This window comes from Cibotium barometz, chromosome 60 (genome assembly GCF_041138505.1).
Source record: "Cibotium barometz isolate CiBa-2024 chromosome 60, ASM4113850v1, whole genome shotgun sequence".
NCBI classification, from domain to species: domain Eukaryota; kingdom Viridiplantae; phylum Streptophyta; class Polypodiopsida; order Cyatheales; family Cibotiaceae; genus Cibotium; species Cibotium barometz.
In genome coordinates, this window is record NC_141105.1 from 6,563,265 (window position 1) to 6,707,443 (window position 144,179).

The following is a 144,179-nucleotide window of genomic DNA, read 5'->3' on the forward strand; positions in this document are numbered from 1 at the left end:
TCCCCTTCCTAGGTTAGGCAAATATAAAGGCATAGGTCCTTAGTTTGGGCATAATAGGGACTAGTTCTTGGATTTCCTCAATGAGAGTGTGATTTTGTAATAACACTATATGAAACAAACACTATATGAAACAAACATCGTGTGTGAGGAACTCTAGGTCAAAAAATAGGTTATTGATGACTCCATTTCTGTAAAACTAGTTAATCATTCCTTTCATCATGTTAGGATTAGGTTCCACAATGTCAGGTTGTGTAGTTGTCTCCCAACCCTCCCTAGAGCCTCTAAAATTGGCTCTTAAGGTAGTATAGCCTCCTCTAAGGCTTACGCTAGATCTTGGGCTTGTGTAGTCGCATCTTCTCAAAGCTTAAGTTGAAACTTAGAGCTCATAGTTTCTCACTATTTCTCCAGTCAACATTGGATCGTCACACATCCAAGCCTTTCTTATGGAGTAAGCATTTGTATTCTTAGTTGAGTTTCTTGATTTCTTTGTCAACTTCCATTTCCTCTGTATTAGGAAAGAATGCTTCACTTGTCCTCAAAGCATTGGCATTATTCCTCCTAAAGTAGGGAGTCAAATGTGATTATTCAGATATACTAGCAAGAGTTTGTCCTGGCACAAATGTTATGATATTGTTTGAGAAATTATCCTACCCTAAACACTCGTTATCCCCCCTACTCATTACTAGACCATAATCAAATGATTAAGCTTATTTTTCAATCTTTGGTTGGTAATCAAAATAATCCTTTGGCATAGTCTAAAAGGCTATTAGATGTTGTGGGAGAAAATAAAGTCCTCTCATCCACTTGCTCTCAAAGCATTCTCCATGGATTTCTTGCAACAGTTTCAATAGCTTCTAGTCCTCTCTAGCAAACATGCTCAATTGGATGACCATACTTGATACTTAATTGATAGAAGGATCGTGACTGGTTAGATGTGAAATTGTCACCAATCAATATCCCATATTTTATTTAAGCGCATATGATAATTGGTCTAGACAAGCCAAATTTCATTCACCACACCTAGTTTAATGCTTTATCAACTTTCTAGTTTCCACAAAAATGAGTTTTTTCATAGGCGTGAAAAATTGTTGTGTTTTTCACACAAGCGTGAAAATCCACATTTTTTCAGAATAAAAACCAAACCTTGTAACTTGTGTTTTTTTTAGCATAGGAAGTTTGCACTATACTCCAATGATCCAAAAATGGACTTGATCTTAAGTTTTTCACGACGTGAAAAACCTTAGTTTTTTAGGGTTTGAGATATAGCATGATTTAGTATCACCAATTGCATTTATTATTATGGAATCACTCATAATACCAACCATCTACCATGGCACACAAGTTCAAATTAGGTATCCCCCATTCAGAACCAAGTAAGGAGTATTCTCCACAAGTGATCTCATAACATAAGGCCACCTTAATAAGGATAATCAAAATTACAATATCTTGACAGTAAAAATATGTATATTTTAGATTAAATTAGGTAAATTTTCCCTGGATAACCATAATTTTTAAAAATCATTTACTTAGCTAATCATAATATTAAGCCAAGTTTTCCTAAATAGCCACTTTGGCATGGTCCCACGTGGTTTGCCTACATAAGCACTTTATGATGTTGGGATAAAATTACAAGCGTATTAAAGTGCCATCAAGTTATGTGTGAAATTATTGGTAATGGCATTATAAGAATTTCAGTGTTTTGTTGTGTAATCATTTGGACCAGTCAAAGGTAATCTAGCTATAAAAATAGAAACTTATTGAGAATAGAAACTTGTGGCTATTTTAAAGTATCCTTTTGGCATTTACATCTTCTTTTACCTGTTGTACATTGTAAAAGCACAATAGTCAAATGGTGTGTAAAATTGTAAGAAATTACGAAACAACAGAAGCCAAGATCTTTGTAGACAAGAGAAAACACAGAGATATGGAGAATCAAAAATTAATCAAAAATTTTTTATTACTGTATGCAATTACAATAGATAGCTACCGCTTCCCAGCCGTGTGCTTCAATGAAGAAGCTTTGATAGCTGACTGGAAGAAGTGAGAGCGAAGGCTGTATGCAAAAAGCGTGGGTGAAGAGTAATTTTAGTGGAAAAGACCGTCTCGCTAAATAGAGCTTTGCGTGCATGATTTTTCATCATGCAATCATAAATGACCACCGAATCTATATTCCGGTTGGCCCGCAAAGTCCACATGGAGTTTAGCGTAAACGGCCCTTCGAACCCCCTACAGAGAGGGGCTCACGCCCCCCTCCGCACCTTTCCCCAAGTAGGCTGGTGTGAAACTGTGCGCCGCAACGGACCCAAAATTTACAGCCCATATGCAATAGGTGTAATAACTCACCGCATATATGCATGTAGCCTCGCTGTGGCAGCATGTCAACCTTCTCCAGAATCGTCTCATGATATCTGGCCACAGGTCCCGGTGTTTAAACCGGGACCTACCAGGCGACCCGTGCTACTCATAAATGCCTTCTCCTCATATAGGGGGGGGCTCACAAAGTAGAGTTAGCCGGTGCCTGCATAGTTACTTGAGGGTGGAGCAGTGATATCCAACAAAAATTGGCATTAATAATCTCTAGAAAAAGCATAAGGAGATGAGTTGTGAAATGTGTTTTTTTTTCTAAACAAGGTTTGCAGTGGCATTTTTCTTTATACCAAAAAATAATTTAATGATTTTTGGGATTTAAGGCACAAAACAATGAGCATTAATATTTATAAGATTTCCACAGTGTTCCAAAATAGTCAAAATAAGTCGCCACACATACCTCAACATGAAGTCATGTTGTCCTTGAATCTCATTGGCAAAACAACCCTTTGGTCCCACATTAACATTATGTAAGAAGAACTTGGTGGCCTTCCACTAGAGTTTTTTTTTTCACAACCCTAGTAGATACATGGGTGTGCATGTAGATCCTCCCAAGGGCAGTATTATAATGCCATTTTATGGCACTCCACAATATGCCCCTAGATAGGTATGTCCACCTTGATGCTCCTACTTGGTGAATGATTAGGTTAAAGTGATGATGCACTTAGAAGAAGCATCCAAAAATTGTATACATTCTACTCATAATAGAAAACTAGATATTTAAATATTTGATATCAATCCAAAGTGATGTGGTTCCTAATGATCCCTTTCCAAAAAATTGCATGCATAAGCAATGAGCTTGTATTTGAGGCTTCACTCTACACAAGGCAATGCATCCCTCTCTCTCTCTCTCTCTCTCTCTCTCTCTCTCTCTCTCTTGTGATCTCTCTCTTTCTCTCTCAGTATATTTAATCCACAAGAACTTCTAGCTAAACAATTTTAGAACCAACTTGAGATGGATTGCATCGTATTTGAGCTTATATATTATTATTAAAGGGTTGTATAGATATGGCAATCTTTTCAAAGATGATAAAAAAGATAGACACACTATGAAAATAACACATAAAAGAAGTGAACCTTAGTGTTTTTTTATCAAGCGTACATTTCATCTAAAGTCTTTTTTTTTTAAAAAAAGTTGGAATTCAGACATAAATGTGAAAAGAATAGTATATTAGGTTTTTCCATCAATATCATTAGGAGTGATTGCTTGCATCCCAAAGTACTCAACACATGTAGCTTAAGAAATGTTTGCATGACTACTAGTGGGGGGCATAAGGTTTTTGGACTATCTACAAAGCATCGTAGAGAATAATTATATCATGCAAAGTTTTTGCCCCTTTTTCCCTCTACCCATCATCACCATTCTCTCTAATGTCACAAATCTTTTCGACCACATGATTATGACGTTTATATAACTATCACGTGACCGCAAAATTAACATAAATTTTGCTGTATAACTTTTTGATGTGAAACTTAATTGCTATTGATTTAAAATCATATGTTTGGTGATGATCAATTCAAACCTTTCATATTGACGTGAAAAGTGTTTTTTTAATACATCAAATAGATAGTTAAATGATATCACATTTTTTGCGTACAGATTTGCATCCAACCTACTCTATGGTTGGGATCACCTCAAGCCAGCCCTTAGGAAATTAGCTCCGATATTCTTAGAGAAGAATCTTCAATAACCCTTGCTCCATTTACCCAGTGGCCATATGTTGGGGACCCATCCTCGTGTTATCATGGGGAGCGTTGAGCATCGGACTTGCCAGGTCCCTTGGAGATTGGTTTGCACACAAGCAATTGTCCCCAGGAGAGAGGCATGACAAGGATTCAGGGTAGAGACAACCTCAGCCTCGACCATCTCCTCTGCTATTCCCCAAGAGTGGCTAACACCTATCCCGGACCCACCAACTCTCTCTCTATCTCTCTCTCCCCCCCCTTGGCCCCGCGGCAGTGGCTAGGCATGTTTACTAAGCATGTTATTCTCCTGATAGTCTGGTGAGGATGGGGGTTGTCGTTTGCTCACTTTTTCTATTGGTCCCCATGGAAGACTAGAGAAACCAAAGCCCCCTTTGGAGGATTTCAGTGGCTGCACCTTACAAAGGGTGAGGGTGATCGGATTTTATGCACGAGTGGCACATAGACCCCGTGTTGGCCAAGGTGGCCAGAGAGAGACTCTGGCTGTTAAAGATTTGGGAGAGCCGGCCCCTCACGTGCCTCCAGTGGGACACAAGGGGAGCGGACTTGGTGTGATCCTTCTAATCGAGAGGAGACTCTGGACACACCCTTTTTAAAATACACAACGCGGCTAGGCCGCAAGATTCAGATGTTGGAGATTGACTGCACCTCGACAGCAGTAGTACATTGGCAGTCTCACAGGCCTCTCACAAGGTTTTCTCTCAGATTTTTGGGAGAGACTCTCAGACAGTTTTCCGCCTTAAAAGATCACCCTCTTTCTTTGGCTGATGGCACATAGGAGCTTAGCTGTTGGCACCCATGTGGTTGGCCATTGATGGTCGACCAGCAGCTTATCCGAGGTGCAGCCACCCTCAAGAGTCTCAGCAACACTGTCTACGGGATTTCCTGAAGGCCTAGCAGGTTTGCCAGTGGATTCTCTGCATCTTCATAATGGAAAAGGACTTCAACCCGTATCCTTTCTTGGGGCACTGTCGCTTGGGCCACAGAGGCTTAGGTTGTCATGGCTTATGAGGAGGAAGGTGGGAGGGCCCTCTAGGTCTCTCATCTTCACATTTCGACAGTACCAATCCTAGTCCCATCTACTAATCACTGGAGTCCACGCTCATGCCAGAGATGGGAGATTTATAGTAGCATTGCAGCCTAACACATATGGAGAGCTCGATGCAGCCAAGCCATTGAGGATATCCACACTCCGCCTGCTGCTGAGTCCATAAGGAGCATTTGGCTCAACATCTTTCATACCATCCAAAGTCAGTGGGGGAAGTTGCAGGGTGACTCTAACCGCATGCGGAAGTGGCAGGAAGCTTTCTTGAGGCTCTGGAGACCTGGCCCTTTTCTCACATATATAGGTGGTGATCCCACTTGGCATTACAAACCACCAGTGTGGTTAATTCCCCCCCTCCCCTGTTGTGAGGTAGCCTTCTCCTCATAGAGCGACTAGCTGGAGGAGAAGTGCATCTTTCTCCACCTTTGATTTTTTTATCCTCGCCCCGTACATGGAGGCGAGTTTGTATCTAGGCCTTCGTGGTTGTATTGAGCCCTTCATGGTTGTTTCTTTGCTAACCAATAGAAAGATCTTTTTCTCAAAAATAAAAAAAACAACAAATTGCCTTACTTGATGCCCCTTTTTCGACAGATAAGCATAGAAATGTAATTCAAGCATAAGCACATGGTAAATGTCATGGGAATGATGGCCTCTCCCACGTTTATTCATGAGTTTTTGGGATGACATTGGGGACAAAATCATTGTGGCATTACAAGATATGTGGAACACGGACTCTATGCCTCCTTTGGCCTTATCCACCTCATTCCTAAGTGTGGTGATAAGACTAACATTGCCCAATCGAGGCCTATCACATTGCTTGGGAATGCAGACAAAATTCTTGATAAGGCAATGGGCATGAGATTGAAGCTAGTGTTAAGGATAGTCATTCATGACACACAGAATGGATTCCTCCAAGAAAGAAGCATCTTGGATAGCATCTTCTCCTTTTGGGAGGCATTAGAGTGGACCAAGGCAAGTAATCATCCTTTGGCAATCTTGCTACTTGATTTGAGAAGGCCTATGATAGAGTGGATTGAGACGTCTTAGAGGATATTCTCACACATGGGATTGAGATTTCTTAGAGGGTACTCACATGCATGGGATTGGATCAGAGGAGTCTCTTGCCTTCAACGGGAGGCTCACATCATTGTGCTTACATGTGGAGGCCGAGGTGATTTCTCGCTCCATATGGCAAGGCTGCACCTTAGCTCCATTGTTGTATCTCATTGTTACAAAAACTTTGAGCATTTTCCTTCGCTTTAGTGCCGAAGAATCTGGATTGAGATTGCCACTACGCACAGAAGATCTATAAATTAGTGTAAGTCTGTCAGATTTCGGATTTGTGACCTTGAGAGGATTGACTAGGACACAGATGTTACCTTCACATAAATTGAGAGAGGACACTTTGTCAAATATCTTGGATGCTAGGTCAGGATAGACATTACACCCGCCCAACAATTTGCCCATGTACTCATGAGCATAAAGAAATAGCTCCTTCATTGGAGCTCCACAAAGCTCGATCTTGCCTCTAGAGCCCTAGCAGTAAATCAAGTGTTGCTTGCCACAACTTGGTATCTCACTTCTTGTTGATGTTATGATCGTAAATGCATTAGACAATTGTGAAGGGTGATCTGCAACTTCTTATGGTCAGGACTTGATGACACTTAATATACTAAGGCCAAAGTTGCTTGGACAAGGATGTTTGAACATCATTGTTCCATAGATCCAATGCAAAGGTGCTTTGCTAGTTGGTGGTTAGACTGAGCCCTAAAAGGATTTCTTCATGTACCATATACTTAGATGTGTCTGTGAGACACTGATGACTATGGCACAGAACACGTTTTATTTTCTGAGGCATATTACCACCCCCCATCCTCCCCATTGGGTTCTCCATTATCCAAGCTTGGAGCAGCATGTGGACATTTTAGCATCATAGACCCTCAAGCTTAGTACATGTGGTTGACAAGCAACCCATTGCGTGGAACAACCTTATTAGAGATTATCTTGGCAGACCCCTCAGTGTAGCACAGTATATCCAGTGACCAGGCAAGGAGAGATGCACAACGACGACAATACTTGACTGGAAGAACTTTAAGAGTCTTCGAGATAATGAGAGAGGCATCTACCTAACACCTCAAAGGGACTCATCAATGGACTGCACAGATTGATGCAGTTATACCTAACCACTAGATCACTGGTATATTTTTAGATGAGCATCATCACTTGTGCCTGGAGCTTTTTCTGTGCCAGACGTGCCCCTTTCAAGTGTTGGGATTCTTGAAGCCAAAGGAGGAAAAGGGTGTTGCCTTCTATTCCACTCATTTTGGATGGCGGATGGAGAGATGGGATGTACACATGATCAAATGATTTGGGGAGTGAGAGTAGTGGGTTGCTCTAGGAAGCGTTGGTATACTGACCCCTCCCATTGATGGTTATTCATGCCTCGACCTATGGCTATATGGTGGATGCCCTATCAGATATCTGCATTGAAACCTTGGTGAGTGGGAATGGACCGATGTGACTAACTCCATGAGGAGCATACCTTTTTTCGGCTATATTGTGTGTAACGCCAAGTTGCTCACGCTTGGACAAACCTAGAGAGTTCCCACACCTTAGGCCTCACCAGGAGGTGTATGACACTACACGAGATTCTGGCAGACTCTAGCACTCGTACAAGGGGAGCCAAACTTTCTACCTCTTCTTGTTGTTTCTACACAGAGGATTGCCCACCAACCAATGGAGATCTATTTTTGGTGTGGATCCCTCGTCCTAGATACCCAGCTCCATCTAAGACTGTATCATTGCTTATCGGAGTGCAAAGGAACACAGAGGACTTGGATATATAGCGCATCTCTTGAGTAGATGGAGGAGTGATCCTATCTATATTACTTTGGGGTGCTATTGCATGGTTGACTCAATCTAGCCCACAACTTCTTTTTGAAGGCAACGATGTAGATCCTATTATCCTTGTCCATAGGGGCATAACTCAGATATCCCTCACATACGATACACACCACCTCCTCCAAGTTTTGACATCACCTGGGAGATAATTGCTAGTATCATGGTGTAGCATATCTGGAAGACCAAATGCTTAGAGGCCTTCGCGGGTATTCATGTTTATGACACCCAGTGTATCTGTAGTATCCAGAGTGACATTGTTCATACTCTTTTGTCCACTTGGGCCATGAGTGGAACCATGATATTTTCTTCTCCTCCACTCTTACCAGGCTTTTATGGCAGCATAGTGTCTCCCTACCTTTTGGTTCGCTCTTTGTATGATTTTATATTACTTAATAGAAGTCTCTTTTTTGCCCCGTCCCCCCCCCCCCCCAAAAAAAATAAATAAATAAATAAAATCAAGATATATTTGTTATACATGAATCGTAAAACAAGGTAAGTATGTGATATAATTTTGTCAAATCGTAAATAAAGTTCAAACCAACAGATATGGTTTTAGAATATTGCACCATGTTGAATTAATTCAGAAGTCAAGTAGCTGCGATGAAATTTGTAGACGAAGGCATGACCTATTGGCAAAGACAACTAGACACAGCCGCATCTTTAATGTACAAAACTCATGCGTTGTTATACTAGAGATTCCGTAATCCAGAAACAAAATTGATGGGCCTTGGATCTAAGGCCCTTAAGAAACGTATTTAAGGGGGCAGAAATACTTACAGGATGCAAAAAGTGTATGAAAAAATCTCCCTCATCATTTTATTAGAGACAATGGGCGCTTCTCCCAGTAAAAGTTGGTTTGAGCTTGGACCAAATGCGCTCTCACTTTTTAGGGAATTCATATCAATCCAGCATTTTCGTCCAATCAAATGGATCCCAAGCCTTCTGAAAGTCAGCGGCTGCCTTCTTCTGCTGCTCATGAGACTGCTGCTTGCGCCTCCTGTGCATGTCTTCTTCTGGCAATTTTAACATGCCAATCACAACATTGCGCCCGAAATCACTTTTAAAGTCCTTCTCGTTGTCAATCACGTGGACATACCCTGCACGCAAGCCAAACTCCACATGAAAGTAAGGGAAATTTTTGGGAATACATGCTCGTAAACCCCTTTCACTTGTGTCGATCAGCTTTTTTGCATTGTGTTGACTCCATTCATCTTCTGCTTCATCAATTGCCTGTTCCCAAAACCACTTGTCAGAATACTCTCTCAATTGATACAAAGATACCAAGCATAAACTACTCTGGTTTTTCATAAATTATACAACTCTGTGCACATGATCAGCCCATCTTACAAATAGGTTCAAAGGTCGAGACTGATGCTAACAACTTCTTTATCCAAATTGATCAAGCCTTGAAAGTCCATTAAGAGCCCAAGAAAAAAGACATGCTTTGCAGAAGTCATGCATAAATTTCTCCTACAATAACACACCTTCTTAAAATATAGAGGAGCCTGCTTTGCTACGTTAGGGGGTAAAGGGATGCATTCCACCAAACAATGACGACGCTGTTTTGCCAAATGAGTTGATGTCTCCATGAAAAGGACATCCTTGTCTTGATTCACAAACATCCGTAGCAGGCATTTCTTGTAATTTCGGAGCTCTTCCCACACGTTCTCATCCACATTTCGAGAAGATCCTTCATGCTGTAAATGGCATAATGCATGTTTAGTACAAAATAGTTTGACATATGGATATGTGCTAAAGAGAATTCACTAAATCTAGAGCACTAGTTGCTTGACAGTAAAACATAAACTTCCGTATGCACTCCTGTAAAAGAATAAAACATGATTGCTGCACACAATACAGAGCAAAGCAGTGGCCCTAGGGTGCCACTCTGGAAAGTGAGGATCCAGAGTGGTAATAGTAGCCACTCTTTTTTTTTTCCCCGGAAAAGAAGCTTCTATTAAGTATGAAAGAATTTTACAAGGGAGATTTCAGACCAAGCAAGGGGGAAATCTCAACCAATCGGGTTGCTACAAAGTCCCCATAAGAGAGGGAGTGAAAAAAACGTGATGATCCCATTCTCTCATGAATTGGCCACGTGTTCTCTCTGTAGCCCTCGAAGATCCCTGAATCTTGGCCCAAGTGGCCATGAGCATGTGGATAATATCACACCAGATCCTGCAAATGCACTGTGTATCATAAACCAAAGTGCCCTCCATGGCCTCAATGCATCTAGCCTTCCAGATGTGCTAGGTTGTGATGCTAGTAGTGATCTCCCATGCAGTTTCCAATCTCTCTGGTGGTACGTAGCCTGACTCTTGCATGTCCTAAAGACAGCACTGCAGACCCACTCCTTGAGTAACTCGCATGATCATATCTCTATCGTTCTCTCCAAACCTGATTTGTAGCTCGACTGTGTCGCCCAAACAATAGCACCAAAATAAATGTAGGCATCCCTCCTCATCCTTCCAAAAAGGTGTGCTGCTACAATCCAGATCCTCTATGCCTCCCTGCACTCCCATAAGCAATGGTAGACCGTCTTTGAAGCTCCACATCATCTCGGACAAGCTGGGCTAGCACCAATGATTGATCTCCATTGGTTGGTGGCAAGGTAGAGAAAGCCAAATTGTCATGTGCAGAGAGTGTATCTACCATGTGTAGCACGCACACAAGACTAGCTTCGAGGCTTGGTAGATTGGAGCTAGGCAAGCAGATTGGCGAACTGGGCTAGGGATGGACTGACGGGTGGGCACCCATGTGTGGATGCCCGGTGACCGGCCAAGAGCCTATAAAAGGGTGGCCAGGGTCAGTCAGTCAGTCAAAGTCTCACGAGGCTATGCGAGAGGTCTGCGGATCTAATGCAGACGTGCACCTGTTGCATGCAGCCGAGGCCAACAGCAATCTCGAGGCCAGCAACAATCTCAAGGCCTGCGAGGGCAGCTCCATGGTGGTATGTGACATCATGGGGTAGACTGGTCGGTACCTCTAGCTAGTTAGCTCAGCTCATGGCTCGGTGGGGACAGCCACATCTTGTGGGCTTTGCCCACGGCTGTCATGGTTGGGTGGTGAGTCAGGCCTACACCCCCTTCACAGTTAATGGCTTTGTTTTGCAAGTTTTCTCTACAAGGAGACCCTTTGGGGATTGACACAAATAAAAGAGATCTTTGCTTCCCTGTACGAGTGCCACAACCTCCGCCAAAAAAGCTCCCTGAATGTCAAGGATGATCCCATAAGCCTCCCAATGTGGCCTAGAAGTAGCCAAAAGGTCAAAACATGGCTGGCATGTATTTTGAGACTATGCTTATACATGAGAAATACATGACTTATGGGCGCTTTTTGGCAAGGGTAATGCAAAAAGCTGATTGAGGTGTTATGCCTAGCCTCGGGAGTGAAGATCAACTGACACAAGTCATGTGGCTTTTGGGCGGGTCCCTACCCCACTCCGGCTTGGTGTCCAATTTAGGGATTTCAGTGGAGCCCATGTGGCTCCCCATGCAGTATTTTGAGTGTCCAGTGGGCATAGACATCTCCCCACAACAGTAGATTGCCCCCCTTCTTATGCGTATCTGTGGGAAGATTTTGTATTGGAGCTCCACGTGGCTCTCTTTGGCTGGGTGAGTGCTAAGTTCTCTTGGCCACCATGTGGTACATCACTTCTCGTTGGGCATCCTCGCGTTCTTGCATAGGCCAGGTCCAACAACTTATCAAGAACTTCCTTTGGTCAGGCAACGATGGCAAGGCCACCTGTGTCAAAGGCGCATGGAGAGTCATCATTCAGCCCCACCACAAAGGAATTTTCAGCAAACACAATGTATCTGCTATCCAAAATCCTTTGTGTGGAAGGATTATAGAGACGGTACCCTTTACTGCCACTAGTGTAACCTACAAATATGCACTTAGTAGCTTTGTCATCAAGCTTACCTAGCAATTGATGAGGTAGGCCTCATATGCCGTTACGGTTTTCAATGCTTTGGTAGGGCATCTATTGAAAACATGTGTAGCACACATGATTGCCTCCATCCAGAATTTGTGAGGCCAACCTTTGCCTTTGACCATGCATCTAGGCATTTCCATCAATGACCTATCATGCATTGATGCTTTAAGCCCTTTTCTGCCAAAAAAGCTTTGAAAGCAAGACATGTATTCCCCCCCCCCCCCCCCTTCGATCTGTACAGAGGGATTGCACTTTGCAACCTATTTGATTTTTAGCCAGTTCCACATAATGCTGAAAACATGCAAATACATCAGATTTTGCCTTCAGGGGATATACCCAAACAAATCTGGAGTAGTCATCAATAAAGGTTACAAAGTATACATGCTTCCCAATCAATCGTGTCCGCGTAGGACCACTCACATCGCTGTGCACAAGCTATAATTTTCGGACAGTCCTTGTTGATCCATCTTTTGGAAATGCATTTCTATGCATTTTACCCAATATGCACCCTTCACATACATATTTTGGTGGCAACTTTACACAAGGCATGTCTTGCACCATTTGATGCTTTTGCAATAGCATCAAACTACCATAATTCACATGCCCAAACCTGGCATGCCACAATTCTGCCTCTTGCATGGCAGGTGTTGGAGTGGAAACCGCATGAGCATCATGCTCTCTCCTGTCAAACCTCTCAAGCTGGTACAACCCATGGTACAATGTGCCGGATGTGACTGATGCATAACCACTTTCACAGTCCCTAACCGTGCACCTATTGTCTTCAAAGTTCACTCCATATCCTCTTTTAGCAGAAGAGGAGACTGACATTAGCTTCTTATTAATCCCAGAACCACTATTGGCCCAGGAGGGGAGTTGCAGCTACACACACAGGTACACAGTACACAGATCACAGAGATGGTGATAAATGGAGATGCAAAGATGTGTATTGTATTGAAATGTGTGTGGAGCCGAGAAGTCAATCCCCATATAATATCAAAGTACAACAATAATAAAAAGGTCTCCCTTCATACCATGTGTGCTAGGGAAAAACCCCAAGGGAAAAAAGTGCCCGTGGTTATGCCCAATTCACATGTGGCCCACCTATTGCTCCAAAGCCTAGCGGGGTGTGTCGTGACAGATTCCACCACGTATCCAAAAGTTACAAATATAGAGAGAGGGAGAGAGAGAAGGGTTTAGGGAACTTTGCACAGTACATACACACTGAGCAGGGAATAGGCCCCGCCCGCTTTCAGGAATTTATTCAAGAACAATCCACAGGCTCACAAGCCAGGATCAATACATTAGTGAATACAAAAGCAAACAAATATGTCGATTGAAACCCAAGTCGAAGTCGATGTCGAGGCACGAGATTTCTGATGCCGAGCACACCACGAGAATGACCCACAAGAATCTCTCACCAGGCTAGTACTAGATCCAATATCCAAATCCAAGTTCAAATCCAAATCCACGTCCAAATCTAGATCCAAGTCTAAAACTCGTAAACAAGGTACACAAGGCACAAGTGTGGATGATGAAGCTTACGGAGACTAGCTGAAAGATTGTCGCCCAAAACAACAAGTGACGCTGATGGCGGCACTGTCAAGTGGCGGTGGTGGTGGCGGTGTTGTCGGGTAGCACACAAGCTCTCTGAAGGCAACACAGGCGGCAATGCGCGACCACAGAAGGCAACGGCAATAGCTAGGTAAGACGGCATCGTCAAGTGGTTCAAGCAACAGTGCTGGTAGATGGCAAATCAGGTGTAGCACTTCAACCGGTGGCAAATCGCAGCCAGGTGCAGATGATGTTTGGCGGCGGCGAACAGCTGGCAGAAATGGTAGCTGGGTGGTGGTTCAAGTGGCTCAGCCAAACAAGGAGGTAGCACCGGCAATAGTAGCAGTAGCAGTAGCAGCACTCGACGACTGTTTAAGCAACGTAGCCAAGTAGGGTGCAAAGGCGGCATTGGGCAACACCTGGTGGCGCCGGCCGTGGTTGAGGTGGTGCAGCCTAGTGGTAAACAACGCATGGGCATTAGCAGCCAGCAAAACTGCAACAGGCAACCGACACCACACGGTAGGCAGCAAAATTTCCAGGTGACCGTACAGTTCCGTACGGCTATACAGATCCGTATAGTCGTACGGACTGATGATGATGTGGCACAGTAGTCGATAGCGGCGTTCTGAATCAACGGCAGCATTGATAAACTCCACAATTTGATTGATGATCAAGAGGAGAGATTCATGTTTCTTTTATAGTTGAGAAAATCTTGCTTTTTGCCAAAAGCTAGCCAAGCTTTTACTTTTCTCTTTTTCACTTTGCTTTTTCTCTTTTACTTTTCAATAATAAAATATTACTCAAATATGGCCAATTTTTCCCAAAGTTCTTGAGCTTTGCTTTTATGGCTTCAAGGCCTTGCTTTTTGGCCTTAGAGATGCGTTTTGAAAAAGCACTTTTTTTCTTTTTGGTCCAGCTCAGTCTCCTCTTGCCAGTGATGTCCCTAGCTCGCTATCAACTCAGTTTGACTTTTTGCTTTTCTCTGCTTTTTGACCAAAACTGGTGCTTTTCTATGTGCAAACTTCATGGTCCCTGTTCCCATGCCTTTATCTACATGTCCAATGTTCAGGCACGGGTTCCATCATGTGAATAGAGCTAGGAGGGCCAAATAGTTACATTCCCTCCCTCTTATATTGCAGTTGTCCTCAATTGGAGAATGCAAGTGATCCAAGTACATCCATATGTGTCGTGTATATCCTTATGTTCCAAGTACTACCCCTGTCTGGTGAGCATGTGCATCTGGTCTTTTCCCATATCTTTGGCGTTATCTGCTCATCTGACAACATCTCTATGCCTTATCTTTGATCAATGGCTTTGTTCTTGATGGTTCTTCTTCATGACCTGTGACATGCATTAGATAAAAGAAATGCATACTTACCACATGTAAAAACTAGACAAAAGCTAGTCAACAAACAAGTATGCATCATTCACGTCTACTGGGTGTTCTAGGTACTGGCCAGGTAGTCTGCTATCTGGTCATTATGACCGCCTAAATTTTCATCAATAGTCATCTGGGCTATCTGGTCGCATTGACCACCCAACTATGATATCCAATAAAATCACTTGGGCTATTTGGTTGCATTGACCGCCCGATTGTTCATCAATAGTCATTTGGGCTATCTGGTTGCAATGACCACCCAACTATGAAATCCAAGATATCTGGCATCGTTGCCACCCAAATACAAATCTTGCTCCTTGGGTTATCTAGCATCGTTGCCACCCAAACTAGAGCATGTCCAAGTAACCATTACATAAACAAGACAATGATCAATTCCATTCCAATATATATATATATACAATGAAGAGAGTTAGAGGTATAATCCCTCCCTCTTGAATCTTCCTTGTTCGCAAGATGTCTATGCTTGTACTTCAAATACGTATGGGCCAACCAATTCGTCATAAGCGCGAAGTATCTGTGGATAGTTGTTGAAGTACTGCTTTGGTATCCATTTTGCGTCCAATGGCGAATAATTCTTGAATTTCAAGAGGAACTTTCTGACCACTATCTTTCCTCTTTTTCTCACAAAATGAAATACAATTTGTTTTGGTTGCAAAATCTTTGCTCTCCCACCTCAAGTGGATCCTCGAAAACAAGCTCCTCTAGGAGGAGGTCTTGTATATGGTTCATAGTAACATGAAACATTTCGTCCGTTTCGTCGTTTCGAAGGTTTTGTTTCGTTGTTTTGGACGAAACGCTAGGAAAAAGTTTCAATGCTTCAAAGGATTCTTTTTGCAAGTCCACCAAAATCCCACGGCTTTCTTAGTCAAGTCATGCAATGGACTAGCATCCACTGCAAACCTTTTGATGAACTTCCTAGCATGATATCAATCTGATGATCTTACAGTCCCTCTGGCCTCACTCGTATCCTTCTTCTCTTGAGGATCGGTTCTCGATGGGGATCGGTCTTTAAACTTCTCCTTTTGAGGTGGATCCCGGCTAACATTCTTTGTCTTGCCCTCCATCCAAGGCATGTACAAAGCCTCAGCCTTTGTCTTGAGCTTCCTCCAAAGTTTTTGGACCAGCCATATATACAGTGCTTGCATAAGCTTGGGTTGTAGCCCATTCACAAACTTACAAGTTTCTATGGAGTATAGGAAGTAAACTTTAGTGAAACAGCTGAAAAGTTGTTAAGATAGCTTGCCACATTCTCTCCGACTTTCTATTTTACCTCATCCCATTCATAGAGAGAGGGAGAAAGAGAAGAGTTTAGGGAACTTTGCACAATACACACACTAAGAGGGGAACAAGCCCCACCCCCTTTCAGGAATTTATTTAGGAACAATCCACGGGCTCACAAGCCAGGATCAATACATCAGTGAATACAAAAGCAAACAAATATGACGATGTAGAAACCCAAGTCGATGTCGAGGCACAAGATTTCTGATGCCGAGCACACCACGAGGATGACCCAGAAGAATCTCTCACCGTGCTAGTACCAGATCCAATAATCCAAATCCTGATCCAGATCCAAGTCCCAAACTCGTAAACAAGGGACAGGTGTGGATGATGAAGCTTACGGAGAGATTGTCGCCCAAAACAACAAGTGGCGGTACTGACGGCACTGTCAAGTGGCGGTGGGAGTGATGTCAGGTAGCACACAGGCTCTCTCAAGGCAACACACGTAGCAGTGGGCAACCACGACAGGCAGCGGCAACGGCCAGGTAGAAACGGTGCTATCAGGTGGTTCACGCAACAATGCTCGTAGATGACAGATTAGGCGCAGCACTTCAGCCGGGAGCGGCCAGGTGACAGATGGCAACAAGGCGCAGATGGATTTGGCGGTGGCAAACACCTGGCACAGGTGGCGGCTAGATGGTGGTTTAGGTGGCTCAGCCAAATAGGGGGGTAGCACCAGCACTAGTAGCGGCACCAACACTCAGGGGTTGTTTAAGCAACGTAGTCAAGCATGGTGTAGAGGCAGCATTGGGCAGCAGATGGTGGCACCGGCTGTGATTCAGGTGGTCCAGGCTGGTGGTAAATTGCACACAGCAGCAGCACAGCCAGCACTGCAGCACATAGGCGTTAACAGCTAGCAGATCAGGCGTCGCCAGCAGAACTACAGCACGCAACCGATGGCACACGACAGGCAGTAAAATTTTCAAGTGACCGTACAGTGGGCAGCATTGATAAACTCCACAATTTGATTGATGATCAAGAGGAGAGGTTCATGCTTCTTTTATAGTTGAGGAAATCCTGCTTTTTGCCAAAAGCTAGCTAAGCTTTTGCTTTTCTCCTTTTCACGTTAGTTTTCCTCTTTTAATTTTTAATAATAAAATATTACTCAAATATGGCCAATTTTTCCCAAAGTTCTTGTGCTTTACTTTTCTAGCTTGATGTCCCTAGCTCGCGGTCAACTCGATTTGACTTTTTGCTTTTCTCTGCTTTTTCACCAAAACTGGTGCTTTTCCATGTGCAAACTTCATGTTTCCATGCCTTCATCTACCTGCCCAGTGTCTACGCACGGGTTCTATCATGTGAATAGAGCTAGGAGGGCCAAATAGTTACACCAAGTGTGGATTCCACCAAGATTCTCAGTGTCACCGCCTTTTCGATCATAGGAGCAAAAAAACGTTTTTCATACCTCACTGAAGGTACGAAACATTTCGAAACGTTTTTTGAAACGAGTTTTTTATCTGTAGTTCTTTTTGCTAAAAATTTTGGGGATTTTGAACATGTAGAAAACGTGCGGGCTGAAAATTGTGGGTCTTTTTTTGCTTTCGCTACTCACGACTGAAACCGATCCCGTCAAGTGGGAAAGACTCCGTTGGACACCCACACGCTTAATAGCACAACTTTAAAATCACAAATTTGAAATGGACAACTTAATACAACTTGAAATTGAAATGAAATGAAATGGAAAGATGGACACCAGCACTGGGGCCGGAACGGGCCGACCCCCCCCTCAATATATGATATATTTATTGGGAGTATTTAATAAATACAATGCTCCATGGGTTCCAAGAACCAGATAATGTCCATGTACATATGAAAGCAGTACCAAACAAGTAGGCTCGAGGTCGAAACTTGATGTAGAAGCTCGAAGCAGTACGACCACTAGTGTGGTCCAATCTCTACGGTCCTGTGCTTTCACTGGACTCCGCGGAGAGCGCCTCACTGGTGTTCCGAGACCACGCACAAACAGGCGCTCTCGTACTAACGCCTGGCTCTCCCGATCTCAGCACCTTTGGACCGAGGTTCGCCAATATAGCTTGGACAACCCGGCACCGAACGGGTGTTGGCCGAGCGGGATGAATCCCTTATCAGATTTAAACATAAAATACTTTATTGAAATCTGAAATTCACTTACTTGTAGATGGTTGATAGGAAAACCAATACTCGTGGAATGATGAAGCCACCCAGGAGATGCTAAGTCCCTTTGATGAAGACTCAATCGCCTCGTGGTGAACCACCAAGGCAAGTACCACCGCAAGAAAACCACAGCCGCCTACTGTGAGAGAAGAAGTACAGCTTACTGGTGGTGGACAATGTCCTGGATGGAAGACGCCACCTGTGGGTGATGCACACGCAGCCTGACGATGTTGGACACACAGCCGCCTGGGGGAGCAATTCAGTAGTAGCCTCGGTGTGCAGTTTAGTAACGCCTAGCTGCAGTAGCCTGAAAAGGAGATGGCCTGGAGGAGCAGAAGAGTTGAGGCGTGGCCTTCAGATGGTGGCAGCCGACTCTGTGTAGGAATGTCATGTGATGGGCGCCTGGCTGGGGGAGGAGAAGCAGCCGCCAGCAGTGAAGGTGTAGTCGCCTGTATGGGAGGTGAGCAGCCGCCTGTAGTACAGTTACAGCCAGCCGCCTGGGAGAGAGAGCAGCGTGGAGTAAACAGCCGCCTGCCACAATACTCAGCCACCTGTAGAGAGGCAGGCGCAGCCAGCAGCAGAGGGTACTGCAGCAGTCGCCTTCATGCGCCAGAGGGAGAGATGGTCGCCGGTTGGTGAATCAACGCCAGATAGAAGCGATGATGATTTTCGCTTGAAGGAGGGAGGTTTTTTTTAATAGAATTAGAGTGAAGTCTTCTCTAGTAGATTCCACGCATGCATGTGGGGGGCTAGTGTGGGTAGGTGACCATGCCCACCCCCACACTCACTTAAAGTGGGGCTCCCCACCTTGGCCCCTAAGTGGGTGCCCAAAGGGGGTGCCCACTTTTAAATAAATGTGAACACCTAACCTTATAAAATAAGAGGTTAGAGATAAAATAATAAAAACAACATGTGCAACATACTTACCACCTGTTCACATGCACCAAAACTCGTCAGAATACAGAGTAGACTTCACGACTCACTGGCAGGCGTCCCCGCTCAGTAAGTAACACGTCAAGCAGGCAAACACACAAATACATGTCATGCGAAAACAGTTTCAAACATGCAAAATATGTGTGCATGTGCAATTAGTAACATGGACATATCTCCCGTTCATGGAACAACTACAAAATATCTGTCGGCACAAAACTGGCACGACATAAAAACATAAAAACCTGGTCTTCCTATGGAGTGACAGTCCCATAGGTAAGACTCAGTTCCAGGCACGAGTTTCCCTATGGTGTGACAGTCCCATAGGCAAAACACGGCACGAATACTAGCTCTTCCATGGCGTGACAATCCCATGGGTCGAACACAGTCCAGGTCATACACGGGTGGCATTGGTCTGGCTCCCGTCCATACGACACCATCCTGCTAACACACGGGTGGCACCAGTCTGGCTCCCGTCCATGTCAGCAAAATACTGGCCTCTTCACACGAGACACCGGCCTGGCCTCAAGTGAACGAGACGCAAAAACTGGAGATGGACCAAATGGTCGGCCAATTGGTGACATCCCCCCGGGCTTCTAAAGAGTTGACCTCAACTGAAAAGCCTCAAGATATGCCTGCAACAATTGTGGATTATCTGCAAAATAATCCTCATTTACCCACTTGGCATCAATAGGCAAATAATTCTTAAACTTCAGAAGGTATCTCCTGGAAAGCTTTCCTGCAGGTAGCTTTCTCTCCTTGTGAAAAACAATCTGTTCTGGCTGGAGGATCTCCTCAAGCTCTTCAATTTCTAGCGGATCTTCTGTGACAGGCTCATCAGGATCTGGCCCCACATATTTCCGAAATAGACTCACATGAAAAGCATTGTGAATCTTCCAATGAGTAGGTAAAGCAAGCCTGTAGGACACTTCATTGATCTTGTGAATCACCTTGAAGGGTCCATAATAGCGAGGAGAAAGCTTAGGATATGATCCTTCTCGTCCTGGCCTCTTCCGAAGCCTAGCCTTCTCAAATTTTAGCAATACCCAATCACCTTCTTTGACTTCCATGTCCCTTCTATGCTTGTCAGCAGCCTTTTTATGCTTATTCTGAGATCTTGCTATGGCTGTCCGCACCTGACCAAAGGCAACATCTAAGTCACGAACATATTCATCAGTTGCAAATATCTCATCCTTTGTTCGAAGGATAGGTGGCAAGACCACTCTGCCATAAATAATCTCAAACGGAGCCTTTCCTGTGGAAGCATGGATCGTATTGTTGTAGGCAAACTCAACAAGTGGAAGATACTTCTCCCATGCACTCTTTTGATCTGCCACATAACATTTCAATAAATCCAACACGGTTGAATTTGCAGCTTCACTTTGGCCATCCGTTTGGGGATGATAAGCTGATGAAAACTCAAGCTTAGTACCCATATTATCAAACAAAGCCCTCCAAAATAGGCTTGTAGTCCTGTGATCTCTATCCCCAACAATGGATTTAGGCATACCATGATGCTTGAAAATATTAGCAAGAAAAAGCTTTACCATATGATCAGCTTTGATGGTTTTCTTGACGGGCAAGAAGTGAGCTTGCTTACTAAACCTGTCGACAATAGTCCAAATAGCATCATTCCCATGCTGGGATCTAGGCAAGTCCATGATAAAATCCATCGTGATACTTTCCCAAGGTTGCGAGGGAATAGGCAATGGTTGAAGCAAACCTGGAGGCTTTTGCCTGTCAAATTTCACCTTTTGGCAAGTAATACATGCACGCACATAAGCCTCAATGTCTTTACGCATGCTTAGCCAAAAGAAATACCTCTGAATCATGCGAGTAGTAGGCATAATACCTCTATGACCAGCATATGGTGGAGCGTGACATTCGTCCATAACCTTTGGACGCAAATCCTTCACCACACATAGGCAATTATCCTTCATAAGATAACCCTCGTTGATAACATAAGAGGCATGTGAATGACCAGCCATCAAATCAGTCCATATATGGCAAAAATCAACATCCAAATGATACAAATCTCTCATAGCAAATAGATCTCCATGAGAGGCCACTGAGATTGCAGCAACATAAGGCCTCCTAGATAGTGCATCGGCCACCACATTTTTCTTTCCTAGAGTATGCACAATCTGAAAATGAAACATGGAAAGAAAGTTTGCCATTCTCATCTGCTTCTCTGAAAGCTTGGTTTGAGATAGAAAGTATCTCAAGCTTTGATGATCTGTCTTGACTACAAATTCAGCCCCAAGAAGGTAATGTTTCCAAATCTTTAAGGCGTGAATTACAGCCAAGAGCTCTTTCTCATAGATATCCATATGAAGCTCAGCATCATGCAAACGACGGCTCTCGTATGCAACTGCATGCCCTTCTTGATTTAGGACAGCTCCTATGCAATCACCACAAGCATCACATTCAACCACGAATGACTTGTGCAAGTCAGGAACAATCAATACTGGACCACATATGATCGCATGCTTGAGCTGCAAGAAAGCATCCTGTTCCTTTGAAGTCCATTTAAAAGCAGTTTTCTTCTTCGTGAGATCATGTAGAGGAGTGGCAATCATGGCGAAATGCCTTATGAAACGCCTGTAATACGAACATAATCCCAGAAAACTATGTACTTGATGTACGTTTTGCAATTCGGGCCAATTCCGAATAGTCTCGATCTTTGCAGGATCCATTGTAACTCCATCCTTGGATACAATATGTCCCAGATAATGAATCTCTGAAAGGAAAAACTCACTTTTCTTGGCATTGACGAAAAGTTTATGCTTCCGCAACTCTTCGAATACTGTGACCAAATGAGTTCTGTGTTCCTGCTCATTCTTGGAGAAAACCAAGATATCATCAAAGAAGACTCCTGTAAACTTGCGATGGGGTCGGAATATCCTATCCATCATACGATTAAAAGTAGCAGGAGCATTGGTGAGACCAAAAGGCATTACCAAGAATTCATATAATCCGAAGGCTGTCCTGAATGCAGTCTTATGGACATCTTGTGGTACCACGCGTATCTGGTGATAACCACTCTTCAAATCAAGTCTGCTAAAGCAAGCTGAACCATCAAGCTTATCCAAGATATCATCAATACGTGGAATAGGAAATCTGTTCTTGATGGTAAGCTTGTTCAAAGCTCATAGTCCACACACATACGGAATGATCCGTCCTTCTTTTGAACAAGAAGCACAGGAGAGCAGTAAGGTGAGGAACTGGGCTGAACCAAACCTTTCTCTAAAAGCTCGTTTACCTGCTTCATGATTTCTTCTTGTTGTGCGGCACTCACTCGGTATGCGGGTTTGTTAGGTGGAGAACTAACTGGCACAAGATCTATGCGGTGATCTTCGGGCCTTTGGGGAGGTAATTCACCTGGCAACGAGTCAGCAAAACAGTCGTTGAATGCATTAAGAAAATTCAGCCTATCATTAGACATAGCATCCACATTTTGATGATTTGGCACAAGACTATCACGCACAAAAACCAAGTACGCTGAAAGGCTCTTTTTCATTGCTTTATTAATTTGGATGTGTGATACAACTGGGATGGAATCCCCTTCTTTGCCAGCATCAATAAAGTGCATGCGGCCTTTATGCATAAAAGAAATCATATTAGACTTGTAGTCTTTGCGGGGCTCAAGCCTATGGTGCCACGGCTTGCCCAACAATACATCACATCCGTTCAGTGGAGCAACTAAGAAATGCTCATTATCAAGGTAGCCCTGGATATGGATGCACAACTTCCCTATCAAAGGGGTAACCTGCACCTCTTTACCAATAAATGCAGCTTCGGCTTCAATCTGAGGTCCCATGTTTTCAACCTCAATACCCAATGCAGCTGCCATTTGCATAGAGATAAAGTTGTCAGTTGCACAGTCATCAAACATGAAGAGTGCGGGCTGATCCTTGATTTGCCCCCAAGCCTTGCAAACCATACGCTCTTTTGCATCATGACCTGTATTACCTTGCACATCAGGAACTGCATGAACATTTGCTTTGGTGTGCTTGTCCTTGTGCTTTGGTTTGCGATCTGGGCATTGTCGGAACATGTGGTCTTTGCTACCACAAGAAAAGCATTTTCATCCTTAGCATATTGCTCTCTTTGCTCCGGAGTTAAGCCGAATTTGTTCTTTCTTGGGCCCTGTTCTTTAGATGTGTTATTTTCAGCTTTACCACCCTTGTAGGACTCCCGGAAGTTCTTTTTAGGTGGCTGTCCACCCTTTTGCTGATTTGGGACAGCCTTGTCCTTCCCCTTTGAACCTCCTTGATCCTGCTTGATCTTGAGCACCAATTGCTCCGTAGCAAGGGCAGAAGCTGTGAGTTGTTGCAACGTATGTTTCGGGTGCAATTCAATACCCGATTTATATGCTGGTTGTAGTCCAGAACGAAACTTCCTCTTTCTTTCATCCTCAGTGATTTGCATGAAGGGAGTCACTTCCAGCAACACTTTCCAGAATTTGTTAACATACTGTTGCACACTCTCATTATCTTTTTGCTCCAACCTGTCCCACTTTTGAGTGAGAGTTTGCTCTGCATTGGGTGGCAAGAACTGAGCATAAAATCTATCCTTGAATTCCTTCCAAGTAGAGATGGGATCCTTGGTGATCTTTTCAGTGATCCACCAATGGGCAGCAGTCCCTTTTAAAAACATGCTAGCATGGCGCACCTTTGACTTTTCTGTGAAATCCTCATCGCTAAAAGCAATGTCGAACTGTGCCACAAATGCTAACACCTTAGAAGCATCATGTTCACCATGAAAGACATCAAATTTGACAGATTTATCACCTGCTTTGAATTCCTTGAGCTTCCTGGCATGAGGCTCATGGTCTTCTCTTTTTCTTTTCCCCTTATCCAACGGGGCAGCCCTGTCTGCATGGGCTCCATGGGCCGTCATAGAAGCTTCATGGGGCACGGTGGCATGTGCTCCACGAACTCGAAACTCAGATGCATGTGACTTACCTGCATATGGCATGGTTTCTCCATGAGACAACTCAGAAGGCAAAATTTTTCTGGAAGTAGACCTGTCACCATGAGATACATGTCTTGCATGCATGTGACTTTCATGCCCTCCATGAGCACTGGCATACATATATCTGTCAGGCTTAGTGCCTTGGGGAGAAGATGCATGTCGAGAGGTGACAGTCACCTCTTCCATTTGCATAAAAGATTTCAGCCTCTGGGATGCGGGATCTCCATGCTTCAAACGAGGTGGATTTCTGAATTTCAGCTCTCCGTCAAGTGGGAAAGACTCCGTTGGACACCCACACGCTTAATAGCACAACTTTAAAATCACAAATTTGAAATGGACAACTTAATACAACTTGAAATTGAAATGAAATGAAATGGAAAGATGGACACCAGCACTGGGGCCGGAACGGGCCGACCCCCCCCTCAATATATGATATATTTATTGGGAGTATTTAATAAATACAATGCTCCATGGGTTCCAAGAACCAGATAATGTCCATGTACATATGAAAGCAGTACCAAACAAGTAGGCTCGAGGTCGAAACTTGATGTAGAAGCTCGAAGCAGTACGACCACTAGTGTGGTCCAATCTCTACGGTCCTGTGCTTTCACTGGACTCCGCGGAGAGCGCCTCACTGGTGTTCCGAGACCACGCACAAACAGGCGCTCTCGTACTAACGCCTGGCTCTCCCGATCTCAGCACCTTTGGACCGAGGTTCGCCAATATAGCTTGGACAACCCGGCACCGAACGGGTGTTGGCCGAGCGGGATGAATCCCTTATCAGATTTAAACATAAAATACTTTATTGAAATCTGAAATTCACTTACTTGTAGATGGTTGATAGGAAAACCAATACTCGTGGAATGATGAAGCCACCCAGGAGATGCTAAGTCCCTTTGATGAAGACTCAATCGCCTCGTGGTGAACCACCAAGGCAAGTACCACCGCAAGAAAACCACAGCCGCCTACTGTGAGAGAAGAAGTACAGCTTACTGTGGTGGACAATGTCCTGGATGGAAGACGCCACCTGTGGGTGATGCACACGCAGCCTGACGATGTTGGACACACAGCCGCCTGGGGGAGCAATTCAGTAGTAGCCTCGGTGTGCAGTTTAGTAACGCCTAGCTGCAGTGCACAGCCGCCTGGCTGTAGCCTGAAAAGGAGATGGCCTGGAGGAGCAGTAGAGTTGAGGCGTGGCCTTCAGATGGTGGCAGCCGACTCTGTGTAGGAATGTCATGTGATGGGCGCCTGGCTGGGGGAGGAGAAGCAGCCGCCAGCAGTGAAGGTGTAGTCGCCTGTATGGGAGGTGAGCAGCCTGATGGGAGAGAATTAGGGTTAAGAGTTATGTGGGAGACATACACAGAGAAACACAAGGGAGAGAGAGAGAGAGTTGTGGGGATAAGTCAACTCACCAAGTGAGTGTGTGACTCCCCTATCACACATGTATATTGCACTAGTACACATAGTGCACTTAGTACATTAAAAGTACTAAGTGTACTATGTACTATAACTTATGGGCTTGTACACACTATAAGGGTGGGCATAACGCCTTTACCCCAACAACCTCCCACTTAAAGGCAAAGTGCCCTTAAGTAAAGGAAAAGAAAAAATCAGCATGTACATGATAATATACAAGGCCATATCAAGGCTGAAAATGGTCTCATCCAATGCCCATCAAGTGTCTGCAATGAGCAAACCGCTCCGGAGGCAAACTCTTCGTCAACAGATCAGCCGGGTTGTCATCCGTATGAATCTTAACAAGCTGAATTTGCTTGTTCTCTATCACCTCTCTGATGAAGTGATACTTCACATCCACATGCTTTGTCTTTGCATGAAAGACAGGGTTCTTTGCCAACTGGATGGCACTCTGACTGTCACAATGCAACAATGGAATATCCCCTGTATAGCCCAAATCAACCACTAACCGAGATAGCCATAATGCCTCCTTGCAAGCCTCTGTGGCTGCAATATACTCGGCCTCTGTAGTAGATAAGGCTGTGCACTTCTGCATCCTGGATATCCATGACACAGCACCTCCTGTGAATTTAAATACATAACCGGTAGTAGACTTCCGGTTATCTGGATGACCGGCATAATCCGAATCCGTGTAACCATGCACTAATGCATCCTGTTTGCCAAAGCAAATGCACAAATCCTGTGCGCCCTTCAGGTATCTCATGACACCTTTCACTGCTTCCCAATGCTTCTTGCCAGGGTTGGTCATGTATCTAGAAACCACTCCCACTGCAAATGCAATATCCGGCCTAGTAGCAACCATGGCATACATGAGACTGCCACAAGTTGAAGCATACGGAATCTTGGCCATATCAGCCCTGTCTCTATCTGACTGTGGGCTGTCCATAGCACTGAGTTTCACATATGGAGGCAAAGGAGTACTAGTCTTCTTCCCCCCGTCCATATTGAACCTCTGCAAGACTTTGCCAATGTATTCCTTCTGAGACAAATACAACACATGCTGATTTCTGTCCCGAAGTATCCGCATACCCAAGATGTGATTTGCATCACCCAAATCCTTCATATCAAAGGTTTCATGCAGCCTCTTCTTCAAGGCATCCATCTCTTTACGAGATTTCCCGGCAATCAACATATCATCAACATACAAAATGAGAATCAATAGACTGCCATCCAAAGCTTTCTTGGTGTACAAGCAGTGATCTATGTCACTTCTCCTGAATTTCTGTGATTTCATGAATGTATCAAATTTATGATACCATTCTCTTGGTGCCTGTTTGAGCCCATAAAGACTCTTTTTCAGCTTGCATACAAGCTTCTCCTTTCCACTCACTGCATAACCCTCTGGCTGCTGCATATATATCTCCTCATGGAGATCACCGTGAAGAAAAGCAGTCTTCACATCCATCTGAATCAAGTCCAGATCATCATGCGCAACCAAAGCTAACACAGCTCTAAGTGTGGTCATTTTGACCACTGGAGAGAAGATCTCCTCAAAGTCCACACCATATTCCTGCTTGAAGCCCTTAGCCACTAACCTGGCTTTGTATCTTGGCTTTGCATCTGGTGCAACTTTGAGCCTGTATACCCATTTGCATGGCAAAACCTTCTTGCCTGCAGGCAAATGCACCAACTTCCATGTTCCATTTTTATGCAGAGAATCCATCTCTGACTTCATGGCACGCTCCCATAGAGCTTTGTCTGCCCTCTGTAAAGCCTCTTTGTAACATGAGGGCTCCCCACAGTCAGTGAGCATCAAGTAGTCAACCCCTGGAACAAACCTGTCAGGGGCTCTGGAGGGTCTTGTGGACCTCCGTACCCAATGACCATCATTTGCAGGTTGCTGTCCAGCCTGCATATCACCCATTGGTGGCTCCTGTTTCATGCCATAAGGCTGAAAAATCATGCCCGGTATATCCTCTAACTGTGGTATATCCATAGGGATATCTTCTGCCATGTCTTGCTGTCCATTTGGACCATTTTCAGCACCATTTAAGGGCTGGTTTTGCTGCTGTAATGGCTGATTTACAGCCCTTTGTTGTTGTCCATGATGTCCATCATCATCAAAGATGACTCTGCCAGGCTCCTGTTGCCTTGCAGGCTCCTTATACATGCATGTTTCATCAAAAATGACATCATTGCTGCGTATAATCTTTCTATTAACGGGATCCCAAAGTCTATACCCCATTTCACCTCTGTCACCATATCCTAGGAATATGCATTTGTGAGACTTAGGATCAAGTTTGGTGTGCATTTCCCTGCGTATGTGCACGTACGCAACGCAACCAAACACTCTCAAGTGCTTGTATGACGGAGGCTTCCCTGTCCATACTTCCTCTGGCACTTTCCCACCAAGCCTCGTGTTAGGTGACCTGTTTATAAGGTGAACGGCTGTCATAACAGCTTCAGCCCAAAAACCATGAGGTAATGCAGCATGTGACAACATAGAACGGACCTTCTCCTGTATGGTCCTGTTCATCCTCTCTGCTGTCCCGTTTTGTGGAGGATCATAAGGAGTAGAGAGCTCCCTCTTGATGCCTTTAGCATCACAAAAGTCCTGAAACTGTTTGGACATATACTCTCCACCATTGTCGGAACGCAAAGCCTTCAGTGTTTTGCCAGTTTGATTCTCAACAAGAGCAACAAACTTCTCAAACACTGAGAATGTATCACTCTTCAAACGAAGAGGATAAACCCACACCTTGCGTGTGGCATCATCTATAAAAGACACAAAATATTTTGCCCCTCCCAAAGAAAGCTGAGGCATCTCACATACATCTGTATGCAGAAGCTCTAACTGAGCATCTTTCTGTCCAAGAGCTTTCTTGTGGGGGCACTGTAGTTGCCTACCATATATACAATGCTCACAAAACTGAAAACTTGAAAACTTTAGAGAAGGCAAGTAACCCAAACGAGACAATTGCTCCATTCCCTTGACACTCATGTGTCCCAACCGGCTATGCCACACAGAAATTTCCGGCAGCTCGGTTGCATTTACATTAGCATGGTGACAAACACCTGCATGCATGAAATAAAGAGTGTCCACCTTAGAGCCTCTGGCAACAACCAGTGAGCCCTTACTAATTTTCCACTTTCCACTACCAAATGTGGTAACATAATCAGCATCATCAAGCTGTCCAGTAGAAAGCAGATTCTTCTTGATCTCAGGCACATGCCTGACATCATGGAGCATAAGCTGTGAGCCATCTGAAAACACAAGCCTCACATCACCTCTGCCAAGAATCTTGCATGCATGGTTATCACCCAAATAAACCACTCCTTCATTGCCAGCAGTATACCTGACAAACAAGTCTCTGCAACCTGTGACATGAAAGGAGGCACCTGAATCAATGATCCATGAGTGCATACCATGACCACCTGTAAGAAGTGAATGGGCATCAAGTGAAGAAGTAAATAGGACCTCATCCTCACTGCCACCTGCATGTGACACATTGATTTCTTCAATCTTGACTCCACTTTTGCCCTTTGGCTTTACATCTTTGGCTTCATCTTTCTCTTTGTCTTTGCCTTTTCCCTTTTCTTTTTTATCATTTTTCCATTTGTAGCATTGCTTTTTAATGTGTCCCTTCTTGCCACAGTAATGGCATTCCAAATCCTTTTTGGAGCGAGACTTGCTCCTTCCCCTTTCTTGGCTTTTCCCCCTTTGCTGGGATCTCCCACGTGCATTCATTGCATTGGACTTTCCAACAGAGTTGTTCTTCCTGTTCATCTCTTCTTGAAGAAGAGCACCCTCAACATCTGCATATGACAGCATAGCATGCGAATTGCTAGTGGCTGTCCTGAATGTATCCCAACTCTCTGGCAAAGTGCATAACAGAAAAGTGGCTTTGAACTCATCGTCCATTGCCAACTTTTGATTGATGACCTGGCTGGCAATACCATTAAACTCATTTAGATGGGATGTCATAGAAGCCCCTTCCTTCATCTGAAGGCCTATGAGTTTCTTCAACCAATACACTTTGCTTGAGGCACTTTGTTGGGCATACAAGTCCTGCAATCTCTGCCACATTCCCCAAGCTGTCTTCTCTTCACGAATGCTGAAAAGTAATGAGTCTGACACAGACAACATGATAGTAGATCTTGCCAGCTCATCCATATCTTCCCACTCTTCAGCAGTAAGAGAAGCGGGCATCACACCCCTTTCTTTGATAGGCTTGTGCTGCTTTTTCTGGAGCAACACATTGTAGCACTGGGTTTGCCAAATATCATAATTATGCGAGCCTTCAAGCTTCTTGATGTGAAGCAATGAAGAGCTCTCACCTGTGGTTGCCATAGCAATATGCAACCTGTCAATGCCTGACTCCCTGCAAAAAATGTGCAAACACTGCACCAAAAGCACACAAAGTGCTCACAGTTGTTCTCCCAAGCTTTATCTCCCACTGCGGAAGCAAGAATGCAACTTTTCTCCCACTTTATGTGATGAAAACACCAAAATCTGGTTGCTGCAGATTTTGGACAGCACCTTAAATGTGCTCTTTTGCCCTTCCAAAGTACTGTACAGCAGTACCAAGTGCTCACCAATGATGTACCAAACCTGTACCGGCAAGTACAGCAGCTGAATTTGAACCTTTTGGTCACTCAAAACAGTGTACAGCCATGCCAAAACATGCACAAAGCTGTGCCAAATCTGTACCAGCAGGTACAATAGCAATAAATGCTCTCCTGGCTGTCCAAACGAGTAAAAATCAGACTTTTACAGTCCCGAACACTGCATACAACAGTCCCGAACAGAAATTGGGCAAAAGCCCCTTGACTGCAAGCTGATTTTTGAGGATTCAAGGCATAAATGTCTTGCCTGCTGCTTTGCCAAGCTCAACAAGCATACAAACTTGAAAAGCCCCTTGATTTGAGATCAATTTCTGATCATACATGGTACATTGACGCACATGTAAGGCATCAGCACATTATCCACAGCATCAAATGCGATCGCCTGCATGCAAATCAACCAAATCGGCACAAAAGCCCCTTGATTTGCACTGCAATTTACTGCAATTTGCTGCAATTTTGCCCAAATGTGCGATTTTTCACATCATTCAGCATGTATGAGTGCTTAATTGCACAATTACATCAAAAGCCCCAAATTTCGACATCCAATTTCCTGCAAATTGATCCTGATTTGACCAATTTCCTGCAAATTTATCCTGATTGTGACCAATGTCACCCAATTTTGCCAATTTTGCTCAAAATTGAGCAATTCGACACCTGTACCTGCTCAATTGTTGATTGTACTTGCTCAATTGCAAATCCCAAAAAAAAATTGAAGCAAAATACCTTGTAATTTTCTGATTTTTCTCTGATTTGCAGGCGGGTTGATGAATTTGGTGCTGATGCTTGATGCTTGATGCTGATGTTCATGCAGACCTTTGTAGTCGGGCATTGGATGACAGGCGAATGACAGTTCAAGGGATTGTGGGTTCGTGTCCCACCAGGCGTGCCAGGAGCTTGTTGCTGAATCAAATATAGCTGGCTATTGCTCAATAGATGCCCAAGGTGTGAGCACAAGAGTTGCTGTGCATCGGGCTCAAGAGAGGCGCCTGTACACAGGTGTGTTGCGGGAAATGGCAGCCAGAAAGGACACCTAAGCAGTGTCGTGTGTAGCCGCAGTATAAGCGGATGAATGACGGGCACTAAGTGTGCTATCGAGTCGGCAACGCACGGTTTCTCCCGCTCGACACCCGACTAGTACTCCTGCTGCGCGTGAACCTGTGAAGCTCCGCTGCTCTTCCTACTCGCTCGCCAGCCTCCGTGTCCGCCTAAGTATGGACGTGTGCTGCCTCAGCCACGCTACGGGTCGCCTAGGGCTGCTGCCTTCGCCCCCTCCACTTGCTACACGCTTGTATTCGATGGACGTCTTCGCTTAGCGCCTTACGCTACGAATCTAGCGCTACTAGCTTGTCGACTACTCGGGTGACGCCTAGTTCGCTCCACGCTTCGACTTCTTGGCTTATCGCTCCACGCTTCGACTTCTTGGCGCCAGGTACACTGCTGCACAGGCTGGGTGCGGTGCGCGTTGGCAGGCAGCACCCCTTGCGTCAATGTTGACGAGGCTCCTTGCCCTTTGGTGCTTAGCGATAGCTCCCAGTAGACCCTCTGTACCGCGTGTGCATAGCGATAGCTCCTAGCAAGAGCAGACGAACAAGCAGAGGCACCCCCAGCTCTGATACCAGTTGATGGGAGAGAATTAGGGTTAAGAGTTATGTGGGAGACATACACAGAGAAACACAAGGGAGAGAGAGAGAGAGTTGTGGGGATAAGTCAACTCACCAAGTGAGTGTGTGACTCCCCTATCACACATGTATATTGCACTACTACACATAGTGCACTTAGTACATTAAAAGTACTAAGTGTACTATGTACTATAACTTATGGGCTTGTACACACTATAAGGGTGGGCATAACGCCTTTACCCCAACACAGCCGCCTGTAGTACAGTTACAGCCAGCCGCCTGGGAGAGAGAGCAGCGTGGAGTAAACAGCCGCCTGCCACAATACTCAGCCACCTGTAGAGAGGCAGGCGCAGCCAGCAGCAGAGGGTACTGCAGCAGTCGCCTTCATGCGCCAGAGGGAGAGATGGTCGCCGGTTGGTGAATCAACGCCAGATAGAAGCGATGATGATTTTCGCTTGAAGGAGGGAGGTTTTTTTTAATAGAATTAGAGTGAAGTCTTCTCTAGTAGATTCCACGCATGCATGTGGGGGGCTAGTGTGGGTAGGTGACCATGCCCACCCCCACACTCACTTAAAGTGGGGCTCCCCACCTTGGCCCCTAAGTGGGTGCCCAAAGGGGGTGCCCACTTTTAAATAAATGTGAACACCTAACCTTATAAAATAAGAGGTTAGAGATAAAATAATAAAAACAACATGTGCAACATACTTACCACCTGTTCACATGCACCAAAACTCGTCAGAATACAGAGCAGACTTCACGACTCACTGGCAGGCGTCCCCGCTCAGTAAGTAACACGTCAAGCAGGCAAACACACAAATACATGTCATGCGAAAACAGTTTCAAACATGCAAAATATGTGTGCATGTGTAAATAGTAACATGGACATATCTCCCGTTCATGGAACAAGTACAAAATATCTGTCGGCACAAAACTGGCACGACATAAAAACATAAAAACCTGGTCTTCCTATGGAGTGACAGTCCCATAGGTAAGACTCAGTTCCAGGCACGAGTTTCCCTATGGTGTGACAGTCCCATAGGCAAAACACGGCACGAATACTGGCTCTTCCATGGCGTGACAATCCCATGGGTCGAACACAGTCCAGGTCATACACGGGTGGCACTAGTCTGGCTCCCGTCCATACGACACCATCCTGCTAACACACGGGTGGCACCAGTCTGGCTCCCGTCCATGTCAGCAAAATACTGGCCTCTTCACACGAGACACCGGCCTGGCCTCAAGTGAACGAGACGCAAAAACTGGAGATGGACCAAATGGTCGGCCAATTGGTGACAACGACTGTCGACCCCTATGCGCACACGCGTTTCCTGCACACACATCCTTCGAGAGGGGGGTTTCTACCTTGCAGGGCATTCCTTGTTGCTAAGCAGGTAATTATTTAAATGTTTTTTGGCCAATTTGTGAAGCTTTCCCTAGATTGGGGATTTTCAGCAGGAAGCTCTTTTTTTCTTTTACCAAAGATGGGTCGAACTCATGATGCTGTGTGGGCGCACGTCACTTCTCTTGGAACATATGGTAGGTCCGAGGCTGAAAAATGGAGATGCAATTTCTGTTTGTTAGTGGCTGGCGGGAGTGCAACTCGCATCAAAGCCCATTTGACTGGCTTGAAGGGGGAGGGGATTTCTGCTAGTCCCAAGGTGCCAAAGGCTGTGCATGACGGTCTACAAGCTTGGAAGAAAATGCACAGGTACAGGTGTCGAGGAAGAATAGAATTCTGAGGCGGTGACAAAGAGGGGCAAAATACAGGTGGTGTACATGGAGGTTCGAGCTCTATGCCAGTAGCGGCTCGTTCTAAATTGCCGATTGTGGGGTCACTCAAGAGAGGTAGTATCAAAGCTGGTATTCAAAAACAGGCTGTGAAAGAGGCAACTCGGGAGCTGACTAAGCTTTTCATACAGTGTGCCTTGTCTTTCAACATACTACGCACTCATCGTTGGAAGTGTGCCATGCGTGCAATCAGCCGAATTGGATACGAATGGGTGGGCCCACCTATGAGAGTATGCGCACAAAAGAGCTCCGTAGAGCGTGCACAAGTGCATCATGAAATTCAGCCATTGAGGAAGACATGGGAGAAGTATGGTTGTTCATTGCTTTGTGATGGGTGGTCCGATGTACGCAAGAGGATCGTGTACAACATCTTGGTGTCCTCTTGCAAGGGCACAATGTTCTTGCATGCCATTGATGCATCCCACATAGGTAGAATGGTGACAGGAGAGTTTATCTGGCGCCATTTGCGCGAGGCTGTGTTAGAAGTTGGGCCGAAAAATATTGTGTAGGTGGTGACTAACAATGGTTCAAACTGTGTTAGTATGGGCCGCATGCTTGAGGACGAGTTCCCACACATTGTTTGGACACCATGTGCCAGTCATAGTCTAGATCTTATGATGGAGGATATGGGCAAGCTTGGTTGGGTGCAAAACGAACATATTGAATACAACTCGCTTCATTGTCAAATTTGTCACAAAGAGGCCCAAGATACTTTCTATTTACAGGGCATAAGGTGATTTGGAGTTGTGTAAACCCTCGACCACTAGGTTTGCATATATGTTCATAGTGCTTGACAAAGTAGTAAGAGTCCGAAAAGGACTCTTACGGTTAGTGGTGGCCAAGGAGTGGTATGATTGGCAAGCTGACAATAAGTGTCCAAAGTCAGATAAGTTTACCAGCACTATCATGGGTGGTGAGTGGTGGGCAACATCAGAGGAGTTGGTGAGAGTTTTGCAACCTTTCTTCAGCATATTGCATACCACCGACCTGGAGGGCAGCACAATGGGACTCTTGTACGAGTACATAGACAAACTCACCGAGGCTCTAAATAAGGCAACTCATATTTTTGACAGAGTTAAGTATTGTCTTCACTCTTAACTCTTAAATTTCAGCTCTAAACTTCCAACATCTGGAATCTAAATTTGAATGTTTAACAACCTAGGAAGGCCAACCTTCGTGCTATTTGGAACGAACGTTGGGATTGGTTTCATAGACCAATCCACGCGGTGGCCCACATTCTCCATCCTTTGTGGAGACACGAAGACCAGGCAATCTATGAGGAGTCGGAGGATGGTTGGACCGAGTATGTGACAGCATGGGTGGGTGGAGATGTGGCTAAGCCGGCTATCTTGGAGCAACAACGGCTTGCCTTCTGCAACAAGACAGGAAAACATTTTGGGTCACCTACTACAGAATTGCATTCAGGGATGATGTAGCCCGTATCTTGGTGGGGAAAATATGGTATAAGCGCCCCGCAGCCATAGTCACACGGGACATGGGGGACGGACCTCTGGGTCGGGGGGACGCCGTCCCATAACATGCGGGAACGAAAACGGACAAGGGACGACCAGCGGATGTGTAAGCCCATGCTGTAACAAGGGGACAGCGATTCCGGGACGGCGGGACGGCGGTTCGTGTGGGACAGGACGAGACGGGACAGTCACCTGACCGTTGCGCAGTGTTGACCAGTCTGCCATTGCGCCCTGTAACCGTTGGGCGCCCTGTAGCCGTTGGGCACCTAGCCGTTGAGCAACCCTCCCCACTTGGCCCATGACTATAAGAAGAGTCCCCATTGACACATGCTATAGGAACTTCGACTTTCAAGTCTTCAAGTCTTCAAGACTCACCTCGAGCCTCCTTGGCACTTGCAACACTCCTCAAGGCTCAAGCAAGGCTCAAGCTCAAGCCTCAAGGCTCAAGGCTCCTAAACTTTCAAGGCTCAAGTGGGAAGCTCATTGGCTCAACACTCCTCAACTTTCAAGGCTCAAGACTCAAGTGGGCATTTGGAAACCCGGAAAGGCTCTAGCTCTCCTCAAGCCTCAAGGCTCAAGTGGCATTGGGTAAGTTGTAATTTCAAGTTCTCACTTCTAGTTTTGTTGCTCTCCTACACTCACCTCTTGCTCTAGCCTCTCCATTGGCAAGCCTCTCCTACACTCACCTCCATTGCTCAAGCCTCCTTGGCACTTGAGTCTTGCCTCCATGGCATCTTCATCGCGACCATCCCCTGCACCTCGTTCCGGCGGCGCCAATATGAATAGAGGAAGGAGGACCGAAGGTTGGTCTTGGTGGGAAGAGGTCAACTCCGATCATCCTGGAAGTGGAGGCGGCTCTTGCCCATGGTCCTGCAAGCTATGTCCGTATAGGCGAACGGGTGGGGCGGATAAAGTGAGAGCTCACCTCTTGCATGAGCCCGGTCATGAGGTCCGATTTTGTGATCATGTCACACCGAAGACGAGGAGGAGGCTTCTTGAACGTGTTGCCGCACATGAGGCCTTGCTTTCAAGGAGGAGAGTGCCGCATGTGGCCGTGGATCCCGCAACACTAGTGAGGCCATCCCAAGGTTCGGCATCCCCATGTGCATCCACTTCATTGGCACCCGCGGGTGCATCACCCGCCCCACAAGAACGGGCCCCAACACCATCCTTCTCCATGCCGACCGCATCCACACTCTCACGCCGACAAAGTACTCTTGAGGGTACCCCAAGAAGAAGGAAGAGGTGGACACGGCCATAGCCCGCTTCTTCTTTCATGACCACATTGCTTTCCATGCTACCAAGTAATCAAGAATTAAGATGTCTAGCTTAAGATCTATCATTTTACAATGTTCCTCTTACAAGTTACTTGAGCTTTAAACTTTGAAGTTCATCGGTTATTAAATTATTCATTTTTTGTGGATAGATCGGACTACTTCAAGGTCATGGTGAAGAAGATAGGGGAGTATGGTCCAAACTATACACCCCCATCATCGGAGTCCTTGCACACCACATTGCTAGAGAAGGAGGAGAGGCTTGTGGAACAAGCAACAGAAAACACGAAGCGACAATGGGCAAGGAATGGAGTGTCCCTGATAGCTGATGGATGGAGTGATACGCGGAAGAGGTCCATCCATGGCCTTGTCGCATATTCCCGCGGTGAGATGTACTTCATCACCTCACATGATGCTTATGGGATCGGGAAGAGTGCTGATGTGCTAGCAGCAGAGTGGGCTAGTGGCATAGAGATCATTGGCCCAGACCTAGTTGTGGGCTTTGTTGCTGATGGGGAGGCTTCAAACAGGGCAGCCAGAGCGATCATTTAGAGCATGTACCCCAACATCACCGTGTCATTTTGCATGGCACATTGCTTAAATAATCTCTTGAAGGATATCGGGGACTTGCCATGGATCCGGCCTATCATCCAAGTGGGCAGCCAAATAGTGACATTTGTCACAAACCATCAGTTCCTACGCCATGAATTCTCCAAAAAATCTAGCCATCAGCTCCTTAAATACTCAGATACGAGGTTTGCCTACAACTTCTTGATGCTCCACCGATTGAAAGAGTGTAGTGGTGCATTGAGACAGTTGTTCATTAGTGACGAGTTCACTTCTTCACCATTGGCTTCCACTGAGACAGGAGCTCTATGCAAGGAAAAAGCAAAGAGCCCTGATTTTTGGGAAAAAGTGAAGTGCATTGATGCTATGGTTCAACCTATTGTCCGATGAGGCTTGTGGATGGTATGAAGCCATGCATCGACAAGGTATATGAGGCTATGGACAGTATGATAGAGAAGCTGAGGGATTTGGAGCCAGATGAGGAGAGGTGCGAGGAGATCCGTGCCCTATGTGTGCGTAGGTGGAGCTCCTACTCCTCTCCTTTGCATGCAGCAGCCTATGTGGTGAACCCTGAGTTTCAGGGCATAGGGCAAGAAAGCGACGCAGAGGTGAGCAAGCTATGGAGACTTGTCTTGACTCGACTTGTGCCTAACCCAAATGTGAGGCAGAAGATCCGTGACCAGTTGTCCACGTATAGGAGCTTTCAGGGCTTTTATGGAGACATGGATGCACAGGATGATCGCTTCAAAGTTGGGGCTGCTTTGTGGTGGGAAGATTTTGGTTCGGATGGACCTGAGCTTCAGCATCTAGCCATCTGCATTCTCAGCCAGGCAGAGAGTTCCTCTTGCCTAGAGCAACTTTGGAGCTCATACAGTCACATTGCATCGAAGAAGAGGAACCGTCTTGGGGTGGAACGGGCAAATGATCTAGTCTTTGTGAGTGCAAACTTGCGAATGCTTTGCAAGAGTGCAACTGCAAAGGCTGATGCTTTTACCGAGTGGGAGATGTCTCAAGATGATGAGGAGTTGGCGGAGCAAGTGGAGGACATCTCTATGGAGCCTGCAGGCATTGCAGGGACCCATGATCGTGAGGCCAGCACTTCACATGCCCCTTGAGGCTTTTTGACATATGTACTACTCTAGTGATAGTCTCTTTTTTGTATGCCACTTACCTGGTTAGGGCCTAGGCCTTTGCCCTTGTCTTTTGCTTTAGCCTTTGGCAACTGGGTCCTGGGTGCCCGATCTCCTTTTTTGTAACACCCCTTTTTTTGCTAGTATGACTTAATATTGATGATTTGGAAGTGTAAAGTGACTTTGTTTTAGTATTGTTAAGTTTCTTGAATGAGTGCTGACTTAAAATTGCATATTTTGTATGCCATCCTCCGTTCCCCGTCCTAGTTCCCAGGAATCCCTGTCCCCGTTCCCCGTCCCATGCTACTATGCCCACAGCTAGTGAGTATTCATTAAAGTTTGGTGCTCATGTCAGTTGTGCCTGTCACTTGTGTCATGAATGATGAATCATGATTCATGACTCACCCATGAATTTTGGTATTTGAATTTTGGCAGAGAAGGCTTGCTTTGAGAGTGCTCTCATAGGACTGCAACTCAGGTCCTTGTGAAAGAAATTGGAGATCATGGACCCTTTTCAACACAAAGAAAAGGAACAAATTTACCACTGCACAATTAGAGCGGTTCGTTTACTGTCATTACAACCTCCGTCTACTTGAGCAGAGAGGCCATTCCATAGAGCCCATACAGGTGAATGTCGACAAAATCGACATCAAGAAAGTGAAAGACATCCAGGAGATCCCACCTAATGAGCAGGACATTTACACCATGTTATATGAGGAGGCGATGCAAGGAACCTGGCAAACCCGTAGGCGCTCTCGAGCCGTAGTCGAAGTTCGAGTGGGTACACATGGTGCTAGCACGAGTGTTGCAGCTGAGGCAACGGGGACAGAGGATGCGGATGACTTGTCCGACTGGGTTACAGCTTCTGAGGCATCCGATGTTGAGGATGAGGATGAGGCTATGGAGTTGGATGATGCAGAGGAGGATGACTAGGCTTCTAGAGTCTAGAGTCTAGTATCTACTTAATACTTAGTCATTCTCAGTTTTTTTACATCCTACACTATACAGGTTCATTTATGGGCATGTCACATGCTGACATTGGATATTGTTGTAGCTATTAGCCCATAGCCTTCAGTCTTTTTTAATGTATTATGTCACATGTGCCAGACTGTCAGTTGCCTTGGCCAATGGCCATGGCCCATGTCACATTTTTTATTTTATGGATTGCTACTCTTGAGTCTTTAGACAATCTTTTTGGTCTTTTACTTTGCCTACCCCTCACTGTTCTACTTTCCCTACTCCTCGTCCTTTAGCTCCTCCTAGTACTCAATGCACTCCTATCCCATCCACGATGCCATCTCCCCAACATGCGACATCCTCATGTCACCACTTAGGTAGTGCCGGAGGGCTTCTCAAAGCTATTCGGCGATCTAGAAGAGGGGGGGGGGGGGGGGTGCAGCCGATGCTTTGGAGGAGGTGCACAGTCACCTTTGCCTATGGAAACAGACGAAGTGCTCGGGGAGGGTGGTATGATTTACTATACCCTTAATGAGAAGGGAGGACCTTATATGGATGACACGGGATGGGGGGTTTATTATACCTTCTATGTGGACTTGAGTGTTAAGTTTTAACATGTCTCAGACTTCAGTTTGACATACGAAAATTGCTATGTCTTGCCTTTATTTACAACCAAGGCTGTTTTTTTTTTTTGTTTCTTGGAAGAAGACAAAATAAGCAATCCTCCAATGGGGACATAGCCCAGCGGTGAGGCCTTGTGACTCCGTGGCCACTTTGTGACCACAAGGTGGAACACATTGAGGTGGGAAGACCAAGCTGCCTCCGGGTGGGTACCAAATTGCATCTACAAAAGAATCTACTCAAGGAGGGGAAAAGCAACCTCTACTGGCCCAAGGAGGGGCTCCCATAGGGGAGTGGGACTGTGCGACAACAAGGCCCAAAATGGCCCTCTATAACAACCCAATAGGCCCCCAATTAATGGCCTTACAAGGCATAAAAAGGCTCTTTATCAAGACGGCCAGGCTGGTCAACAGGGCCAGCTGACCTGGTCGGCTGGGGGGGCCAGCACTATATATAGCTGCCCCTCCTTCCCATCAATCTCACCAACAAATATAATCAAGCAATCGGGCCTCTACCACCTGCGCAGCACATCACTGCAGCAGCCCGGCCATACACACATATACATCATCACATTGATCAACGCAACCAGCAGCCGACACTCTACCACCTGCGCAGCATATCACTGCAGCAACCCCGCTAACCAGCACATCATCTTCATCAACCTGCATTCTGCACACAGCAGCAGCCCGGCAACTAACACATCATCTTCATCATCGGCTATACGACCTGCGCAACACACAACAGCAGCAGCCCGGTGATCAACGCGTATCTTCTTCATCATCCAGCAGCAGCGTTGCTGCTCCTGTTACTACAGCCTCAGCATCGGCACTCTGTTTCACCAGTTCAGCACGGCGCTGTTCCCAGCCTGCCCTGTGCGCAGCACCTTGCTTCACCATCGACAGGAGCACCCTGCCCTCATGCATATCTGCGTTTTGCCAGCCACCTTCCTCGGGATCCTTGCTCAGCACACTGCTCTTGTGCAGTCCTGCGTTCACAGCCCTCAACATCACTCAGACTGCCACCGTTGTCCTCGATGCAAGCCTTCGTCATCGACCGAGCCTCTTGCTTGGACTTCATCCTTGCTTCATCACCGATCTACTACTCAGAGTCACTTCATATGTGCCTCATACAGAGGCCCTCTTGTACTGGATTACATTCACCATTACACATATACTCATTCATCCATTTCATGATGTATTAATTTGCTCTAATCTCTCGCACATCTGGTCCTTCTGTCCCTTTTCCCTAACAGGGACCACCTACAGAGTATCATGTTTGTTGAACAGCTCTCCCTCTATCTTCATGCTGTAAGTAGGGTTCTCTAGGAATGTGACATTATTTCCTGAATCTGAGACAGTACAGAATCCAGCTTCCCAAAAATTCTTGGAAGGAGAAAAATAAGCAATCCTGTGTGACCACAAGTTGTAACGCATTGAGGGAGGAAGACCAAGCTGCCTCCGTGGGTATCAAATTGTGTCTACAAAAGAAGGGGCTCCCATAGGGGAATGGGACCACCTACAGAGAGTATCATATTTGTTGGACAGCTCTCCCTCTATCTTCATGCGTCTAAATTAGCAAGTAGGGTTCTATAGAAATCCGACTCCAGGTTCCCACTGGAATCACGCAAGGAATTGCTACTACGAATAGCCTTGGGTCATTTGTTCCTGCATGTTCCAATTCCAAAAGGAAGCCTATACACAAGGTTTAGGTAACTCCCTCCTCAAGGTGTTAACAGCCTGGAGAGTAGAGCATGCAGCTTGGAGACATCAGCTACGTATACACTCTCAGACCTTATGGGGGGCTTGGGTTGCAGGTCTAGCACAGTCTTCCCACTCCTAGCTTTTCTTCACTCCACTCCCAGCAGAGGAATAACTCTGATAGATTGCCTATTTAGAAGGTAACAAGGACCACATCCTCCCCAGTTCTACTGTGATACCCAGGAAGTGATCAGAGAAATTGCCTTTCCCATCACCTCCTTTAAGGGTTCCTTTGGGTGGCAAATTTTTTTCCTCAAACATATCACTGCGTAACCCCACTAGTCTTCTCCTTGGAGAAAGAGGACAGGATTTTTAAAACCTGATTATGCAGCAATCCACGTGTGTGCACATGATACAGATCTGGTGCCCAAAAATGATGAGCATCAGTTGAAAACATGTTGGATTGCCGTGAGCTCTTTTTGTCTGGCATCACATTTTGCAGTGAATGCAAAAAACGGACCAAATTGAGAACTCTTATGAAAGGTCCCTTTTTAGGCATAATGGAGCAAGGCTGTCAATGACATCTTGTAGAAATGTGTTCTGATGATTTCACTTAAAAATTCTAGGGTAGCTACTAACAAGGACTACAAGAGTTATTAGCAACAAGACAGTTTCAAAAGACTCTGCTGCACTTCCTTATACGTTGAAAGCCACCTTTCACCACTCTGAGCAGATTAATTTCTGTCTGCAAACAATTTTTGTGGGCTGCTTCAGCAGAATAGCACATCATCACATAAAAAGAGTGCTGCCAGTTTTAGCACACAAGATGGCTACCAAATGGAAGATACAAGCTTTGCCTTAGCTCGAAAGAAGATTGGAACCATCTCTTGGTTGCAGAAAAAGAGTGTAAATTAATCAATTCAGCCTGACCTATAGCAAGTTCCAAGTAATGAATGACTTAAAAGAAAAAAGCCATGGAGCAAATGTATTATGTTGGAGGGGTCATCTCCACTATTCAAGGTGCTTCCCTGCTTTATGCTGGCCGACTGGGCTCTCTAGGTGCTATATAAGCATGGGCTTTGCCCTGAGTTGTAACATCTCATTTTTCCACATAGTCTAGGATCTTGGCTGCACCTACAGTGTGCCTCGTGCTGCCTACTCTAGCTTTGTACCTACAAAGGGCTGCATTTTCTTCTGGATACCCCCCTCTAGTTGCAGAAAGTCTCTATCCTGGACTAACTAGAACGTCAGTTTCTAGTTGCCACACCCACCCAACCTTCATCGCGCATCGGGAGGGACTCCCGTCCTTACCCCTCTACTTTCACCTCAGCTTATGCTTTCGCTAACTGGAACGTCAAGTTCTAGTTGCCACACCCACCCAACCTTCATCGCGCATCAAGAGGGACTCCTATCTTCACCCCTCTGCTTTCACCTCAACTTATGCTTTGGCTAGTGGTGGTCGTTTTTTGGCTGTGTTCTCATCTACAAGCATATTTTTGCTGAATTGACAGCCTCTTCTACCTTTTTCCCACCCATTCCCTCCCTCTTGCTTCTGAACCCTCTCTCTCTTTCTTGCCTTCTCAAATCTACAAGCTGCGTTTTCTTACGATTTAGAGGAGTAGTTTTCACGCAGAGGGTGGCTTCAAATACTAATACTTTAACCATTCCCAGTTGGAGAAAGACTCCAAATTTAATGGCTCCAATTATCCCCAGTGGAAGGATGCCATCTTTAACCTTCTGGTGGGTCTTGATCTTTGGTGGTTCGTCGATGCTTCTACTCCAATGCCCATCCTCGCAACTAACTCACCACAGACTGTGAATTCGTCAAGTTCTAGCATGGATCTTCAGGCTCACACAGTCATCTCCTATAACTTGAACCAACCATAGCTCTCGGAATTTTCCAGTATGGATAATGCTGCCCAAGAGGAACACCTACAGCCGCAAATTTCATCTCAAAGCCCAACTCAACAAGCTGAAGATTTCTAAGACCGATGATGTCATGACCAAAGTGCAAGAACTCAAGAAGATGTCAACAACAAGCCATCTTGGATGTCTGAATTCCCAATGATGACTTTGTCATTGAGTTACTAGGCAAACTTCCTCCATCTTATCAAAATCCTTTAAGGATACCATTGCCTTTAGCCCTATTTTTCCCCCAGTGGATGCGGTGACTGGTGTGCTTCAAGACAATCTGCGACTCTTCCCCTACTGACTCTTTCACAAAACCCGTTTGTCCATTCGAAGTCCAAGCATATTGCCATTCATTATCATATGGTTCATGACTACTTGGCGCTCGGTACCTTTAACACTGGAGTATTGTCCTACTAGGGACAACGTGGCGGACATCTTCACCAAGGCACTTTCCAGACCAACTTTGGGTCACTTACTTCCACATGCCAGGATCAGTCCTCTTCAGTGGAGCTGAAGAGGAGGTGTTTGAGGGGTCATCTCCACTGTTCACAATGCTTCCCTGCTTTATGCTGGCCGACTGGGCTCTCTAGGTACTATATAAGCATGCGCTTTGCCCTCAGTTGTATCATCCCATTTTTCCACATAGTCTAGGATCTTGGCTGCACCTACGGTGTGCCTCGTGCTGCCTACTCCAGCTTTGTAACCACCTTTTGGTGACTATCATTTTCTTCAGTTCCTCTGCATCCTGTATTTGTGAGCTTCAGTTTTCTTTCACTGTTTGGCACTTTGTCATATCACCCACAATTTGACATTAACTAAGCTATGCAGACTTAAAAGTTCAAAAAAACTAAAATACCCACTAGAGTTCTCAACATACCTGCATAGGAACAATGAGGCAATGTCCTTCCACAAGAGGCTCCCAAGGGGGCAACATAAGGTAGCACGAATTTGCTATAGAAACGGTGAGATGTTTAGGGCGCGATGGGTTGCTGAAACAAAACTGGCAGCGCTCTTCTTGTGTGATAATTCTCTTGTGAGCTTGGATGGCCCGCTTGGCTTCTTTGTCCCCCACATTCTTGAATGCTTTTTTCTCTGCCTTCTTGGACTCTGAATCTTCAAAACCGCCACTTCCGAACTCATACTCATCATCAACGCAAGTTAATGTGTTGTACTGCTTGTTATGCAAAATGCTTTCGACCAGACCAGCATCTCCACCATCACTTTTTTTGGATCTGCAATTGTAATCACCGACAATGATTTTCAAGCTTTGCTTGTAGCTCAGATGATGCTCCCGATGCCTTGGCCTGTATATTATAGAGTAGATTAGCTCTGCATAAGTGGTGCTGCATGAATAAATAAGATAGATATACCCTGTTACAGTCTTGGCTTCTTGCTGGCCGTCAGAGAAATCTCTCTGTGCTTTAACTTTTAAGTAAGATTAGTATTGTATGTTTCAACCAAGCCCCATTTATTAAGTCCGGTGTCATTGAAAAGCATGCTTTGTAATTTACGCTAAAAATAGTTCAAAATTACTTCTTGTGTTTTGTGTAACTTTTTTCATTTCCACGTCTTAGATTTTTGATTTGAGTGTTTAACTCCAAGAAAAAAACCTTGATATCTGAAGAATCCATTGTCAACTAAACTCATATGCATATTTCACAGAGAGAAGACTTATTACCTTGTCTCACCATTGCCTTGCCACTGGACAGGCGATTCTTCTTCTTGCTTCTTATTTTGCAATTGGTTCTAAAGCATTAAAAGTTCCATATTAGTAAAACAAATTATGCACTAAACCAGTAGTACAGGTAAAACTACCACTCAAAACAATGCTAAAGTATGCTTAGCATATCCGGGCATTTTCGGCACATGACCCTAAACCCATTATTCTGAGAAAAAAGCTTATGACTACATGCCAAAGTTCCCCTATCACATCCCTGTTTCTCAAAACATGTATGACAGAAAGGCAGACTTTGTTAGAAGTTCTACAGATAATGGCTCTCTCAGGGCTGACCCATATGTTTAGAAACGCTGGTTAGAAACCTTATTTTCAATCAAAAATATGAATATCAAATGTGCTGGCATTCTGGAGAATTCTGAATGGTCGATGCGAACAGGCTGCATGGAGAAGCATACATGCTGCACGGATGAGGCATATAGGCTTTTCCATTAAGGTCGGGCAGACTGGCCTTAAGACTTCATACTGCATAAGGAATGCTCTGTACAATCTGCAAAGTACAGTTCGGATCATGGGGCATAAAGATTGCAACTATAGTGTCTAGACAGAAAGTGAATCTTCAACTGAATTTCTCATAGTTTCTCAGTAGTCAAGATACAACCATTGATATGATGAATGTGACAGATCAAACTATGCAAAAGCCAGCTACAGGAGGCAGGCTCATAGTAGGTAAGGGCAGCAGGTAGAGAATTTATGATCATTGCAGACCCACACGAGACATCTCCCCTTGTGATAACTTGCAGGCATGTGCTGCAAGGTATTCACAAGAAACAACTAAAGCAACAATCCTTGAATTTGTTCAGCCTTGAGTTGATAATGCAAGAAAAGAGAGGTTCAGAGTAAAGAAGCTGCCTACAACTTGAAAAGACCCACTCTCTAAGCCATCCAAAGCAATCAAGGATATGACTTGCCTACCAAGGCGCTTGCAATGGAATCAAAGAGATCCCCCAACCAATGGCACCTCTGCTCTCCAAGCTGCCAAGAGTGGTTCAACGACATTGAGGGAATCCCGCTGGGCCCTAGCAACTCATTCCCTGTCCTCATTAGGAACAGCTCAATCAGGTTCAATAGTTTTCAGGAAATCCACCAGTGACTCATTTAATGTCCTAGTCAGGAACAACTCAATCAATTGCAGGAAAAATCGTTTTCCTGTTTGAACCAAAGGTCGAAATGGCAAGCCAATAATAGGTGACACAGATGCTTAAGGTGCAGGTAAAAACAAGATCTTTTATATTTCTGAAGAGGGATTTGATTACATGTAAGAGCATCTCTTGTGAGCGCTTGGGCTGTTGATTTTCGTCTCGCAGCTCCATGGATTGTAACACGAGTGGTTAGTAGACAGATGCAATAAGAACTCAAATTGAGTGCACCTGGATGGTATCCTAAGACGTTCAGTGGGTCCTGTTCTTGTTGTCCTTTGTGGCCAAGAAAGAAGTGATAAGTCTCTCGCTAGAAATTTGGTAAGAGTTACGAAAGACAGAAAGCTTGATACTGACCCCATTTGTTACATCCCAAACTGGGCAGAGACTAGTATTAACCAAGGATTGGTGACTTAAGGTTAAGGGGATGAGCTAATCCAAGAGAAACTAAGGCTGTGGGTTAGGATAAGCGTTAAAAGCTAGCCCACAAGTAGGGTAAGGGCTTAGCCAGGCTTAGGGACTAACAGGACCCTCAGGACAAGGCTAGGGCTAGCAAGGATAACCTTGGGTCACGTTAAAAGTAGACTAGAGGCTAAAAGGGTAAAAAGTATAGGGTTGAATGTTACTGATAGCCATGTCTGATCTATAAAAGTGTACCTAGGTCTCATTTAAAAGCATACTAGTGGCTTAAAAGGGCCAAAAGCCTAAGAATAGGCCTGACTGTTAATAATAGCCAGGGCGGATGTATAAAAAAGTACATAGGACTTAGTTATTATTTTTATGGAGGAATCCACAAGCAAAGGTGTCTACTAGGTACGTGGGACCTCAAGGCCTCGAGTGTACATCCTCATGGTATGGGACCCCAAGGCTTACTGTACGCAAGGATGGCTCACAGCAATCTGGAGTCTGGACCTCAGGTTCGGGGGTGATTACTAATGGGAATGTATGGCTGGTAGGAGAGTTGCTAGCTAGAATCCACATTGACCTTTGTGGGTGCCTCACGCTAAATGTGTCACAAAGTCAGTACATTACTATTGTCCCAAAAATCGACCAAAGGCCCAGCCATATAGTCTCATGGTCACAAACCTAGAAGTTCCCAAACTTCACTTCTACCCTTTCCAAGATTCTATAAGGTCCACAGTACCTAGGCGATAATTTCAGCTACTTCCATGTCCTGAAAGTCTAAGAACTCTACACGAGTACACTCAAAGAGAAACTACGCCGCAAGGATAGCATTCTGTAACCTCATGAACTTGTTAATGTTGAGGACTTGTCCTTTGTTTCAAATAAGCTGGAGCTCACTTCATTTCCAAGGATGTGAATTTCTAAGGAGGGGAAGTATATTTTGTACATAAAGCTAACCATAGGGTTAGCCAACCTAGGTTTGCATCAAATCACGATCTGCATTTGCATAGCATTCATCCCCATGTGCATGTAAACCATTGCAGAAGCCTTAGAACATTATTCATAAAATTTTTAGCATATTTATTGGCATTATTATCATCATTTATCCCATTGGCAAGTCGTGTAGCATTTAATGCTACAGTCAGCCAGCTCAATAGCCACCCGACCAGCACCTCATATCCATATAAATAGCATCGTTTTGCATCTCATCTACCATCTCAGTATTCAAGCATAATCGATTCAGCATTCAGCCCTTTGGATCATCATCACTTGGAGCATACAAGCATACATCAGCATAAAACGCATCATCAACAATCAGCCCAAGGAAGAAGCGCATCAGCCCTTGCCTTTCTTAGCCTACAGCAGATTTCAGCATACACATTCATCATCGTTTGCTCCATCCTCCCGGGTGTTGGGGTAAAGGCATTATGCCCACCCTTATAGTGTGTACAAACCCATAAGTTATAGTACATAGTACACTTAGTACTTTTAATGTACTAAGTGCACTATGTGTACTAGTGCAATATACATGTGTGATAGGGGAGTCACACACTCATCTTGGTGAGTTGACTTATCCCCACAACTCTCTCTCTCTCTCGCCCATGTTTCTCTGTGTATGTCTCCCACATGAACCCTAACTCCCATTCAACTGGTATCACAGCCGGTGCCCTTTGAATCTCTCTGCTGCATAGCTCTCGTTTCACACAGCCTTTCTTTTCCTTCATTTAAGGGCACTTTGCCTTTAAGTGGGAGGTTGTTGGGGTAAAGGCATTATGCCCACCCTTATAGTGTGTACAAGCCCATAAGTTATAGTACATAGTACACTTAGTACTTTTAATGTACTAAGTGCACTATGTGTACTAGTGCAATATACATGTGTGATAGGGGAGTCGCACACTCATCTTGGTGAGTTGACTTATCCCCACAACTCTCTCTCTCTCTCTCTCCCATGTTTCTCTGTGTATGTCTCCCACATGAACCCTAACTCCCATTCACCGGGTGAAGGTAAACGCAGCATATTCATGCATTTATCTTGCATATTCACAGCCTAGAACAGTCCCAAAACAGCCCATCTCTCAGCCACAATTTGCAGCCTTCCAACCGGGAAAAGGTAATTCGTCTTCTAGAAAGGATAGCAATTCTAGCTCTAGTTCAAGGGGTAAGAAGGATAAGGAATTCAAACCTAAGAAAAACCCTAAGGAAAAGGCTAGAGCAAGCATCACTGGAGGCTATCTTCCTCCAGAGGAGCAACAGAAATACCAGTCAGAAAACCGATGTTTTTTCTGTCATACCATTGGGCATGGTAAGAAGGATTGTTAGAAATGGCAAACGCAGCAAGCCTCCAAGCCACCTTCTTCCACACTTACCACAGCATCGCATGCTCATCCAGCCCCGCTTACTACCACCAACGTAGTTCAGCTTTTACCTTCTACGCATCCTATGCCATCCGTGGTATTTGATGCTAAAAGCAAGAGGGTGAGAGTGATGCTGCACAAAAAAGCCTGATCTGAGCTTATGGCTGTGCCAAGGGTCGCTAGTTTGTAGTCCTATTTGACATGGGCAGTTCTGAGGACACCATCTCTCCCCAATTGCAACACTCACTTTAGGCATATTTACATTCAGTGTAAACATTTTGCCCACTATGTTGCCTTTTTTAACCAACCTACACTTATCTTTAAAGTCTTCTACATAAGAACCATCAGAGTTAAACCAACTTGCACTTATCTTTAAAGTCTTCTACATAACAACCATCAGGGTTAAACCACACCTGCAAACCCTACTCAATCATCTAGCCAACAAAAACTAGATTCTTTGTAATGTTCGGAACATGAAGTACATTTGCAAGGTAATTCACCTTACCATCCTACATAGACAATGGCACATCTCCAACATGGGCAATTGGATGAGTAGTATCATCCCCTGTTTCAATGTGGAGAAAGTCTTGCAACTCTTGTTTGCAAGACAATGGGCTCTACATAAACGCCAAAAACTCTATCTTCAACCTTACAGAGGTTCAATACTTGGGCTATATCATCGGTTCCTCGGAGATTCGATTGGACCCCTCAAAGGTTCAAGAGATCTTGGTTTGGGACATTTCTATGACTGCCAAGAGATCCGTTCATTCATAGGTCTTTACCAGGCCTATAGTACGCATGTTGACCAATTTTCCAACCTTGCAGCATCTCTCACCGACTTGCTCAAGGGGGTAAAAACCCGTAGACAAAAAGTCACAGTTACATGCAAGGTGCTTGATGCAATCCGTGCACTCCAGAAAGCGGCCTCAGAAGCGCCTATTCTGAAGTTCACATCTTGGAATAAACCTTTCGAGGTCATTACCGATGCAAGCAATGTAGCCATAGGAGCTGTTCTTCAGCAGGACAATAGAGTCATAGACCCATAGCCTACTACATTTGAAAGTTGGATGTCGCCAAAAGGAATTATTTGGTTTATGCTTCCGCCATCTCTAGCCCATCCTTGTTCCTAAGGCAGCGCCCTCAGGTTGTGGGCATTTCTTCATTTTCTCGACAAGTTTCGGCCTCTTTTGGTCTTCGCCCCTAGGAGGACTCCATGGTAGCCACTCCATCTCGCCTGACTGAGGACGTCGTTACCTGCCTTTCGTTTTCCGAAGCGGACCTGCAACTTCTCACTACGACTGTCACATCCCTAGAGGGCTCCACTCTCGTATGCAAGATTATCGGTAGCCGCCCCGCACGTGGCCAACTCAGAGATCTTCTTCAGGCTAGCCTCCTAGGTGCGCAGCAACGATCACAAATATTCATCCTTTGGGGCGCGGCAACTACCAGGTTAAGTTCGACTCACCAGCGGCGTCTGATCTTGTCATGCAACTGAGCCCCGTTGCACTGCGTATGGCCCAGCCCTTCTTTGCACGGTGGCAACACGGCTTCAACCCGGCATCCGACCCATTAGCTGGAGTTTCAGGTTTTCCCGTGACAATCTGCTTTCCAGGCCTCAAGAAGGAATACCTTCCTCTTCTCCCCATGATTGGTTGTGCCATCCAGAGAGTAATGGGATCCCCCCCACCCACCGCTGCCTCGGCCCTCGCACGAGCAGCCGGGATTCCATCTCTCCACATTTGTATTGCCTCGCCGGATTCTGTGCCTCACATGATATCTGTTCCCAGTCTTTGGGGCGCAAAGAATGGAGTATTCTGGCCTTCCAGGCCAAAGCTTTATTTGCAGACAGATGGGTCATCTGGCCAGAGTTTGCCCTCAGCGTCAAACTAGGCGACTACCCCCGATGGTTCCCCCCTCCTACTTCCCACCCATATCCTCATCAAGGGGCTGAGGGAGGAGCACGTTCCCAGGCCGCGGAGCACCAAGTTCCGACCATCGATGACCCATCAGCCAGAGAGTGGCAGACGGCTGGTCGCCAACCAAGCACCAGAGCTAAGCATCGCAACCGTGCGCGCCAGGCTGGTAACATGCAAGAGGATTCAATTCTGTCTGAGAACCATCTCGAGCACTTATCATAGCACCCGCCCGTAGACGGCGGACCCTCTCCAGTCAAAGAGAGGGTCCCCCCCCCCCTCCGAGGTGGCGACTTCTCTTCTGGCCCTCAGTGCTCGGTGGGGCAGGTTGACCCCACCCTAGCCTTCCCCAACAGCCTTCCTCTCCGATGGATACCTCTCAGCAGCATCCCCCTCCAGCCCCCCCCCCTCCTGCCTATCCAAAGCATCCCCATCGGCCCCCTACAGCCCCTAACCCAGAGAGGAGACAGCCGGCAAGTACCGTTCGCCGCCTGATTCATCGTTTCTCAGAGCCGGTGGAGATGACCATTGCGGCCTCACGAGTGAGGGCTCTTCCACCTAAGTCTCTAGGTGAGCCCCCCAGGATCTTGGGGCAGCCTATGGATTTTGTAGTTTCTTCCGATGTCTTCCGACGTAAGGGACAGACAAGTTTGAGGAGACCGTAGCCCCTATTCGGGTATGTGCTATACTGGAGCTCAGCGAAGCTATCCCTCTAGATGGATCTTCACAAAGATGCGAGCCCATGGTTTTAACCCCACCTTTGAGGACAGATTCGCAGCCAGTCTACTTCGTGCTTGGGATCATCTCATGCCAGCCCTCAGACAGATTGCTCCATCGGCTTCAGAGGAGCAGCTTTGGCAGCCTTTGATCTGGAACCCTCTGATCCGTTTACCTAGTTGGCCCGACCGCACATATCCTGGGGCGCCTTGAGGCATGGGACCAGCCAGGTCTCTTGGAGATTGGGTTGCACACAAGCAGTTACCTCAGGAAGAGCAGGACAGAGGCCTGACACGGATCCGGGGTAGAGACAAGCTCAGCATCGACATTGACTCAGCTATTCCTCCAAAGTGGCTAACTCCTATTCCAGACCTGACACACCAGTGTGGCTAAGCGTGTTCACCAGACATGATATCCTCGTAGCATTCCATGGAGCAGATGAGGAGAGTGGTCTGCTCACTTTTTCTATGGGATTACATGGCAGATTAGAGAGATCAGAGCACCCCTTGGAGGATTTCAGAGGCTACACCTTGCAGAGGGTGAGGGTGATTGGTTTTCGGGCACGTGCATGGCACATAGATCCAGCACCTGCCAAGGTGGCCAGGGAGAGACTTTGGCGGTTATGGATTTGGGAGTGTCGACCTCTCACACAGTTGCAGTGGGACCTTGGAGAGTGGACTTGGCATGATCCCACATATCGGGTGGAGACTCAGGATGCCCCTTTCTTTGCATATACAGCACGGCTCGGCCACAAGGTCCAGATGCCAGAGATAGATGGCACACCAGCAGCAGCAGCACACTGGTAGTCTCAGGGCCTTGGACAGCGCTTCCTTTCAAAATTCTATAAGAGGCTTTGGGGCAGCTCTTGGCCGAGGAAGATCACTCTCTTCCTTTGGTTGACGGCACACAAGAGTCTGGCAATGGGTGCTTGGCTGGCAGTCAAAGGTCGGTTGCCCGAGGTGCAACCACCCCCAGGAGTCTTAGCGACATTGCCTTGGGGATTGCCCGAAGGCTCGGCAGATTTGGCAGCGGATTCTCCGCAACTTCGTTGTGGACAGGACATCGACCCAAATGATCACTTGGGGTACTGTCGCTTGGGCCACTGAGGCTACAATGGTCAAGACTTATGAGGAGAATGGGGGAGGCCTTGCCCTCCAGGTCTCCCACCATCGTATTGCAGTAGTACCAATCTCAGCCGCACCTGCAGGTGTTGGCAAGCAACTAGGCTCATGCCAGCGATGGGAGATTTGCAATAGCATAGCAGCCTGGCACATATGGCGTGCTAGATGTACCGAGGCCATCGAGGGTACCCACACTCCGCCAGCTAAGACCATCAGGAGCATATGGCTCGACATCATTCATACCCTCCGCGGACAGTGGGGGAAGCTGCAGGGAGGTTCTCACTGCAGCTTCCCCCACTAATTGAAGGATATTTTTCTCGGAAATATATATATATATATCTTTGTTTTATGATGACAGAGAGCTTTTGGGTGTGATCACAATGCTCAAACATTGGAAGCCTTGTCTTTATGGTGGACAGGTTTTCAGAGTCCAAAAAGACCACCAAGAACTTAAGTGGCTTCAAACGATGCCAAGTCCCCAATGGAGTGATCGGCAAGCCAGATGGAGTAAAATCTTCCAACAATTTGGAGGAACAATCAAGTAGATCCCTGGTAAGCATAACCCAGTAGCGGATGACCTTAGTCGAAAGACCAGCATCCAGACCCTGTAGGAGTCTTACCATTCTCAAAATCACTGGAAAGGACTTGGATAGCATGAAAGATCACTATGTTGATTCCCCTGAGTTTGGTACTCAATACAGTTTGACCCTCAATTCTGAGCCTGGCCATTACTCAGCGCAAAACGGTTGGTTGTTCTACAAGAACCGCGAGTAGCTTTTCTCCATGATGCCCATGAGCCCATAGAGGTATCAACAGTACCCTCAAGAAATTGGAACGGTTCTTTTATTGGTCAAAAATGAGGCATGATGTTTATTCACATGTTCAAGCCTGTAAGATTTGTCAAAAAGTCAACGTTCCACATATGAAAAAGGTTGGTTTACTTCAACCTTTGCCTATCTCCCGACAGCCCTTTCATCGACATTTCTATTATGGACTTTGTAGGGCCTCTACCACCATCCACCGGATCTCATAACACTCGGTGTTTTACCATTGTGGATTGCTTTTGTAAGTTCTGCATGCTCATCCCATGCAAGCATACGAACACAGCCGAGGACGTCACTCGCCTTTTTCTCAAGCATTGGTACCCCATTTGTAGTTTGCCTAGCACCATTACATCAAACAGGGATTCCAAGTTCACCTCGCATTTTTGAACAGCATTATTCAAGAACTTTGAAACCAAGTTACAGTTGTCTAGTGCATTCCATCCACAAACACACGACCAGACAGAAATCTATAACCAGTTGGCCTTTCTCAAGTCATACTGTCATGACCAACAATCCAAATGGGAACATTTTCTTCCATTGGTCCAAGCCATCTTAAATGATACTCATTCATCCAATGTCAGACGTACTCCGTATGATGCCTTTGGTCGCCGTTTCTCTCCTCTTTTCACGAGAATCGTGTCTCCTTCTCTAGAGGCCAACAAGACGACGGAATCATTCTTCGAAATCATTGAGTCAGTTAAAGACCGCTTGACCAAAGCCCAGGAAGCTTGTAGCAGATAGGCAAATAAGTCTAGACGAGATGTCCAGACTCCACTTCAAGGAAGGAGATTAGGTCTATCTGCACATAATGAAACAAAGATTGAAACAAGTGGACAAACAATGTCAACTTGTCCCAAGCTTTCTTTCCGTAGTTTTGGACATTTTCCTATAGTTAAAAAAGGTAAGTGATGTCTCGATGAAGTTGAAGTTACCTAACAGTTGGACAATGCATAATATTTTCCATATGTTGGACCAGAAGTTTTTGATGTTTCAGATGAACGACAGGCAGGTGTGGTTGACGAAACAAAGTCATTGAGCCTGAGCAAATCCTTCTTCATCGTTGGAAGCATGGTTCTGATCGAAGACTCCGTCAATTCTATACAAAGTTCCGAGATCAAGGTACCCACGAAGCACTTTGGCTAGACGAAGAATTCTTTCAAGAGTACCCCCAATTATTAGCAGACTACTTGGAAGCCATGAACCTGCCGCCAAGCTAAACAGGACGGAATGTCACACGCACTCTACACTGTAGTGCATGGTGACAAGATGGATCATCATCAGTGCATCATTGTACAGCAGGACCCTTTACGATATGAAAATGTCGTATGCCGTGGCCCCATTGCAATCCTTAGTCCAGGATATGTTAGGCAGTCAACCTTACAATGTCAGTTAGTCAGTCAAGTCCCTTAACCGACTTGAAGAGAATCATTCGTGCATGTAGAGTCAATAGAAGCCTTAGGGTTTGCATCAGATCACGATATGCATTTGCATAGCATTCATCCCCATGTGCACGTAAACCATTGCAGAAGTCTTAGAACATTATTTAGCATTATTAGCATATTTTTAGCATATTTATTGGCATTTATTCAGCATTATTATCATCATTAATTCAGCATTTATCACATTAGCAAGTCGTGTAGCATTTAATGCTAGAGTCGGACAACTCTGTGGCCAGCTGACCAGCACCTCATATCCATACAAGGTAGTTCCAAACGTATGAAACGGTACTAGTTTAATAAGTGGTACAAAACGTTGACGATGATAAAGTACGTACAGAACAGTAAGTACTTTTCAATGTTAAAATCATATATATATATATTAATATATATATATTAATATATATATATATATATATATATAACAGCTTTTCATAGACAAGTAAAAAGTGAAGTTTGCACACATTGAACATTCTAGCATTTTAGTTGTACCTATACAAATTACTAGAGTCTAGACTCGGACTCCATAGTCAAGACACTCACAACACAGTGCACATAAACATTAATTCTTAAGTCTATAATCTATTGAGTTTTAAAGTCCTTAGTCTACACATACCCAAATAAAGTTCACACCATGATTGGAACAGTGAAAAAAAAAAACATGATTGGAACGTTTTGAACCATGCCAATTGAAAAAGACAACAAACTGAGTTTTTTATAATAAAAACCGTACTTCAACGTCTGAGAGTTCAAAACGTCCTATATAGAGTTCAAAACGTCCTATATCGTTTACGATGCATTTTTTATCCTAACTTGTATCCATATAAATAGCATCATTTTGCATCTCATCTACCATCTCAGCATTCAAGCATAATCGATTCAGCATTCAGCCCTTTGAATCATCATCGCTTGGAGCATAGAAGCATACATCAGCATAAAGCGCATCATTAACAAGCAGCCCAAGCAAGAAATGCTTCAGCCCTTGCGTTTCTTAGCCTACAAGAGATTTCAGCATACACATTCATCATCGTTTGCTCCATCCTCCTGGGTGAAGGTAAACGCAGCATATTCATGCATTTATCTTGCATATTCACAGCCTAGAACAACCCCAAAACAGCCCATCTCTCAGCCACAGTTTGCAACCTTCCTACAGCCCCTTCGAAGCGTGCATTGGCCTTGAGATTGGACATCATTGGTGCTTCTACAGCCGTGTACAGTTCAGACCGACTCATGGTCTTCCAAAGGTCTTGCGTTTGGCGTATCTACAGTCCCAAGTCAGTCATTCTCTTCAAAGTAATAAAGCAAATACTCCTAGCAATAGGAGGGGACTGTTCGTGGGTAATTTGGGACCCAATAAGGTATACAGATCTCTCTCTATCTCTATCTCTATCTCTCTCTCTCATCTCTTAGAGTGTGAAGTGATAAAGTGGATTGCTAAAGACTCATGAAACCCAGGATAAAGAAGGCGGTGTGAGACTTTGTGTGGCAGGATTCTACATCTAAGCATAATTCCGCTGCATGTTACATCTCTTCTAAACTTGTTGGTTTGCTTAGTGTATGCCTTCTGCACTTTGGCTAGGCACTCCTTTACTGACTCAACGAATTCTGAAAATATGTGTGGTCTTGTTGGCCTCCAACGAAGCCGACACCATCCTTGTAAGAAGTGACGAGAAACAGCGGCCAAATGTTACCTCGTAAGGAGTCCAACCAATACTAGAGGAGTGAATATCGTTCAAGATTGCATGTACCAAGGAAGATAATGCTCCCACTTCGACTGCTAATCATGGCAATACGACTTGAGAACATCAAATGCCATCTAATTTTATATTTTTGTCTGGCCACCTATCTAAGGATGGAATGCGCTATAACTTGGTCTAAAGTTGCCGAATAATGCTCTCCAAAAATCTGAAGTAAACTTGGGATCCATGTTAGATGTAATTATCCTTGGCAAACCACGTATGGGGTACCAAAGGTTAAGAAACAAGCGAGTGATATCTTCTACTATGGCCATTTTCTTGGATGAAACCAGCGTGTAAAACTTACTAAATTGGTAAAATGGATGAAATGAGCTTGTAAAACTTACTAAATTGGTCAATAATTGTCATGCATTGTGTATTCATGGATCAAAATGATGTTGGAAGGTGTCTTACAAAATCCAAGCTAATATCCTAGAAAGGGCCTTCTGGAACTGGCAAAGGCCGTGGCAACATTGCCTCCTCCGTATAAGGAACCTTCACCTTTTGGCAAATCTGACATGATTGGACATGCTAATAGACATCCCTTCTTATTTTGGCCAATAAAATGAACGCTTTAACTTCTCCAATGTACTATTGATACCGTGATGACTTCCGACAAGAGAGTCATGGGTATCATGAACAAGTGACTATCGCTTTCCCTTAGTATGTATAGCCGGTTCTTGTAAACCCTAAATCCTAAAACCCTTCCTGCTAGAGGACAGCCCCTATGGCTAAATTGCTAGCATCGATAATCACCTCAAAAGAATCATCCCATGCAGGAAACTTGAGAACCGGAGACTCGAAGGCAACTTTCTTCATTGCATCGAATGCCTTGAGTGCTTTGCGCATAATGGACACTTTTTGTGGACGCATCTTCACACCCTTGAGCAAGTCTATGAGGGTTCAGCACATAGAAGCTGCACAGAACCAGTCCGTACAGCCCCTACACACGTGTCAGAATCTGTCCGTACAGCACTGTACGGCCAGTTCTGCTGTCGCCTGAGGGTACTGGTGCGCTTGCTCCTGCTCCTGCTCCTGCTGTACCCGACTGTACCTGCTGTACAATCAGTCAATGTCGCCTGTACCAGGTCTGTCCAGCACCTGCCCTGACCGTACAGGGTACCTACAGAAGTACACGACTGTACTTGCAATCGTACCAGCCTGTACTGCCTGAATACTGCAGTTGCAGCCGCCTGTTGCAATCTGTACCTGTTCCACAGCCGCCGCCTCTGCCTGCAACAGTACTTGCTGTTGCATAGGACTGTACGGATGCTGTACGGCCTGTTCCAGCACACAGAAAATCAGCAGCAAAGCTTCTCTTCAGCAGTCGACTAGTCCCTCTTGCTTTCCACGCTTCCTCTTGCACGTATGCTTCACGCTTTTCCAAAAAGAAGAGAGAGAGAGAAGAGAGAGAGGCATGCACTCCAAAAGTGAAGTTGCCCCCTCCCCATATTAATCCTAGGGCCCCAACTTTAATAGTTATTAAAGTTTCCTAGGGGCCACTAAGGCCTAGGGGCAACCATTCATAAAACATTAAAATATTAATGTTCTAGTTCCCGCCTTCACACCTAGGGATGTCCACACATCATTAACTATGTCCGGGCACCCCCCCATGTGAATCATTCAATATTTTGACTCAGCAACCACCATGCCCACACTTGTGCTGTTCCATTTTCACAAGGCCATGATATACCCCCCTCTTGAAAAATGGCAAGCGTCCTCGATTGCATTCTGGTGATACAGCAAAATATCCAAAGTGAAATATACAATATGGCAAGATCAGCGTCCCAATCTCTCTAAGCCATGCACATGTATCAACATTCACTGCAAACCAATGGCGTAGTAATAGTCCAAGTTGTATACCACTGTGAACCATACATATCCACAAAATCCCATGTGACTAGTACACATATATCATAGAAGTCCCATAAACAGATGTACTGTCAGCCTCAGTACCTTCGGGTGAGATAAAAACTGCACCAAGCGACCTCTAGATGTCATCTGAGCCTGTCTGTATCAAGGGAGTGGAGGTGCTACCCCCCTCTTGAGCATCAGGTAATGCTCCAGACCCATGCTCTGCTGAACCTGAATGAGCCACAACAAGAGTCGGCTCTAACTCAAAGGCATCGAGATAAAGCTGCAAAACCTAAGGTGAATCTGTTAAGTCACCTTCCTCCATCCACTTCCCATCCATCGGTGAATAGTTCTTGAACTTCACAAGATAGCGACGGGAAACTTTACCTCATACCTTCCTTTCCTTATGTGCCAGTATCTGCTCTGGAATCAGTACCTCATCAAGTTCCTCAACTTCCGGCTGAGCCTCATCTGATACATCCTCAGGCACATCCCCACAGAAAGGTCTAAGGAGACTCACGTGAAAAGCATTGTGAATCCTCCAGTGATCTGGTAGCTTCAAACGATAGGCTACCTCACCAATCTTTTCCAATACCTGAAAAGGCCCATAATAACGCATGCTCAATTTAGGGAATAAGCGCTCTTTACCCTTCATCTTCTTGAGTCTAGCCTTTTCAAAGCGCAAAAGAACCCAATCACCCAATGCAAACCCTAAATCACATCTGTGACGGTCTGCGGCTTTCTTTTGCTTCTGCTGAGTTTTCTGGAGTGCCAACTTAACCCTCCGATAAGCTTCATCCATACTCTCCACATACTGATCAGCCTCAAAAATCTTATTCTTTGTATGCAAAATGGGTGGTACCTTCTTCCCTCCTTCCACAATCTCAAAAGGCGCCTTGCCTGTCGAGGTATGTATAGTGTTGTTATATGCAAACTCCACCAAAGGAAGATACTTTTCCCATTGTTGCTTGTGCTCTGACACATAACACTTGAGAAGATCCAACACTGTCGAGTTAGCCTCTTCTGACTGACCATTTGTTTGTGGATGAAATGACGATGAAAACTTGAGAGTTGTACCCATGTTGTCAAACAACCCTCTCCAGAACAAACTCGTCATCCGTGGATCACGGTCACTAATGATAGACATAGGCAAGCCATGATATTTGAAGATGTTCGCCATGAACAACTTCACCATATGATCCACTTTGATCATCTTACGCACGAGAATGAAATGAGCCTGCTTACTGAACCTGCATATGATAGTCCAAATGCCATCATTGCCCGTTTGTGTCTGTGGAAGATCAAATATAAAATCCATGGCAATGCTCTCCCAAGGTCTATCTGGAATAGGTAAAGGCTGTAATAACCCTGGTGTCTTTTGACGGTCAAACTTTACCTTCTGACATACGATGCATTGCCTCACAAAGGCATCAACATCCCTTCTCAAGGTTGGCCAATAAAAGAAAGTCTCCACTGCTTTTACCATGACGTCAATACCTCTATGACCTGCATACGGTGGAGCATGACTTTCAATCATAACCTTGAGTCGCAATGGCCTGGTAACACACAGTCTGCCATGCATCAATAAAAACCCATCTCTGAGAGTATATTGCTCATGCCGCTGACCCTCAGACATCTGATCATACAACTTTTCAAAGTCCTCATCATGGGCATACTACTCTTTCATTTCATCAAGCTCATGATGATAAGCAAGTGAAACTGCGGAGACATGTGGCTTGCGTGATAAAGCATCTGCCACTACATTCTTTTTGCCTTCCACATGCACAATCTGGAAGTGAAACATAGACAAAAAGTTTGCCCAACGCATATGCTTCTCTGAAAGCTTAGTCTGCGTGAGGAAATAACGCAAGGTCTGATGATCTGTCTGCACCGTGAAATCAGCCCTAAGCAAGTAGTGTTTCCATGTAAAAAGAGCGTGAATTACAGCAAACATCTCTTTCTCATAAACCTGTAAATGCTTCTTGACATCTTGCAATATTCTACTCTCATAAGCTATCACATGTCCCTCTTGCATGAGAACCGCACCAATGCTACTTCCACATGCATCACACTGGACAACAAAAGCCTTTCGGAGGTCCGGTAACACCAATACTGGGTCCGAAGTAAGCTTTTCTTTGAGCTTTTTGAATGCTGTAATTTCCCGATCAGCCCATCTAAATGGAGTTGCCTTCTTTGTCAAGGCATGAAGAGGCGAAGCAATTTCAGCAAAGTACCGTATGTAACGCCTATAATAGGAACACAATCCTAGAAAGCTGCGTACATCATGCACGGTCCTCAAATCTGGCCAATTAAGAATCGCTTCCACCTTTGCTGGATCCATACGGACTCCATGCTTAGACACAATATGCCCCAAGAAATGTATCTCTTGCAAGAAAAACTCACTCTTCTTGCCATTAACAACCAGCCTATGGTTCCTGAGTTCTGCAAACACAATGGCCAAATGTCTTCTATGCTCTTCCTCCGTTTGTGAATGCACAATCATAACATCAAAGAAAGTGCCCACAAACGCTCTATGAGGCCTGAAAATCCTGTCCATCATTCTATTAAATGTGGCAGGTGTATTTGTCAAACCGAAGGGCATAACCAAGAACTCATACAACCCAAACGTGGTTCGGAATGCTGTCTTATGCACATCCTCGGGTCTAATTCGTATCTGATGATACCCGCTTTTCAAGTCAATACGACTAAAGACTGTGGAGCCCTGTAAGCGATCCAAAATGTCATCGATCCTCGGTATGGGGAATCGATTCTTGATGGTATTCTTGTTCAGCGCCCTGTAATCAATACACATGCGCCAAGAACCATCCTTCTTTTGCACCAAGAGTACAGGTGAGCAAAAGGGTGATGAGCTAGGCTGTATCAACCCTTTATTCAAAAGCTCCTGCACCTGACTCATAATCTCTTCCTGTTGGGCTGCACTAACACGGTACGGCGGTCTATTCGGTGGAGTACTACCAAGAATCAGATCAATGGCATGATCCTCTGGCCTCTCAAAAGGAAGTTCTCCTGGCAATGACTCGGAAAAACAATCTTGAAACCCACATAAGAAATCAGTCTTGTCCTTATCTAACATAGACAAATTAGACTTAGACTCATCATCTTGTGCATCCTTTACATAAATCAAGTACGCAAAAAGATGCTTTTTCAGCCAAAGAGGTGATAGTCCAAGTGGTAAAGTGTTTGCCTAGGACCGAAAGGTCTTGGGTTCAAACCCTGCTTGGACCCCTCAACGGCACCTCTCATCCGCGCTCTCCATAAGCTTCCCTTTCGGCGTCGATCGTGTTCTGGCCGCCTTTCCCAGGAGGACTCCAGTGTAGCCCCTCCGCTCTCTGTGGTCGAGTGTGCTCGTCGCCCTCTTCAGAGGGCCGCGTAGATGATCTTGTAGCTCACGACACCAGTGTGGCTGGGACGTTGAGCGAGTTGTAATGTTAACTATTAGTAGGATCTCTCTCCCGGAAAAAAAAAAAAAGATGCTTTTTCATTACTGATGAAATCGCCAAAGCGGATACAATAGGAACAGATTCCCCTTTGAGTTTTACATCCAATACATGTTCTTTCTCTCTATGAGTCAGAGTGATTTTCCTATTGTAAGTATCCACCACCGCATGTACTCTGTGGCACCATGGCATTCCCAACAAAACATCACAGCCATCAAGTGGCATGATAAAGAACTCTTCGCTGTCCACATAACCCTGCAAATGAAGCCGAAGCTTCCCAATGATAGGAGTAACGGGTTCTGCATACCCTGGACAAGCCATGTTAGCCTCATGTAACGGCCCCATCTCCTCTGCACAGATCCCCAATCGGCCAGCCAAATCTTGTGAAATAAAGTTGGCTCTAGCACCTGTGTCAAAGAATATCAAGGCATTCTGATCTCTCACTTTGCCCCATGCCCTGCACAACTCTGTCTCTTCACCACCTGGCTGTTCCCCCACAAGATCAGGAACTAACCCTGCAAAAGGTTTTGGTTTCTTTGACTTGGGCTCTCCTTTATTGTCAGAGTCCTTTTGGGACTTTCTCTTGGGGCAATTAAATGACATATGCCCCTCTACTGTACAGTAAAAACATTTCCGAGCATCTCTCAAAGCTTGTCTTTCCTCAGAAGTCCTCTTGGGCATTGGCAACTTCTTATACTTTGTCTCTGAAGACCCTTTAGCATCACGAGAAGCATGCCCAGATTTTTCAGCTTTCTTGCTCAAGTTCTTACTGCCTTTAAACCTAGATGATCCTCCAGTGAGTAACGCATTAGCTGTCATAGCATTTTCAATCATCTGTGACATGTTCGTTACTCTTGTCTTGATACAATAATCTCGCACCTCCTTGGCCAGCCCACAACAATACTTCTCTACCTGCTCAGACAATGGCACTGCACGATAAGAAGTCACTGGGAGTAAAGCTTCCCAAAACTTCTTGTTATAATCTTCCAAATTCTCACACTTTGAAGCATCCAACTTGTGCCATGCGGTCATAACATCCACCTCAAATGTAGATGTGAGCCATACGGAAGAGAAAACTTGTTTAAATTGTACCCAAGTAGTGGGTGCTATGCCCTGCAAAAGTAGAGTAGACCACCACTGCAAAGCATTGCCCTTGAGAAAAGTGGCAGCTTTCCTCACCTTAGAGGACTCTGTGTAATTCCCACCAGAAAAAGCAGCATCAAACTGCTGTAAAAAGGTAAGTGCTTTCAATTTATCTTTGGCCCCACTGAATGTATCAAACTTCACTGCAGCTCCCCCTTCCTTGTAATCCTTCGCCTTTCCCATAGGCGTTAGATTATCATATGGAAGTGGCTTTGCAAGATTGCTGCCCCCAACATTCATGCCCATCATAGGATCAACATTACCCATTCCCACACCTGGCATACCATACATTCCAGCCATGTTTCCAAACATTCCGTTCATGGTTGTCACGGTACGAAAATACGATACCGTACGGGAATTTTTGGTACGATATGAAATTTTCGGATACCGTACGATAAAATACGGTTTTTATTTTTTATACTTACAAGCTATAGAGCTTCAAGCTTGAATGGGAGGGGAGGAGTCTACAGTGCTTGAGAAACCAGTACATGGATATGTGTCTCTCCCTGTTGGATCTCCCGATTGTCTCCAAAAAAGAACCTGGATGGGTAATGCAATACCAAAGGTCTCCCAGTGTAGCGTTTATGACTAAGGGACCGTCCTTGCACAAATACGAGGAGTGCATCTAGGGTGATAAGTTTAGGGACTCCTCTCTAGATCAAAATGGCCATGTCCAAATGTTCTCCCTCGTGCATAACTTGAGAATCTAATTGTCTAGCCTACCTATACCAGGGATCCCCAAGTGATGTAGCAAGATTCTCTCATCCTACCAATCAAGTGTACACTATCAGTCTACCTCGCCAGATTTTTTAGGTCTCTCCACAACCCCATATGGAATACTGAGTGGACACGAAAGTTGCGAAGTATTGCGATCATTTGGGATCTTCGTAAAGCAGGGTTTCTATTTTTTTTTAGCATTTGGAATTTTTTTTTCAAGGAAAAAAAATTTTGGAAAAAAAAAACCAACTCGTACCATACGAATTCATACGGTATCGTACCGTACGACTCGTACGTACGACCTGTTCGTACGCATACGAGAAACAACTATGATTCCGTTATGCATACCTGGCTGCATGCCATCATACATATTGCCTTGCATTCCAGGTTGTATGCCTCCAAACATATTTCCTTGCATATCGGACTGCATACCACCATACATATTCCCCTGCATACCAGGTTGAAAATTAGCTCCAAAAGGCCCATGCATACCCATGCCTCCCTGAGGGTAACCCCCAGTCATGGATTGGAACACCGAGCCACCACCAAAATAACCTGGATGCATATTCTGCTGAGGAATTGATGGCTGTCCAAAGAAGGAACTCTGTGAGTTTGCACCATAAGCATGCTGCATGTTCGGAAACTGGCCAAGAGATGGATCCTGTGGGATGGCAACACTATGACCCTGAGGAAGATTCTTAGAACGAACCTTCTTCTTCTTCTTTTCGGGCTCTGTACGGGATCTCATAAATTCAGCAAACCTTTCACTCTGAGTGAGCTGCATAAATACATCCATAACACTAGCCAAACGATCTTTGAACCGAGCATCATCATCCTCTTTACCAAGTACATCTTCTGGCTGTGTTACATCCTCATATTGCTCAACATCTGCAGCCTGTTCTCCTGCATGAATATCCTTTGATACATCTCTCAGGAGAAGTCTCTTGCTCTTCGTCTTCATGATAGAAGTACTCATCCTCTGTATCAGACATGTTTGCTGAATTTTTCTCAGCGATGGCTTTCTTCGAGGCAACCACGAGCTCACCCCCTTCAGAAAGTTGATGATGTCCCGGCAACGGAACCTTGAAACCGGCCTCTGGTATGAACCAAAGTGCGGTGTACTAGCAGTCACCCTTCCACTTGTAGTCTAGATTTGAAAACCAAAATAGATTGGAGCTAAAGTGCCCAAATCTGAAAACAAAGCGACACCTGTTGGCCCCAAAGCTTGGCGCCCCTTGCGGTATTTCTTTATTCAATTTCAAAAGTATGAAAGGCTGAGTACAACAAAATCAGCCAAGAGATTACACTTGTATGTCCAATCTGACAGCCCACAATACCTCTTAGCACATAGGATTCACACACACAGATCTGTGTCTCAAAGCAACACTCTGTGCCTCCCTCTGATCAGCCAAGACCATTAAGCAGGGCAGCCATGAGCATACATCTGGCATATCTCAAGCACATGATTCAACATCTCAACTCATACGTACATACACATTTCAATCTTTGTCTCCACCCTTTTCAATCTGCCATACCCCTCCTCTCACAAGGGGCCAGATAACTCAAATCTACAACAGACATAAGGCAATAGAAAGAGAGATAGATGAACAAATGCAGAGCTTACCAAAATCAGCTCGTGGATCTGCACCGGAGAAAGTAACGGTACCAATCTGTACTTGCAGGCACTTGTTTCAACAACCCTGCTTCACACGTGTGAGTGTACTTGTCTGTACCTTCCTATCTGCATCCACTTCAATGTTGTACCTGACTGTTCATCACATAGAAGCTGCACAGAACCAATCCGTACTGCCCCTACACACGTGTCAGAATCTGTCCCGTACAGCACTGTACGGCCAGTTCTGCTGTCGCCTAAGAGTACTGGTGCGCTTGCTCCTGCTGTACCCGACTGTACCTGCTGTACAGTCAGTCAACGCCGCCTGTACCAGGTCTGTCCAGCACCTGTCCAGCACCTGCCCTGACCATACAGTGTACCTGCAGAAGTACAGGACTGTACTTGCAATCGTACCAACCTGTACTGCCTGAATACTGCAGCTGCAGCCGCCTGTTGCAATCTGTACCTGTTTCACAGCCACCGCCTCTGCCTACAGCAGTACCTGTTGTCGTACAGGACTGTACGGATGCTGTACGGCCTATTCCAGCACACAAAAAATCAGCAGCAAAGCTTCTCTTCAGCAGTTGACTCCCTCTTGCTTTCCACGCTTCCTCTTGCACGTATGCTTCACGCTTTTCCAAAAAGAAGAGAGAGAGAGAGAGAGAGAGAGGAGAGAGGCATGCACTCCAAAAGTGGAGTTGCCCCCTCCCCATATTAATCCTAGGGTCCCAACTTTAATAGTTATTAAAGTTCCCTAGGGGCACTAAGGCCTAGGGACAACCATTCATAAAACATTAAAATATTAATGTTCTAAAGTGGATTTCCACCACTCTAAATTTGCTCTTTTTTGCAATGATATAAAGCTCATTGTCTCACGACAGTTGCAAGACCTTTTCAACATCCAGCTCATGCTGCTCTGCAGTGGCAGAAAAGATGAGTATATCATCTAAAAAGATGAACACACACTTTCCTATGGCATCACCACGAATTTCACCACAAAGTCAAGCCATGTTCAGTCCTAAATGTTGTTTTGGGAATGTCAGCCATAAAGATCTGAACCAAATGATATCCACCATTGAGGGACTTAAGAATATATTCAATCTTGGGCATTGGGAACCTGGTTTTAACTGTGAGCCTATTGAGTGCCCTAGAGTCCATGCATAATCGTGGGAACTTGTCTTCCTTTTGCACAAAGAAATAAGGTGCAACAAAGGGAGAGGATGAGGGCCGGATAAATCTAGCTTGGAGTAAATGGAAAAGCTGTTGCTCCAATTTCTCCAATGCCTTCGAAAGGCAATAGGTAAACTTACTGGGCGGTTCTGTCCTGGGGACCAATTCAATGCAATTATCTTTGGGACGATTGGGTGAGAGCTGAGGAGGGAGGTCATCCTTCAACATAATATCTTGATATTGTGCAAGAAGATCGTCCATCCTTTGCTTCAAACAGGTTGCTAGTTGAACACGAGACTGCTAGCTGTGGACATAAATCAAACTACATCCGGTTCCTTTTCTGATGGCTCTTTTATTGGCATATATGATATAAGTAGTGACACATGTGAACATGGACTAACCAAGGACACTTTTTCTCTTTGGGTTTTTTCCCTTGGAGATCTAGAGTGAAATGACACCATTCACTCTATTTGTATTATGATATCATGGAGTTGACCTACAAGCTCCACACATTCCAATGCAATCTCAAGCCTTGCATCTCTCACCATCTTTTGTGTTCTATGTACTTGCTTCACTCTGTGTGAGTGTGTATTAAGCCAACCTTAACTGTCTCTCTGCAACAACCCACTTCAGCCAACACTGAGAGCTTTGCAACCTACTATCATGCAGGCACAAGGGCTTAGTTGGGTGCGCTTCTGTCCATTCGCACATGACAGGCAACAGCTCAACCCGAACCTCTTTTGTCCATTCCATCCAGTGTTGCTTCTCTGCTTTGACAGCCTGGCTCCCACCCCTCTCCGCATCTCTACAGACATCTATGCAGACGCACATCTGGTGCAAGTGGAGGACCTGAGTAACTCCTACAGCTTCTCTGACAACACCGTAGTACCCAGTTGTTAAAAAGAGGGGTTTCTGCTTAAACTTCAAGGCTCTACACATTTCGTCAATACATTCTCTACACCCTACACTTTATCAATTTTTATCATACTTGCAGGTGCTTGTTACAGTGAGCCACTTCGCAGCTTCTAGATGCACTCAGTGGACACTACCTGCAGGGGGTTGTGTGGAACAAGAAAATTTGAAGCTTTTATGAAATTTATGCTTAATTGCACAATTAAAGCTAAAGGGTACATAGAGATTTGGGGCTTTTGCAATTTATGTGCAATTGGCACAAAATTGAGCCCAACGGTGCATTAAAATTTAGGGCTTTTCATAATTTGTGTGCAATTGGCACATCCGGTGCACAAAAATTTGGGGCTTTTCATTCTACAAGCCTTGTTTGGATGTTTGTGCAGTGAATGTGAAGGGATTTGGATTGCACGTGTCCTTAGGACACTCCAAACACTTATTGCGGCCTTGTTAAGGCAAAAAGTTTGCTAACAAACTTGTCATTGCCTAGCATAGCACTCCGATGCATTGGCTTTTTGCCTGCAAGTGCTTTTTACAGCATACTTGGTTGCAATTATTTGCATATATCTTAGCACAGAGATTTCAACATTATGGCTGAGAATACAACCGCTATATACAAGGTTTTGTCCTCTTGGGTTTTGTCCCAAGAGGACAAAACCCAAGAGGACAAAATGGATAGCAGTAATTACTCCCTATGGAGCTTCATGGTCCAAAAGCTTCTCGTGGCCAAAGGTTTTCATCACATCTATTCACATCACATTCCATCACATCTATTCACATCACATCCCATCCATCCATTCATTCACATCTATCTGATTCATTAGTGATTTAACCACATAAAATATCTAAAGATATTCTTTCTATTTCTCAACCTTAATTCCCTGGATAAAATTATGGTAAAATTTCATCTTTTGACACTAAAAATTAATTTCAATTCTTTCTTTACATCAATATCATAAAAATTTTCTTTTAACTAAATACCAATATCTATGTTTTTTGAATAAGCTTGAAATCCCTCTTTTTCTCATTTAATGAGTGTAATCCAAATGTCATGGGAATTTCTCTTTTATCATAGATTAAATCTATCTAAAATTTCTCTTTAAATTAAATAAAAATATTCAATATTCCAAATATACCAAGAATTCCTCTTTTTTCATTTGAATGATTGAATTCCAAATATGATGGAAATTTCTCTTTTATCATAAAATAAATCTATCTAAAATTTCTCTTTAAATTAAATAAAAATATTCAATATTCCAAATATACTAAGAATTCTTTTTTTCTCATTTAAATGATTGAATTCCAAATATGATGGGAATTCCTCTTTCATCATTTAAATTTATACATGCATAAAATAATTTAAACTAAAATTTCTCTTAAAAATTAAATAAAAATATCCATTAATTCCATTATACTAAGAATTCCACTTTTCTCATTTAAATGATTGAATTCCAAATATGATGGAAATTCCTTTTTTATCATTTAAATTTATTCATGCATAAAATAATTTATCTAAAACTTTTCTTTAAATTTAAATAAAATATCTATTATTTTAATATTCCAAAATTTCTCTTTCTCCATTGAAATACATGGATCTCCATTATCATGGAAATTCCTCTTTTATCATAAAAATGAAATTACTAAAAATTTCTCTTTTTCTCTAATTAACTATTTATGCATAAATATTAAAAAATAATTTTCCATGGATATGATGAGCTTAGAGTTTGATTTTAGAATTAAGAATTGCTCCATGAGAAGCATCATTTGAATAGAGAATTGGTCATAGGAATGACCATTCTTTGGGGGAGAGAGAGATATACTTAAAAAACATTCTAATTAAGCATAAATGTAAACTTTTGTGATTAATCATTAGAATTCTTTGTAGAGCTTCATTTGCATTGAAAAACCATTCATTTGAATACTTCTCAAGCTTGAGAGGGGTTGAGAAGTGAAAAACATTTAGAGATAGGGGAAGCTTTCCCAAGGTTCCCTTCATCCTCTTGAAGACAATTGTCGGAAAGGATCGTGACGGATTGAAGATTTTAACACTCCAATCGCTTCCATCGCGAAAACTTCCGCTGTCTATAGTATTCTCTTGTCCTACGTGCTCTCTTGCATATTGTTACTACCATGTGTTGGTGGAACAATAGAGAGCAGATGGTAGAGAACATGGGCACTTGAGAGAATAGTGTGAGTTGCAAGTCTACACCGACAAACACATTGTTTGCAATATTTTATTCATATACATTGGTATGGAAATCTGGTTAGAAATGTCCATGACACTATGTACTTGATTCTCCCAAGATCAATATACTTTATTTGAGGGAGGGGCCGGCCGTTCTGGCTCATTGTGCATCTCTTGTCAATTCAGCAAATTACTTCTTGTATTGAGCATGTTGTCCATTAAATCTTGGTGTATTTAAGTGTATTGATTAGCATTGTGTTCAACCAAGTTACAGATGTGGAGCACGCTTATTCATCTCTACTTAGACCACTGGTCTCTCATCTCCTAGAGCCGCATTTTCTTCGGCCCGACTGAGACAATGGATCTTGGACTTACTTTCCACGGGCTCTCTCCACTCCCCTCCCTGATTAGTAAAATGATCAAGTACATGATTAAGCTCATAGTTGTCTTATATACTAGACCTCCATTTCACACTTCATTATTAATGTCCAACCTTGTGGCCTTGGTCCTTATTAACAAGGGTATTGATTCCACCATGTTACAATATAGGTGTGCATATATATGTGCATACATATATATATATACAAATATGTGTGTGTGTGTGTGTGTGTGTGTGTGTGTGTGTGTGAAAGAAGTGTCGCAATACTTACACTCGTCAAGGAGACCTCCACAAATAGGTAGTTCTCTGAGGCAAGAAAATACAAATTGGAGTAAAGTCTTTACTATTCCATTGGTGATTACAACTCCTAGAACAGCTTATTTTCTATCTAATAAAGGTATAAACACTGTACAGGATGTGATATCTTATGATGGAAAGTCTTGTTATTTCCACATGCATAAATAAGATGGAGATTGGGTATGCATTATAGGACAACATGGCAGCAAATAAACAATCAAATGCAACCCTTTCAAGATGTATTGCATGACCCTCAAGAGAATAGATTGCAAGAATCGCCATTTGGCCATTTATATGGTTTTCCCCAAATTTTTGCGTCCTAATGTGGCTAGTTTCTCACGCCAAATTGTGGCCTGTGTGTGGATCTAAGTGTGTTGGATCCCAATTCCACACTTTCCGATGTGCCGATTTCGTGCCCAGAAATGCCAGTGTTGTACATGTTCAATGATCAGGGGATTTGGTCCATAAATCAAGTGCACATGCACACATGTTCCCATGTATGACATTGTTTTCGCGTGATCTGTATTCATGTGTTTGCGTGCTATGTATGTCCAATTCACAGGCCTGGACGCCTACCCATGAACCGTGCGAGTCCCTTGTATTCTGACGTGTTTTGTGGCCAACCAACAGGTGGTAAGTTTTCCCAAAACCTTTGTTATTTTATTAAAATTACTCTGTAATGTAGTAACTTTTGCATGTTCACATTTACTAGTAAGTGAGTGGACACTTATTAAATGTGCACGGGGCCCAACCCAATGGGCACCCAAATGACTTAGGCATGTGAAGAGGACACTTTACTTATACATTGTAAACCTCCACGTGTGATGGAGGTTGGTGGAAAAACTAATCGAAGGCATGCAGGGCTGAATGGGGATTCACGAAAGGTTTTCTAAAAGAAGGCGGCCATTTTTTTGGAAAATCATCGGTTTTGTTCCTAGCTCTCCATACACAGGTTCTGCTGCTAGTCGTTTTGCTACAGGTTTCCCTCCATCAATTTTACTGTCTACAAGTGCTATACTCATCCATTCGCAAATCGGAGCACATACATGTGATCCTCATAAGAAGGCCGCCTGTTTATATTTGCTCCCTCCGCCTAACCTACTGCCCAGCTGAATTGACCTATACGGCTGTCACGTCAACAGGCCGACCTGTTGTGGTTGCATGGGTAGCCTGTGTGAAGCCTTTGACACAGTTAGGAAGGTGCTGCTGCTGGTCGATTTCTTCCCTTTGCTGGCAGCCAAAGTGCCAATTTGTGCCTTTGTGTGGCGCCCGTGAAAGACCAGGAGCTTCAAACACAACCTATCTCATCAAACTTGCTGCCGGAATACGTGCCTAGGTGTGTCCTCCGGTGCCAGTGATTCATTTTTTCGTACTTCACCTCATGTGAGAGTGCACTTCACCTCGTTATGAGAGTGCACGCTAAGCGCTAATACGGGCACACCAGTGTCCCGGAACACCAGGGATATGCTTGCAAATCTCCAATGAAAGACGAGGACTGCTGAAAGGTGTCTACATCATCTCTTGTTTTCATATTTTATTTATGGCAAATCTGGCTTAAAATCCCGTGGAACATTGTACAAACAAAATACTCCAATAATATACTTGGTATTGAGAAAAGAGGAGGGGACCCAAGTGTGGTGTTACTGAGCACTTTCTCTTTTCCAGTTTCGTCTCTATCTTGAGCCGTCTTAAAAATCTGAAGTGCTTTAAGTGTTGCTAAATCATGATACCGTGCCCCATACGTGCTTACGCCTTGTGGGGTGCATTACATTGGTACTAGAGCTAGGTTGTTTGCCTCTCTGCAGTGGGGAAACAATCTTATGGGCCTAGACACCATGTTGATAGCACACCATACACTATGGACAGCCAAGCAAGACGTGAAGAGGTGCCCAACTGTAGAGGGTACTCTAGTGCTACACATGACTTGGATGCATCTCGTGGCCAACATGCGGCAAGCCCTCATGACCGTAATGTAGTTTTGGTGGGACAGATGTCCCACAGCAAGGAAAAGGTTTATGAAGAGCCCAATGCATTGAGGGCTGAATTGGATTATGTAAAGAGGCAGTTGCAGGCAAGAGAAGAGGAGTTGAAGCTTCTTCATGAGAACCCGCAGGTTCACAAGCTTATTGAAGCCACCAAAGCTGAATCCATAGTGGACCGTACTTTTGACTCTATGGCCAAGGAGTTGGGGGTGAGGCCAAGGGAGTTGGCCCTTACCTTACCTTATACGGAATGGAGATGTAATGGAAGGTGAAGCCGGTGTTCTTGAGTTCAAAAAGCCTCCTCGCATGGAGACAGGTGGTGCCATTTCTCTCGCAAGATTAAATCTTTTGTACGAGAACCACCCTCGGTGACCTCTTTCAGGTGCTAATTGACTTGGTATTATTTTGGCACATTCGAATGCCATGTAAATGATGTTGGACATATTTAAGTGTGGTTAAATCTCGTGGCTATCTAAGTGATGAAAAGAACATACAACTAAGTGCTCCGAGATCCCCACTCCCGCGTTACAATATCCCCCCCCCCCCCCAAAACACCACAAAAAACCCTCCAGTGTGTGCTCCTCCTCGCCTACCCTCCCCTTCTTTGTTTGTGCTCCCTATCCCTCTGCCTCGTTTCTCAAGTCAACCTTCTCTCCCACCCATTTTCCTTTCTCCCATTTCTTAGTCGTCTCCCCACCACTTCCCTTCCCTGCCCTGCTTCTCCCCTTTTACGCCCCATTTTGCTCCTCTGCTCTCATTTTTTCGTTCTCACACCATCTTTCCCCCATTTCTATCCGTCCAAACCTCCGGTTTTCCCCCCTTGCCTCTGGTGACAACTCCCCCAACCCTCCCCAAGTCCCATTTTTCTCCTCTGTTATTCCCTTCTCACACTTTCCCCCATTTCTCTGTCCACACCTCCACTTTTCACCCTTTCCTCCATCATTCAATTCCACTTTTCCCTTTGGCCTTCTGTTTCGGCTACTCCCGGTCTAGCCATTGCCCTTCATTCGGCAGTTTTGGTAGCAGCTTCTGGTTCCACCTTTTCCACATGACTCCATGGCAGCCACTACAGAAGTCACTAACAGCCCTTCTGTGGAAGAGGACCTCTTGTTCTTGTCCTCCTCTAGAGACCACCATATTGGTATGTGAAATTGTCTGCAACCGACCTGCTCAGGGTAAAATTCAAGTCCTCCTGCAAGCTGCCTTTGTCAGCGAGCAGGGGTGCATTGTGGACATCCTGATTCAGTTCCACTCAGCCTCTTTCATAGAGAAGAGCATGTTGCAAAGCCCTGTAGCAGTACCGTGTGCCCCTGTGTACTTCATCAAGGGGAGACATGGCTTCTCTCTGGACTCCAGCACATTGACTGGTCAACAGGGACTGTTTCCCGGGTCTTCCCAAGAAGAAACTTGAGCTTCTCCCCACGGGCAGCGTCAACAGGCACTCAAACGGCGGCCTCTCTACCTTTCAAGTGCACATTGCAACCTACCTACACAAGTTGCAACCCATGGTTGGACGGCGACCACTCTTTTCAATGGATCAAGTTTTCTGGATTACCCAAGCCTACAAGTAGATGTGCCACATCGCACGCTCCTGCACCTGCCGTTGTTCTGCAAGCAAGGCAATCGGCGCGCAACGCCCATGCCCCAGCTGCCGGGAGAAGAACAGTGCCTAGCAACGTGCACTGCCCCATTAACAACCTTCCTCCCCTGCATTGTCCGTGCGCCCCCTCCACCCCGCCCTCAAAACAAGAGCAGCAGCAACAATTATGATATTATCCCCTAGCAAGGAGTGGCAAACTCCCGGTCATCGCCACCCTTGCCGGCGGTAGCACCTAGAGTAGGGGGCATCGATTTCAAGACAGGCAATGGTCTCATAGCAAACTGTTGCTTGCATTTACCGTAGGCCATTACTACACAGTCTCCAGTGGAATTTGTGGGCCAATCATCCACCATGTTCCCCCAACAGGACCCCCAATGACAACTCCCCTCCTCCCCCCAACAGCATGATGAGGATCACATACCGAAGAGTCCCTCCCTCGCAGCAGGGAAGGATTCCCCCCTTGCTCCTACCGAACACTCAACATCCGACTCGGCTTCACACCCCTCAACCACCAGCAGCTCCTCCCAACCCGACAAAACTTGCTTGGCGTCACATTCATTTCAGTAAATTTTTGACCCTGTGGGGATGATAATCACCTCCTCCCAGGTGTCAGCTCTATCCTAGAAGACCCTGGTGGCCCCTCTTGGATTATGGAACATCCGGTGAACTATGTGTTCTTCAACTTCTTCCATATTGGTGTTGGAACAGAGCAGAGGAGTTACACGTACCTGCCTTGCAAGGACGATCCACCTTGTGGTCAGCTGGAATCGGGGAAATGCCGAGAGGTCTTGCTTGGAGACCTGCATCCACTCCCACTTGGAGCACCTACTGACTGTTACTACTCTCCACCCAAACCAGCCCCAAAAGCCTTGCGAGCCAAGATGGACGTGTGCAGAAGCCAGAGCCCTTCCACCTAGGCATATGTCGATTTACCTACAGACTTTTCTCTGCTTTGGCAGTGCACACAGCCACAGCCGCTCCTTGAGGCCTTTTCCTGCCTGCGGGGGGGAGGGGAAGGGGTATCCACCATTTTCAGCCCCCAGAGAGGCTCCCCCTTTCTCCTCCTCTGCATTACACTTTTGACTTCATTGCAGGAAGTTTACTTGTGAGTGGCTGTTTTATTTCGACTAATCAAAGGATTTTTCTGGAGGGGGGAAAGCAACTGAGTTATCGAGAGCTTACCAGAACCTCATCTGCTTCCTTGTTGTTACCACGCAACCGCAATTGCAGAGCTTTTGCAGCCAGCTGATTTGCACTCATGCCTTCGGTTGAAATGCTTAGTACATTTGTAGATTTACCAGCATTTGAAGTATCTGATCTTTCTGCCCGCTGGTCACCATACTCATCAGTGCTAAGTAGCTCAGGCTTGTTCCCCTTCTTAGTGTTGGCATCTTGATCTGCTTGTTTCCCACTAAATGATTGTAAAAAGCTCCCATCATTTTCGAATTTATTCAAGGCAGAAGCAGCTGCTTGGAAAATCTCAGCATCTTCTGCACGCATCAAATAGCCTGGCTCACTTTTTCTCCTTGTCCACGACAAGGACTCTGTCACACGTGGCGCTTTCATTCTGGCATCCCGAATGCTCACATCTTTCAGATAGTCTCGGTTACTTGTGGTTATCCTCTTGAAATCTTTATCATCCTTAGCAGCAGTTAGTTGTGCCTTGTCTTCTCCTCCAGAACACCCTTCACCCTCTTCTTCCAGCTTTGCATTACCGGCGACGGTATAGTTGTGCTTTCTGTCTCTTATTGCATGTAAGTGAGAATGAGCATGTGCTGCCCTTTTTGCTGAGACACTGACAGTCATGTCAGCCAGCGAACCCCAACGCTCTTCTACAACCTTCAAGGGCAACCAAGTGGATAACAGATGAAATAACTTAAACCATCAAATGATAATTACCAGAATTAAGACAATTGAGAACATTAATCACAAATGCAAAGGCATACCTTGTCAAGCTTACGACCTTCTCGTTCTGCCTGCTCTTTGGCCCTCTTCAAAGCTTTCAACCTCCAACTGAGGCCACCATCACCTACAACTGCTGAAGCTTGAGAATGTCTGCTTTCTCCCAGATTTCGGAGTCCAACACTTTCTGATGGATAGCCATCCCCTCCATGTTTCAAGTAGGGATTCAGCTCCTTTGGATTTACTTGAAAACTCTGCACAAACCACATGATCACCGCTCATTAAATGGTTATAAAATCTGAGTAAAGCCTTGAGCCCATTAATTGAATTGGTTTTTTTACCTCTTCCACTTGAACTTCACTAGAGGCTATCTCTGCTTCAGAACTTCCGAGGACTGACGGAGGTGCCTTTACCATCCATTCTAAACCTGCTGCTTTACGTGCAGCAATAGAACGATCCTTGTCACCCCCGTTATTTGTTCCGTCACCAGCCACATCTTCAATGCATGAATTAAAGCAAGTTAAGGCACCAGAACTAAGTATCATAAAAGAAAACTTTCTCTACAGGGAACTGCCTTTGTTCTCTAGAAAGAGAAAGAAAGAGAGAAATTCTTAGTGCAAGCTAATTTTAAGGAACTTAGACCTGCCTATTACAAAGCCATTTATAAAGGCAGGCCAAAAAGAGCAAAGGTATATACCAGACAAAGTTGATGGCTTGCCACTTGACTCTTCACTATCTGTATCACTTGCTGAAGAAGGATCTGAATAGCGTCCTCTTCTTGACCGAGCTCGCTTGCGGGATCTTGAACTCATCCTATTGCTACTCCCACTGCTGTCACTATGATCTGTGCAGCTATCTGAACCAAGTGATTTCTTCTGTCTCGAAAACTTTCCATGCTTGTCTCTCTGCTCCAAGGACTCATTCCCATCATGTCTCTTAGAAAATCGATGCTTCTTATGTCTTCTCTTGGATTTGTCCCTCTCCTTGCTGTGTTTTTTATGCCTTTTTGATGATTTAGTACCTTCCTCCGAATTTCCCTCTCCTTTCTGTTACATTATTTTTTCGACAAAAACAAATCAGACTTTTATCCTTTTATGTTTTCTTATTCAAAAAGACGCCACAAATCAGAACATGCAAAAGCCTAAACCACAGATATAACACACCAACTGCAGCTAAACAGACACACTATTATGCAATGACAATCGGCACAACCACTGTCACCACCAGTGTTAAACACACGAAGTAGAGCAAGGTGTGAACGGGGATTTTTCCATAGAAGAAAGCTGGAGCTCTTACTGACAAAGTTTGGCCTGAAATATGGCTTCTGAGCAAAGGCAGCATGGGATTTTATCATTTAAAGTGACTTATAAGGTCTATAAGTCGGTGTGTTCACACATCATTAAAACCGGGCTGGACTTATTATTATTTTGGGCAAGCACCAGGCCAAAAATAGAGCTGGTCGCCTGTATTAAAGCAGGGAAGGCGTAGAGCTATGGTCATCATCAGCAGGCGTCCCTTCTTTCCCTAGCCAGCAGCAGTCTACAACTCTTTCTCCGGTCGTACAAAGCATCTGTCAAGCTCAGCTATCCTCTCCCGCATACACTGGCCGTACTGCAGCTGCCTTCTGGAGCTTTTTTTCAGATCTGGCCGTACAGTCAAGTCCCGACTACAGCCAGCTGTTTTCCTTATTCTCTCTCTCAGCTGTAAAGCAGTCGTACAACTGTAGAGAACCCCCACACGTGTGGTATCAGTCAGTGCCTTTTTCTTCTCGGATCTGGCTGTACAGCAGGCCGAGATTGAGGCTTGTTCGTCGACTATTTTGGGGGCAGTGTTGGACAGCATTTTGGAGCGGTTTTGCTGACGTTTTTATGGAAAAATCCAGTGCGAGCCGCACCCGCATCTTGGGTTCTTGTAAAAAGCTTCTATCTGAATAAAGAAGTTCCTAAGGGGGGGCCAACTATGTCGGCTCAGTGTGCTGTTTATTCATATTTCTTGTGGCTTCCTGTTGTGTACTCTCTTTGAATACTTGATGTTTCTTTCTTTTGTTCCGGGTCTCTGTATATTTCTGACAACCACACACCACCAGCCTAGGATTCTAATGCAAAGGCACACGAAGTCTAGGAGAAGGTCATGCTCAATAAACATAGACTCAGCTTTTCTACATGCACCACAAGGTACTTGCACTGGCTGCTTGCGCCCCACTCCTTGGTATCACTTGCTGTCATGCGCACACTGTAATTTCTTCAAAATTAGTTTCATATGTGCATGCACTCTGCTTGAGGCACTAACTTTCCACTACAGTGGACTCACATGCCTTACTATAGTATTGAGGCAACACTCTCAGAGAGAAGACTCGGCACAACTGATCTCAAACTATCATCACTTATTTGACATACGCTCACGCACACACTATAATTTCTTCATAATATTTATTTTCATATGTGCATGCACTCTGCTTGAGGCACTAACTTTCCACTACAGTGGATTCACATGCCTTACTACAGTATTGAGGCAGCACTCTCAGAGAGAAGACTCAGCACAACTGATCTCAAACTATCATCACTTATTTGACATACGCCCCCATACCTCAGAGACCACCACTCAAACATATATCTCCTTGGTCCCACACACTCCGGGGTTACTAATGAAAGGGGTCAATCGATACAGCGTGTGAGGTGTAACTTTGTTGAACACAATGCTAATCAATACACTTAAATACACCCAGATTTAACGGACAACATGCTCAATACGAGAAGTAATTTGCTGAATTGACAAGAGATGCACAATGAGCCGGAACGGCCGGCCCCTACCTCAAATAAAGTATATTGATCTTGGGAGAATCAAGTACATAGTGTCATGGGCATTTCTGACCAGATTTCCATACCAATGCATATCAATACAGTATTGCAAACAATGTGTTGTCGGTGTAGACTTGCAACTCACACTACCCTCTCAAGTGCCCATATTTCCTACCATCTGCTCTCTATTGTTCCACCAACACATGGTAGCAACAATCTGCAAGAGAGCATGTAGGACAAGAGAACACTACACACGGTATGTGAACATGGAGTCTTCCAGTTCTTTTCTTTCCATGGCAATATTACATCACCTTTTGGTCTCATAGACCCTTTCGGTCTTTCGTAGATCGATCTCTCTCTACCTCACGTCTCAAATGGGAGGTAGAGAGAGGTGAAATCTCGGGCCACAAGGCACAGAGACTTAACCAATCTTTAACTCGCCGTAAGAAACGCATGTTCGAGGAAACCAAACACTAGGACATGTACCACTTATTTTTGAGCAACGATTCAATTGAGGCTTGGCGGAGGCTACGGGAGCACCATTCACGCACCCCTATCTCTGACCCCGAGATTTGGCATACGTATGCTCAGTCATATATGATGTGCCAGATCAACCGCCTATACCCTATCCTTCAGAGCCTCGACCCATCCACTCTACTTTCTTTCTAGCAGGTATGGTGAAGAGTGTTATACGCCGACTCCAACACAGACGCGCGGAGGACCACACAGGCCTTAGAGGTGAGCATTTTTCATATGCAGCTGACACGGTGGCGCCATTTATAGCACCTCTCTTCAACAGGGCTATCGTAGAGGGGTTCCCGCCTGCATGGACTTTACACACTACTACCCCCATCCATAAGGCTGGCGACCCTATGGATCCGGGTAACTACAGGACTATGATGGTAGGCCACACATTGGCCAAACTTCATGGGTCGGTCATTGAGCATGAGCTCAGTAAATTGGCAAAGATCTCTGGATTCAAAGCTACTGGGCACGCTAGTTTCCGTCAAAACCACTCCACTCTTGATCATATCTTCACACTCAAGAGCCTCATAGAGGAGGCGAAGGCACAAAGAGGTAGATTATATTGCTGCTTTGTGGATTTCCGCAAGGCATTTGACAATGTGCCTCACGACAAACTTATGCAGAGATTGCAGACACTTGGGGTACCATAAGAGATAATATGGGGGATTATTGCTTTGTATGAGAGAGTTGTGGGTCGTGTGCGATGCTCAGGCGGATTATCAGAGGAGCTTGCTAGCACTATTGGTGTTAAGCAAGGATGTCCATATCTCCGACCCTGTTTGGATTATACATTGATGAGCTAGCAGATTTTGTGGACAAAGGGGGGGGGGGGTGCCAGTGGATGATCTTTGGCAGATCTATATGTAGCGGGTGCCAGTGGATCATCTTTGGCAGATCTATATGTAGCTTTGATGCTTTACGCAAACGATGTAGTACTTGTCTCGGATACATAGCAAGGGTTACAGTGGCACATGGATGCCTTGGGAGAGTTTTGTAATCAGAGGGGCCTGACAATCAATATTGGTAAAACCAAGGTTATGATTTTCAATACCACTCAAGGGTGAGAGACCACCCATGTCATGTACCAAGACAAACGTGTGGATGTAGTGACTTCATATGTATATTTGGGTCTCACCTTTACTACCTTCGCGGGGAGGTTCTCCATGAGAGGCAGTTCAGGACAGGGTAGCCAGAGGGTATGCAGCTTTAGCTTTACTTGAGAGGCAATGCCACCACGCGCATTTTCAAGAACCCTGTACAAAGGAATGGCTTTTTGATACCATGGTCACACCAGCCTTGATGTATGCATCCTTCATATGGGCTCCAGGACTATCAGCGAGCAAGTGGTGAGGTTTAGAGCGCCCACAGATACTTATGGTCTCACAGACGATTCATAGTAAAACCTCGACGCCACATGAGATAGTTTTGGCAGAGTTTGCGTCTTCGCCCATGCTAGTGGAGGCACTCTTTCAAACAATGACATTTATTCAACGGGTTAGGCACATGCCCCCAGATAGATTACGGAGACAGGCCCTAGAGTCATCAAAGCAAGTAGCAGCATCAAGGCGACAGTCATGGTATGCAGAGGCTTTTCAGTGGTTTTCACTACATGGGATGAGTATGAACAGGCTCCCTCCGTTTCAGTATGATGAGGACCATCCGACCATGAGACTCTCCCGTGTGGAGAGGAACCAATTGCAACTATACACAAATCATACATGGATTGATCCTCCGCAGCCTCTTCCTGTGAAGAGGCAGCACTACCTCAATCATTTCTTGCAGCTCACAGAGGATGGGTTTGTGCAGAGACCGGGTTACATGGATGTATATGTGTCTCATGCCATGCGCACTACTATTGGGCACCTTCGGGTATCTTCACACACTCTAGAGATAGAGGTAGGGAGAGCTACAGGATCCCCGAGGGAGACACGTATTTGCAGATTGTGCCACATAGATGTGGAGACAGAGGAGCATTATGTTTGCCATTGCCCAGTATACTATGAGATTCAGGGGAGATACCACTGTCTCTTCAAGGAGGGATTTGGTCCACTCAGCAGAGTTATGCAATTTCATGATCAAGATGCTTGGGGGGATTTTTGATGGAGTTACGGCGTCAGAGAGCGGCTATTACAGCAACTCCCACAGCAAAGGGATACTACATCTCATATATGGATCACTACCTTCTTCCAGCCACTTAGTGGTGGGACATCCTCCGCAGCTCCTTCGATCCAAACCCGAGTCACTCGAAGACGCACTATAACAACATCTACTACCAAAGGAGTGACATCAGCCCGAGCGAGAGAGCTACGACCCAAGAGACGCCCCCGCCCACCTGGCCCTCGCCCCCCAGGTCTCCACCAGACACAAATTAATGAGCTCTTGAGGAGACATTGCAAAGAGAACAAACCCCAGATTGATCTAGCACAGATTGGGAGATATCTTGCCGATGTATGACATCCTACACCTAGTCATTGGCACTGGTTGGAGCTAGATTGTATTTACCGCCCCTCCCTCCCACCCACCCCACAGTACTTAGCCAGAGCCCTCTATGAGATTTATCTCCACATTATAGAGTACTTTGTACTTTTTTTTCCTTTTGTATCCATTTGATGTCCATTGAGACATGATGATGATGTACACACGTTTTGTCTCATAGACGTTTTTTTGGCCAGCTCCACACCAGCACCAATACAGCCCACACAGGCATCGCATACCACTTTCTACTTCACCCATGATGTGGCAGACATATATAAGCATCATGTATATGCCAGGCTACTCCAGATGGATCTCTACTACATACGGCCGCCACCCACAGCTTCCCCCATCATACACACATTGCACACACAGATAGATCTGGGAGCATGTCCCAGAATCGGTGGTATGATGATGAGTGCAAAGAGCTATATAGACACCTCTGTGCCTAGAGAGCACTGGGGACCATTACACACAGAAGCCGACAGATAAGGACCCTCACACGCTGTAAGAGGCGTGCATATGAGGAGGCATAGTACTAGGATATATACCACCTACTGATGAGCAGAGATATAGCCACTGCATGGCGCAGGATGAGAGAGCCTCGCCCTCGTACCCCGATTGAGGATCCACACACATGGCACACACATGCAAAGAGCCTCTACCATATCCCTCAGCAACCGCCATACCACAGCCACAGGAGCCCCGCCCTACCACCTCTACTTTCTTTACCACCTCGATGGTAGAGAGAGCTATCCGCCGGTTACAGCATGGGAGATCGGCTGACCACACAAGTATACAGAGTGAGCATCTTATTTATGCAGCTGACACACTGGCACCCTTTGTTGCTCACCTCTTTAATAGGACACTAGTGGAGGGCCTACCAGCTGAGTGGACTATGCACACCATCGTGCCTCTCCACAAAGCGGGAGACATGCTAGACCCCAGCAACTACAGGACTATCATGATTGGTCATACATTGGCCAAACTTTATGGCACAGTGCTCAAGGCAGAGTTGAGCTCATATGCAGAGGAGGAGGGACTGAGAGCACCAAGACAGGCGGGATTCCGACGAGCTTTCTCCACTATTGACCATATATTCACTCTAAGATGTCTAATTGATCAGGCTAGGGCAGAGGAGATTATACTGCTGTTTTGTGGATTTCCGCAAAGCATTTGACATGGTGCCACGAGAGAGACTCTTCCAGCGCCTCCAACCATTGGGCATCCCATCAGAGATGGTTTGGGGCATCTATGCTTTATATGAGCAGGTCCTCGGGCGCACACGATGCCCCAGGGGGCTATCTAATGTTATTGTTAGCACCATAGGTGTGAAGCAAGGACACCCACTCTCTCCTACACTATTTGGGCTATACATCGATGAGGTGGCTGACTTCATTGGTCACGGTGGTGGGGACGAGGTAGACATCTCAGGTACCACATTCCACATTATGCTATATGCAAATGGTATTATTTTGATCTCTGAGTCGCGGATGGGACTACAGCATCATCTCCATGCACTCGATAACTTTTGCACACTTAGGGGACTTACAGTGAACCTTGGGAAAACCAAGGTCATGATTTTCCACACCTGAGGGCCGGTTCGACGACAGGCCATCTTCACACTAGCAAGAGGACAGGTAGCGGTGGTAGACTCATATGTGTACTTGGGGATTACATTTGCCACTCCGCCAAGAAGATTTATAAATTATGGCGCAGGCAGCTAGGGATAGACTCACACGAGGGTATGAAACTCTGGCCATGCTAGAGAGACAGTGTCACCAAGCACACTTCCAGGAGCCCCACACGAAGGGGTGGTTGTTTGACACACTAGTCACCCCTGCTTTGATGTATGCTACAGCAGTATGGGCACCTGGGCTCGCCACCTCCACATGGTCTCAGATAGAGAGGCCTCAGATTCTCATGCTCTCACGGATGATCCGCAGCAAACCCTCCATCCCACATGACATTGTCCAAGCAGAGTTTGTTGCACCTCCTATGCTAGTAGAGGCCCTCTTCCAGACGATCTACTTCATACAGAGGATCAAAGATATGCCATCAGATCGCCTCTCACATAGAGCTTTTGAGGCGTCCAGGCAGCTCGTAGAGAGTGGAGATAGGAGATCATGGTATTCACAGATGATACAGTGGCTCACTCAGCATGGTCTCAACATAGATCACCTGCCACCTTTCCAATATGATATACATGCACCACACATCCAGCTCTCTCACAGTGAGAGGAACAGAGTCCTTCGGCAGGATTTACGACAGCGATACACTCGAGACTTGGATTACACCCAGTCAGCCTCTACCGCCGAAGATGGTATACTACAGAGATCAGTTTATGCGTATCTCAGCGGATGGATTCATAAAGAGACTTCGATACATGGATACATACATGCCACACAGGATCAGAGTGGCCATTGGTCAACTTAGAGTATCATCACATCAGTTTGAGATAGAGGCTGGTCGAGCATCGTGCCTCCCCCGCACTTGAGAGGATATGCAGACTTGTCAGGAGGAGATAGAGAGCAAGGGGCACTTTGTATGTAGATGCAGAGCATACAGCACTGTCCGAGAGAGATACCCTACTTTCTTCAGGGAGCCCCACTCATTGCGCCAGATCATGGAGTTGGCAGACCAGCACCGATTCAGGCAGTTCCTGATAGAGATACAACAACACAGAGAGACACTACTACAGACACAAACGACACAGGGAGGTAGGCAGCAGTCCCAAATTACAGATTTCTTTCAGAGAGCTACGCCACCACCCCCACCACCACCACAACAGGGGGTCACACTTCAGCGCACAGAGGATCTTCGAGCTCGACGGAGATAGAGAGCACCAGGCCCTAGACTTCATGAGAGAGAGATCACTCAGATCCGGTCTGGCCACCAGCTTTATGTCCAGGAGAGGCTCACACATTTTCGATCAGATCTAGGGAGGATCCTACAAGAGGTCTTTGCCCCTCCCCCCACTGATGTACACCATCCTACATCCCCAGTATGGTACTGGATGGAGCTAGCTAGATTTGCATAGCATGATTGTATACCCGATGCATACAGTACTGCACATTGAGCCCCTAGTGATAGCGCTCCATCCATCCCTTGTCAGTTTTGATGGTCCACTCTCCCATCGATCCTCAGCTTTTCAGCTTTGTACCTTGTACCTTTTTCTATTATCTGGATACTCAAAGGACATTGGCATTTGTACATTGTTTTGTCTCATAGGCCGACTTCGGCCTCTAGTAGACGTTAATAAAGCTCTCTCTCTCTCTCTCTCTCTCTCTCTCTCTCTCTCTCTCTCTCTCTCTCTCTCTCCGCCCCCCTTCTTGCAGTCATTCTCTCTCTTCGTTGCCCCTTTCTCTCTCTTCGCCCCCCTTGAGACATGATGATGATGTACACAGATTTTCTCATAGGCCGTGCACGCATACATGGTACCTCAACTAAGCAAGATGCAGGAGGAAATGGTCCAAATGTTTGATGCAAAAACCAGCCACCACACCTCACTAATCACGGAGCTGGAGGCCCAAGTTGCCACCCTTAAGGTGGAAAACGAGACCTTGAGGGCACGTACTCAATTCGAAGAAGAAGAAATTCAACTATCCCTCAATGATGAGCTGAATACACTCAGAGAGCAAATGAAGACCCTCCAAGAAGGCAGCAAACGAGGCAACCACATGGACCGAGTTGATTAAGAAGACACAGAAACAAGCGGGCAGCTGGATTGATGGATCGCATAGTCCGTGGGTACAGTAAATTTACGGGTGTCTTCTTTGATGACATCCTAGTCTTCTCAAAGACCGAAGAAGAGCATAGAGCTCATTTGGCCATTGTTTTTGAAGAACTCGGTAAGCATAAACTCTTCATAAATGCAAAGAAGTGTGAGTTTTTCTTGTCAGAGATGCATTATCTTGGACATATTGTGTCCAAAGATAGAGTGCAGATGGATCCTGCAAAGATTGATGCAATTCGAAATTGGCCCGAATCAGTGTTGATCATTCCCGATTTACAAAAGCCTTTGTGTGGAATGTGATGCATCTTGGAAATTGCATAGGAGCTGTCCTAAATCAAGAGAGACATGCCGTGGCTTATGAGAGCCGTACATTGCATGATGCAGAGCTACCTCTTGGCATTTATGAGAAAGAGCTCTTGGCTGTAATTCTTGCACTTACTATATGGAAACATTACCTTCTTGGGACTGATTAAATAGTTTCAATCAGACAATGAAGCATGCGTATGCATCATGCAGTGGAAGTACCTCCCGTTCTTGGAACCTGTAAATAGCAGGTCTTCCCGAGCACGGAACTAGCTCAGCAGGATCCCTGATAATGGGTTCCAAGCCCTGGCCACACTACAGGTGACGAGAGGCCTGACCTCCCGTAGGTGACGTGAGTCTTGGCCTCCGTACGAGCGACATGAAGCTCCCTGCCCTCCCGTACCTTAGCACAAAAACAAAGGAAGACCACTTGGGCGGCCAAACGGTGACAGTGGGAGCCGACTCTCTCAAATCTTCTATTGGGTGGACCTGGGCAAGGCCTGTGTCACCCACTAACGCATCATGAAGTCACCGAGGTAAGTTGGTAAGCAGGCCCAGCACTGCACTGTGGTCCGTGTCATGAGTTCAGACACCCTCTCCCCTAGTAGCAGTTGTAACCTCCCGAGCTCCTGGAGAATGAGGTCCTCATAGTTACCGGGATGGAAGGTGAGGAGGAAAGTGTTCTTTAGAGTGACGAACTTGTTGAGGTTGAGGACCTTTCCTTGTTCCACATGAACCCGCGAGGATTCTAGATTTCAGGGAAAGACAACTTAGGAACAAGTTGATCCCTAAATACAAGTTTAACTGGAAAAGGAGGACTCGACTTGGAAGTCCGTAGCTAGTTTGAGTAAGCATTTCCCTAATTTCATTTAAGAATAAATGTATGAAGAAGGGAAGAATGTTATGTACCTGGACGCTCATCTACGGATTAGGGAACTAATCCAACGGGGTTAGGGAGCCCAGGGATTAACAAGCTGATACTTGGCTAGAGTTCTTGGATTGATAAAACAAGCTTAATGGCCTTTTATAGCGTAGTTATTACTAGATAAGTGAGAGCTTGGGTTATTATGGGTGATAGTTACGCGGATGCACCGCCAACGGTCTGGATTGGATAAAGAGCAAACATGGTCGTGCCATGCACATGGTGAGTACATAGGTTCGTGTGTCAAAGGCATAGTCACAAGGGACGGGGGACGGTGACGGGGGACGGGGATGGGATGGGGGACAGCCATAAGTAGGGAACGGGGACGGGGGAGGGAACGGCACTCAAAAAATACTTTTTTTTTTTTAATTTCTACTCTACACTTATTCTACTTTGGAAGTACATCAAAATGAGCACAAATTTACACTAAAATGGTAAGCTTTTGAGTCATATTAATAATTAAGCAGATACAAAATGAGTCATGACTCAAGAGTCAGGACTCAGCCTTAAGGAGGCAGAATACATGGACGGACTCAAATGAGTCAATGACAAAAAAGTGCTGAAGACTAGAGGCTAGAGGCTAGAGCTAAGTAGTAAGGCCCATGAATCATGATCCATGAATGATCATCCACGTGAAGTGCTCGCCTCATGGTCATAGGTAGCTTGTGCCAAAGAAGCATCAAGCTCATCCTCAGTCTCATCCTCACTGCCATGCTGCTCCTGCACCTCATCCTCTTGTTGCTCTTCTTGTTGACTCATCTCCCACTCGGTGAAGGAATCTGACTTCTTGGTGACACTCTTGCAAAGCATTCACAAGTTCGCGCTGACGAAGACAAGGTCATTGGCACGCTCTACCCCGAGTCGGTTCCTCTTCCTAGAGGCAATGTGGCTGTAGGTACTCCAAAGTTGCTCCAAGCAAGAGGAGCTGACGGCTTGGCTAAGTATGCGGATGGCAAGCTACTGCAGCTCCGGTGCATCTGAACCAAATTCCTCCAACAATAGAGCAGCACCAACTTTGGAGCGGTCAACATGTGCATCATGACAGCCATAGGAGCCATGAAATGACCTGTGCATCGAAAGCTGGTCCCTGATCTTGCGCCTAACCGATGCATCAGGCACAAGACGATCCAAGATTATCATCCATCCAGCGCTCACCTCCCGATCGCTCTCCTGCTTGTTGCCTTGGAATTATGGGTCCACCACATAAGCTACTGCATGCAATGGATAGTAGTAGAAATTCCACCTTCCTAGACACAAGGCATGGATCTCCTCGTATCTGTCTTCGTCAGGCACGAAGTCTTTCAACTTCTCTATCATGCGATCCATGGCCTCGTAGACCTTGCCTATGCATGGTTGCATAGTGTCTACAATCCTCAATAGGTGGACTATGGGCCTCACCATAGCATCTGTGGTCTTCACACGCTCCCACCAAGAGGCGTCATCCGCCTGTAGCCTACACTCTTGGCCAGTGTTTGTACGGGACTCTTGCATGGCGACAAACTCGTCGCTAAGGAAAAGCCCCCTCAAAGCACCGCTACAATCCTTCAACCGGCCCAACATGAGAAAGTTGTAGGCAAACCGGGTGTCGGAATATTTGAGGAGAGAGAGACAGCACCTCTTGTTGAATTCATGCCGAAGTCTTTGGTGGTTGAGGACAAAGGAGACCATGGTGTTGGCCTCCTCAATGAGCGGGCTGATCCATGGTAATGCCCCGATGTCCTTGAGGAGGTTGTTTAGGCAATGAGCCATACAAAAGGACACCGTGACATGTCCATACATACCTTGGAGAATAGCTCCCGCCGCCCTATTGGAAGGCTCCCCATCCGCAACAAAGCCCACCACATGCTCGGGGCCAACGATCTCCATGGTGGTAGCCCACTCCGCCGCAAGCACATCCGCGCTCTTCCCAGTGCCGGATGCATCATGAGATGAGATGAAGTACATCTCTCCGCGGGAATATGCAACCACGCCGTGAATACTCCTCTTGCGGGTGTCACTCCATCCATCCACAATGAGGGAGACTCCGTTCCTCTCCCATTGCCGCTTTGTGTTGTTGGCCGCTTGCTCTACAATGCGCTTCTCCTTCTCGAGCAATGTAGTGCGCAAGCTCTCGGATGAGGGGGGGCGTATAGGTTGAGCCATACTCCCCAATCTTCTTAACCATGACCTTGAAGTATTCCGACCTATTCAAGAAAGTAATTTACTAATGAGAAGGGGTATAGGATGATGAAAACATGAATGATGAATTGGCAATGATCGATTGCACTTACCTAGCCGCTTGAAAGGCAATGTGGTCGTGGAAGAAGAAGCGGGCCACCGCCATATCCACCTTCTCCTTCAACTTGGGGTTCCAATTCTCCCCAAGTGTAGATTGTCGTCGTGGGCCACGTAATGGTTGAGAGGCCGTGGAGATGGAGGGTGCCCGCGTCGTGGATGGAGTAACATTCCGACTTGATGGTGAAGGTGATGGTGTGCATGATCCCGATCCACCACATGACTCTATTGTAGAGGCTTGAGTTCCTCTCCCCATCGTCGCGGGATCCATGGCCACTCGTGGTGTCCTTGTCGCTTCGACCGCCTCGTAGACGCTAAGCTTGTCAAGAAGTTCCCGTCTCTTCTCGGGCGTGTTATTCATGCAAAACCTCACCTCATGCCCACTCTCATGCAAGAGGTGGGCTCGCACTTTGTCGGCGCCACCCGTTCGCCGGTACGGGCAAAGCTTGCATACCCATGGCTGAGAACCGCCTCCATGAGCGGATGGGGTGTAGTTAACCTCCTCCCACCATGTCCATCCCGTTGTCCTTCTACGGGAAGCCCCGGCACGTGAGGAGGATGCCATGGTTGAAGATGGCTTGACTCTTGAGCCTTGAGGAAAGAGAGAGAGAGAGAGGCCTAGAGCCTAGAGGCTTGGAAGTTGGAAGACTCAAGACTCAAGAGGCTTGAGGGAGAGGTGAGAGAGAGAGAGAGAGAGAGAGAGAGAGAGAGTCTAGATAGTAGGGCGGCGGCCCGCGGGCCTTGTGTGAGAGGCTTGGAACTTGGAAGTTGGAAGCTAGAAGAAGCTTGAAAGCTTGAAAGTTGTGTGTGCTTGTAGCCTTGTAGAGGCTTGTTCTTATATAGATAGGCAAGAGAGAGAGGCAAGCCTCAAGGGCAAGAGAGAGAGAGAGAGAGAGAGAGAGGGGCAAGCCTCAAAGGCTCAAGGGCCAAGGCCCAAGCAAGCGGCGACTGCAACGGCTGGAAACAGCGACTGCAACGGCTGGGGACGTCCGTCCGTCCCCTGCCGTTCCCTTCGCTGGTCCGTCCCGTTTTGGCGTCCCTCCGTTCCAAGCACTCGTCCCTTCCGTCCCCTGTGACTATGGTCAAAGGCCTTTAGGCAGACTTTGGTGGTATGGGACGCCAGAGTTAGACACAGACATATGGGATTGTGCAGGAAGCCCTAGCCTTGGCACGGAGGAGATCGGTGGATGCCGGTTGTAGTTGGGAGGTGAGCTAGCCTGTTAACTCATGATTTGGTTTATGACTAACCTTGGTTTTCTGCTGTGTTTAGGGAGATTCAAGGAAGGACCTCACATGCCGCATACTACGCAAGAAGGGGGAGAGCTCCAGCTATAAGTCAAGACAATTGTTTTTGTGCTATCTGTGTCAAAAAGACGGCTGGAATGCAGTGCAAATAGCTGGAGAGTAGGCAAGGAGTGGAAATTGTAACCAGGAGATTGGGGGGGAGGCAAGCAAAAAGAGGGATGTGTGATTGCACCTGAAATCTGTGCGGACATTGGTTCTGCACTGAAGAGGCTCAAAAATTGTACAACGTAAGTATGCACCAAAACAAGAGGTGGTCTGGAATTGAATTTGAGGATGCACAGAGATAAAGAACCTTGGTAGGATCTAGAATCGTAGGCATCCAGGCGTGATCACCGGTATACGACAGTACACTCTCTATAGCCAATCATGCTGCGCTTGGCACAAATTCGCCAGTCAAGGCAAGAGAGAACAAACTCCCTGGTGATTGATTTTTTTTTTGTGTCGGCTTAAATTGACTCCTTGCTTGAGTCATCCAAAGCATTGTAAAAAGTCTTGTAATATTGTGACATGCAGCAGAATCCAAAATTATTGATGTTGATCATCCTTAGCGCACACACAATAGAGAAGAGGCAAGAGGGACCCTAAGCTATTGTATATCACCAAAACATGAATATATACAATGAGTTCTACACTAAGATCTGTCATGCATATTTCTGTTTAACTACTATGCAATGCACTTCATGCTGTCTTCCTGCTGTGTGTTAATGACAACGAGCCCAAAAGAGGGTTGCAAATCTGATGATCCAGATGCCTCAGCTCTTGCAGACTCTCATTGATTTCAAGTAGGTCGATGCCTTTGCAAATCTGATGATCCAGATACCAAAGTAGGTCGATGCCTTAGCTATACGCCAAAAGGTCATTGAACATGTTCATATTGTACCCAACTTGTGCCCCATCCACTGGTGCACGTCATGTGCACCTTTGGCCTATTGGGCTGTCAAAACTGTCCCAATCGGTTCATATTCACCCTCGGATTTTGCTTAAAGTGGTTGCAAGGGAGATCCATGTCCATGTGTATCCCACTCACAGCATGCACATGACAGATCCTCATGGTGGTAAAGTTGTCAAAACTGTCCCAATCGGTTCATATTCACCCTCGGATTTTGCTTAAAGTGGTTGCAAGGGAGATCCATGTCCATGTGTATCCCACTCACAGCATGCACATGACAGATCCTCATGGTGGTAAAGTTGAGCACTGGGGCAGATCATGCACCTTTGCTCCAGTTATGATCTGGTCCATACGTATGCATGAGACTTAGCTTATCGTTTAGTGGGGGCTCCAACTCTACTATCTCCACGCAAACATCAGGCATGGTACTTTCCACTATAATACTACTCTCCTCACCCGCCTTGGTAAGGAACTTGGAAACTGGGACCACATGACCTTCAACAATCCGGTAGTCACAGACTTTGGCATTCGTTGGTGAGAGTGGTTCCTATGCTTTCTATAACTCTACCGCCACCAAACTCTGGAATCTCCTAATCCTCCAAGAGTGATTCCTATCCTTGCTCTAACTGTACTGCCACCAACATCAGCACCTCCTCATGATCCTATACCAGTCTACACTCCTGCCTTGGGGCAGCGGTCTCTTAGGCCACTTTCGGTCTTGGAAGCTCTCTGTCAACCGTAGAGACTCCCTCCTACTGAGCTTCAACCTCACCTAAACTCTCCATTCATGTACGTTTGTTTACGGGCTCTCCGGCTATCAATGCTGCAATTCATACATTAATCTCTCTTCGACATTTGGCTCAGTAGCATTGTATTCCCCTGAAATAGGCCTTGCATCTGGCCATACCGGGCTTTGATATCCCATCTGCGTGCTTCCCCTTCCCATGTCATCCGGGCTGTGCTCTATTCCAATTTGTCATGATACGTAGCCCTTCATTGCTAGAACTCCTCCTGTATGGAATCCATGAAGAGCAATGATGACTTCCCTACCTAAACTAGACCTAATTGATATGCAACTAGTGCTAGACTTGACCTGGCTACTGGAAGACCTAACACAAACCCTAAATGCAAACCTTATTGCATGAATATGGCTGTAGACTTGGATGCCTTGCAAACCCTTTAAAAATGCACATGGAATAAAAGCACCCTCCATGACCTAACACAAAGCTTGGAGAAAGGCTGACCTGTTGCTCTGATACCAATGTGACATGCAAACAAAAGTTAATATGATTTAACACTAAGCAAAGAGAGATTAACGTTGATCCTATTTAGCAAACACACATTAAAGAAAAGGCAAGAGAGACCCTAAACTACTGTATATTGCCAAAACGTGAATATATGTGCATATCTGTACATAACTGCTATGCAATGCACTTTGTGTTGTCCTGTGCATTAATGACCTGCTGATGGCAAACGCAGAAGAGGGCTGCAAATATGACCATCCACGTGCCTTAGCTCTTGCAGATGCTGATTGATTCTAAATGACCCTTGACCAGCCTTTATATAGGAATCTGATAGTAGGTCATATGCTGGTCAGCCAGCCCTTATTCAGCCCAAAAATATCCTTCAAAAGGTCATTAAGCAGGTTCATATTCTGCCCAACTTGTGTCCCATCCACTAGGGCACAACTTGGGCACCTCTGGGTGCCTATTGGGCAGTCAAAACTGCCCACCAGGTCCATACTTGCCCTCGGATCTTGCCTAAAAGGCAGCTGCAAGAGAGATCCATGTCCATGTGCATCCTGCTCAAGGCATGTACATTTACACATACAAAACACAATGACTGGGAACCGTCCCATCTTTGATACCTATTGCAGCGTAAGATGCACTCACACCACATTATACATGCATGATACACACATCCATGAACATGAGATGAAGGTCAAGTATTCATAATCAGATTCATAAGTTTGCGTGTCAGTATAGACAGCTGCCTTTCATTACTTTGCTTGTAAATATTTTAGTTTTTCAAGTTAGAAATGCTTCCTTAACACAACACAACTCATAAAATTGAAAAGAGTTACTCAATATTAAGAGGCATCACAGGCTGCAAACTCAATGTTGCCTCGTCACGAGAAATGACTCGTAAGCCACTCAACATGCTTGCATATCTGTCCAGACACCAACGAAAACCTTATAATTCAAATCCATGGAAAAAATGATATCATAGACTCTTAAAAACATAAACCTTATAATTCAAATCCATGGAAAAAATGATATCATAGACTCTTAAAAACATAAATTCATATGTTTATAATTTGACAAATAATCGTACAAAATGATAGAGACCTATGAGGCCCTTGCAACATGATGCAAAGCAACAGCGTTCTTTTAACTATTTTCAAACACACAACTAATAACAGCAAAAGACGTAATCCTCTCAACCTAATGTATTGTATATTCTCTTCTGTAAAAGTTTGCAATGCTAAAAAGAATCCTAAAACAAATTCAACTACTACTAAGCTCAGAGAGAGGGGTTGTGAGCCGAGCAAAAAAAACATCTTTAATAATCTACCACAATAGGAAGCCCTAGACTTTCTATTCATGCTAAATTTAGTACACGCACGTGACCTGCTTTTGGACATGGACATTGCCTAAGATTTTGTTGCATGTGAAACCATTTATGGACCCATGGACAAGCAGAAAACCCTTAGGCCACGCATTTTTTGTATTATGACATTAAATGGGTAAAAGCTTTATGGTTTTGTGTTAGAATCACATACTTAATAACTTGCTTCAATGACCTTGAAAGAATTTGGCTAGCAGCTCACTCCCAGCCATAGATTCCCCTTGGGAACCACCCCCAAGCCTCACGTCTAGATTGCTTCCAATCAGCCCTACCATGGTAGTAGGGCTTGGCGTCCCATACCACCAAGACATACCCTATGCCGAACTCTTCGTCGTCGTAAGAATCCACACCCCTAGTAGATGTCTCCGCACTTTGATTCCTCCCCCTCATCATAATTAGCAATCAGCCCTATACTAAGCCTTTTTGGCTATTTTTAAGCCATTGGTCTCCTTTTAACCCGACCCTAGGATATCTAGACCTCATCCTTGCTAGCCATATCTGTCGGAATGCACACTGAATATGAGACAAACTGCTGTGAGAGAGAAAATGCAGAATTTCAGGAGAGAGAGAACCTATCTAAACTCAACTACATACAGAAGATCCGGTACAAAATGGTGTGGGGGGCAAGGGTGTATTTATACCACCCTGGGCTGCTGGTCAGCCAGCCTAAAACAGGCCGACAGCCCCATGAGAGGCCCACCACTGGATTAAATCCAGTCGGCCAGCAAAAGACATAGTCGGCTAGCAAAAATGGGCACCTCCTGGTCGGCAACAGAACTACAGCCGACAGTAGAAGAAAAAAAAAACAGCCCCCCACGTGGTGCAAAACTGGTAAAGGACAGAAAAAATGGGAAAATGGAGAAATCTCATATACAGTGTAACACGCGGAAGCTCTGGGTAGTCTTCTTTCAGCCCTAAACACTCTTGGAAACCTTCTGATGCAAAAACGCACCATGATGCAAAAACGCAGGTAGAGAGAGAGTAGAGAGAGAGAGAGAGAGAAGTGCTGGAATTTCAGTATATACTATGTACAAAAAAGGTACAGATCTTTGCAGCCATGGGCTGCCTTCATAAAAAGGTTCCTAACCCTAAAATCTGTCCCCTATGGGACCTCCTATTGACTCACACCCCTAGTGGGTGGAATGAGTAATGCTATGAGCAAGGGGCCCCTTTTATAGGCTTTGGAATAAATGATGAACTGGCCGACTGCTGGTCGGCCAGTTACATGTCCATTAATACCCCTTAAATCCAGCCGACTGGATGTGCCTTTGGTCTTTGATGCGCCTGCTGCTGCCACGTCAGCCGACATGCTTTCTGGTACAGCCAGCAGCTCCTTTACTCAGCCGACTGTACCCTGGTTCTTCTCCACATCCAAACTGGCCACTTGTGCTCCAATCCCTGGCTCTGTCTGGTTCTGCTCTTTATCTGGCTGCCTCTTCTGGATCTAGCCCTGAGCATGTCCATGGCATCTGTGATGCACATGACATCCCCCTCTGCTAAACTTGATGACGGGAATCCAACCTGCTCTTGGATGACTGTCATCATCCCAATCCTGTTCCGAAGTCCCTCTGTCATCATCCATCCCTGGCAAACTTTTTCTCTGAAAATCCGATCTGTTCTCCAAACCACTCTGTCTCTGATGAAGATCTATGCATCTGGTCTTCCTCTAGTCCACAATCCATTCCTGCCCTGACTCTGAACACCGTCTTGGTCTTCGTTCCTGGAACTGAGTCTGGCACTCTCACATCACCCTTGGAGGATCAACCTCCCTTGGGACCGTTCCCTTAGAACCCATCTGGCTCACGGAACTGCCATCCCCATCGGGCACTGTGGAACACCACCAACAAACCTCCTGGGAGTTCTTCCCGATCTGTGTTCCCGCCTTGGGCTTCGAATCCGTGTACTTTCCTGTACCTTGGACCTGTACACCATCATATGGGACTGAATCAGTGTTTAGCTTTGCTGAGCCTGATGCTCTGATACCAATGTAACACGCGGAAGCTCTGGGTAGTCTTCTTTCAGCCCTAAACACTCTTGGAAACCTTCTGATGCAAAAACGCACCATGATGCAAAAACGCAGGTAGAGAGAGAGTAGAGAGAGAGAGAGAGAAGTGCTGGAATTTCAGTATATACTATGTACAAAAAAGGTACAGATCTTTGCAGCCATGGGCTGCCTTCATAAAAAGGTTCCTAACCCTAAAATCTGTCCCCTATGGGACCTCCTATTGACTCACACCCCTAGTGGGTGGAATGAGTAATGCTATGAGCAAGGGGCCCCTTTTATAGGCTTTGGAATAAATGATGAACTGGCCGACTGCTGGTCGGCCAGTTACATGTCCATTAATACCCCTTAAATCCAGCCGACTGGATGTGCCTTTGGTCTTTGATGCGCCTGCTGCTGCCACGTCAGCCGACATGCTTTCTGGTACAGCCAGCAGCTCCTTTACTCAGCCGACTGTACCCTGGTTCTTCTCCACATCCAAACTGGCCACTTGTGCTCCAATCCCTGGCTCTGTCTGGTTCTGCTCTTTATCTGGCTGCCTCTTCTGGATCTAGCCCTGAGCATGTCCATGGCATCTGTGATGCACATGACATACAGGTGGGCACACCCTCAACAGAGACCCTCACTTCCTAAGGTGTAATATGGTACAGACAGGGGATGACTGCTAACACCCCCTCTCAGCTCTTGGACGTGGAACCAACCCCAATGAGTTGGAGTGCTGACGGAGCATCTGCTGAGGTAGAGGCTTCGTGAAGAGGTCCGCCGCATTGTCCACCGTCGAACAAAAGATAAGCAAGATGTCACCAGCCAAAATCTTCTCATGAACAAAGTGATATTGTATCTCTATATGCTTGGTCCGGGCAAGGAAGACCGGATTCCAAGCAATAGCTATACAGCTTGGTTATCGCACTGGATGAGCGTGGATTTCTTCTGTGGAAACCCAATCTCACCAAGTATCCTCCGCAGCCACACCACCTCACAAGCAGCACCACAAGCAACCCGGTACTTTGCCTAAGTAGAAGACAAGGCAATAGTTGGCTGCCTCTTGCTGCCCCAAGAAATAGCTTCTGAGCCAAGGGTAAATCCATAGCCTGGTGTAGATCTCCTTGTAACCGCTCCCTACAAGAGGCTTACAAATCGGAAGACAAAATACACATTTTTAGATCACTTAACAAATACCAACAATGGACATAATTAACAACATTAAAACTGAAAATGACCAAGAACACTTGACACCAATACTGGGGCCGGAAAGGGCCGGCCCCCCCCTCAATACGGTTTGTATTTCTTGGAGTATTTGTATGTACAAGTGTTCATGGGCCTCATGGCCAGATTCCTCCATGACATGAAGTGAAATGGAATACAACAAGATTTTGTCGGTGAAGAATCAACTCTCGTAGTACACCTGCCCTCACAGGTCTTCCAGGACCGTGCACCAATAGGCACGCCTGTACTAACACCTAGCAAGGTGAAGCACCACGGTGGAAGAAATACCAGGTGTTCCCAAGTCAGCTTTGCTCCCTATTTTTCCTCATATCCACAAGACCTTCACTGGCTCCTCTAAAGGTGAGGGCGCAATCAGGGCAATCATGGGAAAATTCACTATCCCGATGGCCTACTAAGGTGTAGGCAGCTAGAGGTGAAGTTTGCCTAGCAATGCTTGTAAAAAAACATCTAACTTTAATTTTATCTGAATTTGAAATAAAATATAGAAACAAATACCTAGCAAAGGTTTTAATCCAAATCTCAACAGAGAAGATCATTCCGTACTCCTAATTGGTGTAAGCAACAAGTAGAAACAGGTACAGGCGATACATCAAGTACTGCAACTATAACCGGTACTGTTGGTACAAATGCAAGTACAACAAGTACAGTAAGTACTGCAAGTACTGTTGGTACAAATGCAAGTACAACAAGCATAGTTAGTACTGTTGGTACAGATGCAAGTACAATAGGTAAAGTTCAACAGGTACAGATGCAGGTACAACAGGCATGTACAGCTCTCCAACGAGGTACAATTCAAGTACAACAGGCATGTACAGCACAGGAGGCAAGTACAATTCGGGTACAGCAAGCGGGTGCAGCACAGGAGGCGAGTACCAAAAAAACAGCTCCAAAAATCAACTTTCCTCTCAACTTTTGTAGTCGCCTCCCTTTCATCAACCACCCCCCTCAATATCTACCGCGTGTGGGGAAAGAGAAGTTGCCCATGCAATAGATACTTTAAATATTATTAAAATTTAATCAAAGGTTAGCTCATGGGCACCCACACTAGAAAGTGTCCGGACCAAATTTTAAATGTGTGTGAACATCCAACCTTATAAACATTAAGGTTTACATGACTTTATGTAAACCGGCCTTGGTCTTCAGACAAAACCAGAGGGCGGTGCAAAAACAAACTTCACACAAAACACTTCAACACCTTTGAGGACCTAGAAAAAGGAAAACAAACAAGGGGAGCTAGAGTGCTCCTACAAATAGTACACGGACACCGATTGGCCCCAAAACCCAGAGGCGCCCCTTGCGGTATTTCTTTAATTGATTAAGAATGAGCTTTGATTCCAATACGGCTAGAAACTCAACCGTCACAGCAGAACTCTTGAAGCCTGCAAAGGCCCTACATCATGGCTTCTTGTCCACTTGGCATCCACAAACAAGTCCAGCCATTGTTCACATCAAAAGACTCTTTCACATGAGTCTTGTATACAGAAGCTTTCTCCCATGATCATGGCTGCCACAACCATCCATAGCCTCTCACCCTATGAACAGCATCACACCCTGACACATCCAGTGCTTCTACATCACAACAAAGACTCCCAAACTGTTTTCCAAAAGAGAACTCGCATCACAACAGAGCATACCATACAGTCGACAACCTGTACCAACCTTCTCTGCCTTCCAAGGGTACTATCCATCTCAGTCATGGATTCCCGAACCCCTGTCCAATCAACAGCAAGGCTGTACCAAACATGTGTCCATTCTTGTACCCTCTGCCTGCATGTGACCTATCTCCTAGAGAAACCCAAAAACATGTTTCCTCGAGAAACCTACGACCTGTTTCCACATGAAACCCTTAGGCATGTTTCCCTTTGAAACCTTTGTCCTGTTTCCATACAGAACCATTCACAACACCATTCAACAACAGTGCCAACAACGGCATACATCTAGTTACCTGTTCCCTCATGAAACATCTGGAAACATAGAGATGCCCATAACTGTAGGTCCCTCTATTCCTTTCCACCAGCAGCAAGAAGAAAACAATCTGCTCCATGAGCATGCAGCCATGCGAGCTTGCATCAATCCCATGCCAAGAAACACATTCAAGTGACCTGTACTTGCAGCCGGAAACCCAAGCACATAGCTGAATTTGCTGCCAACCAAAAACAACCCATAAACAGTCTCAAAACAGCCTCGGAATTGCTCATGTTCGTAGCCACATGCACTGCCATGAAACAGTCCATAAACCATTTCCAAAACAGTCCTGAACCAAAGCAAAGAGAAACTAAAAGTTCCATCCATTGAACGCCATCTACATGATGTCTGTGTTCATGTGTTCGGAACCACCAAACACCAAGTTGATGCCCCACAAGTATGTAGGGGAGAGTGAGAAACCCACACGGCTCTGCACTTCCTGCAGCCGCCTACAGCCCTGTGCCTCCTTCCAAGAGAGGGGGAGAGAGAGAGAGAGAGAGAGAGAGAGAGAGCGCAGTCCAGCCCCTCCAAAAGCGTGTGAGCCCCTCCAACAGGCAGCCCAACTTGTTAGCAAGTAAGGGAGAGCCCCCACGTGCTGTTCAGCCTCTGTGCGCGACCTGCAAACAGCCCGACAGCCTGCTGTTCAGCCCACGTGCAGTCCAAGCTAGCAGTCACCAAAGAGAGAGGGATTCAGTCCGGCCTGTATGTACTGCAACGCAGCCTTTCTTCCAGAGAGAGAAAGCACACACACCCTCCTCTGATGCAGCCCTCCGCTTTTTCACCAATCAAGAAGCGCCTACAGCAGCCCGCCAATCCCTCCTCAGAAAAAGCACACACGTGGCCCCCAATAATAGCATATGGGCCACGATTTCTTTCATAAAGGGTATCATAATGTTTTTAAAGGTTTTTAAAACCTTTTGTCTATACAGGGGATATTCCATTCAGTCACTTCATCAGAGAGGTGATAGAGAACAAGCAAATTCAGCTTGTTAAGATTCATACGGATGACAACCCGGCTGATCTGTTGACAAAGAGTTTGCCTCCGGAGCGGTTTGCTCATTGCAGACACTTGATGGGCATTGGATGAGGCAAGTTTCAGCCTTGATATGGCCTTGTATATTATCATGTACATGCTGATTTTTCTTTTCCTTTACTTAAGGGCACTTTGCCTTTAAGTGGGAGGTTGTTGGGGTAAAGGCATTATGCCCACCCTTATAGTGTGTACTAGCCCATGTGTTTATAGTACATAGTACACTTAGTACTTTTAATGTACTAAGTGCACTATGTGTACTAGTGCAATATACATGTGTGATAGGGGAGTCACGCACTCATCAATGCATGAGTTGACTTATCCCCACAACTCTCTCTCTCTCTCTCCCTTCTTCTTCTCTATGTATGTTTCCCACATGAAACCTAACCCTAACTCATAATCTCCCATTCATACCGAGCCACGAGCTGAGCTAACTAGGTTGACGTACCGACCAATCTCCTCCTCGCGACGTCCCATACCGCCACGAAGCTGCCCTCGCGGGCCTCGAGATTGCTGCCGACCTCGGCTGCATAAAGCAGGTGCACGTCTGCACTAGATCCAGGCTCCAAGACCATAGAGCTCTCACAAACTCGCGACTCTCTATATCCCAATAACTAACCTTGGCCACCCTTTTATAGGCTCTTGGCCGGTCATCGGGCGTCCACACTTGGGCGCCCGCCCGTCCATACTTGGGTGCCCGCCCGTTAGTCTTTCGCTAACTCAGCTCGTCAATCAGCCTGCCTAGCTCCAAGCTTTCCCAAGCCTCGAAATTAGTCTTGCGTGCGTGTAGCACATGGTAGATACACACTATGCACATGACATACTCCCCTTCCTCTAAGAGCTCACTCCTGAGCTCACTAAAAGCCAGGGTAATCTCTCTAAAGAGTAGTCAATGTCTCCCATGTAGCGTCCTCCTCAACACGATCCTTCCACTTGATCTTGTATTCCGTGATAATGTATTACGCAATCTTCTTTCACAAAATCCAAGAATCTTTTCAGGTTCGTGCGGAACAAATGTCATGTCCTCGACATCTATAATTTCTTGAGGAGGAGTAACTAACTGATATGCTCCACCCAGTACTTCCTTAAGTCTACTGACATGAAATACAGAATGAACTTTCACATGAGAAGGCAAATCCAATTCATATGCAACTGAACCAATCCGTCGTGTAATACGAAATGGTCCACAGTATCTAGGGGATAATTTCGGAGATCGACCTGTCCGTAAAGTCTCGAAATCTTTCGGAACTCGCAAATACACCATCGTTCCTTCAGAGAACTCTCTGGGTGAACGATGTCTATTAGAATAAAACCTGTCTCGGTCTTGAGCACTTCTAATAGATTCCTTCGCAACTTGTAACATTTCCTACATATCTTGCAAAAAATTACGTGCTGCATCATGCTGAAGTCCTAAGAATCCTACTGTAACAGGTGATCTAGGTTAAAAACCATACATAAGCATGAAAGGACTAAACCCTGTACTCGTATGCTTAGTACTGTTATATGCAAATTCTAACATAGGAAGATAATCCTCCCATGAACTCTGTCTTTTGGATACATATGCTCGAAGCATATCTTCCAAAATCTGATTCACTCTTTCAGTCTCGCCATCAGATTGAGGATGATCTAAGGAACACAAATTCAAAGTTGTTTCCAACTTCTCAAAAACAAGATTCCAAAAATCACTCGTAAACTTAGAGTCCCTATCACTGACTATGTCCTGGGGTAACCCGTACAGTCTAAACAATTGCTCGATAAACTGCCGTGCTAATTGCGTAGCTGTAATAGTCTTCCGGGTCGGTAAAAATCTAGCCATTTTTGTCAAGCGATCTACCACAACCCAAATAGAATCGTGGCCTTGATGTGTTCTTGGCAATCCGGTAATAAAATCCATGGAAATACTTTCCCATTTATTACCTAGGATTTGCAAAGGATGCAACAACCCAGCCTGTCTAAAGCGTTCAGCTTTATTTGCCTGACAAATTTGACACTTGAGAACATAATCTTCTACATACCCTTTCATCTTTGGCCAATAAAAAGTGTGTTTCACTAATGATAACGTCCTGTGTACCCCAAGGTGTCCAGCAAAAGGGACGTCGTGACACTCCTTAAGAATCTTGGATCGAACGTCCGGGATCTGTGGTACACAAATTTTGTCATTACGGAATAGTAAACCATTCCGAATCATCCACTGGCCTCCTGCAGCCTGAATGTATGCCTGACGTTCCGTCGAAGAAGCTTCGAGAGCTACTTTGAACTCTTGGAAATCTGATTTTGACACAAAATCGTCAAAAAGATCGGCATCGGTACCTTTCGTAGCCAGCAAGCGTTCGCATTCCACAAGGGGCTCCAAGTCTGATTCTTGGGTCGACATCGTGAAGAGGGTACGTGGAGAGAAAATTCGATCTTTGCACAAAGAAAGTGCAAGGGAACTTGAGAGCTTGAGAGCTTGAAAACTTGAGAGATGTGTGGCAAGAAGCCCACTTAAGGGGGTTTATAAAGGTGTCCAAAAAAACTAAAAGCCCCCAAAAGCTATCTTTGGCTTTTGCTTTTGTGTTTTTTTTTAAATATCTATATATATATATATATATATTCTAAACTCTTAAAAAAAATAAACACTTTTAACCTTGGAGGAGAGGGGGTTTTAAACTTTAATAAAAAAAATTAAACTAATTAAAAAAAACGAAAGCCAAAAAAAAATTGTGTGCTTTCCTTGTTTTTTTTCTCTCTCTTTCCTCCTGGATTAGTGCTGCTGGCGTCACCCACCGGGCTACAAACGTGCTTTTTTCTTGCCGTCGGCCACCTCGCCTGTCGGCTGCTGTCGTCACGCGTGCAGCGCCTTCCGCTAGCTTTCCTGCCGGTGCCTTCGCGCCAGTCTGTGCCTGCGACAGCCCCTTGTAGGCCTGGCCACAAAGCCACGTAGGCCTAAGCACCTGCATCACTGGGCCTGGGCGCCCGCTTGGCCTAGGCTGGCTACGCAAGCCTGGCCGCCTGGCTTGGCAAGCCTGGCCGCCTGGCTACGCAGGCCCTGGCCGCCTGGCTACATAGTCCTGGCCGCCTGTAGCAGCTGGTAGCCCAACGCCTACAACACACACAGCCAGTACATCAGTACACGGCCAGCACACACAGCGACAACCGACGTTCTCTCTCGCTCTCTCTCTCCCGTTCGTGCTCAACCAAAAGCAACATGCTTTTTCTGATTTCTCTCCCGACTTGCTCCTGCGTACGACTGCACAAGCGACTTCCCTACTTCTTGCAAGCAAACGACCCTACCATCTACCATCCCCATCAATATGGGTTTCTTTGATGAAGAAAAAACACATACTGAATCTGAAACAGCAGTATGCACAGAAAAACAACAAGCTTTTCTAACACATATATTTCTTCGACCTCATCTTCTCTACCTACCGACTTGCTCGTTCACGAGGTATGCTCTGATACCACTGTCAAATCCCCACGGATCTCCTCGTGATCGTTCTTGGTACGAGACTCGAAACCTGCAAACAAACAACAAGGGGGTGCAGGCCTAACTCACCTCCCAACCATGACAGCCAAGGGCAAGCCCACAGTCTTGGCTATCCCCACCGAGCCACGAGCTGTCTTGGGGATGTCCCCCTCAACAATCCTCACCTGGTGGTACCCACTCTTTAAGTCGAGTTTCAAGAACACCTTAGCCCCATTCAACCTTTCGAGAATGTAATCTATTTGAGGCATCAAGAACTTACTCTTGATAGTCAGCTTATTGAGTGCACAATAATCGACAAACAATTGAGAAGACCCATCCTTCTTCTTGACAAACAGGATTGAAGCTACAAACGACGACACACTACGACGTATGAAGCCAGATTGCAGCAGTTCTTGGAGTTGGTGGTCCAACTCCGATTCCATTGTCTTGGAAAGGCGGTATGGAAACTTGCTCGGGGGATCCGAGCCTAGTTTTATTTGATGATTAAGCTAACTAAAATAGATGCGAAAAACTCTAATCTACTCAAATACAACAAAAAACCTCGAGCCTAGAATCAGGAAAGGCTTTGAATGCCCGGGCCTCTAGTGGAGCTGAAAAGGAAGTAATAGGAAGTAGAGGTGGTGGCAACAGGTTTAAAGAACTACAAAAAGAAAATGCGACAGGAATTGGAAACATGGAAAAAGAAGTTTGCTGTCCTGAAAGATGCACATAGACCACATAGACCATTGGAGAAGCCGTGGAATATCCAGTATTTTTATCATATTTTATAGCATTTTTTAAACATCATTTCAGCATTATTACCATCATTTATCATATGTAACAAGTCGTGTCAATAAAATGTATCATCTCCAGCATTCAGCCAAGGAAAGCGCTTCAATACCTTGCGTTTTTCAGCATACAACAGAATTCAGCATTCATTCACATCATCGTTTTGCTACAGCCATCTCGGTGAAGGTAAAACGCATCAATGTTCATTCATTCACAGTGCATAAACTCAGCCTAGAACACTCCCAAAGCAGCCCCTCTCTCAGCCTTAGTTTGCCACCTTCCTACATTCCATTGGAAGGGTGCATTGGCATTCAGATCGGTCATCATTGGTGCTTCTACAGCCGGGTGCAGTTCAGCCCAACTCTTAGTCTTTCAAAGGTCTTGCGTTTGGCTTATCTACAGTCCAAAGTCAGTCATACATTCATTCTTTTCAAAGATAATAACGCAAATACTCCTAGCAATAGGAGGACACCCTTCAATGGTGGGTAATGTGGGACCCAATAAGGTGTATAGATCTCTCTCTCTCTCTCTCTCTCTCTCTCTCTCTCTCTCTCTCTCATCTCTTGAAATTTTAAGTGATAAAGTGGATTGCTAAGACATCTGGTTTCCTGCCAAAATACACCTCCAAGGGAGTCATGTTCGGTACTAAAGTCGTCAGAGAACGGTTGAGGGTATGGATAGTCGTAACCACAACCTCTCCCCAAAGTGGACGAGGAAGATCACGATGCTCCAGCATCGTCCTCGCCATCTCCACCACAATCCTATTCTTACGCTCAACTACTCCACTCTCAAAAGGTGAACTTGTATTGGCCAGCTCCAGCTTGATGCCATGCACACGAAAGCATTGGAAGAAAACTCTCCTCCTTTGTCAGCCCTAAGAGTCTTTATTTGCAAGCCATACTCTTTCTCCACCATCACATGCCACTCCTTGAACCGAGCAAAAGCTTGGTCCTTCTGTGAAAGAAAATAAACCCAAGAGAATCTACTACAATCATCAAGCAACATGAAGTACAAAGAACCTCCCAAGGATGGCGTTAGCATAGGTCCACACAAGTCAATGTGTACCAACTCCAAAGATTTCAAAGCCCACCTGGAAGCCTGCTTCGGAAAAGATTCCCTGTGCTGCTTACCACGAATGCAAGAACTACAACGTCCCTACCTGCTGCCAACATCTGGCAAGCCAACCACCATCTCGTCCCGGAAAGCTCGCCGCAGCGCATCCACATTCAAGTGGCCAAACCCAAAGTGCCACAAATCACCAATCTGAGAACCTGTCAAGGAGGAGAGTGCTGAGAGTTTGTATATACCGTTCTCCACTCCGCCTTTTCAAACAACCTAGCCAATCTCGCGGTCCCATAGAGCAACAGAATGCTCCTCAAACTCCACCCGGAAGCCAATCTTGCACACCTCATGCACTGACAACAAATGAAAACCAAGTACGAGGACGTAAAGAACACGAGAGGAATGCTTCCCCCCCCCCTCTCTGCCATCAAGAATGATCTCCACCCGGCCCTCACTGTGAATCGGTATGGTGGAATTGTCGCCAATGAAAATGCGACCTGACTGTCGTTTCATATCCTAAAAGAAGACACGGAAGGAGTCATGTGCCTGGAAGCACAACTATCAAGAATCCATTCCCGAGTATCCTTGGCGGTGAAGCCAACTGCCTCCTCGCTCGATGAAGATGAAGCATCGGTGTCCAACATCTCCAAGTGCACAAAGCCGGAGTCTTTGCAGCTGAAGCTAAAGAATCAACACTCTTTCCGGTCCGCTTGGGACACTTCCTCCAATAGTGGCCTTTCTCACCACAATCATTACACGTCCTCTCGGCCTTCAGTTTCTCTCGTTCTGAATTGGGCTTCTTCTCATAAGACTTCTCCGATGAAGACTTTTCTTTGCCCTTGTTGTTGTTACGGCCTTTCGTTGTTACGGCCTTTCGACCATTGGCTAGTTAAGGCCTCAGAACCTCCGCTCTATGGAGAGTTCGTGAATCGCTCTTCCTGGTCCAAGACTATGGGCACAAGCTCCTCCCATGTGATGGTACTGAGCCTTCCACACTAGTGATCAAAGAGGAGTAAAATGTTGAGTACTGAGAGGGCAAGTGTGACAACAACATTATGGCCATATCCTTTGACGATCTCTCTTTCCCGGCCTGGAGAACCTCCTACTGAAGAACCTGCAACTTGTTGATGTGCTCCCGCATCATCGACAACTTTGCAAGATTCATCACCCGCATCTGAACTTCCAAGGAGATCCTCTTCATGGGTGATACCCTGTTGTAGAGAGAAGCCAAATGCTGCCAACTTGTCGATGTGCTCCCGCATCATCGACAACTTTGCAAGATTCATCACTCGCATCTAAACTTCCAAGGAGATCCTCTTCATGGGTGATACCCTGTTGTAGAGAGAAGCCAAATGCTGCCAAATCCCTCTGGCCAACGTCATATACTTTATGTGAGGAAGATGAAAGAACGAACGTGGGCATTAACACGATCCCATAACTGTGCATGTGCCTCCCGTTCCTTCCGTATAGAGGGTAACTCCCCATCTTCCAACTCCAACCATGGAACCCCAACAACAATGAAATCAGCCAAGTCATAGGACTCCAAAACAGATTCCATCATTACCTTCCATACGCCGTAGTTGTTCCCGTCCAGCTGTCAGTCCATCGGGAACATGAGGAGTGTCGGGATCTTCATGTGCTTCTCAGCCATCTCAAGCAAATCTGCCATCTCAAGGGTTCACAAGGTCTTGTGAAGGGAGGGTGGGTGGGAAAAAAAGAAGAAGAAGAGGCTGCAAATAGAATGCAAGGTGGTTGTCCAACGGTGATAGGGGCTGCCTTCTACCCGATCTCCAAGTCCCATACAACCCAAACAATCTCCAATCAGCACCTCAATCAACAAACCCTCGACGTCCCACTGTCTCCAAGCTTCAAGCCACCTGGGGCTCTGATACCATGTCAAAATGCACAGCGAAAATGAAGACAACTACTGTAGAGAGCAATACACAGATGAAAGAGAGAGAGAGAGAGAGAAGCTTGTGTAACTCTGCTATATACACCAATAAATCCCACATTAATACATGATGGAGTGTGTGGGCAAGGGGCCATTTTATATGGCCCCTAGCTGCTGGTCAGCCAGCCCAGAATCAGCCGACATCAGCCCACGACCAATAAATGTCCAGTCGGCCAGCACTGAGAAAAGGGTCCAGCACTGAGAAAAGGGTCGGGCAACACCACCAGATCAGTCGGGCATCACAGATACAATTGGCCAGTCATCTGGGGCAGCCAACAGCTCATACACAGCTCCAAAAAAATAGGGAAAAAATACGGAGAGTGAGGAAAAATGGGAAGACACCAAATACAGGCGAGCACACCCACAATAGAGGCCCTGACATAGTGTACAAACTAGAGATGACTGCTAACAATAACAAGAATATATGCAACGGTTGCTCGACTCTGAATTAGATGTGGGCTCTTGAATGATGTGCGTTAACTTCTTCTGCATGTGTTACAAACTGCCACCTTGGAGCTGCCTAATGCAAAATCCAGAATTGAGGACTGTTGGTCCAATTGCTGAATGCTGAATTATGACCCAAATATTGCTGTTTAAAGGGTTAAACGTTTTCATATTGCACTAAAAAGGTGTCAATCTTTGGCTTTATCAAGCTTTGACATAACGTGTCTGCATCAGTGTATTCTTGATATACTTGACAGTTTCCATATACTCCACATTTACATTATGCAATATTTAGATTATAGGGGATGCCATATGCATCTCCCACCACAGTACTCATACTAATTTATCATCATTGGTCTCAGGCGTTTTCGGCCTTCTAAATAAATCAATAAGCCCCTCTCTCTCTCTCTCTCTCTCTCTCTCTCTCTCTCTCTCTCATTTTGTGTATTGTGTCTTATGAATCATTTTGGCCTTATTTAGTTAATATAATTATTTCTCTCAATATAATGAAGACGCATACCAGAAAAGTGCAAGAAAATTGTTCAGATTCCCGACTTGACGAGAGAGCGGAATCTCGTCAGCGACAGAGTATGAAGGACCATCCTGCAAAACATGATCGTGAGCCAAAAGAGTCACGGTATACTAAGATTAGCTAACATTATTTTGTGCTAAGGCTGGGGTGCTTATTTAAGTAAGGCAACATATACCCTAAGCAAAAACTGGCTTCAAAAAACCCCCCTCCCCGCCTCACATGCCCCACCTATACCATCTACTACGCATCCCGTGTCTCCCACGCCTAGGAGATTTTGACACTGTGTTAATCCAAGAGATAAAGTAATCATGCTCCTTAATCTTGTGCGAGCGCGCGCGCGCGAGAGAGAGAGAGAGAGAGAGAGAGACAGAGAGAGAGATTAACCTGCAAAATGCGTGAGAGCTCCTAATTGTTGTGAGAGGAAAGAGCTCAAAACCAAACAGGCGTCTTTAGAAGCAGATCCATGACAACACATTATTTTTTATGGAAGATTTGTATCAAATAGGGGCCAGAGTGCATTAAAAATGATAAATTATATTTGTTCGGTTGGGTTTATAGAGAGACAATCATGCGATTTTTTTTGGGTCTACAATAATAAGAATGTTAAAAAAGGAAGTTAGTATTCCCTATTGTGTGTTTTGAAGGAGATTTGAGGATGGTTAGGAGCTGTTTATACTTGAGTTTAAACCAAGTTCGTCGGCTTCGAGTTTTGGATGCAACACATGTGTTTGCCGTAACCGTTCAAGGACAAGGGCTTGCATTCAAAAATAAATTGTTGCTAATTTAATGGATTACGTTAATGAAAATAAAGTTGGAACATTTGGAAGGGTTGAAAATGAAGAGGAACATAGAGGAATCCATGGTGGAATCCACTTGCTCACAAGAAACATAGCAATTGCCAATGCTATGGTACTTCAAGAACCTATCTCAATGAACGTCAAAATGTACAGCCCCACAGAGAGTTTCTCTTGTTGTGCCTCCTCGGTTTGTTGACGAAGCTTTATAGAGAATTACACTTATCAACTTGGCGGGACTTGCTTTTAACAATGCTAATAACTTTTAGATCTTAGTAGAGATCTATCCCAACTCTCCTTCCGCCACGAGACGAATGCTTATAATTTGTTGTGTGAGCTTAATTGTAGCTATGACCGGTTCTTTTAGCCCCTTCCTCATGCATTGGTGCTCCATACGACTAATATAAGACTTGACATGTTAGGATCCTCATTATCCAATTTATGTTGCTGTTATGTTTGGCTATCCATCCCCTTTCCAAGGATGATCACTTTTGGCATCCCCTTTCCAAGAATGATCTCTTTCAACATCATACTTACAGTCATAACATAGAAACTACCTTCCATGTGTAAGAGTTGAATGTGGAAATTAAGCTTCAACATCCTTTTATAGGCCTAAGACAGTTTGTACTAGAGTAAGGGCATGTTTTCCTAACGAGACCCAAGTCTCATATGACATTAACTTTCTTCCTACTCCTATATCCAATAAAGTAAGTTTGGTTATTATTTGTTTGTTTACAAGGAAGCCTAGACAAAGCCTTGCGAGTTTGACCTCTTCCTTCTAGTGAAGATCATTATGCATTTTAGCCATGTGGATAAGCATAATACCCCTCCTTTGCTTTTTCATTTTTGACTCGAGCTTTAGCTTCCCATTGGGCTTCTCTTTTCATCTCAACCTCTTGTTTTCTCCTTTTTTCAGCCTTGTGAATGGCTTGAAATTTGTTCATAGGACAATGGGCCATAGTACTTCTTAAGTTTACTCCCACTAAGAAATCCTTCCATTCGACACCATCAAGGGTCTCTATGCATGCTGCCCCTCCCATCATGAGTTTGTAGATCCTAAAAGGACCCATCCCTCTTAACTTTAATTTCTTTTTGTTTTTCTTGAGGTTGGTTATAAAGTAGGATTAGGTCCCCTTTCCTTGAACCTCTTGGTTTTAATGTTAGTTTTTTTCTTAGCGTACATGCCCACCATAGAGTATAGCCTTGCATGATCAAGTTTATCGAGCTTTATGAGTCGTTGCCACCCCATTCCATTTGCTTCGCTACCCTCAAAGTTGGGATCATGAATTCTACTGGGAGTATAGCATCAACTTCGAAGGCTAGGTTATAAAGTTTTATAGGTGGTTATATAAGCCCATAATGTGGATGAGAGCTTCTGCTGCCCTCGATGGTTTGATTGTCTTTGTAAGCACAATGTATATAAGACCTTTCAGCCTGTCTGTTTGTTTGTTGATAGTACGGATGATGAGTGGAAAGAACTTGATGGGTGAAATTGTGATCACAAATGTTGAGTGGTAAGAACTTGATGGTATGATCACAAATGATCTACTAATCAAGTTTTCTTCATTGCACCATTAGTGAGGCCAATCACAAAGTCGTCATAGCTCTTTTGTTCAACTTCAAGATAAAGATGATAACTCTCGTAAGGTCCCAAAAGCTAGATGAAGTAAGTGTGGATATACCAAAGATGCCAGGGAAACCAGCTTATGTGCCAAACAGCCAAAGCCTGAGAACATAAATCCTAAACAAATGCAAAGGAAAGTATTCCCAAAATGCTAATCAAAACCAATGACGACGACTCAACAACTCCACGTATAGGCTATGGATACACAAATAGCCCACTTGCCCTCTAGTGTTAGACGACGATGGGGTCTAGTTTATGTCATGTATCAAGGGGAGTTTTTTTGCTTTCGTTTATTGGTCGTACAATTGCCAGTGCTTGCAGAGCAGCATGTTACAGACAAGATCAATGAAATTACTCCAAAGAGGGAGGGGGGTTATTACATTGCATTACCACCCCACTGAATATGTGGCAGTGGTATTGTGCTTCCAAACAATTGCTTATCAACAAAAGTAGTATTGTAGGTTATCGTTGTGATCACGTTATTATCAACATTGCATTGCATACTCTATTGGTGGATGCCTAGCAGAGACTGATTATCTGTAGGATTGAAAAGAGTGGGTTTGCCCTTGAAGCATCAAGGAGTTATAGGATGCATGCCTAGGTAGGTGATGCACTAATTGCTTATTCCAGGAGAACACATTGCATTGATTAAGGGTTGTAGAGAAACACAAGTTGTGCAAAGGCAGTACGGCCTCAGGGTCCAACTCACATCCCAAGGGGAAAAAGAAGGTCCAAGAGCCTAATGTAGAACCATATAGCATTATAGGCCTTACTGAAGCTAACAAAAGTTATGTAGACAACGAGAGCTTACAAGTGATGGGGGGTAGCATCCTTATATTCCACTTCTGGGATCCCCTCACCCAAGCATCACCAGAGTGCAAGAGGCTAGCACTTGAAATCCAACAGACCAAGCAAAGCCTTGGACAAGATAGGGATGCCTCCCATTTTGGAGTTGCCACCATTGGGCATGGACATTAAACGATGTTGTGAGGCCATTGCCACTTACAACCAAACGACAAAGCATGTGGCCATAAGCTCATTTGAGAAAGAGACAAGAAACACGTTATCAAAATCACCCCATATCTAATTTGGAAAGGTGCTAGGACAAGAAAATCAACACCCTGGATGAGAAGTGTTGAGATTTGAGGTGACATGTGAGCTAGAGAAGAGTGGAGACTTATTCCACATTGATGTACAAGCCCAAGAGTGTACCTCCTCATATAAAAGGGGACCATTTAAAGAAATGAAATGTGAAGCAAGTTCTCAAGCCTCTTTATGAGTACAAGTCTCAATCTTGTAACCTAATTGTGCTTGAGTCTTAAGCTTAGTTAGCATAATCTTTTTATCATCGTTATGTTGTTAATTAGGTTGCACCCACCATAAGATTAGTGTTTAATCAGAATAATTAGGGTTAAGCTAGCCATGCATGGTGAGGGTTCATGAATTGTGACAAGAAGAGTGAGTGCTTTAAGACCACTCAACAAAAACCCTACTAGAGTGAATGTACCTTGCCATGGTTGGTGATGCCGTGCAAGATTTATTATGCATATCTATCATTTTACAAACCATATAGGACCACCTTTTCAAGCTGAATAGTGTAATAAAGACTTAGAACAACTCGCAAATAGGGGCAAGAGGCTGGCTACTATCATAGGGTACCAAAAGCTTAACATACTAAAGTACCTAGCCTATCCTCTAGACCTCTTTCTTGTGCAACCGTCTACAGCTGGATGAGCATAATAATCTTGATGGAGATTGAGAATGGGCCACCAAGGAAGGACAAAGATTCACAGGGGGTGATAAGAAGTATAGCTTAAAGGCACTAAGCAAAGACGACATAGAAGATAACTCTAAGAAGGATGAGGGTAGTGGGCCAAAACCAGAGCATCAAGATGATGCCAAGGAAGCCAAGAAGAAGCCTAAATTAGGTCTTCATAGTCAAGAAGAGCACAAATCAAATGACTCAAATGAGGATAAAGGCAAAGGGAAGGTGGACAAAGGAGATGACACTCTTGCACAGCTACCAACAAAGTGCCTCTGTGTGCAACCAAACCCACGTGGGAAGGGACCCAAAATTTCAACAATCAAACCCAATGAGGACCCATGGCTAGAAATGAAACATTGGAACATTCCTAGAAATGAAACATTGGAACATTCCTCCAATTGAAACATTGGAACATTCCTCCAATTGAATGGGATCAAAGTAATGATGAGAAACCCACAAAGGAGGACGTTTATGATCTCCCACCTGACCATGTCAGCTTGCTATGGCGAAAAAACATCAACAGATACAACAAACTTATTTATGCAATTGCTATCCATCACAAGCCACCCCACAAATATATTAAATGGAGAACTTCTTTACTTAGGACACAAAACAAAATCAGCTAAAATGGCGGCTTCCCTGTTTCTGCAAGGGCCACCTTTACAAAGATACTTATAGGCATGCCCCTACTGACCAATGGATTGATCCACAATACATGCCAATACCCAAGATCTACATCTAAAGTGAATACCTAGGATCTATAGCTAGAGTGAGTACTTAGATAAGCTCCAATACAATGAATATTTGGTAAACTTTCCAAAGCTACCATCATTGCCACAAGGAGACTTGATAGATGAAGATTGGATACAATAGCAGTTGACGAGATTCTTTTTGGAAGAACATCACAATTCAAAAGATTTCCATGCGTAGATGACCTGCAAAATTTTTACAAATCTTCTGATTTACTTGGAAAATTTTAAAGATATAAATATTAACAAAGGCTTGCACATTTATTACGAGAGCCCTCACCAAAGCTAGCGTTTTTTGCCATTGACCCAACCCACTAAAAAATCTATAGTTACTAACGAGTGGGTCCCCGGCACCTTCTTGCCCACCATCTGCAGACCTTTGAAGAGTGTTATTTGACTAAATTTTTCCAAGCAAGGATATCGTAGATTTTTCAACCTTATACAATCAATCCACACCTCCAATTTGAGGCCGTCTGTAATTTTGCTGCCAACCGTATGGTCCACAAATAACTGCCTCCAAAGATGGAAGCTAGCCTACGCGAGGGGGGGTTTGTTACTCCTTTTCGTGCACTCCTTGTAATCCCAGCCCTAGCTTACATACTTCACATTGTGTACATGGCCAAAGGCCCACCATTATAACAAAATCTGGCCCGTATAAGGCTTAAGTTTGTAAATGAGAATATGTTTTGGGCACCCCATAAGTGTGGGTGGCCGGGCAAAGCCCACCTATATATAAGTAACTTATGGGAGTGTGAAAAGATACTGATAATACAATCTACATTTGAGCTCGAGTTTGGGAGCTCCTTCATTCTTAATTGTCTTGATCTCTTTTTAATTCTTACTGCTTACTTTCATATTTATGTTAGTCTCATTAGCTATGGAGCCTTGTTGAGTTACTTGCTTGCACATGTGAGTGCTTGAGAGTGTGTGTGTGTGTGTGTGTATGCGTTTGGGGTGACCTTGCTTGATTCTTGCTTGTGATTAGCTAGATGTGGGATGTCTTTGAAGGAGAAACAGAGAGAGATTTAGTGAGAAGAGAGGAAGCTTGCTAGCTTCTTCTCCCTCATGAGTGATTATGTTATGAAGGTCCAAGCATTGGACTAGTAGAGCTTGAGGGCTTGACCACCCTTGAGGTTTCTATTCCCACGTTCAATGTGCTTTTACGCTCTAAATAGGTTGTACTCCTTGGTGAAGACTGTGCTTGTTATGAAGCTAAAACTCCTTGAACAAGCGAATTGGTAGAAGCTCTGGAGGAGGCTGACTCCAAGATCTGTCACCTAGAGCGAGATATAGAACTTATGCATATAGAGGTTAAAGAGGCCAGAACAACTAGGGTGTAGACCCACAAAGAGCTCACAAAAGGGCTATTGCTGCACTGCATGAGGGAAACCCTGGCATAAGCAAGGCTCAAGCTCATGGATGAGTTCTATAATAGACTTTAGAGCAATGCAAGGATTTCAAAAGGGTTATTGAAGCCAAAAGAGATGACCAACCCAGCTGGAGCAACAACTAACATAGGCCAAAGCCAGGTCAAAACATGAGCAGGTCCTTTTTGAAGTAGAAAACAAGGTTAACATCCTGATGGATGTAGCACCAACATAGTGAACCTTGCCATCCCCCCACATCTGGCCTCTGGTCTCCTCGAGCTATAGCACTAAATCCTCTAACTCAACCTCCTTCAGCACAATATTTACATAGATGAGGACATACCCACCTTTGCTTTTTTCCACACCATCCTCTCCAAAGCATCTTGGGCCTCCCACCCCACCATCGCCATGCTATTTTTCCAAAATGCACATCTCACTTACTGAGCCCTCCACCATCTTCCACCTCCCCCATCACGTCATCAGCCTCAACCTCCAGACATGGCGCTGCATACTCACATACTCTAATCGCCCCTGGAGGAAGGTAAATTCCTCGAGCTATTCCTCCCCCCCCGAGATGACCTTTTCCCCCACCCTGCTTCAACAATCATCATCACCAATTCCATGCTCATTGAATTGACGACTAGCATGTGGTGGATGACACCTATTGACATTTAACCTCAAAGGGTAGCATAGTAGTCTACAAACCCATTGGAATCCTAGTACTTTACCATAGAATATGGAAGTAGCTCCAACTCATGAAGAATTGCAACAACTATTCAACACAGTCCATGTGGCCTACGCTTAGGATGTCTTAAATGATGAATACCCCTAGGGAGGCACACGAGTTCTATGGGTCGATGAAGCCATCACCCTCCATGAAGGAAGAAGATGAGGAGGGCAGTGACCATGCTTGCCCGAGGATAGTGATGCATTAGGCACAAATAGCGAGGAGAAAACAACAAAAGGAGCACAAGTAGGCTTGGAAGTGGATGGCTCGAGCGGGGCTCATGACCCTCCCTCATCAAGCCCATCTTTTGACACACCAATTATAGGAGCTTTTGCCCCAAGCACACCGAAGAACTTCATGCCAAATCATCAACCTCATTTCCCCCTCTTGTCACCTCTACTCCAACACTCGCCACTCTGCCAAACAATGGTTACACACCTTTCCTCTCTCCGACACTAACATCCCCACCTTTGTCTCCCTAATAACCCCCACCCATTACTTCCTAAAGGGCAGAAGGGATGTGTGCAAGTGGTTCTTTGTACTTTTGAACAAAATAGCTCCACTTGCCTTAGAATAAAGCTAGGTTTTCTCAGCAAATCTTCATAGCATTGAGAAGAGCAACATAGTTACCCATATGAGACAGAAGCTTATGGATAAATATGCACCTCATATACTACAACATATCAGCTTAAAGTCCTCATGGCACAATATGACATGCAAGAGGCACAATAGTAGATTCAAGACAGTTTGTAAGTCCTAAATGGACTCACAAAGGTCTCCACCTCTTGTTGTAAGGTGACTGCCACCCTCTTAACCCCACAAGTAACAACCTCATCCTTGGAAGGATTGTAAGAAGGTGAGATCCCAACATCCCCAATTGGGAGCGTGCACAGATGTCCCCCCCCCCCCCGACTATCCTTTTAACTGGCAAGACCCATTGGATGCCCTTGACGTCAACCAAGAAATTTGGATCGTGGAGCACAGACAGAACCCCAACCAAGATCTTAATAGGATCAAGACCTCTACCTAATCAAGGGTTATATATTTTAACCACAATGGTCAAGGGCACATCACAAAAAGGACTATGATGGATACAAAAGGCCTAATCCAATCATGCATGACCTCATGGGGGAGCAACTTGTTTGGCGATAGTAGAGCCATGCCTTCTCAAGCCCAAATTTTGGAAGGAATACCCCCAGTACCTCCGAGTGAACCCCATTTACTTCCCATCATATAACGATGGGCCTAGGATCTCTTTGGAAAGAACCGAAGAAGAACCTAAGTTACAATTCAACTCCCCATGGATATCTCCACCTTAGTCCCACCACCCACCCTTCTCAAAGAGGCATGGATGCTTTGGACAATGTAGAAATTCATCCAAGATTATGACCAAGTTCCCAACACTGACTTGGATGAATTTTCACATGGATGATTTGCACCATGTGGAAATTCATCCAAGATTATGACCAATTACCCGACCCCAACATTGTAATCACCATTTGCTTCTTCTTCCTTGTCATCACCCTTTGGGTGAAATTTCTAGACTCGTATAGTTTTCATGAAGGTCCTCAGGGCCTCACCTTTGACATCAACAAAGGCCCAACGTTCAACAGGTACTCGGCTACTACTAGTGAGTACAATGGATGCAAGGCTAGAAGCTACCTCTGAGTATAATGGATGCAAGGTACTCATGTGAGTTTAGTGGATGTAAGGCTAGTGGCGGCTACTGATGAGTACAATGGATACAAGGTATGCGGCTACTACTAGTGAGTACAATGGATGCAAGGCTAGCGGCGACTACTTATCTTCAAAGATATGTTTGAGATAGCTTTTTGGATCTCCTACAAAGCCTTTCACCACACCACCCAATACACAAAGTCCCGCTTTGACTTCTATTAGAACTAGTGCGGCTTCTACCGACGATTACTCCCACTATGCTTCACAATCGATTCTAAGGATAGAACCATGATTAGGGATGGGGGTATGTTAACCACATTGGCTCTCACATTACTCCGAATGCATGGCAACACTTTTTGAGCCATACTTTTTATACTATGCAAAGCATTTCATGTAAATAATTATGGGAAATCTTCAAGCTTATGACATGTAATTTTAGAAGATAGTCAAAATTGAGCTTACAACTTGTGTAATGCCGATAGTATAGGAAATTAGCCTAGAATAGCTTTTGGGCTCCAAGACATTACTTCGACAGTCGACCATTGTAAAATGAGTCTTGTATATAAGACATTTTGACTAATGAGAAAGCACAGTATTCCATTCTCACAATTTTGAGTTTTTTTTGCTCCTATGATTGATGCTTGCTTATGTGCTCTCTTTTCTTTGATGCTTGCTTGGTTGAGGATTATGTGTGCGAGTGATAGTGTGATAATACTAGCTCTCCTCTCCCTCTCCCCTTCTCTCCTTTCTCCTCTCGCCTCCTCCTCTCCCTTTCTCTCCTTTCTCCTCTCTCTCCTCTCTCTCCCCATCTCCCTCGTGCTCTCACTCACCAAGGCATTGAGGTAGAGGTTGAGATTTCCATAACTCTCTCCCTCTTTTCTCCCCACCCATTTGTAAGGCTTCCTTGTGGTGGTGGTGACAACGAGGAAGGCAAGGTTGAGTACCCTAGCTCTCTACAAGAGAGGGTTATGCTACCAAGAGTGGCCAGAGGTTTAAGTTAGCAAGACCCTTGCATTCTTCATCTTCTTCTCTCCCTCGTGCAAGGCTCAAGTGAACCCGAATCGGTGAATAGTATATTCTAACAAGTGATATGCATATGCACTTCATCAAACTAAAGCAGATGTACTCCAATTGGTTAGAGTTTTAGATATCTCTCTATTGGTGATAATGATGCATATCGTCTTGCTAATATAAGTAGGATGCTATGGAGGGTTTTGGACATAAAAATACCACTCCTCCCAGATAATTCTAAGCTCTTAACATATCCTCAAAGAGGTGAAGGTATCATTTTTTGGTCCCCTATAACTCCTTATGAGAGAGATGGGGGAGGATGATGACCTCCTAGAGCTATTTTCTTTCTATTACTACCTCATTCTCATCTCCTTTGTTTAAATATTATCATTTTATAGGAGGTTGATGAGAGAGAGAAAGGATGATGACTCCTCATATTTGCTCTTCTAAAACCCTCTCATCCTCTCCTCTTATGTGCTCTTGAGACATGCTTGCAAAAACTCACAGAGTTTAACTTGCAAAGCTATGCTGGTCCTTAGCAAGAAACATTATAGAGGCAAAAGAGGGCATTAGGGTAACTTAAGAGTCACACAAGAAACATTGCAAAGGTATAAGAGGGCATTAGGGTAACTTAAGAGTCAGGCCTTCAACCTATGTTGATGAATGTAGTTAAAAACCAAGGAGCTTAGAGGGAATAGGGTAATTCAAGAGTCATGCCTTCAACCTATGTTGATGAATGTAGTCACAAACCAAGGAGCTTAGAGAGAACTTGGGTAATTCAAGAGTCACGCCTTCAACCTATTTTGAATGTAGTAAAAAACCAAGAAGCTCAAAGTAAATTACAACCAAGTCAATGTGTTGATGTTGTTTTGATGCACCTAGTTTGCTTTACTAGAGAAATCCAAAGTAATGCAGGAGAAATATCAACAAACAACACTATGAAATACGAGATTTGGAGTCTTTAGAAAGGTCTTAAGCATTCAATTTAAGATACCTCGTAGGATAAAGCTTTGTGAAAAATAATGAAAATCGAAGGGCAACACAAGATGATAGAGATTCAGAGCTTTAGGAAGGTTTCAAGCACTCAATCCAACAGATCTTGCATGACAAAGGTTTGTGAAAAACAATGAGAATGAAAGGGAATCATAGGTCCATACTTGCGTATGGCTTTTAACCTTCTCAAGTCCCAAACCACTACAAAAGTATAAATAATTATGACATATCACTCGTAGGATAGATAGATGCATAGCTCTACTCTATCCTACAAGTGATATGTCATAATTATGGATTGTCACTGGCCAAAGACAATTGAAAGTTCAAGCCACAAGTTGCAAATAAATGTGAATTTGGTTAGGTTCACAGTTTGGCTTTGGGACGTGGGTAAAGCGAGCTTGATCCCTCTTGTATAGCTATACATAACCCTTACCACATTAATGATTATAGCTATCCATAACCCTCTGGGACGCGGGTAGAGCGAGCTTGATCCCTCTTGTGTAGCTATCCATAACCCTTACCACATCAATGATTAAAGCTAGTCAAAGGGGACACAACTACCATCACCATCACCATCAACATGCACTTTTTTTTTTGCGGCCTCCCCCTAACTAGAGGTGGTGGTGGCCACATCAAGTCCTAGACAGAGGTCAAAATGGCTGAGAAGAGCCATTGGGATAGACCACCTAAAATCCTAATATTATATCCAATACCATTGATGACCTCCACACATTATACCATCGTCTTGCTTGGTTGCTACCCTTCCTGCTAGAAAGTCCTTGGTTGTTTCCACCACCCATGTTTTAGTACTGCATAATTATTTTTCCAGATTGGTGATATAACTCAGTATTTCCATATTGGTGATACTACTCAGGAGGATTGTAAAAATGAGCTCTTGCGCTCTTTCACAAAACGCGGGAGCATGTGCTTAAAATGATTAGGGATCCCCGTTGTTGCAAGAAGATATGTATGGCTATTTCCAATGAAATCATATAAGAGGTTTCCCAAAGTATCAGCAGTGTTGATGTAAATGCATGCGATGAGGTAGGCATTAGCACACGAAGGGCTACAAGACTCTTCATCAATTGCTAGGAGACACCCTTCGTAAGAAAGGTATCACGCACAACCTTTTCCCACCACCAAATAGGGTTCGTCTAGCAGAGGGAGTGAGCAATAAAGATGTAAAATGCAGGATTGGGGATTACTACCACATCAATGATACATTTACCATTACAACATATGGGGAAAGAAGAAGACTGCGGATGGTAATGTTTCATTCGAATTCAGTGAATTCAACATAATTTTTGTTGAAATGTGAAAGCTACAAAAGGCAATGATATTGCTCTATGGGTTGCCTTCTTGATGTAAGTATCACAAGTAACCTTGTACGCATTAGGTCTGTGCTCATTTACATGGAACGACTTAACATTTTGGTTTAATTTTCATGTTTTTTAAGTTCCAAGGTCTCCTTCATGTGCTGAAAATTGGACGAGTGCCAGATTGTGAAGGGAAGAAGGCTAGCAAGAATGAGTGTCACACTCATGAACCACACTATGCGACAGCCTTTAAGTCTCCATCTGCTACCACTGTTTGCAGAAGGCCCGATGATGAGGTAGAGAGCACAATTAATTTTCAAGAGCAAGGGCATGACAAAATTTCACACACTAAACCATCGTTTATTGTTCAATTAGAGAAAGATATATGGTGGTTAGGAGCATTTGAGGCTCCCAAGGAGACACACAAGGTGCTATCATGGGTCTTTGAGAGGTTGCCTTGGGTTAGTGATGTGATAAAGTCACAAATAGGGGGTGAGAAGCTATATGTTGATGGCTTAAGGACGTTGATTGGCATCTTGGCAGCAAGGATCTGAAGACAATAAAGTGTATGATGGGTTGCACTCAAGGTGTAAATACAGCTCACCCATGCCCTTGGTGCATGCATGGATTGAAACAAAAAACCAAGAAGAAATGCAAGGGGACGGGTAATAGTGAAGAGGATGCGAGGAAATAGGAAATTGTGAGGGAGAGTGGAACGGTGGTGTCCTTTCGTCACCTATATTGGCACCTCCAAATAGGGACTTAAGGGATAATAGTTGGAACCCCATAATTTCTTTCCTTCTTAGGAATGTTCACTTTTATACTTTGCATGCGTATCTTTGACCGCCTCTTAAAGTGTCACATAGACCATGCGTTCACTATGCCCGATAAAGCTAGACACGATGAGGCGATTGCTAGAGTGGAGAAGATCTTAAATGGCATTTGTTGCCATGGGGGCAACGTGGAGATGAGAGTTAACCAAAAGACCTCTGGAGTTTCACATATGGTTGCTCAAAAGGTTTTAATGAAGTGGAGGCAAGGCGAGAAGGTTTTTCCAGAAGCCTTGCAATAAGCGGGAAAAGGTTAAGAGAAATGCAGACATGCATCATGTCGAGGAAGGTGAAAATGTTCCTACGAAGAGATGGGAGTTATAGAAAGACTTTTATGCTTGTACTACTTTGGATTGCTTGAATGCAAACATTGTTGTTTTGCGTAAGCAAGTGTGGCCAAATTTCAATAAGGTAGTGCGGTTGATGAGTCAAAGCAACACAGCAGATAAAAATTGCAAACAATTTCAAGCAGAGTTAAAAAGCTTCATTGAAGCCGTGGTTTGCACATGAGGTGAATTGAATATTGTGCATTACATGGTAATATAATGCTTTTAAAGGTTTCCAAAACAAATTTCTTCTCCTAATGCACTTTTCCTGAATGGTGGTTTTGTTTGCTATCTATAGCACATTTGTACGCTCATGGTGATATTTCATGAACGCCTACAGCTCGCTTGACATGTGGAGCACCCAAGGAATGGAGAAAAGTCATTACCGTGCAAGGGGAGTCTATTTCAAGAACACAAGACATGGAGGTTGCAAGACTCGATTTAACTATCTCAAAGAAATGTTTGATTGGTTCTTCCGTTATACCCTTGGGATAAAACTTTTAAGGGAGAGGGCTCGAATGTCCAAATTGGCCCAAATTGCCAAAATGAAAAGTAAGGGTCAGAAAATAGCAAAGTGGAGGGTAGGGATAGGACCTGCATGTCATGCAGCATGGAGGGTTATACGTAGGAGAGTTGGTAAAGTATGTGTTTCTATAGACTTGAATGAGGCCTAGGGTTGATGTGTAGCTGATCTATGGGGATACTTACTATCTATTAAATGCAATGAGGTATTATAATTGAGAATGTAAATGGTTCTTTTTTGCCTAATATGCAACCATGTTATCTTTTGTATTTAAAACCCCGTTTTTCTGGTGCGTGATATTTTTTTGAAAACTAGGGTTTTCGTATAATGATTACGTTGGCCACTATAAATGAGCACCCTCTCTCTTTTTGTCCATTTTGTAAGTACAAGCACTTTGAGAGAACACAAACACTAACTCCTCATGGACATAATCATTGCTTCTGAACTCGCATGGTACTTATTCTCTATTGAGGTCCCCATGTGACCTGATGAGGATGCTCTCTTAGCCCAGGAGCTAGAAGTTAGGAATTTGCACAACCTTGCCGCCCAGATTGACAATTTTGTTTTTGCATGTAGCATCTGGAGGGCTCAATTTTCCATGCTAACGAGTGGGAGGCCACGTAATGACCCCTCCATACCACAAGCTGACCGCACAAGGGTGTTGTGGTTTGCTAGGAACATTGCAGAGCAGTGACAGTCTATGGTGCAAATTTTGTTGCGGTTTTCGGAGTCCCCCTTGGTTTCAAGGACCATGAAGTCATACGTCATCACCAATTTCGTTAGATTGATATACTTCCCTTGCTAGGTTTGATTGGTAGCGAGGAAGCTTTGTAATATCTTCAAATATAGTCTTTTTGTTGACTTGAGTTGTATCCCAAAGATTTACGTTGCTTTGTAATACTTGAAGAAGTCTCAAGATGTTGATTTTTGAAATATGACATGCTTGGTATTCCACATATTCGTGTGTTTTATGCTTTGTGTGATAAGTGTCCAGAAGGGTGTGAAAATTCATTGTGTAATTTGGCCAGAAAGGCTAATTTCGCACCCTTCTAGACCAATAAAATATTTCCTCGATTTTATCAAATGTCTCTAGTGAATGCTTATTCAAATGATGCCCCATGTATTTAGCATGCATGCGATTTGTTTGCACGCGTGAGTGACCTCTTAAAATTAGGGTTTTTAAAGGGTTATTGCAATGATGGCATTTTCTTGTATAAATAAAGGTCAACATCTATTTTTGCCCATTCTTACCCTCATCCTTACCCTCAGCTCTCCTCACCATGGTGCAGACAAAGCAAACAATGAAGAAGATGAGTGAAGAACGACACGCAGCCCGATTGAGGGACAACGCAAACAAGAACTTGGAGCGTTACAACCACATACTCAAGAAAAAATTGACAGAGCAAGCCAGCTCATCTTGGCCAAGTAAACAGGTAAAGTTGGTGGATTACGGCACAAAAGGCAGCAGCGCAACCAACACTGACACGAGGAGCCTACATGGGCACATATGGAGATTCCCAACCACCCAGCCATAGGGAAAAGACCTTGCCACGCATTAACACGCAACATCAAGAGCAGCAAGAGGAGCAAGAGGAACAAGCATCGGTCCCAAAAAGAAACAAAAAGAAGTCGATGTATTACAGGCCTCGCCCCCTACAACCACATCTCGCTAATCGTCTTCCTCATGGCCCCGCTCGTCGTCTCGCAGGAGATGCTCAGGGTACAGGGCTTTCTAGGAGATATGGCACTACCAGAAGTCCATGGAGCTTCTTATCCAAATGGCACCTTTCTCATGAATGTGTAAAGAAATTTTAGGGGAATACAAGATGGAATGCCAGATGTAGTCGGTTGCCCTGGAGCATATCTCGTTAACTTATTTGAGGATATAAACTTGTGCACCATCCATGTAAAGCGGGTCACCATAATGGTGAAGGATATGCAGTTGGCAGGTCGTATTCGCAGAGAAAAGGAAAACTATCAACTTTTCATATTAATGAATTTTCAATGTGTTTTATATCTTCCTCTTGCATATTTGATTATCTATTTCACTATGTAATTGATTTAATCGTGTAATAATCTTCCATCATGTTTCAAAGGGCTAGAAGGGTGCGAAAAAGGCCCCTCCAGGCTATGTGCAATAGCCATTTTTGAACCCTTCTGGCCTACATGGGTTTTAATTGTAACATGGTTTTTAATTGTAAGATGTATTATCGCCCACGAAGGGCATGGGGTGGGAAAATGTTGTGTACGAGGGCCTCGTCAAGCCATTTTTGTGATGGCCAGAGGGGTGAAAAAGTGTTATGTACGGGGGCCTCGTACAGGCCATTTTTGCACCCCTCTGGCCCTCCTAAAAGTTTTTGTAAAAATTTTCCTGAAATTTGAAGGTTTTTATGAATATTAAAATTCAAATCCCTTCAAATTGGCCGTAGATCAAAATTTCCATTAGGATGGAAATATCATGGAATTAAGATGCTCTATAGGCAACCCAATACATCATGAAGTTGATCTCCTTAAATGGTCTTTTCCCAAAGTGAAGAATGCAAGGGAAGGAAGATGATGTAAATACAAGACATAATTGATTTTAAACCTTTAAAATCAGAATGCATGTAATTTTTTATTTCCTTTGTTAAATTAAGGTAAATTAGAGATAAAAAGGGATGGCCTCGTATGTCTTCATGTGATTCTCAATATCTTTTTGTAAGCTCACTCATTACCAAACTGAAGTTATTTTTTTAATTTCCACCATTTTTTATCATTAATTAAGGGCTAAAAAAGTTATTCTCATTTTAGTAGAGGGTGTAAAGCTATCAAAATTGTGATGGCCAGAGGGGTGTGAAAATGCTGTGTATAGGGGCCTCATACATGCCATTTTTGCACTCCTCTGGCCCTTCTATATTTTTTTATTTTTTTCCTAAAATTTGAAGACACGCCATTTTATACAATTACTTAGAATTAAAGAAGTTATTCTCAATCTAGTGGAGGGCGTAAAGCTATCTAAATTGTGATGGCCAGAGGGTTGCAAAAATGCTGTGTACGGGAGCCTCGTACAAGCCATTTTCGCACCCCTCTAGTCCTTGACACACCATTCTATATGATTAATTAGAACTAAAGAAGTTATTCTCATTCTAGTGGAGGACGTAAAGCTATCTAAATCTTGATGGCTAGAGGGGTGCGAAAATGTTGTGTACGGGGGCCTCGTACATGCCATTTTCGCACCCCTCTGGCCCTTTTAAAATATTTTATAGTTTTTTCCCTAAAATTTGAAGACACACCATTTTATATGATTAATTAGGGGCTAAAGAAGTTATTATCATTCTAGTTTTGGACGTAAAGCCTTCAAAATCATGATGGCTAGAGGGGTGCAAAAAAGCTATGTATGGGTCCTCGTGCAGGCCATTTTTGCACCCATTTGGCCCTTCTAAAATTTAAAAAAAAGTTTTTTCCCTAAAATTTGAACGTTTATTTCAGTTCATGTCATCAAGGGAAAACACGTTTATTTCACTTGAAAACCAACTAAAATTAAATGGCAAATATTTTCACATTACAAATAAAACATATGTACTTAAAAAGCATCATTCTACATTGTATTGATATAAAAAGTTACATATGGGATTTGGGAATATTTTTTACAAGTGAGGTTCGATGCTTCTTAGTTATGGGGAGCTCACCGGTTAGAATGGCAATGGCAATTTTTTGAGGTGAGTCATGGCCAAGGGACTTGGCAATTCCTAATTGGGCAAGCACCTTGCCTCTATATCCGTTCCCAAAAGTGGTCATGACTAACGACTTCCTAACTAGGATTACAAAACTGACCGATCGGCCAATAGTGGCCACGCATAGTTGCTTTGATAAGGTCTTCAATGCAAAAAGGGCTAAGCTGGCATCTGGTGTGAATTCTTTGTGAATAATCACGGTCATTGGGTGGGAGGTTTCCGATGTAGTGGGTAAGAGCCGGATATGGACATGTGGTAGATCGCGTTCCCCTGCCCCGCATAGCAAAACTATCCATCTCTAGCACCCTCTCTTGCTTATCATCTTCATCTACACTAGCCTTTCTTTCCAAGTCAATGTTGGACTTGGATTCGTTGATATTATGTGTTAGAGTTGGTGTCCAAGGCACAATTACGTGGGATACACTTTGTTGCACCGCTTGGAACTCCTCCTCGATGACGTTTGCCTGCTTTGCATTCCTGGCTGCCACCAGAGCAATCACCATTGTCTCCTCCACAGAGTCTATGAGTGGGAGGAGATTCTCCTCCATGTTTCCTATGTTGGAGTCGTCGAATGGGAACTCTGCCTTCACCTTGAGCATGCTCAAGCACTCACCCATGCGGAGGCCACATGACTTTTCAGTGTCATGCAAAAAAAAAAAGCTCCCCCCTACCAAAATCGGACATAGAGAGTCAATCTCTATCTCAGGGAAGGGGGGCAGAGTCATTTTCATCTTCATCTTCAATGGCGGTGCCGCTTCCACTGGCCTCAAAGCGGTGTGGATTTTCAATAAGCGCCAACGCATCTCCGGGAATTGTTTTGCGACGATAAGGTTTCATTGACACCTATGTGTGCTGCACTTTGAGGCTCTCCCTTATCGTGGATAAATTCGCCAAGGTGCAGTTGTGGCATTTCGACCTCCTCTTTCCCCTCTCCTTTTAAAAGGAAGAAAACAAAGCAGGCCAGCCATGATATGAAGAGATGGCCAATGGCACCTCTGTTGAGCTTATGTACTTGCTTCTTGTCAAGCTGTAGGAAGTGTCCAGATTTCATAGCCATTGCTTCAAATCTTTGAGTCGCTTTTGGAAGGGCCTATCGTTGTGGTTGATGTACTTTAGGAGGTTGGAGGGCACCCACAATATGTCACATCGATGGCCAAAGAGACAGAGTGTAGCTTGATGTGGGTGTCCATGTAAGATAATGTGTCCACAAATAATTCTTCATGGAGGCAGAGTGTGGAGATCCAATCGATCTCATGAGTGAACATTGCGTGCAAGTGTGTGGCCTCTAGAAACTCGCTCTCTCACGGAGGAAGTCCATGAAGCACTTGTAGGCAGCCATATGCTTTGAAGCTCGAGAGTGGAGGCGGCTTGTGCTATTGAATGACTGAAAAATGACATATAAGGCCTTCAAAGTACTATTTATACTAGATAGTGGCCATTTCACACTAGACCAAAAAAAAATCTGTTGATTTTTTAAAAGACAAAACCACCTCTTCAAGCAACCAGACAATATATTTTAAATGCTGAAGTATCTTAGAAAATATTTTTTTATACAAAACTCCGATGGAGGGATATTACAAATTTGTTCTAGTGGATACTCATAGCTTAGATTCTTTGAACTAAGGTGACATCATCTAGGCCCAATTTGAGGATACCTTGGTGTTTGCTTCCATCCTCCTTCCAACCTATCCAAACACCCAACACAGTAAGTGACTCTAGAAAGGGGTGATCAAATACAGAGGTTTAAATGTCAAACAATCCTTACCTTCCTACCCTACACATTGAAGCAAGCATTATTGATTCCCTTAAATCCCGAAATGCATAGGTGATCATGGACGTTTAAAAGGATCCAATGCTTACTTGCTTGGACAATCTCTACCCCCACATTAGGTAGGGCTATAGAGAGATATATAGGCTCTACAACCTCCTCTTGAGCTTGTAAGGGTATCCATGCACCCTTCTTCCTCATCCACTGCTCGTGACAAAAACGAGTAGACAAAGTGGTACGAGCTCACAATAATCGAAAGGAGACAATGGAATGCACTACATTCACCTAAAATTATCTCCTTTGTGTTCCCCCTCCAGAATGTCCCACCCTTGGCCAAGCAAATTGACAATCTCTTCATAGCCTACCACCTTGCACATGTACGTTGTTGGCGTTCGTGTGCAAGTAATGGCTCGAAACATGTGGGCAAACACATGCACAAGGCATGCCCAGCTAAGACCAATGATCTTGAGGCCTTTGTGTACTTCAAAGAAGAATGTATATCATTGGCCATCTTTGCTTTAAGAGTAACAATAGTTCAAACATTATGCATTGGCCATTCAGCACTAGAGAGGGAAGGAGAGGGGACCTCTTCAAGCTTACCAAACCCGTTGACCTGTGTCGGGACTACATATTTGTGGTTGTAGAAGAAAATCTTTTGACTAGCAAGGTCAGAAGGGGCACTGTCAGAGAATACACAATCCCCAATGTGCACGTGTACGGCATAGAATGTTCCTATTAGGCTCCTTATGGGCTGCTTCTCAATGATATTGGAAGGGAAAATATTTTGGAAATGAGGAAACTGTCAAAAAAAGTTAAAAAGAAAAATTCAAATACCATGTACACTAACATACCAAAGTGAAAGCATACATTTGCAAGGGAAACGAGGACTATGACAATGTGGGCTCAAAGAAATTTCTGATGCCGCGAGTACACATGTTGCACTAGGGCCACCAATCCATCATGCCTTGTTTCCTTGAATCCTAGTAGACACCCCTTCCAATGGTGCTCAACCACATGACGCCGAACTCGATGCAATCCAGTGGTACTTGGGCTGCAAATACACCCAATCTCCCTTTTGAAATTGTTTTTCAACCCAAGCACCATGTTCATTCCTGGTATTGTGCATGAGCAGAGCCCCAACCTCATCCCTTGGCCTTCTCCTTGACAAAGATTCACTACCCTCCATAGTGTGTTATGCTAGAAAGGTTTTAGGGGGGGAGAGAAAAAAGGCAGGTTGCACAGTACAGGTTGTTGGGGAGAGGGAGGTAGATGTGGGTGTGAGGAGATTCGAATGTGTGCACGCTCGTATGATAGAGATAGAGAACATTGCAAATCTGAGCACAGTAGAGAGAGAGAGAGAGAGAGAGAGAGAGAGAGAGAGAGAGAGAGAGAGAGAGAGAGAGAGAGAGAGAGAGAGAGAGAAGGTTGCACAGTAGAGAGAGAATGAGCTATGGAGACTTGAGGTTTGGGGTGAAGAGGATGACGTTGGAGAGAAGAATAATGTGTAGGGAGAGAAATGTGAGGTGAAAAAATAAGTTTTTTGATATAACATGGTTTGGGTTGGGTTTTGAGAGGGAAAAATGCATTTTTGATTTTTTTTTGAAAAATCCAAATTTTTAGGGTTTTTTGACCCACGAGAATGATGGGGCTGAAATTGGTGGAGCCCTCTACTTTTTAGAAGCTACCCCCTCGCTTTATGGCACCCTCTTACTTTTTGCACTCCACCTCCCTAATTTATGAAGGCCACTCCCTACTTTTTGAACCCCACAAATATAGTAATGAGGGAGACAAGCCTAGTTGCCCCCTACTTTTGGAGGAGACCAAATGTGCACTCCTCTCTTCCTATTGGTCCATTGTTAATAATGAAGGTCATTTAGCAAAGGGCCCAAAAGATGTCCAAAGGTTTCTTAATGATCTTTTGTATTTATGGAGTTTTCTAACTCACTTGGTTTGATTGTAGCTCTGCGTGGTGTTACCTATACTAAGAAGTGCTGCTACACAGGTACTCCCATCCACATCTATTTTTAGTTTATAATTGTTGTTGTTCAAACTGCTGAACGGGATGTTTTCCGAGGCTCTGATAGTTGGGGCTGCCATGACTATATTGGCAAGGATATATACATGCTATTTTCTTGAGGTTTTTAGGGTTTTGATTCACCTACACATTAAATTTTCAATCTATATGTAGGTGCTTTTAACTTTATTGTGATAGTTATTTTCCCTTTACATGTTTGGGTGGCTCAAGATTGGTGCCATGAATGATAGTGTGTGGTGGCTCAAGATTGGTGCCATGAATGATAGTGTTTGGTATGCTTATTCTATCATTGTTGTGTATCTTTATATATATTGATTCAGATGTTGTTTCAGTTGCCCTATGATATTTTGGGACTGTCGTTGCATGTTGCAAAGTAGGTATTCCTCTGTGTGTGTGTGTGTGTGTGTGTGTGTGGATTTAAAAAAAATTAGATTTAGATGCTTGATCTAGGCACCTCTTTTGGCTACTTTGATCTTACATTGGTTATTTAATGGTTTTCAAAACTTGATTCTCTTGCTATACTTTTTGGGTTTACCTATGATATGTTGGGGCTGCCATGGGATGTTGCAACACAGGGATTCATGTGTGTGCATGCACACACACACACACGCACACACGCACACACACGCACACACACGCACACACACACACACACACTTATTCAAAATTTGATTTACATGCTACACATGTTAGGTTTCTAAATTGCTTAATAATAAGATTATATGGCCTGGGCATGGTCCACTCTTTGAGACCATTTTAAAGAGATAATGGACCTAAAAGCTAGCCATTTATGGATGTTAGATGTTTGGAGTTTCTTTTTTATTTAAAAATGTTACCTTGTGAAAATATCTGATGGTTGCCCTCTGAAAAACTTTGTGACTTCCATGGGTAATAATCTGTAGATTATTACATTTTGCTACATGGATGTGGTGGTTGTTGGAGAATCTCCTGCTAGTAGTAGGGGTCTTGGGGTTCTAAGTTTTTAAAAAAAAAATTCCAATTCACCCTGCGGTGATTATCACATAAAAATTATGATGGTTTGTTATCCTAGCTCACCCCATTAACTAGGGTGGATGGTTCTAAGAGTTTTGATACATAATTTTTTTAATGTGAATGGTTTTTTATCTTGTTCTAGCTTGTTATATTCTAGCCATAATCATAGTATATTCCTTGCCTTTGGGATTTGATCCTACTTATGTATGTATATGGCAAAAACATTGTAACTTTTCTTAGCCTCTGGAAGTACACGATGTACTTGGCTCACAAGACGCATAAATGATATATGATCTGGCTCACAGACGCATAAATGAATAAATGATATATGATCTGGCTCACAGACGCATAAATGATATATGATTTGGCTGTGAGAAATACTAGTTTTTTAGCTTTCGATAATAACTAGTTTGGGTTAGGTGACATCTATGACACATGGTTAGGTCCCTTGACACCTGCAATACGCATTCAGACTAATCTATATTTTTTGTCTGCTTGTATGGATGCACATAACAAAACCTACCTTCTCAATACTTGCTGGTTTTATCAAAATGTTGTTATTATGGTTCACAACCTAGCTATCTCTAATTTGTTATCATAGATTTTGGTTCTTACAAAAGCCTACCACATAGATCTTACTACTTTTGCCGCCTGGGGCAGATCTTTCTAATTTTCTTAAAAAAGCCTACCACACAGATCTTACTACTTTTGGTACTTCTGGGGCAAATTTTTCTAATTTTCTTAGGAAGCTTTATGAGTTGGAACTTGATTTTTTGACTATTCCAACAACACATATTTTACCATCCCCACTAGTAACATCTTTAGTAGGGACCCAGCTACACTGGAGGTAATCAAGGCTTTCCAGATAGATACGTGTACTACCATGACAAACTCAAGGTTTCTAGAGTTGGTTTTGTGAAGGCATCTATGGTTTACCCTTTTTTACCTACTTGACACATTAAGGTAGAGTCGGCTATGCTGGCGTCGCATACTGGCTTTGGACTTTAGCTAACAAAGGTTTTCTAGGTAGAAACTTGGGTGTTTCTTACAAATCTTCCTGCATATGCACTCGAAGAATTTAAGACTCATGCGCTAAAGGGTATACAATATTTGGAAAGGGGTGAACTCTTAAAATCACCCTTCTCCATGAGTTTTATTGACCACCCTGCTAAGTGTTCATCACCAATAGGGATCTATGGGAGAACAAAGGGCACCATGGCTTTCACTAAGGCTAGTGCATAATATTACTCTAAAACCATTTGGAATATTTATATGCCATACTTAAAATGTGCTTGTAAGTTTTTGGATTCGAATGCAGCTTATGCTTCTAGCATTATTTGGTTTGACCATGTTATATAGTATGTTCTAAATCACTTGGAGGACCTGTTTCTAAATAAACCAGTTATGTTTCATCTATCACTTCTCTGTTCTTAGCTGGGTGGCCAAGCCAGGAACTTGATTCTTACTCAGATTGCATTCATTTAGCTTTGTAACACAATGCTTGAGGGGCTTAGAGAACTCAGGGGAAATGAACGTGGTACTATTCTTACTACTTATGGCTAGCTTAAAGGGGGGTGAAGATGATAAACTCTTTGTTACAACCTGACTCATCTTCCCAACTGAGGAAAATGACCTTCTCTCAAAATTGGTACACCTAGTACTTTCACGCCTTTTCTTTCTCTTAAAACGGGTAATAGTTTTGCAAAAGGAAAAACTAAGTCTGTAACAGCTAGGGGATGAGGATGTGGTTTCCGTGTCCATAATTTTTAGGAGATGTAACATTTTTTTGTTCTTATGAGTTGCAAGATCACTGAGGTCATAGTATGGTCTCTACTAGGGAGGATAAATTGCAAGAAACCTTTTTGCACTGTCTCTTTATCTCAATAAGTTATTTGATTTTGTCTCTCCCAGGGATGTGTTATTTTGATTATATTTTAGGTAATCATGATGAGATTAAACATATTAAAATTGGTTGGAAATACACTTCCTCCTTTTAAAAAATATTTAGAAATGATTTTTTAAGAAGGGAAAAGATTTTGAAATGTTATTGTAAACATTATGATAAGTTTACAATCAATTTTGAGGAGTTTGGGACTCATGTATATACTACTAATCTTGATGTGGTGAAAGATCCTTGTATTAAGAGGATTCTGGAAAAGGATTTAAATCATATTCCCTTTAAACCACTCAATCCACATATGGAAATTGAGGCACTCCTTGATTTCTAGTAAACATTGCTAGAAGACTCCAATTGGAGTGTACAGATTACCATGGTATTGCCATGACCATTCGACACATTTTTATAGAAATGATTAAGGAAATTCCAAAGAAATTGCTGGATGACACCTCACATTATACAAGAGGCTTAATGGAAAAATTTATGATTGTCAGTTTAGATAAGGCCCCTAACAATGCAACTCTAGTTTACAAAAGACTTGCCTATTTGGCTGGACGAAAAAGACTCCTAGAGGGTGAATTCTACAAACTATTTGAAACCCCATTTCAGATAGCCTCGATCCTCCTTGTAGAGCTCAACCATTTAGGAATAAGATGTCAAAGTATGAGGATACTTGTACTTTTTCCCACATATAAGATACACAAGAATAAGTTTTGTTGGATCTCCAATGCTTCATCCTACATTTTCACTGAGATTACTTGCATGATTACTAACACTCTAAATTTGGTACTTGAAAATTTTCATGAGATGTGTGCCACTAAACAACATGATTTAAAAATATTTCTTCGGATTAATGGAAATCCTTTTTAGGTGGTTAATAATTCCATCAAGATACTTCTAAACCTCCCCTCCAGAATGTATTATATGTTTACTATAGATATCACATAATATTATGAAAAGATACCTCTAAATAGGTTCAGTTGGGCTCATGAACATACTTGATAAAGTATGTAAGTGGGTGTTTGATTGAAGAAAGATGAATGGTTTTAAAAACTTCTCTTAAAAAAGGGCCACCATACAGTGGGTCAAAAGACCCTCGGCAGTTTTCCTTGATACAATTGACTACATAGAATTACAAACACTTTTAACTTGGCTTTTTAACCACAACATTATGTAGCTAGGGTCAAAGACTTTTTGGTATCTTAAAGGAATTCCAATGGAATTCTCATGTTCACCAGGTGATGTGTAACTTATACTTTGCTTTTAAAAAAAATATAGCTTTTACTTATTACACTCAGACATCGGAAACAAGTCTATGCTTGAAAGGCTTGATTATTCTTTTAGATACATGGAAGATATTCTTAGCTTAAACAATCCATATTTCTCTTCCTTAATAAAAGAAATATACCCAGTACAAGTTACTTCCATTGAGCCAACTTGGTCAAAAATTCTAGATATTGAAAACTCTATCGTTTTGTCACTAAAACTACTTATCTAAGTGTGGAACTTTCACTCTATTTGGTATGCTTACCCTATAATTGTTGTTGTTGTGTGCATGTGTGTGCATTGATTCAGATGTTGTTTAGTTGCCCTATGATATTTTGGGGCTACCATGGCATGTTGCAAAGTAGGTATTCTTGTGTGTGTGTGTGTGTGTGTGTGTGTGGATTTAAAAAAAATAGATTTAGATGCTTGATCTAGGCACCTCTTTCGGCTACTTTGATCTTGCATTGGTTATTCAATGGTTTTCAAAACTTGATTTTGTAGCTCTACTTTTTGGGATGCCCTATGATATATTGGGGCCGCCGTGGCATGTTACAACACAGGGATTCATGTGTGTGCATACACATGTGCACACACACACACACACACACACACACACACACACATTCAAAATTTGATTTAGATGTTCCACTTGTCAGGTTTCTAAATTGGTTATAATAAAAATATCATATGGCATGGGTTTGTTAATTTGAAGACCATTTAAAGAGATAATGAACCTAAGAGCTAGCCATTTATGGCTATTAGATGTTTGTAGTTTCTTTTTTATTGTTGCCTTGTGAAAAAGTTTGATGGTTTCCCTCTAAAAAACTTTGTGACTTCATTGATTCTTCATAATAATCTACAGATTCTAACATTGTTCTACATGGATGTGATGGTTGTTGGAGAATCTCTTGCTATTAGGGGGGTCGGGATTTTTTTTAAAGAAAAGTTATAATTCACCCCGCTAACTTGGTGGGTGGTGATTATTATCACATAAAAGATATGATACATAGAAAATTCTGATGGTTTGTTATCCTAGTTCACCCTGTTTACTAGGGTGGATGGTTCTAATGGTTTTGATACATAATTTTTTTTTGATGTGAATGGTTTTTTTAATCCTAGTCCACCTTGTTATATTCTAGCCATAATCTTAGTATGGTCCTTACTTATGGGATTTGATCATGTTTATGGATGTATATGGCAAAAACATTACAACTTTTCTTAGCCTCTGGAAATGATCTGGGTGTGATAAACTAGTTTTTTGGCTCTTGATAATAACTAGTTTGGTTTGGGTGACATCTATGACATGTGATTAGGTCCCTTTGACACTTGCAATATGAATTTAGACTAATCTCTATATTTTTTGTCTAGTTGTATGGATGCAAGTAATAGGATATACCTTCTCAATGCTTGTTGGTTTGATCAAAATGCTATTATTGTGGCTCACTGAAGATACTTTGCGAGATGATACTTTCATCATGTACTTTCAAAACATAATTCATGTAACTTTATAGTTGTTTCATGGGTTATGTAAATATATTATTTGAATCAAGGTGGTAGTGTTTTTTGAGTATATGTTCTATACAGATGTGGATTATTGTATTATGTTTTAAACAAAGACACACACATGCACACACACACACACACACACACACACACACACACACACACACACATAAGGGGGGATGACTCTCAAACATATGCAAACAACATGCATCTTTTGACTCAATCTTTTTAATCTCTCTCTCTCTCTCTCTTTGAGTGCATCTTTGCCCAAGGTGGGGGCAAACTCTTTGCATCTTGTGTATGGTGGCGTCAAGGAGGACGATTGTGCATAAGAGGAGAAGGTAGGGGAGTAGGTGTCCTCTGTAAAAGATCCTCAAGGACCATTATAGTGGCTGTTAGCCATAGGCTAAGGGCGCGCATTCATTATTCCTCCTACACCTCCACATTCGTACATCCACATCCACATCCACATCCACATCTATACATCCATATCCACATCCACATTCACATCTACATCCATTTCCACATCCACATTCATACATCTACATCCACATCCACATCCACATCCATACATCCACATCCACATCCACATCCACCACGGATATACATCCATTTTCACATCCGCATTCATTCATCTACATCCATACATCCATTTTCACATCTACATCCATACATCCACATCCATATCTATATCCATACATCTACATCCACATCTACATCCATACATCCATTTTCACATCCACATCCATACATCCATTTCCACATCCACATTCATATATCTACATCCATATCTACAGCCATACATCCATTTTCACATCTACATTCATACATCTACATCCATACATCCATTTTCACATCCACATTCATACATCTACATCTATATCTACATCCATACATCCATTTCCACATCTACATCCATACATCCATACATCCACATCCACATCTATATCCATACATCCACATCCACATCTACATCCATACATCTATTTCCACATCCACATTCATACATCCACATCCATACATCTATTTCCACATCCACATTCATACATCTACATCCATACATCCATTTTCACATCCACATTCATACATCCACATCCACATCCACATTCATACATCCATTTCTACATTCACATACACCTTCACATCTATTCTTTTATAACACATCCATTCTCATCCTATCACAACCCATACACATCTTATCACAACCCATACACATCTTATCACATCAGATACACTTCTTACCTTATCCCATACACATCTTATTACATCCCATACGCATCTTATCACATCCTATCACATCTCATACACATCTTGTCGCATCATCTCATCCAATCACATCCCGTATACATCTTATCACATCCTATCACATGCCATATGCATCTTATCACATCCTATCACATCTCATACACATCTTATCACATCATCTCATCCAATCACATCCTGTACACATCTTATCACATCCTATCACATCCCATACATATCTTATCACATCCTATCACATCTCATACACATCTTATCGCATCATCTCATCCAATCACATCCCGTACACATCTTATCACATCAGATACACATCTTATCACATCCGATACACATCTTATCACATCATATATACATCTTATCATATCCCTTTTACATGTTATTACTATTTAATAGCTTTTTTTTTCTAGATTGATACCGATAATATAACTTTTTCTAAGCTTCAGCCACTTGCTTGGTTTAAATTAAAGATTCTTTTCTGACGAATATTTCTATATTGCTTCTTAATTCCTCAATTGAATTTTATTTCATATTCTTCTTTTGAATAACAGAATTCATGGGATTTATAGAAATCAATTCTATCCATATTTCTTCATTTGGTAAAAATAACCATAAATCGAATTTATACTAAAAATTTCTCTTCTTCCCATTTAATTTCTAGGATTCCAATTACCATGGGAATTCCCCTTTTTGCTTTTAATTAATTACATTCCAATGTCCTGGGAATTCCTCTTTTCCCATCAAGTATTTCTCATATAATAAATTCATCTAAATTAAAATATCCATTATTTCAATATGTTAGAAATTTCTCTTTGCCCAACTAAATGAGGGAGTTCCAATTGTCGTAAGAATTCCTCTTTTGACATTTAAATATTTCTCATAGATAAATAAATTTATCTAAAAATTTCATCTTTGAAATTAAATGAATTATCCATAATTCCAATATGATAAGAAATTCTCTTTTCTCATCCAATCATGAAATTCTAAATGTAATGAAAATTCCTCTTTTAACATTTAATTATTGCTCATAGATAAAAAAATTTATCTAAAAATCTCATCTTTGAGATTAAATGAATTATCCCATAATTACAATATGATAAGAAATTCTCTTTTCTCATCCAATCATGCAATTCCAATTGTAATGGGAATTCCTCTTTTAACATTTAATTATTTCTTATAGATAAATAAATTTATCTAAAAATTTCATCATTGAAATAAGGCCAAGGCTATGTTATGCTCTCTTGTGTGTAGAGGTTCATATCTACTCACTTACCATTTCACACTATAGCTACATGCTATTGGATTGGAGTTATATCTCTTGATGGTATGGGACATCAAGGTAGAGGTATGATGTATTTCATTATATTTCATGTGTGCATCCCTTGGGCTCGGGGGTGGTTGGGTGTATGAGTTTATGCCTGATTTATGCATGTTTATGCATAACAATTATCTAGAGAGATATTAGGGTTTTAACAGTGGTATCAGAGCAATCTCTAGTTAATTATTGTGATTTTTCTTTCTTATTGTAATTTTTGATATTTTTTTGAAGTAAATTTTATTATTTACTAATAAAAATATTATTTTATTGATTTGTGTTGATGATTTGCATGTGGATCATTGATATGGGTGATTGGAACACGTGTTACTATTATTCAATGGATGAATTGACGTTGCGGGGGAATTTCGTGAGTTTAATACTATTTTTTTCTATTTTTTATGGTTTAAAATAAGCATTAATGGAAATTTTTACAAAAATACCACAAATTTTATTGTGGATATTTTTGGTGGAATGGATTCCCTAAATTTCTAGATTTTTTAGGAATTTTTTCCTAATTTTTTAGAAATTTTAAGAGTATTTTTATGGTTAAAAATATATTTTTTAATACATTTTTACGAGTTTTTTCGCGGGTATGCGATCAAATTTCTGCCGAAATGTAGTAGGGGACAGCATGTTGATGCATTGAATGCTCTCCCGTGTGCATGGGACCCTCTTCGTCTCTCAATATTGAATTTTCCTTCTATGTTCCTTCCGCGTGTATGAACACCTCTTAAAAAAGCACATTTTTTTATTAATGTTAATCATAATTAAGAATTAATTATGATTAAAAAGATTAATTAAAAGTTAACCTCTTTGTTAACAGAGAGAGAAGGAGGGGGTGAAGAGAGAAATGAATGGAGAAGGAGTATGAGATGAGAGGAAGAGAGGAGAGAGGACAGAGAAGAGGGCTCCTCCCTCTCCATCTCTCTCACATCGCAACACGAGGGGGGGAGGGGGGGGCGGCTGTGCGCTCGGTGGAAATCGCCACCCCCCCAAATCGTTTTTTTAAGGTTTTAAAAAAACCTTAGTTAAAAGGTTTTTATTTTTAGCTTTTTTAAATATGTTAAAAAAGATTTTTTTTTGAATTCCAAAAAAGCTTTTCAAAGCTTGTGAAACAGCTTGAAAAAAAGGAGAAAGTATGAAATTTTGAGAAAAAAAAATCTCTGAAATTTTTTGGTTTTTCTTCTTGAAACCTTTTGGCTTTTCGCATTACCGGGAAACCTTTTGGCTTTCTGAACTCCGGAAAATCTTTTGACCTTTTGGATTCCGGAAACATTTGACCTTCCACATTCTGATTTTTTTTGTCTTTTCATTTTCTCGAAACTGTTGGCTTTCCGTATTCCGAGAAGACTGTTGGGAGTCCGAAATTTTTTGACCGTTCGTATTCTAAATGCGTTTGGGGTAAATTAAAAATTTCAAAAAATTCTTAAAAATTAGTGGAAAATTAGACAAAGGTTATTTTAAATTTTTGGAAAATGTGGGGTTGGTGTTTGGCATGTGGTTTGTCCATTCGGGCGCCCGTGACCATTCAAATTCCTTTAAAAATATATATTTTGATCCAAAAATTTAAAAAATCCATTAAAATTAAAAATTTTCATTGGATTTGAGAATTGTCGGGCGGAATTGGAGATTTCGTGAACGATGGGATTCTCAGGAGAAATTAGAAATATTCTAGAAATTATTTTTAAAAATCCTAAAAATTGGTATTTTTTAAATATCAATGGTATTTTGGTAAATCTTTTTGCTAAACAATTTCTAGAAAAATATAGGTTTGGAATGCCATAAGATAGGTTTGGTGGAATTCAAAATTATCGTATTTTGAGGCCCTATAAAATTAGGAAAAATTTGGAAAAAATCATGATAATTCTTTTTCTCAAGAATTTAATATTTTTGAGGGATATTTAATGTTGACGTACGTGTTTTCACGTAATAGTTTTGAGGGTTATTTAATGTTGAAGTACGTGTTAGATAGATGCGGGTTATTCGTATATTATTAATATGATTATATCTCGTATTAGTAGATATTTCTGTTTGGATTTATTCTAAACGATGTTTTCATGTTTTTTTGCCATTGTTTAGCCATTCTTTTTGGACATGTTCCATACTTTTGATGGTTAGAATTTGCGTTCAAAGTGTGTCTCACCTTTGATACTTTTTCATGATAATTTATTTTGCACTTATTTAAGTGTGGTCTATGCTTAATTGTCTAAGCCTAAGACAAATTCTATCATGGGTTAGTGGATCGGTTTGTTTTGGTGGATTTTATTGGATGTTTTCCAAGTTTTATATGGACTCATGAAGTTCTGCCTAGATCACTTGTATCTAGAGGTTTTTAATGAGTGCTACACGCATGTGTTTCACTTGCTTACTTTGGAGTTTTGCTCGAATAACACCAAGTTCATATACTCCGGATTGATGAGTTGGCCACCAATTTTAATTCTTCTTTTGGCATGATTAATGACCATTAGATGGTATGCACTGATTTTTATTGTCAACTGTGGTTTTCATGGATTCGAGCAGCTTCTATGCTTTTATCCATGTTTTATAAGGATCTTTTGATCTTTTGGATAATATCATGTGCTCTGAAGGTAGCATTTGCCTTCGTTTTTTGCACTTAATTTGGGAGTATATTGCTTGTACTCTTGTACATATTCCAACTCAGATACCTAGTTGCTTATGTATCTAGGTGAGTTATTTTTCTACCTTAACTTTATTGTTTATTGGGTAGTTATCATTAGAAAAGCACCAATAATTCAAAATTATTTTCTAATGATGCACTTGGAAAGAGTTATTCCTCGATGTAGTCTCATGAATATAGAGATAGGTTTTAGTATGTGAAAGTCTGGGATAAGGCCATCTTATTCCTTTTATACAGGATTTTATACATTTTTCCTAGACGGCATACTAGGGAGTTTCAAATTGTTAAGGTATGTATGGGTGGTATCATGGTGGTATGGGACGCTAGTGATCCCTCACATATATTATCTTATGGGATAATTTGGCTCAAGATTGTTGCTTTTCTTACATCACTTAGCATGTTGACCTCAACATTCAAAGACAATCTCATTTTCTAAATTCACTAGAAGTTATAGTGTGGGCATTCTCTAGATAAACTTCTTTTATCTATAGCCTGCATGTATTGATGAGTGTAATCTCATTGGCGTTTTCACTTGTTAAAATATCTTTCTTTAGAGTTCAACGAGTTTATCTTGTGTTCGGATTAAGGAAATTTGGATTTTTCTTTTGTTGGCATTTCTTTCTCTAGTTTCGTACTTTAGATGATTTATACAGTCAACCTAATGGTTTACGGATGGACATATATGACTCATCGAGACGCTGATGACTCTCTATGATGTTGATATGGGTAACTCAGGATGTTGATTATTCTATGTGCAGATGTGGGTATGTCGGGGCGTCGATGAATCCCTGGTTTCTGCTGTATAATGCCATATTTTTCTACTTTATTCCGAATGGTTTACAACAACGAGGAGACTACTTTGAGTATGAGTTCCTCTGATCATCCGCCGCAGTCTGATGGGCAAATAGAGCATATGAATTAGATTGTAGAGGATATGCTTCGTGCATATATCTCTAGAAAAGCATTGGGAAAAATATCTTCCAATGATGGAATTTGCCTATAACAGTTTTAAACATACGGCTATTGGTTTTAGTCCATTCATGCTTATGTATGGGTATCAACCTAGGGCACCTATTGATGTCGGTCTTAAGGACATCGAGCTTGATGCATCAAGGGATTTCTTTCTTGCATGATATATGCAGGAAATGCTGACCGAAGCTCGAGATTCTATCAGGAGTGCTCAAGATAGGGCACGGTTCTATGCTGATAGAGGACGCTCAATTTGGTCTTTTGAACCAGGAACGTTGGTTTATTTTAATGTTCCTAAAGATTCTCAGACTTTGTCAATAGGAAAATGCTCGAATTTATCTCCTAGATACTGTGGTCTATTTCGATGGCACAGTTGCGTATGAACTAAAACTACCTCCAATTGTTAGAGTTCATCCAGTCTTTCATATCAATAGATTGAAAGGGAAACTGGGAGGTGAGGATAACATAGTTACTCCTCAAGAACTCATTAAAGGTCGAAGAATTATCCTATGTTCCACATGAACCTAATAAGGTACTTGAATTCAGGGAAAGGAAACTTTGTAGTTGACTAATCCCTGAGGGTTAAATTAGGTGGAAAGATAGGGAAATAGATGATTCAACTTGGGAGCTGGTTGATATTGTTCACTGCAGTTCTCCTTCTTTTCATTGCAAGAGTGTAATGTTTTGAGAGAGGGGAAGTTGTTATATGCACATTATGTGTGCATATACTAGGAGGCTAACCCACATTTTGTGAGCATGGGAGCATGGGAACAAGCTCTAGTGGAGCATGGGTTAGGACTAACCTTAAGGGTTAAGGTTAGAGTCAGGCATCCAAGGGTGACCATAGGAAATGGAGAGTCAAGAGTCACTTGAGGGCCCTCCTATATAATAGGGGCATGGGGCACACTCAAGGGAGGCTTGGAGGCTTGGGCTTATGAGGCCAAGGCTATGTTATGCTCTCGTGTGTAGAGGATCATATCTACTCACTTACCACTTCACACTATAGCTACATGCTATTGGATTGGAGTTATACCTCTTGATGGTATGGGACATCAAGGTAAAGGTATGATGTATTTCATTATATTTCATGTGTGCATCCCTTGGGCTCGGGGGTGGTTGGGTGGATGAGTTTATGCCTGATTTATGCATGTTTATGCATAACAATTATCTAGAGATATCTTAGGGTTTTAACAGAATGTTTCGTCTAGAAGCTAGTGCATGAGCCAACACATGTGGTGGCTTTTGGAGGGCACATTGCCCCTTTTTTTAAATATTATAAGGCCTACGGGAGGCCATCAAAGCCTATAAAAGAGAAATGTGCTCTCTAAAAGCTAATGCATGCACTGGCTTCTAGAGGGTACATTGCCCCCTTTTTTTGTGTTGGAAGGCTTATGGGAGGCCATCACATATGCTTGCAGCTTGAGGAACCATAGGCAAGGGCCAATTATTTTATGTTGAGCTTGTCAAAGTGGTATATGAAAAAGATTCTTTTGGTGTTCATACTTTTGTGGACATGTATGTAAAATATGGCTCATTTGGAGAATCTCAAGACGTATTTAATGAGCAACGAGTCCAACAATGCAATATTGGCAAGCTACAATAAATAAGGATTCAGTGAGGAAGTAATCAACCATTGAGCATTTTAATTACATGATGGATCTTCTAAGCCATGCATGCCAATTGGATAAGGTTGCTATATTACTGGACAAAATGTCTTGTCTCAGATTTGGTGACCCTTATTTATAAAGAATTACTTCTTATGAACTTATGTTTTGTTAATAGGATAGATCAATGAAGAATCTCGTATGATTTTTGCATGCACATGCCATGGAGGGGGGACTAACCTTGAAGGGATCACCAAGTGTGTAGCAAAGTTTTCTTGGGCTGATCTACCAACATCATTGATACCCAAATGGCTTCACAATGAGGGTGGAATTCTTTCATGGAATATTCATAGTAGAGAGCTTGTGGAGTTAGCTGTTACCATATTATAGTAGTGATGTGTGTGAACACACTTAGGACCGCCGGGGCACTTTTTCCCTCACTAGGAGGTTTTTTCCCCCTTTGCATTGTATATACGCCCATTATCTTCTAGGGCTTGTTATCTTTCATTTTTGGCACTCATAATACACTACTGTGTTGTGCTCAAGCATCCTCATCTTCTTGAAGTTGTGTGTGCATTCCTGCAACCCTAATTCCAACAATTGGTATCAGAGCAGGCTTCCTCCTCCCGGGCAGCATCACCGGCACCTGCCGCTTCATCTCCTCCGATTGCGACGAGGTTTCACGAGCGTCTGCAGGTTAGTATATGCCGTGGGATAGTCCGTAGGGCTCGGTCGTTTCAGAATTTTGATCTGAAGTCATTTCGCCCTCCGTTTTTGCATTCCAAGTACTGCGCAGGCAAAATCGTCCTACTGTGCAGATTTTCTGTCAAGATTAAAATCTGCAGGACAGGTGCCCATTCGTCTGTTTTGGGCTGTGCTACATAGCACAGGTCGATTTTATACAGGTTTACCTCTTACAGACAGCATTTACATCTAGTAGTACAGTCATTGGCCATGGCTGACAACAATGATGTATTCCGCATGTTGGCTGCTGAGGATAAGTTGGATGGCACCAACTATCCATTGTGGGCATATATGATGCGACATGTATTGGTAGCAAAGGGGTTATGGAACATTGTGCAGGGTATTGATGCACGTCCTATTGTGGCTGGGAATGCTGCAAACACATCAGAAACAGGTACTGTTGATGATGGTGCAGGCACAAGTGCTGTAGCAGCTGTTCGAGAACCACCACTTTCAGCAGAGCAGATTCGTTGGGATGGTAGAGATGCGCAGGCTCATGCCTTGATTGCGCTGTCTGTCAAACGTACCATTATCCCACATATTCGCTCCTGCAGGACTTCTAAGGATGCTTGGGATGTACTTGCCACATTG

At 43.9% G+C, this 144,179-nt stretch overlaps 2 protein-coding genes across 4 annotated transcripts; one reads left to right on the plus strand and one right to left on the minus strand.

The window, feature by feature from the left end:
* Positions 1 to 8,681: 8,681 nt before the first annotated feature.
* Positions 8,682 to 108,731, minus strand: LOC147604914 (CwfJ-like family protein). 3 transcript variants are annotated; one of them, XM_086794133.1, is made up of 11 exons: positions 108,566 to 108,731; positions 108,170 to 108,252; positions 93,210 to 93,276; positions 76,580 to 76,928; positions 76,224 to 76,378; positions 75,927 to 76,136; positions 75,163 to 75,819; positions 44,973 to 45,040; positions 44,172 to 44,598; positions 9,502 to 9,714; positions 8,682 to 9,247 (listed from the first exon to the last, which is right to left on the minus strand). In XM_086794133.1, the coding sequence occupies exons 3-11, from the start codon at positions 93,264 to 93,266 to the stop codon at positions 8,918 to 8,920; spliced, it is 2,466 nt and encodes an 821-aa protein (XP_086650259.1). In that variant the 5' UTR covers positions 93,267 to 93,276; positions 108,170 to 108,252; positions 108,566 to 108,731; the 3' UTR covers positions 8,682 to 8,917. The 3 variants fall into 3 exon arrangements, with proteins under 3 accessions (XP_086650259.1, XP_086650260.1, XP_086650261.1); XM_086794134.1 differs by having other exon boundaries at positions 44,172 to 44,526; positions 108,566 to 108,710; XM_086794135.1 differs by having other exon boundaries at positions 93,190 to 93,276; positions 108,566 to 108,710.
* Positions 37,365 to 38,243, plus strand: LOC147604915 (uncharacterized). Its single transcript, XM_086793893.1, has one exon. It carries the CDS (start codon positions 37,365 to 37,367, stop codon positions 38,091 to 38,093), a length of 729 nt encoding a protein of 242 aa, XP_086650019.1. The 3' UTR covers positions 38,094 to 38,243.
* Positions 108,732 to 144,179: the final 35,448 nt, after the last annotated feature.

Excerpts from the sequence above, each read along its gene's own strand:
- LOC147604915 (XM_086793893.1), top strand. The coding sequence starts at position 37,365 with ATGAGGCTTGTGGATGGTATGAAGCCATGCATCGACAAGGTATATGAG.
- LOC147604914 (XM_086794133.1), bottom strand. The coding sequence starts at position 93,266 with ATGTTGAGTGGCTTACGAGTCATTTCTCGTGACGAGGCAACATTGAGT. Across the intron at positions 76,379-76,579 it reads CAAGCCATCAACTTTGTCTG|ATGTGGCTGGTGACGGAACA; the intron begins GTATATACCTTT and ends CATGCATTGAAG. Across the intron at positions 75,820-75,926 it reads AAGGTCGTAAGCTTGACAAG|GTTGTAGAAGAGCGTTGGGG; the intron begins GTATGCCTTTGC and ends TTGCCCTTGAAG.